This window comes from Salmo salar, chromosome ssa12 (assembly GCF_905237065.1).
Source record: "Salmo salar chromosome ssa12, Ssal_v3.1, whole genome shotgun sequence".
Taxonomy (NCBI): Eukaryota; Metazoa; Chordata; class Actinopteri; order Salmoniformes; family Salmonidae; genus Salmo; species Salmo salar.
In genome coordinates, this window is record NC_059453.1 from 67292060 (window position 1) to 67413955 (window position 121896).

General features: G+C 42.4%; 4 protein-coding genes and 1 pseudogene across 6 annotated transcripts in view; 1 reads left to right on the plus strand and 4 right to left on the minus strand.

Annotated features, from left to right (window-relative positions):
* Window positions 1-8296, minus strand: part of LOC106565663 (RNA-binding protein 15-like) — an 8328-nt gene extending 32 nt beyond the window's left edge. Inside the window, exons 1-2 of the mRNA XM_014133006.2 lie at window positions 409-8296; window positions 1-160 (exon numbers count right to left, since the gene is read on the minus strand). The exon at window positions 1-160 is cut by the window's left edge and continues 32 nt beyond it. Of these exons, the coding sequence (XP_013988481.1) occupies window positions 5629-8139 (2511 nt within the window). The 5' untranslated portion in view covers window positions 8140-8296 and the 3' untranslated portion in view covers window positions 1-160; window positions 409-5628. The remainder of the gene's footprint in view (window positions 161-408) is intronic.
* Window positions 8297-55520: 47224 nt separating this feature from the next.
* LOC106565665 (sodium-dependent neutral amino acid transporter SLC6A17) lies at window positions 55521-85020 on the plus strand. 2 transcript variants are annotated; one of them, XM_014133010.2, is made up of 12 exons: window positions 55521-55703; window positions 69417-69878; window positions 72144-72301; window positions 74352-74478; window positions 78622-78803; window positions 79119-79229; window positions 79817-80058; window positions 80254-80446; window positions 80766-80958; window positions 81614-81773; window positions 82442-82604; window positions 82769-85020. In XM_014133010.2, exons 2-12 carry the CDS (start codon window positions 69599-69601, stop codon window positions 83225-83227), a joined length of 2268 nt encoding a protein of 755 aa, XP_013988485.1. In that variant the 5' UTR covers window positions 55521-55703; window positions 69417-69598; the 3' UTR covers window positions 83228-85020. The 2 variants fall into 2 exon arrangements, with proteins under 2 accessions (XP_013988485.1, XP_013988489.1); XM_014133014.2 differs by lacking the exon at window positions 82442-82604 and having other exon boundaries at window positions 82769-83139.
* LOC106565688 (potassium voltage-gated channel subfamily C member 1-like) lies at window positions 83402-94577 on the minus strand (annotated as a pseudogene).
* A 743-nt stretch (window positions 94578-95320) lies between these two features.
* LOC106565666 (tripartite motif-containing protein 16-like protein) lies at window positions 95321-100741 on the minus strand. Its single transcript, XM_014133015.2, has 7 exons — window positions 100114-100741; window positions 99820-99915; window positions 98825-99058; window positions 97061-97220; window positions 96899-96958; window positions 96707-96760; window positions 95321-96317 (listed from the first exon to the last, which is right to left on the minus strand). Exons 1-7 carry the CDS (start codon window positions 100642-100644, stop codon window positions 95767-95769), a joined length of 1686 nt encoding a protein of 561 aa, XP_013988490.1. The 5' UTR covers window positions 100645-100741; the 3' UTR covers window positions 95321-95766.
* An 84-nt stretch (window positions 100742-100825) lies between these two features.
* Window positions 100826-120803, minus strand: LOC106565664 (striatin-interacting protein 1 homolog). Of its 2 annotated transcripts, none has more exons than XM_014133009.2 (21): window positions 120654-120803; window positions 114633-114702; window positions 114457-114531; window positions 114229-114363; window positions 112629-112749; window positions 112432-112500; window positions 112228-112334; window positions 112013-112140; window positions 110550-110732; window positions 110203-110423; window positions 109990-110055; window positions 109794-109857; window positions 107663-107734; window positions 107477-107551; window positions 107273-107370; window positions 107068-107194; window positions 105075-105175; window positions 104927-104993; window positions 104636-104740; window positions 104316-104520; window positions 100826-104117 (listed from the first exon to the last, which is right to left on the minus strand). In XM_014133009.2, the coding sequence occupies exons 1-21, from the start codon at window positions 120759-120761 to the stop codon at window positions 103870-103872; spliced, it is 2445 nt and encodes an 814-aa protein (XP_013988484.2). In that variant the 5' UTR covers window positions 120762-120803; the 3' UTR covers window positions 100826-103869. The 2 variants fall into 2 exon arrangements, with proteins under 2 accessions (XP_013988484.2, XP_013988482.2); XM_014133007.2 differs by having other exon boundaries at window positions 100826-104120.
* Between the last annotated feature and the right edge of the window lie 1093 nt (window positions 120804-121896).

Here is a 121896-nt window from a genome sequence, read left to right on the forward strand (position 1 = left end):
TCTACAAATTGTTTTAATTGAAACGTAATGTGGTATGTACAAATTTTAATTAGCTCAAATAGTAAATAGTGACTCTGGCTAAATGCACATTAAATGGCAGCATTAGAAAATGTACTCACCAACGTGTGGATCCCTTGTCAGATGAATTCCTTGTTTAATACTGTATCAACCAGATGTTTGTTAATTAGATAAAACATTAAGGTAAAACTGTTTTCAGGTTGTATGACTCTTCCAGAGCAGAAAGTTTAATGGAGCAAGCTTCTTTATTTCCTCCTTTTCTGAATGTTGCTCTTGTGAAACTCAAACGTGATTAATCCCTGTTCACTTCTTTCATGAGGAACACAAAAGGAGGTCATAATACAGTAGTATGGGGTTAATGTGTATTTACTACAGTGCATGATGTAGTACCTGCTGCAAACGGTTTCCTGGAGGATTAATCGATGAGCTGAGGACTGAAACCGGGCCACATCCTTAACACAAAGACAAGACTGGCCAGAGAAACAACAAACACATGTGGCACATTAAAACATGTCATACAAAAATCGAAATCCCCTGAAATTCTACTGGACAAAATTAACAACTTAATATCACATAAGGATATGTTCTAAATAAACCAAAGCCTTCAGTATGAAACAAATTAACTAAGCGTTATAATTTAGTAGAAAAAAGCTGATTGAATCTTCTAGAATCGTATTGTGAATGGTAAAAAGACCGCATTGACTGTTCAAAGCCCCCTGGGACTAGTGATGTCTAAGAGAAAGTCACTACTTACCGCTTCATAACGCAAAGGCAGCGTTATCTACTGTGAAATAAGTCATTCATCAAAACCCATTCAATATCATCAGTGAAGAAGGCGCTGCATGATCTGACAACATAACACAACTACTGATGATCAATACTCATGGCATATTTATACATCTATCCTTTCTGCTATTCTCAACAGGAGGTGGGGGCACGAGTCCGCTGCTGTTCTTCCATTTGTGTCTAATCTATCAAATGCAACTGTGAGATTATTTCACGTGTCCCTGTCATTTTATGCAGTTGTACAAGCAGTATTGATCATATCAGGCATACTACCAGGTCTTCAGGCACCTGTTATCAGATATTTCCATCACAGAGATTTCTGTTAAACTGAATGTTATGCTCATGCTGCAGACATAAAAGGCTGATATTTTCAAGAGCGTGTCACTCCCCCACTCATTATAAACAGGGAACACACTATCCTACCCATTCATATCATTAAACAAAATGGATCCTGTCTCCCCTGATAATGTGCAGTTCTAATTTTAACTCTAACATTTGTTCTCTACCAGTTGTTCTTCCTGCATGCTGTTACATAGCGCATCTGAATATTTTACAATTTTTAAAACAATATAGCCAGAGGATATTATTAGATTTGTGTATGATTTTAGGAATAGTCCTGACCTAGCTATTTATCTATCACTCCCCAGTTACACTTGACAGAGTAAAATGTCATACTCAATTTAACTTACTGGTATGTGACACACACATGAGAGGGACTTCTATTGGTTAAGCAATATTTTTAATCTAAATTTGCCTGTGACAAAACAGCATGCAGGGAGAAAAAACTATTTACAACGCACTGTTAATGAATTGTATAACAGACCTATGGACATTTTGAAAGTGAAACAAAATGATCATGGAGCAATACACTTCTATAAATTGTAACCAGTGCTATTATACTGATGGCATTGCTTTAAGGAGATGTCTATGCACGTTTATGTGCAATATATACAAGTGTATGGTATTACATTTATTATGAACCAGGTATCATTAATGAACGGCTTATCTGCTTGCCTCATATATAGAATGCATCTAAGTACACAATACCAGATTAAGTGATTTTCAGGTGTTCATAACAAGGGATCAGACTGTTTTTTGTTTATACGTACCAAAGTATGTCGTTCAGGCTGGCAGCAATCTTTACCTGAGCAGGGACAGGTGTCTGTGGGGGGAAGGGAGGTGCCTACTCCTGTCATAGACAGGCAGAGCTCAAAACCTCTGAGAAGCCTTGTGTTGCCGTCCAGGGTGTGGCACACACAGTGGGTTTCTCGCAAGGCAGGATTTGCATTTCCTACCAAAGTTTACATACCAAATCCGCAACTATGCTAGTCAGGCCTGGAATCCTGGCACTAAGCCGACTGTTAACTGGGCAGTGCCTCCTGTGGATTCTGGATCCCTGATGGCAGCCCAATGACGGTCTCTTCATTTTGATTTCATATTCACTTAGAATAAACATTAGAACTAAATCAATTCAAATCATCGATCCCTGCACAGGGCGGGAGGTTCCTTTCACTGGGAGTGGCACATGGTGGTTTGTGGAAAGCCTGGGTGCCGAGTCACTTTCATCCCATGGTGGGGTACCAATGTAAACTGACCCTAACACAGTAAAATATTATTCCTGCAGGCTTCAACGCAGGGAGAGCAAAGCAACTGGCAAATACACAAATAATTAAAACTATGGCTCCTTGTTAAGCTGGAACAGATCTTGAGGCATTACCCTCCTAGCTCTGCAGGGTTGTTTTCGTCAGTAGAGTTGAGTGGACAGGACAGGCACTCCAGCTGTGTGTTGTTGGCCAAAGTGACACACAGCAGGAGGTGTGGTGTGCAGAGCAGTGGAACACCCGGGACAACTGGATCAGTGGCCCAAGGTGATGACAACAGCGCCACCATCAGAGCAGCAGCCAGCAAGAGGTGAGCCTCTCTCCAGCCCCCGTTGTAACAGCTCACTGGAAAACAGCTTCATCACCTACGGCTATGAGGACCAGAGATGACACAGGAGTAGGGCCCCACTCCCACTTCAACGGGACACTAGGGCCATCTCAGCAAAGTAATGATGGCCAGGTAAAAGGTGTGGGGGGGTGGGGCAAATTTGGGCATTAACAGCTGGAACATCAGCAACTCTTCAAAAAACGGTGTCAACAATGATGGTGAGCAATGATGTCAACACAAAGATTTGAGCTCTTTCCCTTGCTCTCAACACTTTTCTTTTTCCTTTCTGGTCTGAAAAGGTGCTCCCATTTTTCACACAGGCAGGGCCAGGGTTTTTAAGTGCAAAAGACAATTCCTTCGCAACACAACAGAAAAGGTCACAAAAGTCGTCTTCCAAGGCAGAAACATTTGTTTTCCCACGAAAGAGAACATTTATTGATACCGAAACAAAATCTATGAAGTGCAAGCTGCACTTTGTGTTTTTTGACAACTACGTCTTAGGCGCATGTGCAATTGCGGTTTCCATTTTTTCTCCAAAAATCAGGTGGACACAGCACAAAGCATTTTTTCCATTTAAAACACGGGAAATGGCATCACAAAGCATTAACACAACGAGCAGTAAATTCTGAGGAAATGCACAAAGGGCCACTGTGCAAAGGACCCTTGCCCCTGTGCATTCTGGAGTATTTTTGCGTATGGTGTTTTCCAGTGTCCAACGGTGGTATGGTGGTGTTATCCACTCTGGTATTCCTTGCTCAAATCTGAAGTGTCCATAACATACATACAGTAATAATTTTATACAAGAAATGTCACTTAAAATACATTTTTAAATAAAACGATGTTTTTTTTAATAAAAATGCCAATATACTTTGAATTCTAAGTAGAAGCAGAAGGCTATGGCATTAACAACACTACTGGTGAGTTCCCCAAGTATAAAGTTGGCAATTAATGTAAAAGCCAAATTGAAAATCAACAATTACGTAAATTAACTTCCACTAGTATTTGGAAAGATTTTGATACATATGCTTAATGCCAGTCAACAAACCTTATCCTTAGTTTAACTCTAAACAGAATTTAAGTACACTGTTGAACTAAACCAATTGTAAAAATCTATATATGTTTTAGGGACATACATACTCTTGGTCCTTGAGAGCAAATAGAAAGGTATCCTGTTTGAAAAGTGAGTCATACATTTGACATAACTGATTGAACTCATTGGAGAAATTCCATTTAGATAAACTACGTTCCTTCTCACCTTGTTGACTCACTTTTGTGGAACTGAAAAGACTATTTGAAATGGCTCTGTCTAGCTTTCTGGAAGGCTAGGCAGTCTAAATGGTTTCTAGACAGTTCTCTCAGAACCAAAAGGGGAAGTCATCAAGGGACACATATTACTGCCATGGGGGGCCATCATCATTTGGTTTAGAAGCTTTATTTCTCTCTTTACTATGTATAGTAAAAGACTTAAACTTAACTAAGCCATTTAACTGTGGGGATGATTGTTGGAAATAACATTACTCACAATATAAAAACCAGGATAACATCCTGACCTCAAGGACCTCAGTGGCACAGGAAAATAGTGGTAGTTCTTATTTAGTCAAAAATAATACCCTCTATGGAATTTGTGTGGCATCATCTCTATTGAATGAACCCAAGGATCATAGACCTGTTGACAATCAAAACCATTCTGGATTTACACTAATAGATTCAATATTTGGATATTGCCTAACTAATAGGCACTTTTAAACTAGACCACTCAAAAGAAACTTATGAGCCTTGTTTTTTGTTTTTTTACTATTAGTCTATATAGTCAACAGGGCAATGCAACACTTGTAAAACAAACTCTGATATCCTAGATTCTCTTATAATGTATCACACAAAATAATTGTTTCCAACATTGAAAATTCAAACTTAACTGTGAGTGCTATTGGTGCCAAGCAAAGATACACTGACAACAGTCGGTGATACAGTAGGTGAAAATGTGAGCACTTTGGCGATTAGAAATAACAAAAATCGTCCCAATTATGGATCAAATAAGTAAGACCTTATCAAACAGCAATGTTTAATTTGAAAATATTCCAGGTAGTTTTATGTAAATAACTGAATTTCAAAACCTTTCATGCCCCTTTACATTGGCTGCTTGATAGAGACTGGTATATTCCTATTGATCAACAAAAGCAGACGCCAATTTTACTAATAAATTATTGATAACGCAACGGAAACCTGTATCGTCTTACAGCTACACACCTTCACAGGGCTCCTAAAATATGGCATGGCTTATCTATTACCAGTCTGACTAAGTGTAAGAAATTCAAATGAGGAGATAACTAAGTGTAGTTCAGTTTTTTTTCAGGTCTCAGATTAATTTTACATGCTTTTATGTTCTACTGCAATGAATAGCAAACAAGACTTGACACCAGATAAATGATTGTTTGCAAATACAATGGATGTCAGATTTTTTCCAAATAAAAAGGCAATAACCAATGTAGTTGTGATTCACAAAAATGCATAAATTACTCTACAGATGAATGATTTACAGATTAGTTGCGCAAATAGAGAAAGGTGAGTCTACTTTGACTTAACCATTTTCAATTAAATGTATCCACTTCTTGCGATTTAAATTGTTCACATTAAAAGTAGACCACCAATAGAATGTAATGCAGGCTACATGCTAATGCATGCTGAGTTGACAACTTAAAATATCTGAAAGGCTTGTTATTTTTGATTACCAAATGACTCTTAGTATAGCATTGTGTTCTGCCAAGAAGTTCTACTTGTAGCAAGACAGAAAGCTATCAACCCCACCCTGTTCCCTGTTTCAATGACAGCTAAATCCCGTAACACATTGTGGGTGTTAATGTGCTACCAATGCATCACACATGAACGATTCTCATTTTATGAGGCTCCTCGGACAATGACCATCACCAGGTAGTCCTCTTCGGTTTTGGCAAGGGCTTTAGCTGAGGCATCCATGAACTGCTGGGAAAAATCACAGGGCGGGAAAGCGTGAAGAACTCCTGCGCCGTCCTTGTCACGGGTGCCACCCACAGGCAGGCTGATGACGCCGGCTGCTTGCTTCTGCTTCAGGTAGGAGACCAGGTTCTTTAGAGGCCTCTCGGTGGAGCTTCCCACATCCTGGGGCCCCTCCTCACAGCTCCCGGGCACAGCCAAGAGGACAGAATAGCCGCTGGGGCCTGCAGTCTTGATGCGACGGGACACCTCATCCAGCTTGGGCTGGTCCAGACGCAGGCGCTGGGTGATTTTTAGCTGGGACACCTGGCCACCAGTGGAGCTCTCCACCAGTAGTCTGGCTGCCACAGCTAAGTCCCCCTCTAGCAGGTGCATGGAGATGGGGAAGCTGCTGTTCTTCAGCAGGAGCACGCCCTGCCAGGCCTGACACAGCTTCTGCCCCCCAGCCCCCTGCTTAGACTGCAGGCTGGACATGGAAGAGGAGGGGTGATCAGAGCGGTCCTCCCTCTTTACAGGGCTTGTGCATGAGTCACTGGCTTTGCGTTTTCGGTCCCGTTCTGGTAAGGCTGGGCTGACTGTCCGCAGCCGCTTGTCCCCAGGGCCACGGCCTAGGCTGCCCCGCTGCTCTCTGACGGGAGAGGGTCTATTGGAGCGTGGAGGGCTGTAGCGCCCCCCGTCCCGGCTGCTGCCACCAGGGCTGTGCTCCAGAGAGGTGCCGTGACGACGACGCCCATGTTCACTGCTGTTTGGTGAGCGGTCCGGGCGACGCCCATCCTCTAAAAGGCGCCGTTTTCGGGCCTGGTCTCTGCTCTGCAGCTCCCGTTCCAGAGACCAGGGTTCACGTGAACGCCTCTCCAGGTGCTCCACGGGTTCAAAAGATGTCCCTCGCACCCTCTCGCAGACTGTTGGGCCAGCCCAGTCTGCATTGTACAGTTCCCTTTCCCTGAAGCGGAGTGGGGGTGGAGGGCTCCTCTCTCTGATTCTGATGGCCTCGAGGGTGGGCCGGTGGATGAACGAGTCTGCCACTAGGTCAAAGTGAGGCGGCAGAGGGAGAGGCTGCAGGTACTGTTGCTGGTAGCGGAGCTCTGTGTCAGCAAAGTCCACCCTAAGTCTCCTCTCAGGACCACCCAGAGGAAAGCCACGCATGTGGGAGCAGGCGGCCTGGGCAGCGTCCAGGCTCTCATACTGGATGTAGGCCCACGTGTCCCCCTTCCTGTAGTCTATAGTCCTGATGGTGCCGAAGCGGTCAAACTCCCTAGCCAGAGCAGCAAGGGGGACCCAGGGGCCAAGACCCCCCACCCACAGCCTGGTTGTGGGTGTTGCTTTGCCATAGCCAATTTTAATAGGGTTGTGACACACCACTTTTCCTGACATGGTGATCTTAGCACGGTGAGCCATGTCCAGGTTCTCGAACTTTAGGAATCCATAGGTGCTGTTCTGTCCGCGAGCGGATGTCCGCTTGATGTCCACCTCTGTGATCAACCCAAACCTGTCAAACACCCTCCTCAAGTCATTCTCTGTCACTGAGACATCAAGGTTGCCAAGAAACAACGTCCTGTTGGCCCGCTGATCATCTTCAGGGGAGAGGAGGTCCTCCTCACAGAAAGCTGCACAGTCAGGGATGAAGGGTGGCCGGGCCCTGGCTTCATAGATAGAAAATTCCCTCTCTCTTTCCAGTTCTCTAGGGAGGGAGGGAGGGGGGAGGCGGCCCAAAGCTAGCTGCTGCAGTCGGAAATCTCTATATCCTAGCCCCGTTGGTGAAAGGGGTCTTTGGACATGCAAATGTCTGTGTCCTGCAACTCCTGCATATGGATCTTTTTCGATGGGGGAGCGGCTCCTCCTCCGGTTCATGTACACCGCGTCAATTTTTAGAGGGCGGTCATAGAGTACCAATTTGCCGCGTGCGTGCTTGGCCGCCTTGGCATCGTCGGGCCTTCTGAAATTCACAAATGCCACCCTTTCGTCGTTAACTCGGCTTATTTTGACACTCACGTCCCCAAATTTCTTAAATTCGTGAAATAATCCATCTTCAATGTCTTCGTCGCTCAACTGAGAGCCCAGTTCGCTAATTTTTAGAGTCTTGTACTCACTTTCGTTACTCGGAAGAGGCCGCGGTTCCCCACGAGAATTGGTCCTTGTCGTGGGGTCCAGAGCAATGCTAATGTGTAGCTTGCTACTCGAACCAGTTGTATTAGCATATCCATGGCTACTCCCAGTTCGATTTGACACATGTCCGTCAAAATCTCGACAGTCTCTCTTTTCAGATGGTAAACTCCGTTTTACCGAACCACCACTTTTGACAGAACTATTCCCGTTGCTGCCTGCCGTCGAGAGTGTTCCCATTTTCTTACTTGTTGGGTGGCTTCCTCCCCGATCTCGAATATCGTCCAGAATCCGCGAGCGCTTTTTAACGGGCGACCGCTCCTTGCCTTTCATTTTTAGTAGACTGCAGTTAGCGTCTTGAAAGCGATATATTCTAATCTTACTACACACTGTTTTTGTCTCTAACTTAAGTAAGTAAAATGTGATTTAAATTCAACTCGTAGGCGAAAGGTCCGCCATGTTGAAGAGCAGCATTAAAAGTCCCGCCCAGCTTTGGTGCTTGGTGGAATACGGCTCGCGTAGAGAAGAACGATTGGTTCCACACATGTCACTCAACACAGTATGGGTGCGGTTCTGGGCCTAAAATACAGTGAGGAAGGTCAGTAACCTCTAATATCTTAGGCTTTATGTATGAGACACATAAATGTTAATATTATAGTAGGCCTATCCTTTTTGGATCAGAGGGAAATGCAACAAGCTAAAAATAAGATTGCGCCATAGAAACTCCAACACATTTTTGTATTGTTTAGTGAAGATTTAGAAAATTAGGCTGAAAATGTAGGCTAAGGCATATGGTAGGAAATAAGAAAAAAATGTGTGCTTTAAAAATAGAAACTGATAAGATTAATAAAAGTAGTAACAAAACATTACAATGAGACTCAGCCTATAGATTGTTTTATGTCTACATAGTGATCTGCTCTATACTGATGTAAATTCTTTGAGAGAGTGTGAGAGAGACACATCATGTACAATATCAATCAAAGTCATGAAAGAGATGGGGGAGAGTGAGGTGGAACTGGTTAGTGGTAGAGGAGTTGATTAATGAGGCCTGCATCGACTGACAGGGACTGACACATTTATTTCTGGGGCCTACTTAGGTAGAACCTCTCTGGTTATGTCCCAAATCCTCTATATATTGAACTATTTTTAACCAGGGGCAATAGAGCTCTGGTCAAAAGTAGTGCACTATGTGGGAATAGGGTGCTATTTGGGACACAATCTCTCTGTCTGTACGGCTGCAGCCAAAGTCACTGGCACCAGTACTGGTGCACTGCCAGAGAGACATCGGAGGAGTGATGAGGAGCAGCTGGTGGAGAAGAGGAAACCTATTCATAACTGTCATTTGCCCTCATTACAGCCAGACAGATGCCTCAATTACAGCAACAGTTGAACCAGGAGGATAGGGTAAGCACCATAGCTACAGTACAGGCCTTTGGAGATACAGTATCTACCCCCTTTCATTAATTTGTGCAAATTTGTAAACTTTAAGTTTATTATTGTTAAATGTCTGATTCGCATACAAATACAATTGCATTACTCCTTTTGCCATGAGCAACCTGTTGCCAGGTGGATGTGAGAAGCACAATAACCACTAGGGGGCAGACGGGTTCCTCTGATAAAGTGCTATGGACACTGAGGGCATAGGCCTCCTTCTAATTTCTTTCTCACTTCCTGTGACACACCTCAAGGTCCAATGAAGGACCAACATACACAGGCTAAACCAGGTTACCATCCAACCTTTTTTTATCCAAGTAAAGTGCATGCCACGGGAAGTAGGGATGTCTTTGTGTCGATTAAACAAATTATGTGAGAAATGTCGTTGGCAACGCTTTTATGCACAAATATTGATATAATAACCATCATATCAAAGTAAACTTGGAGTCACCCAATGACATGTTGTGTGGTCCTCCCAGTACAATTTGTTGAAAGCAAACAGTTCATTAGGCTACAGATGAAACAATTTATGATGAACTTAGCAGGGTGGTGCAAGGTGATGAGCTTGATGCTCCTTTTCAATAAATATCAAGGGTTTTATTCTGGTGACATAATCATCGATGCTTGGCTGCTGTTAGACAAACATAATCTTGTGTTTTTGTGCATGATAATCTCATCCTGTAGGCTATATTTGAGCTCTAGCCACCAGCGTGCAGATACAGTACTGTACCCCTATCTGCTGTTGGCTAGAATGCACGTGCCAATACCATAGTGGGCACACTTCCTATATAACCATATGTAAAGTTCAAAATGCGATGGAAAGCCATTTAACTTTATTTGGTCATTTAACTGCAAAAGGTATTTTTATGTGCACTATGTGATCACGCACAGGCTTTTATCTGCAAGAAGTCAATTTGATGGAAACATCTCTGTTGGGAAAATGAATGTACACATTTACGGTATCACCAGGATCAATGGTAAATTCATGTAAAAGGTTTAGCAAAATTCACATCGTAGTTCCTGGTATTTATTAGTTCATATTAATTGAAAGAAATTTAGCCAATTTATTCATGACCAAATTTAGCTAACATTAATTACACCTGTGTAGGTGATAGACCTGATACACCTGATAGTTAATCCAGAGATTCTTACCTTTGCCTCGATTCGTCAGTCTCGTCCAGATCATCATGGCATTTGTAGCTCTTTATGATAGCCACATTAGCAGATAATTAGAATTTCATTTTTGGTGGGTAAATACAGGCGAATATATTGACAAAAGTCACCTTGTCCTAGAGAGATTTACACAGTTATCAAAACGTTACGCCAGGGTAAGCCTGAAATAAATTATGATGAACTTCACAGGGTAGTGAAAGTGCAAGGTGATGAGCTTGATGCTCCTTTCCAATAAATAATCTCGGTCTTTTGTCCATAATAATCTCATCATGTTGGCAAAGACAGTACAGTCTGAAGATAGCCTAAAACTGCTTATCCAATAGAAATCCCAGATCACACTTGTAGGCAGGGGCGCAACTTTCACTGAGGACGAGGGGGACATGTCCCCCACGTTCTGAAATTGCATTTTTGTCCCCCAAAATGTATCATTGGAATGTGATACAAAACATGGCAACAGTGTGCTTTAAGACCATGCAGACGCCGCCGAGCAATCAGGTAGGCTGTTCGGAGTGGTTATCCGACTGGATTTAGGACCACACAGACACCACAGAGCGGGCTGACAGGCTGTGTGAAGTCAAAGCTTCTGGGAGGCTGGCTGGACCAGCATGGGAGAGTTGAACATAGTGATGCGCTCTTTCACCGTGTTGTAAAAGAAGCAGAACTGAAACTGGCTACTCTTTAGTTGACTGATGTAGCTGGCAAGGTAACTGCTGTTTAACTTATCAGAAAAAATACAAAACGAGTGTTTATTCGCTGTGCTGAGCTAGTATTGTAACTGACATGTAACGTTAGCTAATGTTTCATCCCGTCTTGACTGAGGTGAATGAATAAGCTACGCTAGTGAGAAGCTTCCACAGCCAGGTCAGCTCTAGCCTTTAGTTATCTGTCAGATAGCGATATGAGGTGGCTATTATTACTATCTAACAGCAGTTGTTTGTATGGAAATGTTTTGTAGCCTTTGTTTTGTCACGCTTCAGAAGTAAATGAACTTGGCAAGCTTTTGCCAGTTGATGTACCGTTAGAGAGAGAGCTGGCCAAAAGTTGGCTTACATTAGCAATTATTTTTGCCTCAAACTAGACTTGAATCAAACAATAAAACCATCAGCCAAATGATTGAAGAATTATATTTTTTCAGTGCAATGTGAGTTGTATTAGTCAGTATGTCAATGTAATGTTATTGATCTGTCAGTTTCCCTAGATAATTCCCTACTTTTCACACTGACACAGTAATAAACAGCTCTAAAGTTACAGGCATCGCTGTCATGGTGTACAGTAGAGGTCTGCACAGGACCGATTTCTTCATCCAGCTCCTGCCCTCAGACACAGCTTTTCATACCTCACTCTTCCAGCACCTCCTGGCTTTCTTTCCGATGGTGCCAAACCCAACCGCAGTCCTGCAATGTTATTTTAGGCATATGTGATGCAGCTCACTTGCCAGCCAGGGTCCCAGCAATTTTGCGCCCTATAGGCAATATCAAATGCGCAAAAATTACTTAAGAAATAGGTTAAATTACCATAGATTTCACATGGCCCTTATATTAGGCTATCTGTATTACTGGGCTATATCAGCCAACATGCTAGCTGTAGTTTGAAGAGAGCAGAGTTGGAGAGACTGGCACTTTCTCTTAATCTATTTTTATAGCCTACCTTTTTGGAGAGGGAAGATTTTCAGACAGAAAAATATGGGTGATCAACATTTAAGCCTATTTCTAGGCAATGTAGTAAACTATGTTGTGCCTTTTCCGTTTCAATGATGATTCAATTTTATGATTGCACTTCGACTCACGTTGGTTGAGCGCCCTCCACTTCTTTTCTTTACCAATATATATTTACAGACATTGTAGTAAACTACAGTCTAATCATATTTAAGTTCTCCACCCATGTAGGCAGCCTACTCTATTTCAATGAAACCACACATACTAGGCGCACTTGAACTCTAACACCCAACTAGGAGAGGTAGACTACTGAAGTTTGTGACTAATGCAAAAAAGATATGTTTTTAATACGATAGGTACGCTAAACACATACAAAGCAGAAGGAGGAACTTTTTCAAAATAATCTGTGGGACAACAAAAATATTTTCATCTGTCTGACGCCCGCTCCCGCCTGCAGCTTGAAAAATGCTGACTGTGGTATCTGATCTCTGGTATCCTGCAGAAATGCAGCCCTCTAGTGCAGTCAGTACACAACACTATGCTCATCATGTCTTAGAAGGATTAGATGGTGACAGGGGTCCCAAGAGGATCAGACAGCTAGGGAAGACCAATTTACGGAGCTCATGTGAATTTTGCAGTATATTCAGTGAATGATGCAAAGTTCCATCTTGAATTGATGGGTAGACCTACAGTAGCTACAGGACAGCAGCATAAGCTTAAAGCTACAGTCTAGGATCTGGGAATACTGGTAATTTCAATTATTGAACCATTGATTCGATTCTTGGATAATATAGTGTATAAATGTACACAAAGGTCATTCTTTGTCATGCCTAATTTTAGGAGGATCAGATGGTGACAGGGGTCTCAGCAGGGTCAGGCAGCCAGGGAAGACCAGTCTGTGACAGAGGTGAGGTGAATTTATGCAGATACAACACTTTATTCTCTTTGTCCAGCAAACACAGGACAAGCCAGATGCTATTTTATGGCAGTCTGACAAACCTCCAAAGTTGATTTTCAAACCGTATCAAGGGTTAATAGAGGATTTTCCCAATGCCACAAAACATGTATAACAAAAATGTGAGGAAGACGCTATTGATGATGATGAATGGATACAGATAAAGTGCCTTCAGAAAGTATTCAAACCCCTTGACTTTTTCCACATTTTGTTACGTTACAGCCTTATTCTAAAATTGATTAAATAAATAAAAATCCTCAGCAATCTACACACCATACCCCATAATTACCAAGCAAAAACAGGTTTTTAGAATGTTTGCTAATTTATTAAATATAAAAAACAGAAACACCTTATTTACATAACTATTCAGACCCTTTGCTATGAGACTTGAAATTGAGCTCATGTTCATCCTGTTTCCATTCATCATCCTTGAGATGTTTCTACAACTTGATTGGAGTCCACCTATTGTAAATTCAATTGATTGGACATGATTTGGAAAGATACACACCTGTCTATATATGGTCCCACAGTTGACCGTGCATGTCAGAACAAAACCAAACCATGAGGTTGAAGGAATTGTCTGTAGAGCGCCGAAACACGATTGTGTTGAGGCACAGATCTGGGGAAGGGTACCAAAACATTTCTGCAGCATTAAAGACCCCAAGAACACAGTGGCCTCCATCATTCTTAAATGGAAGAAGTTTGGAACCACCAAGACTCTTCCTAGAGCTGGCCACCCAGACAAACTGAGCAATCGGGGGAGAAGGACCATGGTCAGGGAGGTGAACAAGAACCTGATGGTCACCCTGACAGAGCTCTAGAGATCCTCTGTGGAGATGAAAGAACCTTCCAGAAGGACAACCATGTCTGTAGCACTCCACCAATCAGGCATTTATGGTAGAGCGGCCAGACGGAAGCCACTCCTCAGTAAAAGGTACAAAAGGCACCTAAACACTCTCATAGCATGAGAAACAAGATTCTCTGTTCTGATAAAACCAAGATTGAACTCTTTGGCCTGAATGCCAAGTGTCATGTCTGGAGGAAACCTGGCACCATCCCTACGGTGAAGCATGGTGGTGGCAGAATCATGCTGTGGGGATGTTTTTCAGCAGCAGGAACTGAGAGACTAGTCAGGGTTGAGGCAAAGATGAACGGAGCAAAATACAGAGAGATCCTTGATGAAAACCTGCTCCAGAGCTTTCAGAACCTCAGACTGGGGCGAAGGTTCACCTTCCAACAGGACAACAACCCTAAGCACACAGCCAAGACAACGCAGGAGTGGCTTCGGGACAAGTCTCTGAATGTCCTTGAGTGGCCCAGCCAGATCCAGGACTTAAACCTGATCAAACTTCTCTGGAGAGACCTGAAAATAGCTGTGCAGCGATGCTCCCCATCCAACCTGACAGAGCTTGAGAGGATCTGCAGAGAAGAATGGGAGAAACTCCCCAAATACAGGTGTGCCAAGCTTGTAGCGTCATACCCAAGAAAACTTGAGGCTGTAATCGCTTCCTAAGGTGCTTCAACAAAGTACTGAATAAAGAGTCTGAATACTTATGTAAATGTAATATTTCCATTAAAAAATTATATATTAGCAAAACTTTATAAACACCTGTTTTTGCTTTATCATTCTGGGGTATTGTGTGTAGATTGATGATGGGGAAAAACAATTGAATCAATTTTAGAATAAGGCTGTAACATAACAAATTGTGGAAAAAGTCTACGTTAGAATGCCCAGTCATGTTCATATAATCTCAGACATAAATTGCTGCAGTTAAAGGCCATCCATAGAACGTGCTCTATGCCAGTGAAACGGAATATCATGCACTCAGAAATTGTATTATTCTGTTGGATGTGTAAAATAAAAAAGTGGACACATTTGCATATTTTGTGGTCTTGTGAAGGCTGGCTGAATTCTGGCAAAGAGTATGTTCTTTTATCTCAGCATCGCTACAGATTTTCCCTTCTCCCTGTTTTTGTTTGCTTGGAAATGTTGATACTGGAGACTGTTAATAGAAGAAAATGTGTAACCTAGCATTTATAGTGGCTAATAAATGCATTGCCATTAATTGGAAGGTTGGTTATCCTTCCAGAATGTATGGAAGAAATGTCAAGTTATGTACAGTATCACTAGATTTGTTTTAAGATTAAGGGTATACTGTGCAACTTTCATAAGGTCTGGATGCCTTATAGAGAATACTGTACAACAAAAATAGTCTGTGTTGAAAACATGGCCACGTCAGGGGAGATACCTATTTAGGCAATCCCTAGCTGCTGAACTGCTCAGTCCTGGCCCTGGGGGTCTGCTGTACTGTTGTCACTCTGGCCTTGGCCTAACAAACCTGAAATCAAATCAAATGTTATTTGTCACATGTGCCAAATACAACAGGTGTAGACCTTACAGTGAAATGCTTACTTACAAACTCTTAATCAACAATGCATTTGTAAGAAAAGAAAGTGTTATGTGGAAAATAAAAGTAACAAATAATTAAAGAGCAGCAGTAAAATAACAGTAGTAAGGCTGTATACAGGGGGTACCGATACAGAGTCAATGTGCAGGGGCACCGGTTAGTCGAGGTAATTGAGGTAATATGTACATGTAGGTAGAGTTAAAGTGACTATGTATAGCTAATAAACAGAGAGTTGCAGCAGCGTAAAATAGGGGGAGGGGTGGCAATGCAAGTAGTCTAGGTAGCCATTTGATTAGCTGTTCAGGAGTCTTATGGTTTTGGGTAGAAGCTGTTAAGAAGCCTTTTGGACCTAGCAGTCCTGGATGTCAGGAAGCTTGGCCCCGGTGATGTACTGGACCGTACGCCCTACCCTCTGTAGTGCCTTGCTTTTGGAGGCCGAGCAGTTGCCATACCAGGCAGTGATGCAACCAGTCAGGACTTTTTGAGGATCTGAGGATCCATGCTAAATATTTTCAGTGTCATGAGGGGTGTGTTTGGACCATGATAGTTTGTTGGTGATGTGGACACCAAGGAACTTGAAGCTCTCAACCTGCTCCGCTACAGCACAGTTGATGAAAATGGGGGCGTGCTCGGTTCTCCTTTTCCTGTAGTCCACAATCATCTCCTTTGTCTTGATCACGTTGAGGGAGAGGTTGTTATCCTGGCACCACACGGCCAGGTCTCTGACCTCCTCCCTGTAAGCTGTCTCATCGTTGTCGGTGATCAGGCCTACCACTGTTGTGTCATCAGCAAACTTAATGATGGTGTTGGAGTCGTGCTGGGCCATGCAGTTGTAACAGTATAGGTTCCGTCCCTCTCTTCGCCCCAACCCGGGCTCGAACCAGGGACCCTTGCACACATCAACAACTGACACCCCACGAAGCATCGTTACCCATCGCGCCACAAAAGCCGCGGCCCTTGCAACGCAAGGGGCAACCCTACTTCAAGTCTCAGAGCGAGTGACGTCACTGATTGAAACGCTATAAGCGCGCACCACCGCTAACTAACTAGCCATTTCACATCGGTTACACAGTCATGAGTGAACAGGGAGTACAGGAGGGGACTGAGAACGCACCCCCGAGGGGCCCTATGTTGAGGATCAGCGTGGTGGATGTGTTGTTACCTACCCTTACCAGGATCCAGTTGCAGAGGGAGGTGTTTGGTCCCAGGGTCCTTAGCTTAGTGATGAGCTTTGATGGCACTATGGTGTTGAACGCTGAGCTGTAGTCAATGAATAGCATTCTCACATAGGTGTTCCTTTTGTCCAGGTGGGAAAGGACAGTGTGTAGTGCAATAGAGATTGCATCATCTGTGGATCTGTTGGGGCAGTTTGCAAATTGGAGTGGGTCTAAGGTTTCTGGGATAATGGTGTTGATGTGAGCCATGACCAGTCTTTCAAAGCACTTCATGGCTACAGATGTGAGTGCTACAGGTTGGTAGTCATTTAGGCAGGTTTCCTTAGTGTTCTTGGGCACAGGGACTATGCTGCCCTACCAAGCAAAAAGGCAGTAACTGCTCATAGCGTGGAACTGAGAAGAATGGCTTTTATTTACCTTGGTTTCACAGTAACTTCATGCAATTACTGCTAACGTGACCCCCATTTTCTCCAAAACACAATACAATAGAGGCAGGATACTTGTCCACATGATTAAGCACGTATTTAATGTTTCAAAAATGACATGAACTAATTTTTGACCAAATGAGTAGTTACTGCCTTTTTGCTTGGTAGGGCAGTATGGTGATCTGCTTGAAACATCAATCATCAATCACATTTATTTATAAAGTCCTTTTTACATCAGTGATGTCACAAAGTGTTATTCAGAAACCCAGCCTAAACACCAAACAGCAATCAATTGAGCTGTAGAAGCACAGTGGCTAGAAAGGCAGGAACCTAAGAAGAAACCTAGAGAGGAACCAGGCTCTGAGGGGTGGCCAGTCCTCTTCTGGCTGTGCGGATGGAGATAACAGTACATGGGCAAGATGTTCAAATGTTCATAGATGACCAGCAGGGTCAAATAATAATAATCACAGTGGTTGTAGAGGGTGCAACAGGTCAGCACTTCAGGAGTAAATGTCAGTTGGCTTTTCATAGCCGATCATTCAGAGTTAGACACAGCAGGTGCGGTAGAGAGAGAGGGTTGAAAACAGCACGGTATCACATCCGGTGAACAGGTCAGGGTTCCATAGCCACAAGGCAGAACAGTTGAAACTGGAGCAGCAGCATGACCAGGTGGAGTGGGGACAGCAAGGAATCATCAGGCCAGGTAGTTCTGAGGCATGGTCCTAGGGCTCAGATCCTCCGAGAGAAGAGAAAGAGAGAGAGAGAAAATTAGAGGGAGAATACTTAAATTCCCACAGGACACCTGATAGGACAGGATAAATACTCCAGATATAACAGACTGACCCTAGCCCCGAAACACATAAACTATTTTAGCATAAATACTGGAGGCTGAGACAGGAGTGGTCGGGAGACACTGTGGCCCCGTCCGACTATACCCCCAGACAGGGCCAACCAGGATGGGTATAACCCCACCCACTTTGCCAAAGCACAGCCCCCACACCACAAGAGGGATATCTTCAACCACCAACTTAATACCCTGAGACAAGGCCAAGTATAGCCCAGGAAGATCTCCCCCATGGCACGAACCCGAGGGGGTGCCAACCCAGACAGGAAGATCATGTCAGAGACTCAACCCACTCAAGTGACGCACCCCTCCTAGGGACGGCATGGCAGAGCACCAGTAAGCCAGTGACTCAGCCCCTGTAATCGGGTTAGAGGCAGAGAATCCCAGTGGAGAGAGGGGAACCGGCCAGGCAGAGACAGTAAGGGTGGTTCGTCGCTCCAGTGCCTTTCCGTTCACCTTCACACCCCTGGACCAGACTACACTCAATCATAGGACCTACTGAAGAGATGAGTCTTCAATAAAGACTTAAAGGTCGAGACGAATCTGCGTCTCTCACATGGATAGGCAGACCATTCCATAAAAATGGAGCTCTAAAGGAGAAAGCCCTGCCTCCAGCTGTTTGCTTAGAAATTCTAGAGACAATAAGGAGGCCTGCGTCTTGTGACCGTAGCGTACGTGTCGGTATGTTCGGCAGGACCAAATCGGAAAGATAGATAGGAGCAAGCGCATGTAATGTTTTGTAGGTTAGCAGTACCTTGAAATCAGCCCTAGCCTTAACAAGAAGCCAGTGTAGAGAGGCTCGCACTGGAGTAATATGATCACATTTTTTGGGTTCTAGTCAAGATTCTGGCAGCTGTGTTTAGCACTAACTGAAGTTTATTTAGTTCTTTATCCAGGTAGCCGGAAGTAGAGCTTTGCAGTAGTCTAATCTAGAAGTGACAAAAGCATGGATAAATTTTTCTGCGTCATTTTTGGTCAGAAAGTTTCTGATTTTTGCAATGTTACGTAGGTGGAAGAAAAGCTATCCTTGAAACAGTCTTGATATCTTCGTCAAAAGAGATATCAGGGTCCAGAGTAATGCCGAGGTCCTTTACAGTTTTATTTGAGACGACTGTAGAACCATCAAGATTAATTGTCAGATCCAACAGAAGATCTCTTTGTTTCTTGGGATCTAGAACTAGCATCTCTGTTTTGTCCAAGTTGTTTTTCCCTTTGTAGTCTGTAATAGTTTGCAAGCCATGCCACATCCCACGAGCGTCGGAGCCAGTGTCTTATTCCTGTATTGACGCTTTGCCTGTTTGATGGTTTGCCGGAGGACATAGCAGGATTTCTTATAGGTTTACGGTTTAGAGTCCCGCTCCTTGAAAGTGGCAGCTCTACCCTTTAGCTCAGTGCGGATGTTGCCTGTGATTCATGGCTTCTGGTTACGGTGTCTACGTACAATCACTGTGGCCAAGATAAAGCAAAGCAGTTCGACACATACAACAACACAGTAGAAAAATCTATATACAGCATGTGCAAATGAGGTAGGATAAGAGAGGTAAGGCAATAAATCGGCTATGGTGGCAAATTAATTACAATATAGCAATTAAACACTGGAATGGTAGGATGTGCAGAAGATGAATGTGCAAGTTGAGATACTGGGGTACAAAGGAGCAAGATAAATAAATAAATAAATACAGTATGGGGATAAGGTAGATTGGATGGGCTATTTACAGATGAGCTATGTACAGGTGCAGTGATCTGTGAGCTGCATTGACAGCTGGTGCTTAAAGCTAGTGAGGGAGGTAAGAGTCTCCAGCTTCAGAGATTTTTGCAGTTCGTTCCAGTCATTGGCAGCAGAGAACTGGAAGGAGAGGTGGCCAAAGGAAGAATTGGCTTTGGGGGTGACCAGTGAGATATACCTGCTGGAGCGCGTGCTACGGGTGGGTGCTGCTATGGTGACCAGTGAGCTGAGATAAGGCGGGGCTTTACCTAGCAGAGACTTGTAGATGACCTGGAGCCAGTGGGTTTGGCGACGAGTATGAAGTGAGGGCCAGCCAACGAGAGTATACACGTCGCAGTGGTGGGTAGTATATGGGGCTTTGGTGACAAAACGGATGGCACTGTGATAGACTGCATCCAGTTTGTTGAGTAGAGTGTTGGAGGCTATTTTATAAACGACATCGCCGAAGTCGAGGATCGGTAGGATGGTCAGTTTTACGAGGGTATGTTTGGCAGCGTGAGCGAAGGATGCTTTGTTGCGAAATAGGAAGCCAATTCTAGATTTAATTTTGGATTGGCGATGTTTAATGTGAGTCTGGAAGGAGAGTTTACAGTCTAACCAGACACCTAGGTATTTGTAGTTGTCCACATATTCTAAGTTAGAACCTTCCAGAGTAGTGATGCTGGACGGGCAGGCAGCGATCGGTTGAAGAGCAGGCATTTAGTTTTACTTGCATTTAAGAGCAGTTGGAGGCCACAGAAGGAGAGTTGTATGGCATTGAAGGTCATCTGGAGGTTAGTTAACACAGTGTCCAACGAAGGGCCGGAGGTATACAGAATGGTGTCGTCTGCGTAGAGGTGGATCAGAGAATCACCAGCAGCAAGAGTGACATCATTGATGTATACAGAGAAGAGAGTCGGCCCAAGAATTGAACCCTGTGGCACCCCCATAGAGACTGCCAGAGGTACGGACAACAGGCCCTCCGATTTGACATACTGAACTCTATCTGAGAAGTAGTTGGTGAACCAAGCGAGGCAATCATTTGAGAAACCAAGGCTGTTGAGTCTGCCAATAAGAATGTTGTGATTGACAGAGTCAAAAGCCTTAGCCAGGTCGATTAATACAGCTGCACAGTAATGCCTCTTATCGATGGCGGTTATGATATCGTTTAGGACCTTGAGCGTGGCTGAGGTGCACCCATGACCAGCTCTGAAACCGGATTGCATAGCGGAGAAGGTACGGTGAGATTCAAAATGATCGGTAATCTGTTTGTTAACTTGGCTTTCGAAGTCCTTAGAAAGGCAGGGTAGGATAGATATAGGTCTGTAGCAGTTTGGGTCTAGAGTGTCTCCCCCTTTGAAGAGGGGGTTGAAGAGTGGGTTTCCAATCTATGGGAATCTCAGATGATACAAAAGAGAGGTTGAACAGGATAGTAATAGGGGTTGCAATAATTTTGGCAGATCATTTTAGAAAGAGAGGATCCAGATTGTCTAGCCCGGCTGATTTGTAGGGGTCCAGATTTTGCAGCTCTTTCAGAACATCAGCTATCTGGATTTGGGTGAAGGAGAAGTGGGGGAGGTTTGGGCGAGTTGCTGTGGGGAGTGCAGTGCAGTTGATCGGGGTAGGGATAGCCAGGTGGAAAGCATGGCCAGCCGTAGAAAAATGCTTATTGAAATTCTCAATTATTGTGAATTTATCGGTGGTGACAGTGTTTCCTAGCCTCAGTGCAGAGGGCAGCTGGGAGGAGGTGCTCTTATTCTCCATGGACTTTACAGTGTCCCAGAACCTTTTTGAGTTTGTACTACAGGATGCAAATTTCTGTTTGAAAAAGCTAGCCTTAGCTTTCCTATATGCCTGTGTATATTGGTTCCTAATTTCCCTGAAAAGTTGCATATCACTGGGGCTATTCGATACTAATGCAGAACACCACAGGATGTTTTTGTGCTGGTCAAGGGCAGACAGGTATGGAGTGAACCAAGGGCTATATCTATTCCTGGCTCAAAATGTTTTGAATGGGGCATGCTTATTTAAGATGGTGAGGAAGGCACTTTTAAAGAATAACCAGGCATCCTCTACTGACGGGACGAGGTCAATGTCATTCCAGGATACCCCGGCCAGGTCGATTAGAAAGGCCTGTTTGCTGAAGTGTTTTAGGGAGCGTTTGACAGTGATGAGGGGTGGTCGTTTGACCGCAGACCCATTATGGATGCAGGCAATGAGGCAGTGATCGCTGATATTCCAGTCTGTGCTAGCAAAACAGTCCTATAGCTTCGCATCTGCTTCATCTGACCACATTTTTATTGACTGAGTCACTGGTGCCTCCTGCTTTAGTTTTTGCTTGTAAGCAGGAATCAGGAGGATAGAATTATGTTAAGATTTGCCAAATGGATGGCGAGGGAGAGCTTTGTACGCGTCTCTGTGTGTGGAGTAAAGGTGGTCTAGGTTTTTTTCCCCTCTGGTTGCACATTTAACATGCTGAAAGAATTTAGGTAAAAACGGATTTAATTTTCCCTGCATTAAATTCCCCGGCCATTAGGAGAGACATCTCTGGATGAGCATTTTCCTGTTTTTTTTAATGGCCGTATTCAGCTCATTGAGTTTGATCTTAGTGCCATCATCGTTTTGTGGAGGTAAATAGACAGCTACGAAGAATATAGATGAAAACTCTCTTCGTAAATAGTGTGGTCTACAGCTTATCATGAGACTTCCTTACTATTAGATTTCGTGCACCAACTGTTGTTTCCAAATATACATAGACCGTCACCCCTAGTCTTACCAGAGGCTGCTGTTCTATCTTGCCGATACAGTGTAAAGCCCGCCAGCTGTATGTTATTCATGGCGTCGTTCAGCCACGACTTGGTGAAACATAAGATATTACCGTTTTTAATGTCCCGTTTGTAGGATATACGTGATCGTAGTTCGCCTACTTTATTATCCAATGATTGTACGTTGGCTAATAGGACCGATGGTAAAGGATTACCCACTCGTCGTCGGATCCTAACAAGGCACCCCGACCTATGTCCCCGATATCTCCGTCTCTTTCTCCTGCAAATGACAGGGATGGGGGCCTTGTCGGGTGTCTGAAGTAAATCCTCCGCGTCCGGCTTGTTAAAGAAAAAGTATTCTTCCAGTCCTAGGTGATTAATCGATGTCCGGATATCTAGAAGCTATTTTTGGTCATAAGAGACGGTGGCACAAACATTATGTACAAAATAAGTTACAAATAACGCGAAAAAAACACACACAATAGCACAATTGGTTAGGTGGATGTAAAACGGCAGCCATCTCCTCCGGCGCCCACCAATAAGGAAAGTTTTACTAAGACCCTGAGTGGGGTGTGTTGGGTTGTGTTGGGTTGGGACGCTACAGGGCCATACACCCCTAGGGGCAGGACGGGGTGACACAGCTATATTGTGTGCAAGTAAAAAGAGCTCTACAGCACTATTAGACCTATGATATGAATTATTTGGAGGGTGTACTGTTTCTGTGTGTTTTTTAATTTATTTTTTAGGGGTGAATTAGCTTAATATTGCAGAAAGAATATTGCTTCCATCAATGTAATTGTCTGCATCATTTCCAATCCCCCATATATTTTTTTGGTAAATATATATATTCATACACGCATGCATACATATACACATATATATATACACATACCTATATAGACACATACTTTTTTAAAGAATATACCTTTATTATTATTCCCCGCAAACCCTACCACCGATCCCCCAATTGGAGTAAACTAATAAACACTTCAGCTTTTACCTTCAATGTATTCATCTTATACACATTTTACAGACATAGTCTATTTTACAATAGTTCTTTTTTGTTTGTTTTTAGTCCTTCCTCTATTTCTGATGTCCATCCAGTTTGATTTCTATTTGTAACTGTGCTATTTCACAAAAGTTCTGAACCTATATACATTTTACAGACCCCGTATGTTTTACATTGTTTATCTTGTTATTAGTCCCACCCTTCAGCTCCATTCAACCCCTCCCATCTATCTCTCAACATCATCCATTTCGGATTTCTGTTTGCCATATGTTTGCCATATAACTGTGCTGTGATGCTTCACAAAACAATTGAACCTTTCTATTCTCATAGCTTCTACAGATTGTAAATTAAAAATAAACATTTTTGCTAAAATAATTAGTATATTATTGATTGATTGACAATGGCTTTTCAAATCACCCAGTATTGCTATCTGCAGCGTTAGTTCTAGGCAAATGTTGCAATTCTTCAGTCATTCCTGGACCTGTGACCAAAAACGAGCTACATATGGACAATACCAAAATAAATGATCTAATGACTCTGCCTCCGCACAGCAGAATCTGCAGAGCTGGGAAGATTGTATCTGTCACGTCCTGACCAGTAAAAGGGGTTATTTGTTATTGTAGTTGGTCAGGGCGTGGCAGGGGGTGTTTGTGAGTTTTGGGGTTTTTGGGTTATGTTCTATGTTATTCTATTTGTATGTTTATTCTAGGGTATCTATTTCTATGTTGGAATTGGTTGGAGTTTGCCTGTAATTGGAGGCAGCCGAACCTCGTTGCCTCTGATTAGAGACCATATTTAAGTAGGTTTTTTTTCTTCATTGTGTTTCTGGGTGGTTATTTCTGTTTAGTTGGCTAACCTGACAGAACTGTGGGCTATCGTTTTTGTTTCTTTGTTTACAGTGTTCTCAGTTTAATAAATACAAGAATAGCACTAACCACGCTGCACCTTGTTCTACTCCCTTCAACAGCCATTACAGTATCCCCCATATATATAACATTCTATTAGTTGCAAGAATTTTGTATAGTAATATAAATTGAAAAATTCAAAGTTTGAATCCGGCGTTGTTTTGCGTATCAATTCATAAACCATGTGCCATGGAATGGGTACATCGCAAATCTCTTCCCAACTATTTAGCAATTTATATGGCACAGCTGTCAGTTTTTTGGTCCTTAAATTAAATTGGTATATGTTTTTATTTATCACACTTTTCTTTAACCATTTATGTTCTTTAATACAGGGCCGACATACAAGTTCCTTACTTTTTTCCCCTTCTACTTGCCTCTTCCATTTTTGTGGTAATGCTGCAATTAATTGGTTGTAATTTTGGGTAGAGCAGGCATTTCTATATGTCTGTGTTAGCTGCATGTGTGACATCACTCCACCAGTCCTATTTATAATATCATTCACTAAAATTATACCTTTTTTAAACATTTCTTCCAAAAATACCGTATTTTTTTTAAATCAATTACTATTTGAATTTAACCACAATATTTGTTGTATTTGTTCTGTCCTTTCAGGTGGATTAAACTGAAATTGCAACCAACTTTCTAAGGCTTGTTTAAAAAAATAAAGATATTTTGGAGATTATTTCCTTTTCAAACAACCGAAAGTGGGCAGGTGTAATCTGAATTAAGGGGAAAAGGCCCTTCTTGAACAAAGGACGAGACATTCGTACCAATTTACTAGAAAACCAGTTTGGATTTAAGTATAACTTTGGTATGACTGATGCCTTTAGTGAGAGGTCTAATGCTTTAATATTTAATCATTTCTGCCCTCCGAATTCATATTCATTATATAAATAGGCCCTTTTAATTTTATCTGGCTTGCCGTTCCAAATAAAATGGAATATTTTTTGTTCATATAATTTAAAAAGCAGGTCACTAGGTGCAAAATCATAAGCAAATAGGTAAACTGTGATATGACTAAAGAGTTAATCAGGGTGATTTTTCCACAAATAGACAGGTATTTTCCTTTCCATGGTAGCAAGATCTTATCTATTTTTGCTAACTTTCTATAAAAATGTATTGGAGTGAGATCATTTCTTTCTTTTGGGATTTGTATACTGAGTATGTCCACATCTCCGTCAGACCATTTAATTGGTAAACTACATGGTAATGTAAAATTTGCATTTTTTAGTGATCCAATACGTAATATTATCATAATTTGGTTTTAATCCAGAGAGGATAGCAAAAGTATCTAGATCCTCTATGAGGCCGTGGAAAGACTCTAATTGTGGTTTTAAAAGAAAACATGAATCATCGGCGTACAATGACGCCTTAGTTTTTAAGCCACGGATTTCTAATCCCTTAATATTATTGTTTGATCTAATCTTAACAGCTAACATTTCGATGCCGATAGTGGACAACCTTGTTTTACTCCTCTAGATAGTTTAAAACCTTCTGAGATGTAGCCATTATTTACTATTTTACACCTAGGGTTACTATACATAACTTTAACCCATTTTATAAGAGATTCCCCAAAATTGAAATATTCTAGGCATTTATATATAAACTCCAGTCGTACTTTATCAAAAGCCTTTTCAAAATCAGCTATGAAAACCAGGCCTGGTGTCCCCGATATTTCAAAGTATTCTATTGTTTCCAGTACTTGTCTTATATTATTTCCAATGTATCGTCCATGTAAAAAACCTGTCTGATTAGGATGAATAATATCTGAAAATACTTTTTTAATTCTATGCGCCAAGCATTTTGCTAGGATTTTTGCATCACAACACTGAAGTGTAAGAGGTCTCCATTTTTTTTAAATGGACTGGATCTTTATAAATACCATTTGGGTCCTGTTTCAGTAATAATAATATCAAACCTTCTTGTTGAGTGTCTGATAATCTACCATTTATATAGGAGTGGTTAAAACATGCTAATAATGGTCCTTTGAGTATATCAAAAAAGGTTTTGTATACTTCCACTGGTATGCCATCCAGCCCTGGAGTTTTCGCATCCTTAAAGGCCCCAATTGCATCAAGCAGTTCCCCCTCTGTAATTTGGCCTTCACATGAGTCTTTCTGTACAGATGTTAATTTTACATTATTATTAGGGAAAAAAATCCATACAATTAGTTTCAGTTAGTGGAGATGGAGGAGCCTGAAACAAAAACATATTCTTAAAGTACTTTACTTCCTCTTTCAAAATATAATTTGGTGAATCATGCGTGACTCCATCATTTGTAACAAGTTTTAATAAAACATTTTTGGTAGCATTTCTATATTGAAGATGGAAAAAGAATTTGGTGCATTTTCCCCCATATTCCATCCAGTTCGCTTTATTTTTATAATATATTATACTGGATCTTTCTTGAATAAGTTCCCCCATTTATTTTTGTTTTTCCTCTAACTTATTCTGTGCCTCTATGGTACCGTTTTTATTGCTACCTAACTGTACTGTTAGTCCTTCAATTTCCTTTGTTAACCTGTTTAGGATAGGGGGCAGTATTTTCACGGCCGGATAAAAAACATACCCGATTTAATCTGGTTATTACTCCTGCCCAGAAACTAGAATATGCATATAATTGTTTGATTTGGATAGAAAATACCCTAAAGTTTCTAAAACTGTTTGAATGGTGTCTGTGAGTATAACAGAACTCATATGGCAGGCCAAAACCTGAGAAGATTGCATACAGGAAGTGCCCTCTCTGACCATTTCTTGGCCTTCTATAGCCTCTTTATGGAAAATAGAGGATCTCTGCTGTAACGTGACATTTTCTAAGGCTCCCATAGGCTCTCAGAAGGCACCAGAACGGGGAATGATGACTCTGCAGTCCCTGGCTGAAAAACAGTAGCGCATTTGGATAGTGGTCGATCTGAGAACAATGAAACGGGTGCGCGCGTGCACATGAAGAGTCCATTTTACATTTTCAGTCTTTGAACGAAAACGACATCTCCCGGTTGGAATATTATTGCTATTTTACGAGAAAAATCGCATAAAAATTGATTTTAAACAGCGTTTGACATGCTTCGAAGTACGGTAATGGAATATTTTGAATTTTTTTGTCACGATATGCGCCGGCGCGTCACCCTTCGGATAGTGTCTTGAACGCAAGAACAAAACGCCGCTAATTGGATATAACTATGGATTATTTGGAACCAAAACAACATTGGGTGTAAACTAGAAGTCCTGGGAGTGCATTCTGACGAAGAACAGCAAAGGTAATCCAATTTTTCTTATAGTAAATCTGAGTTTGGTGAGTGCCAAACTTGGTGGGTGTCAAAATAGCCCGGCCATCATGGCTAGCTATCTACTCAGAATATTGCAAAATGTGCTTTCATCGAAAAGCTATTTTAAAATCTGACACCGCGATTGCATAAAGGAGTTCTGTATCTATAATTCTTAAAATAATTGTTATGTTTTTTATGAACGTTTATCGTGAGTAATTTAGTAAATTCACCGGAAGTTTCGGTGGGTATGCTAGTTCTGAACGTCACATGCTAATGTAAAAAGCTGGTTTTTGATATAAATATGAACTTGATTGAACAAAACATGCATGTATTGTATAACATAATGTCCTAGGAGTGTCATCTGATGAAGATCATCAAAGGTTAGTGCTGCATTTAGCTGTGGTTTTGGTTTTTGTGACATTATATGTTAGCTTGAAAAATGGGTGTGTGATTATTTCTGGCTGGGTACTCTCCTGACAAAATCTAATGTGGTTAGATAAAGGAGAGTCTTGTCTTTAAAATGGTGTAAAATAGTCATATGTTTGAAAAATTGAAGTTTTTGGATTTCTGAGGTGTTTGTAATTCGCGCCACGCCCTATCATTGGATATTGGAGTGGTGTTCCGCTAGCGGAACATCTAGATGTAAGAGTTTTTAATATGGACTCTTTTGATCTAAATTGCTTTTGTTTTATAGATGAGTACTGAATTGCATGGCCTCTAAAGGCACACTTAAAAGTGTCCCATACAATAAGGGGATCTGCTGTACCTATGTTATGTCTGAAAAAGTCAGTTATAAATTCTTCTGTTCTAGTTCTAAACAATTTATCACCTAGTAGGCTTTGATTAAATTTCCAATATCCTCGCCCACGTGGAAATTCTGTAAGAGTAATATATATGCCAATTATGTGATGATCTGACCGCATTCTGTCCCCTATCAACACTTTTAAAACTTTTGGTGCTTGAGAGAATGGCATAAGAATGTAGTCAAGACGACGCTTGATTAAGCCTCCGCTATGTATATCTCACTAGGTCAGGGTATTTAAGTCTCCATATATCCACTAATTCCATTATATCCATGACATTCATGATTTCCTTAAGTGCCTGAGGGTGATAGTTTGTAGTGTGATTTCCTTTCCGGTCCATAGAGGTATTTAAGACCGTATTAAAATCTCCTACGATAATAATAGAGTCTAGTGTTGCTTGTAGAGTTGATCAATTCTTATATATTTTCAATGGAGCTTGGATCATCATTATTCGGACCGTATAGGTTAATAAGCCATATCTGTTTATTGTCCAATAACATATTTAAAATAATCCATCTACCTTGATAATCTGTTTGGACAATTTGCACATTTGGATCAAAATGACTGTTAATTAAAACCATCACCCCTTTTGAATTTCTTTGCCCATGGGAGAAATATATTTCGCCTTCCCCCAGTTCTTTTTCCACAAAACTTCATCTAAAATTGTTGAATGGGTTTCCTGTAAACAATAGATATTATATTCCTTCTCTTTTAACCAGGTAAATACTGATCATCTTTTCTTATTATCTGCTAGGCCATTACAATTGTAACTGGCTATACTTATTTCACCACTTACTATAATAAGACACAACTTTAAATTCTATTTATGAAAATATATGTTTGTAAACGTACCATTAAAAAGTAACATAATGATTGAGTGTCTATATAGCTGTACCATGATATTTGCATTGCTACTAAGTAAACCAATTGGTCCCTACTATTCCACCCGCTAAAAGCCTTCCTCATCCCTAGTTGGGTTGTCATCCCAATGCCCGGCAGACCACCCCCGATCCCCCGTATCCCATAGCCCTGAACAGACTGGGATCCATCCTTCGAAAAGAGCACACTGTGCCATTTACCGAATTGAAGTAAATCAATTGCCAAATGCATTTCCATCGCCCTCACCTCGATTTGTATTATATATAGCTGTGGATCATCGTCTATTGTCCCTAACATCTTTTACTCCTTCGCAACAGTTGTGGGATACACACATAGACCCACACACACTCATCCCTTTCCCCCCACACAACCATAAGCTCACATTCTCAACAGTTGCACCATCCCAGAGCCCAACTCAAGAAAGGTCTTGATTTACAAATGCATTTACAGTTGCAGCTGCATTAGAAGGCCTGCAAGACCGTGCCAAAAAATGGGCAGAAATTGAGAGATTTTATTAACCATTGTCACATCCTAGATGATGGAGGTCAAATGTACACCTTTTCCCTGAAACACCCACAATATGGTCACCCGTATTGACCATATTCCCAAGTATCTCCATGCAGTCAGACTTTTGATTTTGTGCCACCAGGGTCACAATAATATACCCCCTCAGAATCTTGAGGGGGCAGTGCTGCTCTTGGTCTCTGACCGTATTTGGGCTGCATAGAGACCGCTTACAGCAGGCACATAAGACAGTTAGCGACTTCTCCTTAGTATCTGGGTCATTCAGGTGGGTGTCTAGGGTATAGGGTTGTTGACCGTACCATTAAATTAGGATCATAAATAAATAATTAGATATAATTTATTGAAAAAATGTTGTTCCCCATAATAGGACAATCAATAAATTAAATGTATAATTTATTTGAAAACTGTTCCACCATGATAGTTTCTGTGTGTTAATGTGTAGGTGTATGTTTGTTTTCATTCAACTTTTGTTTTCCAAACCTTTCCCTTGAGACATATGGGAAGGAAGTTGTGTTGGGGAGAGAGTTGAGTTATTGACTAGACTGGTGGTGGTCGGGCGTGTAGGCGGCTCGGGTTGGCTGGGCGGTCTGGCTGAAATTTGATATAGAGGATGTCTTAAAGACAATTAAAAGTGGTCTTTGTACCTCATTTGTAAGAGTTGTTCATTTGTTAGGCTATTGGTTAAAGGTGCAACACAATGTTGATTATTTAATTATCATGGATCTAGTTCAGTCTTATCAATCACTTAAACATATTTAATAATCTCTTACCTAGCTTGATGATTGTGGGCATTTTTGATACATTTTTGTTGTTGTAAATAGAGATGGCTAGAAGGGTCATATTAGATTGTGTAGAAATGCAGGAAATGTCCTTTAGATACCCCCAAAAATGGGAGGACCCCCAGACCCCCTGCAATGTTATGTCCCCTTCTGCAAATAGCACTGCTGGGTGATTTAAAAAGTAATAGTGAATCGATCAATAATATAATAATACTCTTAGCAAAAATGTATTTTTTTACAATATGTAGAACATATGAGAATAGAAAGGTTCAGAACTTTTGTGAAACATCATAGCACAGTTGAAAAATACATGGCAAATCGAAATCAAAACTAGATGGTGTTCAGAGATAGATGGGAGCGTTTGAGTGGAGCTGAAGGATGGGACTAAAAACAAACAAAATATAACTATTGTAAAATATACTGTGTCCGCAAAATGTGTATAGTATATATAAGCTGGAAGTAGAAGCCTAAATGTTGTTGGCCATTAGTTTACTCCAATTGGGGGAGGGATGTTAGGGTTAGGGAAAAATAATAATTGAAAATATATTTAAAAATATATACACTGCTCAAAAAAATAAAGGGAACACTTAAACAACACAATGTAACTCCAAGTCAATCACACTTCTGTGAAATCAAACTGTCCACTTAGGAAGCAACACTGATTGACAATACATTTCACATGCTGTTGTGCAAATGGAATAGACAACAGGTGGAAATTATAGGCAATTAGCAAGACACCCCCAATAAAGGAGTGGTTCTGCAGGTGGTGACCAAAGACCACTTCTCAGTTCCTATGTTTCCTGGCTGATGTTTTGGTCACTTTTGAATGCTGGGGGTGCTTTCACTCTAGTGGTAGCATGAGACGGAGTCTACAACCCACACAAGTGGCTCAGGTAGTGCAGCTCATCCAGGATGGCACATCAATGCGAGCTGTGGCAAGAAGTTTTGCTGTGTCTGTCAGTGTAGTGTCCAGAGCATGGAGGCGCTACCAGGAGACAGGCCAGTATATCAGGAGACGTGGAGGAGGCCGTAGGAGGGCAACAACCCAGCAGCAGAACCGCTACCTCCGCCTTTGTGCAAGGAGGAGCAGGAGAAGCACTGCCAGAGCCCTGCAAAATGACCTCCAGCAGGCCACATATGTGCATGTGTCTGCTCAAACGGTCAGAAACATACTCCATGAGGGTGGTATGAGGGCCCGACGTCCACAGGTTACAGCCCAACACCGTGCAGGACGTTTGGCATTTGCCAGAGAACACCAAGATTGGCAAATTCGCCACTGGCGCCCTGTGCTCTTCACAGATGAAAGCAGGTTCACACTGAGCACGTGACAGACGTGACAGAGTCTGGAGACGCCGTGGAGAACGTTCTGCTGCCTGCAACATCCTCCAGCATGACCGGTTTGGCGGTGGGTCAGTCATGGTGTGGGGTGGCATTTCTTTGGGGGGCCGCACAGCCCTCCATGTGCTCACCAGAGGTAGCCTGACTGCCATTAGGTACCGAGATGAGATCCTCAGACCCCTTGTGAGACCATATGCTGGTGCGGTTGGCCCTGGGTTCCTCCTAATGCAAGACAATGCTAGACCTCATGTGGCTGGAGTGTGTCAGCAGTTCCTGCAAGAGGAAGGCATTGATGCTATGGACCGCCCGTTCCCCAGACCTGAATCCAATTGAACACATCTGTGACATCATGTCTCGCTCCATCCACCAACGCCACGTTGCACCACAGACTGTCCAGGAGTTGGCGGATGCTTTAGTCCAGGTCTGGGAGGAGATCCCTCAGGAGACCATCCGCCACCTCATCAGGAGCATGCCCAGGCGTTGTAGGGAGGTCATACAGGCACGTGGAGGCCACACACACTACTGAGTCTCATTTTGACTTGTTTTAAGGACATTACATCAAAGTCGGATCAGCCTGTAGTGTGGTTTTCCACTTTAATTTTGAGTGTGTGACTCCAAATCCAGACCTCCATGGGTTGATAAATTGGATTTCCATTGATTATTTTTGTGTGATTTTGTTGTCAGCACATTCAACTATGTAAAGAAAAAAGTATTTAATAAGATTATTTCATTCATTCAGATCTAGGATGTGTTATTTTAGTGTTCCCTTTATTTTTTTGAGCAGTGTATATTTATTTACCAAAAAATATATGGGGGATTGGAAATGATGCAGACAATTACATTGATGGAAGCCACAACCCCTCACTTCTAAAACCAAAGTTGTGCTCTTGCTTGTAGGCTAGTATGACATTTTGCTAAATAAATCGCAAAATAAATGTAAACATACATGCTATTCAATTATTGCACCCGACGAGCATCTGCGTTGTCAAGCGCTAAAATAGAAGTCAGTTGTATTTGTGATGCTGAATGCGGTGCAAGTCATGCCTCTCTCATCTCCTCATTGGTTTATAGAAGCAGATACCCACGTGCCATCTCCTCATTGGTAATACCCATGATTGAAATATGAACTGAGTTCGGTCGGTCGTCATGGTAACTATGAAAGTTAGATGCCAATCGCCATATAAAGTCAAAAGAAGAAAAAGCCTGGAAGCAGGAGAGATGACTAGAAACGATTCGGTTGACCGTTTTATGTGTGGATTAATTGTCGGAGTAGAGGACCTTGTGCATTTCAGGTAAAATAACAACTCAACGTTTATATCCCAGGACCAATTAGCTAGCAACAGCAAGCTAGCTAAATAGGACAAATTAGCTAGCAACTGCAAGCTAGCTAGCTAAATTGCCATAAATGTTCAATGCTTTTCGACCTGTCCCCAAATTAATATAATTGGTTCAGAGTTTGTTTTGATATTTCAACCTGCGTGTCGCACTTGGTGTGGGGGGACAAAATCAATTTGCACACGATTGCGCCCGCGCCCGGTTTGGGTATGCTGTTAGGTTTAACGGTCTTCTCGCGCCAAACTGCGCATGTGCAGGCCATTTAATCAATGGCGCCCGTGGCCGGGTTTGGGTATGGTGTTAGGTTTAACGGTCTTCTCGCGCCAAACTGCGCATGTGCAGGCCATCAAATCAAAGGCACACTTTCGATACAAAGTTATTTTTGACGAAAATGAAAACGAGTCAGTTTGTCACTCACGAGGTTGGTGTAATAACATGTTCAAGTACTCTAGGTTTTGCCTTTAGATTTCGAGCAAATTAACAACTAAGAAGAATGTTTAACTTCTCTCATTGACTTCGCTAACCCCAAACCCCTGTCTAGTCTGCTTGATCTGCTTCGCAATCTTTCCTGGAAGTCTCGCGATCTTGCGCCTCTGGATTTAGAAACTCGGAAGTCTCGAGATCTTGTGCCTCTGGGTTTTGAAACTCTGTGATGTGGGCTTTACCACACTCGCTATATAATGCAACATTGTTTGTGAGAAAACCCGTCAGTATAGTTGAAAATGCGATGGAAACCCATTTAATGTTTTATTCAATACTTGGGGATTTAACAGCAAAAGGTACAGAATTGCAATGATCAGTATTGTAATAGTATTTTTATGTGCACTACCTCATCACTCACAGCCTTTTATCTGCTACAAGAACATCTCTGGTGGGAAATTGCATATTGTTTATTCACATGAAAATCTGTCACCAATTGGATTGAAACGTAGCTAGTGATGACTTTTTTTGTTCCAGTAGCTGAGCACATGGGTAGTAGGGGAGAATGTAGTAAGTTGAGCTTCACTTTCTTTCTAGGAAATCATACACAAAATGAATCATGTGACCAAATATTTAGGAAGAGGTCATCATTTCATGGAGTCTATGAAGGAAGAAACAACATGGAAAAAGTGATAAACAAGTTAGGTCCAGAAAACAGATTTTCACAAAGTCAAATGAATTTATTGTGTTATAGGTTTCATGATGCTTGAATATAAACCAAAGTACCATACCCCATATAAATAATACTCACATTTTGTCGGTTATATGCATAATATCCATATTATTTTTCCAAAGTGTCATGCATATGAACTCAAGATCATGCGCTCTTTAAATCACTTCAGCGACAGGCCTTTCTAATCGACCTGGCCCGGGTATCCTGGAAGGATATTGACCTCATTCCGTCAGTAGAGGATGCCTGGTTATTCTTTAAAAGTGCTTTCCTCACCATCTTAAATAAGCATGCCCCATTTAATTTTTTTACAACCAGGAACAGATATAGCCCTTGGTTCACTCCAAACCTAACTGCCCTTGACCAGCACAAAAACATCCTGTGGCGTACTGCATTAGCATCGAATAGCCCCCGTGATATGCAACTTTTCAGGGAAGTTAGGAACCAATATACACAGGCAGTTAGGAAAGCAAAGGCTAGGTTTTTCAAACAGAAATTTGCATCCTGTAGCACAAACTCCAAACATTTCTGGGAGACTGTGAATCCATGGAGAATAAGAGCACCTCCTCCCAGGTGCCCACTGCACTGAGGCTAGGAAACACTGTCACCACCGATAAATCCACGATAATTAAGAATTTCAATAAGCATTTTTCTACGGCTGGCCATGCTTTCCACCTGGCTATCCCTACCCAGGTCAACAGCCCTGCACCCCCCCACAGCAACTTGCCCAAGCCTCCCTCATTTCTCCTTCCAGCTAGCTGATGTTCTTAAAGAGTTGCAAAATCTGGACCCCTATAAATCAGCTGGGATAGACAATCTGGACCCTCTCTTTCTAAAATAATCCGCCGCAATTGTTGCAACCCCTATAACTAGTCTGTTCAACCTCCCCAAAGATTGGAAAGCTGCCACGATCATCCCCCCTCTTCAAAGGAGGAGACACTCTAGACCCAAACTGTTACAGACCTATATCTATCCTGCCCTGCCTTTCTAAGGTCTTCGAAAGCCAAGTTAACAAACAGATCACTGACAATTTCGAATCCCACCGTACCTTATCCACTATGCAATCCAGTTTCCAAGCTGGTCATGGGTGCACCTCAGCCACGCTCAAGGTCCTAAACGATATCATAACCTCCATCGATAAGAGACAATACTGTGCAGCCGTATTCATCGACCTCATCAACTCAACAGCCTTGGTTTCTCAAATTACAGCCTCGCCTGGTTCACCAACTACTTCTCAGACAGAGTTCAGTGTGTCAAATCGGAGGGCCTGTTGTCCGGATTCTCGGGCCGACTCTCTTCTCTGTATACATCAATGATGTCGCTCTTGCTGCTGGTGATTCTCTGATCCACCTCTATGCAGACGACACCATTCTGTATACTTCTGGCCCTTCTTTGGACACTGTGTTAACTAACCTCCAGATGAGCTTCAATGCCATACAACTCTCCTTCTGTGGCCTCCAACTGCTCTTAAATGCAAGTAAAACTAAATGCATGCTCTTCAACCGATCGCTGCCTGCACCTGCCCACCCGTCCAGCATCACTACTCTGGACGGTTCTGACTTTGAATATGTGGACAACTACAAATACCTAGGTGTCTGGTTAGACTGTAAACTCTCCTTCCAGACTCACATTAAGCATCTCCAATCCAAAATTAAATCTAGAATCGGCTTCCTATTTCGCAACAAAGCATCCTTCACTCATGCTGCCAAACATACCCTCGTAAAACAAACTATCCTACCGATCCTTAACTTCGGCGATGTCATTTACAAAATAGCCTCCAACACTCTACTCAGCAAATTGGATGCAGTCTATCACAGTGCCATCCATTTTGTCACCAAAGCCCCATATACTACCCACCACTGTGACCTGTATGCTCTCGTTGGCTGGCCCTTGCTTCATATTTGTTGCCAAAGCCACTGGCTCCAGGTCATCTATAAGTCTTTGCTAGGTAATACCCCACCTTATCTCAGCTCACTGGTCACCATAGCAGCACCCACCCGTAGCACGCGCTCCAGCAGGTATATTTCACTGGTCACCCCCAAAGCCAATTCCTACTTTGGCCGCCTTGCAAAAATCACTGAAGCTGGAGACTCATATCTCCCTCACTAACTTTAAGCATCAGCTGTCAGAGCAGCTCACAGATCATTGCAACTGTACATAGCCCATCTGTAAATAGCCCATCCAACTACCTCATCCCTATATTGTTATTTATTTTTTTGCTCCTTTGCACCCCAGTATCTCTACTTGCACATTCATCTTCTGCACATCTATCACTCCAGTGTTGAATTGCTAAATTGTAATTACTTCGCCACTACGGCCTGTTTCTATTGCTTTACTTCCCTAATCTTACCTCATTTGCACACACTGTATATCTTTTTTTTCTATTGTGTTATTGACTGTACGTTTGTTTATTCCATGTGTAACTCTGTGTTGTTGTTTGTGTCGCACTGCTTTGCTTTATCTTGACCAGGTCGCAGTTGTAAATGAGAACTTGTTCTCAACTGGCCTACCTGGTTAAATAAAGGTGAAATTAAATAAAAAATGAAACAATAAAATGCATTTTTATTGTTACATAGCAGAGATTATCATGCCCCATGTATACAGACATGTAACAAGCAAGGGTCAAGCCCCCCTTGAGGTTCTTGAGATAACAACCAAGGAAGTGAGAGAAAGGAAGAAGTCCATTCGAGCAGCAGGAAGGGATGAAAAAGTAGACTGAATGACACAGTAGAGCTACATTGAAAAAAATGAAAACGAACATGTGCATTTGCGAAAGAGAGGCTATGATAGAGTAGTAGAGACAAACAAGGTCTTATCTGATGAAATGGTGTCTGAGCTTGCTAAACATTCAAGAATTTAGCTGACCAGTTTAATGGTCTCAGTAGCCTCAAATGCAGAGAACTTGCCTACGAATTGTCATATCGAAACAACATCCCTGTCCCAAACAACTGGTCAAGAAATGGAAGGGTAAGTCATATTGAACAGAGAGATTTATATCTGAATGCAGGCATACATTTAAGATGTAAAATATACCACACCCCCATTCCAAGAATTAAACTTTGAACTACCAGCACCATCACCCACTTACCTCAAGGTGCATCAACTTACTCTGTCCCTATGCTCAATTTACCCATATCTGGGGTAAGTTGTGCCAGAAGACCACTTTTTTTGGGACAAGCTATGTTGTCAAAACTGTTGTGTTTACATGAATTCGGGTTATTTCCAGGGATACACAACATACTGAAATATATGTAGATGTCTTTGTTAGAAAAAATACTGTATTTCCCTTGATGTAGTGATGCTAAATGTAAAAAATTGTCAATTTACCCCACTCTCCCCTACAGTATGAATGAGCACAGGCCTCTTGTAAAACAGGGTGACTGGATTGTAATGAATTTGCTTTCCTCTAGTCAGAAGCCTAGTCAAAGAGGATTACTGTTGGTCAAAACGCTGTCGATAAGCATCCCATTGATAATTTCTTCAGCAAAACAAATAAAATAAAATCAGAGTATTTGAACAATAAGACATGACCGGTGTTTTAGGGTTAAATAAATGATTTCTTATAGGTAACAAATATGTGTCTTGTACTCTACTTCAACTGATTTGAGTTCTGGGAAATGCTGTCTTTGCTCTGGACAGGTAGGCTCATGGTCATCACAGACTCTTAGAACAATGAAACACTATTTTCTGTCACGTTAGTCCTACATGGAGTGTTGTAGCCGAGGAACTCTACCACCTGTACAATTCCTCATACATTCTAGAGCAGTGGTATTCAACATTTTTCAGAGGGGACCCAATTTTCTTTTGCCAGAATTTTAACCCCACCCCATATCTAATGACACAACATTAAAATCGGTACATTTGGATTTTCACATCAACAAATAACCTTAAGTTCATTACATTTTCATCTCTCTAAGATACTTACATATCAATACTTACATATCAATGCATGGGCGGCAGGTAGCCTAGCGGTTATTGTTGGGCCAGTAATTGAAAGGTCGTCGGTTTGAATACCTGAGCCGACAAGGTGAAAAATCTGTCAATGTGACCTTGAGCAAGGCACTTAACCCTAATATGCTCCAGGGGCACAGTACTACTATGGCTGACCCTGTAAAAACAACCCATTTCACAGTAGCTATCCGGTGTGTGATAATAAAGCATTATTTTATTGTATTTTTTCAATTTTCTTTCTCTATAATGTTCTCAATAACGTATGTATATTGTCCAATAAAATAGTCTGTAATCTTCATTTTAAAAAAGGGGTTGCGACCCTGAACTTGAATAGCATTGCTCTAAAGGATTAATTATTTTTGATGGTCCAGATTATAATTGTCTGTAGTGGGGTGAGGTGAGGGGGGAGAGTGTGATTTTAAGCTGTCTCCATTAGTACAATTATTAATTTTTCTGTGGTGCAGATGCTGAAACACTTACAGTTGAAGTCGGAAGTTTACACACACATACAATTGAAGTCAGAAGTTTACATTCACTTAGGTTGGAGTCATTAAAACTTGTTTTCCAACCACTCCACACATTTCTTGTTAACAAACTATAGTTTTGGCAAGTCAGTTAGGACATCTACTTTGTGCATGACACAAGTAATTTTTCCAACAATTGTTTACAGACAGATTATTTCACTTATAACTCACTGTATCACAATTCCAGTGAGTCAGAAGTTTACATACACTAAGTTGACTGTGCCTTTAAACAGCTTGGAAAATTCCTAGAAAATGATGTCATGGCTTTAGAAGCTTCTGATAGGCTAATTGACATCATTTGAGTCAATTGGAGGTGTAACTGTGGATGTATTTCAAGGCCTACCTTCAAACTCAGTGCCTCTTTGCTTGACATCATGGGAAAATCAAAAGAAATCAGCCAAGACCACAGAAAATAAATTGTAGACCTCCACAAGTCTGGTTCATCCTTGGGAGCAATTTCCAAATGCCTGAAGGTACCACGTTCGTCTGTACAAACAATCGTACGCAAGTATAAACACTATGGGACCACGCAGCCGTGGTACCGCTCAGGAAGGAGATGCGTTCTGTCTCCTAGAGATGAACGTATTTTGGTGCGAAATGTGCAAATCCATCCCAGAACAACAGCAAAGGACCTTGTGAAGATGCTGGAGGAAACATGTACAAAAGTATCTATATCCACAGTAAAACGAATCCTATATCGACATAACCTGAAAGGCCGCTCAGCAAGGAAGAAGGCACTGCTCCAAAACCGCCATAAAAAGCCAGACTACGGTTTGCAACTGCACATGGGGACTGGTCTGATGAAATTGTTTGGACATAATGACCATCGTTTTGTTTGGAAGAAAAAGGGGGAGGCTTGCAAGCCGAAGAACACCATCCCAACCGTGACGAACAGGGGGTGGTAGCATCATGTTGTGAGGGTGCTTTGCTGCAGGAGGGACTGGTGCACTTCACAAAATAGATGGCGTCATGAAGAAGGAAAAGTATGTGGATATATTGAAGCAACATCTCAAGACATCAGTCAGGAAGTTAAAGCTTGGTCGCAAATGGGTCTTCCAAATGGATAATGACCCCAAGCATACTTCCAAAGTTGTGGCAAAATGACTTAAGGACAACAAAGACATCTATTTTGTGAAGTGCACCAGTCCCTCCTGCAGCAAAGCACCCTCACAACATGATGCTGCCACCCCCGTGCTTCATGGTTGGGATGGTGTTCTTCAGCTTGCAAGCCTCCCCCTTTTTCCTCCAAACATAACGATGGTCATTATGTCCAAACAGTTTCATCAGCCCAGTCCCCATGTGCAGTTGCAAACCGTAGTCTGGCTTTTTTATGGGGGTTTTGGAGCAGTGGCTTCTTCCTTGCTGAGCGGCCTTTCAGGTTATGTCGATATAGGACTCGTTTTACTGTGGATATAGATGCTTTTGTACCTGTTTCCTCCAGCAAGGTCCTTTGCTGTTGTTCTGGGATTGATTTGCACTTTTCGCACCAAAGTACGTTCATCTCTAGGAGACAGAACGTGTCTCCTTCCTGAGTGGTATGATGGCTGCTTGGTCCCATGATGTTTATACTTGGGTACTATTGTTTGTACAGATGAACGTGGTACCTTCAGGCATTTGGAAATTGCTCCCAAGGATGAACCAGACTTGTGGAGGTCTACAATTTATTTTCTGAGGTCTTGGCTGATTTCTTTTGATTTTCCCATGATGTCAAGCAAAGAGGCAGTGAGCTTTGAAGACTTGAAATGCATCCACAGTTACACCTCCAATTGACTCAAATGATGTCAATTAGCCTATCAGAAGCTTCTAAAGCCATGACATCATTTTCTAGGAATTTTCCAAGCTGTTTAAAGGCACAGTCAACTCAGTGAATGTAAACTTCTGACCCACTGGAATTGTGATACAGTGAATTATAAGTGAAATAATCTGTCTGTAAACAATTGTTGGAAAAGGTTCTTCTGTCATGCACAAAGTAGATGTCCTAACCGACTTGCCAAAACTATAGTTTGTTAACAAGAAATGTGTGGAGTGGTTGAAAAACGAGTTTGACTCCAACCTAAGTGTATGTAAACTTCTGACTTCAACAGTATAGTGTACCTTTGTACCTTTATCTCTCTCATGATGAGTTTGTCACCATTCTGCAAGATTTCGTTGGATAAACCAATCCTGTGTGAAAAAACATTACCAATACACTGTTACAGGTAGGTATAAAATAAAATCAAAAATAAAATCAAACTTTATTTGTCGCATGCGCCGAATACAACAAATCTAGACCTTACCGTGAAACGCTTACTTACAAGTCCTTAACCAACAGTGCAGTTCAAGAAGTGTTAAGAAAATATTTACCAAATATACTAAAGTAAAAAATTATAAAAGTTAACGCAATAACATAACAATAAGGAGGCTATATACGGGGGGTACCGAGTCAGTGTTCGGGGGTACAGGTTAGAGGTCATTTGTACATGTAGGTAGGGGTGAAGTGACTATGGATAGATAATAAACAGTGAGTAGCAGCAGTGTACTCTCAAAAGGCACAGACATACTCACACATAAACACACGCTCTTGTTGACATTTGACAATAGGCTCCATTTCTGTTGGTCGTCTGTCATTAAGCTGCTTGTCCGGAACATAACTGTGTATCTCTTTATATAATCTTTTCTCAGCCAGACCACACAAATTTTATCTTCAAACTTTCTCTGCTGTTACATACAGTGCATTCGGAATGTATATAGATTTCTCCACATTTTGTTACGTTACAGGCTTACTCTAAAATGGATTAAATACATTTTCCCTCATCAATCTACACACAATAGCTCATAATGACAAAGCCAAAACTGTCACGTCCTGACCAGTAGAGGGTGTAGTTGGGTCAGGACATGGCATGTTTGTGTTGGTTAAATGTTGGGTGGATGATTGGGACTTCCAATTGAAGGCAGGTGTGTATAGTTGCCTTTGATTGGAAGTCCTATATAGGTGTGTGTGTTTTTCTTTGGGGTTGTGGGTGGTTGTTTTTGCACTGCGTTTCTAGCCTGCAGAACTGTAGCTGTTGTCACTTTGTTTGCATTGTTAAGTGGATGCTTTACTTCTTTATTTTAATTAAAGATGAGTATTCACATACCTGCTGCGCCTTGGTCCATTTCTACAGAAGACAGCCGTTACAGAACCACCCACCAAAGGACCAAGCAGCAGAAGAGGAGGAAGCCACAGGAGAAGAAAATGGAGGAATGGACCTGGCAGGACGAAAGAAAATTCTGGGCGGACAAGTTAAGGGAGCTAAGGGAACCCGAGAGGCAGCCCCAAGATTTTTTTGGGGGGGGCACACGGGTAGTTTGGCCAGGCCAGGGAAGAGCCGTAAGCCAGCTACCCGTGACTACAGGGAGGTGCGTACGAGGTGGAGGGCGTCATGTTACGCTGAGGTGCGCACCATCTCGCCTATACGGATGCACAGCCCACTTCGCCCAGTACCAGCGCCCCGCAGGTGCCAGGGCAAGGGGAGCATCGAGCCGGAAGGGGTGATGCCAACCCTGCACTCAAGACCGCCAGTGCGCCCTTTCGGTCCGGTGTTTCCCGCTAGACACACTAGCATGGAGGTGCGTGTCTCCAGGCTGGTACGTCCAATACCTGCCCCACGCATCAGGAGTCAACAGTCGTCATCAGAGCTGCCCGCCAGTCAACAGTCACCAGAGCTGCCCGCCAGTCAACAGTCGTCAGAGCTGCCCGCCAGTCAACAGTCGTCGGAGCTGCCCGCCAGTCAACAGTCGTCGGAGCTGCCCGCCAGTCAACAGTCGTCGGAGCTGCCCGCCAGTCAACAGTCGTCGGAGCTGCCCGCCAGTCAACAGTCGTCGGAGCTGCCCGCCAGTCAACAGTCATCGGAGCTGCCCGCCAGTCAACAGTCGTCGGAGCTGCCCGCCAGTCAACAGTCGCCAGAGTGGCCAGACTGCGCTGAACTTCCCGGAGTGGCCAGACTGCGCTGAACTTCCCGGAGTGGCCGGACTGCGCTGAACTTCCCGGAGTGGCCGGACTGCGCTGAACTTCCCGGAGTGGCCAGACTGCGCTGAACTTCCCGGAGTGGCCGGACTGCGCTGAACTTCCCGGAGTGGCCGGACTGCGCTGAACTTCCCGGAGTGGCCGGACTGCGCTGAACTTCCCGGAGTGGCCGGACTGCGCTGAACTTCCCGGAGTGGCCGGACTGCGCTGAACTTCCCGGAGTGGCCGGACTGCGCTGAACTTCCCGGAGTGGCCGGACTGCGCTGAACTTCCCGGAGTGGCCGGACTGCGCTGAACTTCCCGGAGTGGCCGGACTGCGCTGAACTTCCCGGAGTGGCCGGACTGCGCTGAACTTCCCGGAGTGGCCGGACTGCGCTGAACTTCCCGGAGTGGCCGGACTGCGCTGAACTTCCCGGAGTGGCCGGACTGCGCTGAACTGCCGGAGTGGCCGGACTGCGTTGAACTGCCGGAGTGGCCGGACTGCCCTGAACTGCCGGAGTGGCCGGACTGCCCTGAACTGCCGGAGTGGCCGGACTGCCCTGAACTGCCGGAGTGGCCGGACTGCCCTGAACTGCCGGAGTGGCCGGACTGCCCTGAACTGCCGGAGTGGCCGGACTGCCCTGAACTGCCGGAGTGGCCGGACTGCCCTGAACTGCCAGAGTGGCCGGACTGCCCTGAACTGCCAGAGTGGCCGGACTGCCCTGAACTGCCAGAGTGGCCGGACTGCCCTGAACTGCCAGAGTGGCCGGACTGCCCTGAACTGCCAGAGTGGCCGGACTGCCCTGAACTGCCAGAGTGGCCGGACTGCCCTGAACTGCCAGAGTGGCCGGACTGCCCTGAACTGCCAGAGTGGCCGGACTGCCCTGAACTGCCAGAGTGGCCGGACTGCCCTGAACTGCCAGAGTGGCCGGACTGCCCTGAACTGCCAGAGTGGCCGGACTGCCCTGTTCTGCCAGAGTGGCCGGACTGCCCTGTTCTGCCAGAGTGGCCGGACTGCCCTGTTCTGCCAGAGGTGCCCGCCTGCCCTGATCTGCCAGGGTGCCCGGCCTGTCAGGATCAGCCCGAGTGGTCCTCCTGCCCTCCGGTCCAGCCCGAGTGGTCCTCCTGCCCTCCGGTCCAGCCCGAGTGGTCCGCATGCCCTCCGGCCCAGCCCGAGTGGCCCGCATGCCTTCCGGCCCAGCCCGAGTGGCCCGCATGCCTTCCGGCCCAGCCCGAGTGGCCCGCATGCCTTCCGGCCCAGCCCGAGTGGCCCGCATGCCTTCCGGCCCAGCCCGAGTGGTCCGTCTGCCAGGGTCAGCCTGAGTGGCCCGTCTGCCCGGCGCAGCGATCGGCGCCAACAGAGTGGGCGACGCCGAAGGTGGAGCGAGGTCCACGTCCTGCACCTGAGCCACCTCCAGGATAGGTGGGTTGGGGAGGGAGGGTGTAGCACAGTGCCATCGGTGACGGCAGCCACCCTCCCTTCCCTCCCTTATTGTTTAGGTGTTCCTTTTTGTTGGGGATTTATTTTATTTTTTTGTGTGTTTTCCTTTTTTTAGGTGCATCCCGGGGTCTGCACCTTGAGGGGGGGGGTACTGTCACGTCCTGACCAGTAGAGGGTGTAGTTGGGTCAGGACGTGGCATGTTTGTGTTGGTTAAATGTTGGGTGGATGATTGGGACTTCCAATTGAAGGCAGGTGTGTATAGTTGCCTTTGATTGGAAGTCCTATATAGGTGTGTGTGTTTTTCTTTGGGGTTGTGGGTGGTTGTTTTTGCACTGCGTTTCTAGCCTGCAGAACTGTAGCTGTTGTCACTTTGTTTGCATTGTTAAGTGGATGCTTTACTTCTTTATTTTAATTAAAGATTCACATACCTGCTGCGCCTTGGTCCATTTCTACAGAAGACAGCCGTTACAAAAACAGATTTTTAGAAATGTATGAAAATATATTACAAATTACAAACAGATATGTATACCTTTTTACATAAGTATTCAGACCCTTTGCTATGAGACTCGAAATTTAGCTCAGGTGCATCCTGTTTCCATTGATCATCCTTGAGATGTTTCTACATCTTGATTGGTGTCCACCTGTGGTAAATTCAATTGATTGGACATGATTTAGAAAGGCACACACCTGGCTATTTAAAGTCCCACAATTGTCAGCGCAAAAACCAAGTCCTTAAAGCTCTAAGACAGGATTGTGTCGAGGCAAAGATCAGGGAACATTCACCAAAAAAGTTCTGAAGCATTGAAGCAACCAATGAAAACAGTGGTCACCATAAGTCTTAAATGGATGAAGTTTGAAACCACCAAGACTCTTCCTTGAGCTGGACGCCGGGCCAAACTGAGCAATCGGGGGAGACGGACCATGGTCAGGGAGGTGACTAAGAACCCGATGGTCACTCTGACAGAGCTCCAGAGTTCCCCTGTGGAGATGGGAGAACCTTCCAGAGGACATCCATCTCTGCAGCACTCTACCAATCAGGCCTTTATGGTAGAGTGGCCAGACGGATGTCACTCCTCAGTAAAAGGCACATGACAGCCTGTTTGGAGTAGAGGTCGACCGATTATGATTTTTCAACGCCGATACCAATAACGATTATTGGCGGGCCAAAAAAAGCCGATACCTATTGATCGGCCGATATACACTGCTCAAAAAAATAAAGGGAACACTTAAACAACACAAAGTAACTCTAAGTCAATCACACTTCTGTGAAATCAAACTGTCCACTTAGGAAGCAACACTGATTGACAATACATTTCACATGCTGTTGTGCAAATGCAATAGACAACAGGTGTAAATTATAGGCAATTAGCAAGACACCCCCAATAAAGGAGTGGTTCGGCAGGTGGTGACCACAGACCACTTCTCAGTTCTTTTGCTTCCTGGCTGATGTTTTGGTCACTTTTGAATGCTGGCGGTGCTTTCACTCTAGTGGTAGCATGAGACGGAGTCTACAACCCACACAAGTGGCTCAGGTAGTGCAGCTCATCCAGGATGGCACATCAATGCGAGCTGTGGCAAGAAGGTTTGCTGTGTCTGTCAGCGTAGTGTCCAGAGCATGGAGACGCTACCAGGAGACAGGCCAGTACATCAGGAGACGTGGAGGAGGCCGTAGGAGGGCAAAAACACAGCAGCAGGACCGCTACCTCCGCCTTTGTGCAAGGAGGAGCAGGAGGAGCACTGCCAGAGCCCTGCAAAATGACCTCCAGCAGGCCACAAATGTGCATGTGTCTGCTCAAACGGTCAGAAACAGACTCCATGAGGGTGGTATGAGGGCCCGACGTCCACAGGTGGGGGTTGTGCTTACAGCCCAACACCGTGCAGGACGTTTGGCATTTGCCAGAGAACACCAAGATTGGCAAATTCGCCTCTGGTGCCCTGTGCTCTTCACAGATGAAGCAAGTTCACACTGAGCACATGTGACAGACGTGACAGAGTCTGGAGACGCCGTGGAGAACGTTCTGCTGCCTGCAACATCCTCCAGCATGACCGGTTTGGCGGTGGGTCAGTCATGGTGTGGGGTGGCATTTCTTTGGGGGGCCGCACAGCCCTCCATGTGCTCGCCAGATGTAGCCTGACTGCCATTAGGTACCGAGATGAGATCCTCAGACCCCTTGTGAGACCATATGCTGGTGTGGTTGGCCCTGGGTTCCTCCTAATGCAAGACAATGCTAGACCTCATGTGGCTGGAGTGTGTCAGCAGTTCCTGCAAGAGGAAGGCATTGATGCTATGGACTGGCCCGCCCGTTCCCCAGACCTGAATCCAATTGAGCACATCTGGGACATCATGTCTCGCTCCATCCACCAACGCCACGTTGCACTACAGACTGTCCAGGAGTTGGCGGATGCTTTAGTCCAGGTCTGGGAGCAGATCCCTCAGGAGACCATCCGCCACCTCACCAGGAGCATGCCCAGGCGTTGTAGGGAGGTCATACAGGCACGTGGAGGCCACACACACTACTGAGCATCATTTTGACTTGTTTTAAGGACATTACATCAAAGTCGGATCAGCCTGTAGTGTGGTTTTCCACTTTAATTTGGAGTGTGACTCCAAATCCAGACCTCCATGAGTTGATAAATTGGATTTCCATTGATTATTTTTGTGTGATTTTGTTGTCAGCACATTCAACTATGTAAAGAAACAAGTATTTAATAAGATTATTTCTTTCATTCAGATCTAGGATGTGTTGTTTAAGTGTTCCCTTTACTTTTTGAGCAGTATATATATATATATCGCGCATCCCTAAGTCTAAATATTGCTGTTACATTGCACAACCTTCAATTTTATGTCATAATTATGTACAATTCTGGCAAATTAATTACGGTCTTTGTTAGGAAGAAATGGTCTTCGCACATTTTGCAACGAGCCATGCGGCCCAAACTGCTGCATATACCCCGACTCTGTTTGCACAGAACGCAAGAGAAGTGACACAATTTCCCTAGTTAAAATAAATGTATGTTAGCAGACAATATTAACTAAATATGCAGGTTTAAAAATATATACTTGTGTATTGACTAAGAAAGGCATTGATGTTTATGGTTAGGTACACATTGGTGCCACGACAGTGCTTTTTTCGCGAATGCGCTTGTTAAATCACCCGTTCGGCGAAGTAGGCTGTGATTCAATGATAAATTAACAGGCACCGCATCGATTATATGCAACGCAGGACAAGCTAGATAAACTAGTAATATCATCAACCATGTGTAGTTAACAAGTGATTATGTTATGATTGATTGTTTTTTATAAGATACGTTTAATGCTAGCTAGCACCTTACCTTGGCTCCTTGCTGCACTCGCATAACAGGTAGTCAGCCTGCCATGCAGTCTCCTCGTGGAGTGCAATGTAATTGGCCATAATCGGTGTCCAAAAATGCAGATTACCGATTGTTATGGAAACTTGAAATCGGCCTTAATTAATCGGCCATTCCGATTAATCGGTCGACCTCTAGATTGGAGTATACCAAAAGGCACCTAAAAGATTCTCAGACCATGAGAAACAAGATTTTCTGGTCTGATGAAACCAAGATTGAACTCTTTGGACTGAATGCCAAGTGTCACGTCTGGAGGAAACCTGGCACCATCCCTACGGTGAAGCATAGGAGTGGCACGCATCATGCTGTGGGGATGTTTTTCAGCGACAGGGACTGGGAGACTAGTCAGGGTCAAGGGAAAGATGAACGGATCAAAGTACAGAGAGATCCTTGATGAAAACCTGCTTCAGAACACTCAGGACCTCAGGACCTCACCTTCCAACAGGACAATGACCCTAAGCACACGGCCAAGAATTTGCAGGAGTGGCTTCGGGACAAGTCTCTTAATGTCCTTGAGTGGCCCAGCCAGATCCTTGACTTGAACCGGATCGAACGACTGGAGAGACCTGAATATATTTGTGGGGTATAATGGGGTATTGTGTTAGACTAGCTAGCTAGTTATTTTGTTCCAACAGACCTTGTTTTGTGAAATATTTGCCTGATGTAGATCGCCCAGATTTAGATTGCCCAGTGCAGTAACAAACTAGAAGGTCAGAGACCTGGCAGTGTCGTGCCAGGATAACAACATCTCCCTCAACGTGATCAAGACAAAGGAGATGATCGTGGACTACAGGAAAAGGAGGGCCGAGCACGCCCCCATTCTCATCGACTGGTCTGTAGTGGAGCAGGTTGAGTGTCCACATCACCAACCAACTATCATGGTCCAAACACACCAAGACAGTCGTGAAAAGGCTACGACTACACCTATTCCTCCTCAGGAGACTGAAAAGATTTGGCATGTGTCCTCATATCCTCAAAAAGTTCTACAGCTGCACCATCGAGAACATCCTGTTGGGTTGCATCCCCACCTGGTATGGCAACTGCTCGGCCTCCGACCGGAAGGCACTACAGAGGGTAGTGCGTACAGCCCAGTACATCACTGGGGCCAAGCTTCCTGCCATCCAGGACCTCTATACCAGGTGGTGTCACACTGTTTGATGAAGAGATTGATTGCCAATTAAATGTTCAGAGAAAATGCAGTTTCCCTCAAGCAATACAATGTGGCACTGATGCCCTGATAAACAAAATGTCTATTTGTTTTCCCATGTACATCACATTGGTAGTCCTAGTAGCTGTGTGATATCTGGCTGCATCATGGGAATGTTTTAAAGAGATTATGGTGTAAAAAAAAAAATAGGGGCAGGACAGGAGTGTTGTTGCTCTCTGGGCTCTACAAGCCCCTCTCTGGGAGACCATCTGGTGGAGCTCTTCTATAGGCTGTCACATGGCCTGACAGGCCCTGCATGGCAATCTGCGGCCCAGCATTAATATGGGCTTAACTCTCTATATAAAGAATGTATGAGAGGGAAATTTGCCTGTTTTAAATCTCCTCCCGTTATCCAGGCAATCACTCTTCTCAAAGGGAGCAACCACAGCAGCCAGCGATCACTGGTGAATTGAGGCACACAACACTTACAGGTGAAATGTCACCTAACTGGAGTTGGAACTATGGGATGTTTTTACTGTCAGTGGCATCCATGAGGCTACATTTGATTATTACTCTGATGTTTGAAAGATGATGCTGGATTAAGGCCTGTCCTTTTCAGAACAAAAACAAGTCTGTGTCAAATAAGGAGCACTACAGCATCAAATCAATATTTCACGGTGTTGCATCCATTCTTTTGCAATATGACTTTACATGCATTTTGAATGCACTGAATTTGAAATATTGTTATGCTGTACTGCTCTATTACTCCCCTATATGACAGCACTGAGCTTATTCTGTCATGCACCATCATGTAAGTCCAAGCAAGACATGAAAATAACAATCTACTGGTATAGACTTGTCTGTTTCATCTGCTCATACACATATGCTCTGTTCAGATATGGCTACAACAGGCCTGTGATTAAAAGGTCAGTGAAGATCACTTTGGACAGCACCTGCAACAAGGTGACACACACTGACTTGTGTTAATGGACATCAGAAAATCTCATAAGGATCAGTGAGGATCAAAAACACAATATACTGAGTTTCTATTCCTGTCCATGGCAACAGGGTCAAAATATGCCCTGACCTCTTGCACCCTAGCCCACCGACAGATTCCCTGCACTCCCTTTACATAGTGCATTAATATCGCTATATCAGAACTCCATCAAAACAATGCCTTATGATAGTAAAACTGATAAATACAATGGCTGGCATCCTAAATGTTCTTAACAGGTTGCTTCGAAATACTGCTTTGATCAAATAATGTTGATTTGATTGATTGATTGATTGATTGGATGGTTGGTCGGATGTTTAAACTTTATACCATTGGTAAAACACCTAGAGACCATTTGAATATACTGCGGACTGATTATCTAATCTCCAGGATAATTACAGTAGAGTAACAGGCAAGTGTCACTCTGTGTAATGGGCTGTAACGTCTGAACGATTACTCATACATGAAAGATCATATCTGTCGGACACATCTGTCTGTCGCAGCATGTCTACTGTTTCTCACTCAAGCTCCTGAAGCACTCCTTGTGGAAATATAGGACTACAAGCTTTATATTGCTTATCATAACATATTGCATAGGCCTGTAGCACACTCAGACATACAGTAGCATCAGCCCAGCACATACAGTAGCATCAGCCCAGCACTAATTCAGGATGGCGTTACACAACAAACCCGGACCACTTTCTCACCTGTCTACAGGTCATTCCCAGGTCATTCCCTGTGGCTCAGTTGGTAGAGCATGGTGTTTGCAATGCCAGGGTTGTGGGTTTGATTCCCATGGGGGGCCAGTACAAAAAAAAAAAAATGCTTGAAACATATGCATTCACTACTGTAAGTCGCTCTGGATAAGATCGTCTGCTAAATGACTAAAATGTAGACACCTGCACAACACCAGTGGAGCTCTGGCCAAAAGGCTGGGAAACAGAAATGTATGAGAGAAGAAGAAATTGGAAAAGAGGAGGGTAGACAGGAAGTCAGAGACCTGTGTGTTCTTTCAGACATGGAACAAGGTCTATTACAGCAGCATAATGAATGACCATGTCATTCAGTGTGTTGAAAACAACCTTTTTTATCATGCACAACAGTATCAATTTGTCAATGGTGACTTAAGAGCACCTACTTCTCGTATCATTGAGGGTCCTCGAACATCAATGTATTGATTGCACACTACCATCTCCTCTTGTTGTTGTTAAATCACTTTGATCAAAAGGGTCTTCGCATCTCAGTAAGTGCTCCTCAGAAAAGATAGCATGTACTCATTTTACTCATGTGAATCATATAAACATGACAGTACTATGAATATGTGGCTGTTTATGTTATTTCTTCTGTGAGTAGCTAAGTGCAAAGGTTGGGACTGCGGGAGAACTTTAGTCTTTGTAGAGGAGGATATATAACGCAGCTTTTATTGCAGCTTTTCAGCCGAAAGTGACCCAGACAACGCAACACAAGGTGAGAGAGGGAGGGAAGGAGGAAGGGAGGGAGAGAGGGATGGACGAGGAATATAAATGAGACTCCAGTGAAGGAAAAGTACTGGAGGGATGCGCTGACGCAGATGCAGAATGTGCCGGTGCACGTGAGAGGAAGTGTGTGAGGAGGAACACAAAACCAAAATAAAAAACATAGGGCACTGTAGATTGAAAAAAAACGGTGAGGGTCCAGACAACTGAAGGTGAATGGTTGTGTCAGGAAAGGGGTGGAAACATGCGGGGCTGAGTCCCAGGAGGAATGCTCTGACGTCAGCTAAGGAGAGGCTTTAAATAAAGACATTTCAGGAGAAATAGAGAACTGAAGACAAGAGGAGAGAGAGGTACTTTGCAATCTATAATAAGACAAGAGCCATAGAGGAGAGAGATTCTACTGGAGGTAATGATAATGGGGTGATGAGAATGAAAATAGAGGGCGAGAGAAAGGGAAGACGAGGGCAAGATCTGAAGAAAAAGACAGGACAGAATGACTTAAAAACATTACAAAGATAGACAATGACTGATGATACATTAAAAAAAGATAGGATGAAGGAATGGATTTGCGGGAATCACTGGAAATGAGAAGGTAGACCACTAAGGCTGGTACCCAAGCAGCTCTAAACCATATGGGACTGGTGGGTCACATGCTAAATAGAGAGGGCAGCAGCACAGCTGTGCCAACAGTCCCACAGGTCCCCAGGGCAGCTGACACAGAGGAATCATTGCAACCCAAATACAACCCAATGTTCACTGACATTATCTTACTGGCCGGATGCAGCAAATTACATTGAGATGACACAAATATTAGGTGGGCTAATTGTTGGGGCTCAGGTGCAGACCATTCAGATGGTTTAATTCAGTTCTTTATTTTTATTCTCGCAAGTGGGGAAATGTGAAGCTCTGTTACACAAACTTAAATGTGATCAATCATTAATTCTCATGCCTGAATGAAACCTAATTTTGCGGTGTTACATGAACTTCACAGCTTGAACTTTGGTGACCGGTTGGGACCATGGGGAGGTAACTGTAGACCAGATTCTCAATGAAGGATGAGTGTCCTACAAAACAGTGACACTTCTACCGCAGTGTACCATGGGATGCTATAACTTGGCTCTGTCATCTGAACAATGTTTGGCTGCCCTTTTTTTGTCTCTTGGGTTGCTTTTGGGAACCGGTCTTCCCTAAGGCAAGGGGTGTCAGCTGCATGTGAGAAATAAGAAAGGAGCATTCGTAGGAGAAGGTATATCCACTTTGATTGGCGAGTCACAAGAGAGCACTGGTGGCAAGCACACCTTCCATCCACCATCCACGCTCATACAACCTGCCTAGGGGAAGGGGGGGAAAGAAGAGGCAGGCATGGTTGGAAAAAGGGAGGAGATGATGGGGAGGAAGCATGGATGGGAGGGGGCATCCATATGTTATCACTTTGCAAACTGCTTTACCCATGCAGAGCAACTTTACACAGCTAAAGGCTCTCAACATAAATGTACACAGTTGGTTACATTCTGAGAACAATGTAGACTAAGAGATGTCCACCAGAAAATGCCTGGTCTCTCATCCATCACTTAGTGCTGAGTCGTTCAGGGGATAAATAACAAGTTATTATTCTATTCTATCATATTCTATTTTCATTTTGTGGTCTCATGGGAAACCTCTAACTTGAAAGGGAGATTATGCTATTTGGCATTTAGTAACAACCAAAGAGAAGAGGAAAACCAACATTATTTGCCACAGGTTCAGGCTCAGCAGCAAAGGTATTGGTTTTGTAATGCATCTTCCACCAGCAGCAGCATACCACCCAGCATCGCACTGATGGCTTACTGCTGGATGTGGTGTTGGAGGGCCAGTAGGGGGCACTCTTCCCTCTGGTCTAAGATCCCAGGGCAGTAAAAGGGACATTGCCCTGCGCAGGGTGGTTAAACAGGTGTCCTGACTCTCTGTGATCATTAAAAATCCCATGGCACTTATTGTGACCTGGCCCCATTCCATCATGGCCACCTAATCATCCCCCTCATTGCTAATTGGCATATATCATACCTTTTCATCTGTTAGCTGGTGAGTGTTCGGGCACAAAATTGGTTGTGATTTTCCTGTGTTGTTATGATATTTCCAAACTACGAGGACAAAATAACACTGACATTGTGAAAATGATGACAATGTCCTTTTTGTGTAATAGCTGTTTGGAAAATAAATCCTGAAATTTCAGCCTGTTCATGTGGGACAGAGTTTTTGGGCCAGATCATGACATCACAATCTAATCTAAATATATTAACAGTTGTATTAACACACCCATATGTTCAGACAGCATTTCAATGGCAAAAAGAGGTTCAGGGAAATAAATGATTCAAAAGTATATTTGGAGTTATTTTCATGAAATAAACAAACGCAGTGATTTATTAGACATACGGTGATGATTTCTTAAAACGACTGCATGGGTGCTTTAAGAGGAATGAGTTGCAGAAGAGAGACAGCTAAACCCAAATACCTATACTTGGATCCTAAATAGTAGGCCGTTTGAGTATGCGAAAACATGTAGTTTTATAGTATGTGAAATATTGAAAATCTAGTATACTTTAAATGCCCAGATGTCATACTCATTTCCGCATTTACTCTAATAGAATTCGCTGAACGCTATTGAAGAAGATAATCGTATTTTCACACCCACGTGTATTCAACAACAGATGATAATCAGAAAAGAGGACACAGTCGACAAAAATGTAAGAACGGCAGGGAACAAGCACGATTCCGCATTCAATGACAGCTCAGTATGGATGAGTAGTATGTTGATATCCGTTGCTTAATGCATACGTTTGTACTAAACAGTACGTTCTAAATAGTATGTAATACGATTAGTACACAGTAGTTTAAGTAAGTAGTAGGGAAGCCATATTTCGGCCACAGCCGCTGTCTGTGGTATGATCTTGAGGTTGTTGTGGTAAATTATGCCAAAAGCCATCTCTGGGAAAGTGTGTCATGGCAGGCCAGATATTGAAATAAAATGTACACTGGATACCTACTACCAGATTGTTACTGAAGTCCAAAGCCCATGCCACCAGACTGCATGTGCCTCTAGGCAGTGGCACAACTTTGTTTTTAGAAGTGAGTGGGATATAATTATTATTTTTATTTTTTATTTATCTAGTCAGATAAACACTCCAAACAGCCTACCTGACCGCTCAGAGGCATCTGCATGGTCCTAAAGCACACCAGTCCTCATGATAAAACTGGGGGGTACAAAACATGCAATTTCAGAATGCCCGTGAAAGTTGTGCCGCTGCCTCTAGGTATCCTATAGGGTATATTGTAGGCTACTTTCTACAAAGGTTGTGTTTCCTGCATAAAATGAGTGGATCTATAGGTCACTTGTACAAACATGAAATCAATTTCATTTAGATTAGAAAGTAAGATATTGTTAGAATACCCAGTAGTAGATGAAACAACTGTGCTAAAGAGGCATTGCTGATGAAAATAATAAAGATTATTTTATATGCAGTCATGTGGAAAGGGAAGGACAAAATAATCTATTGGGTCAGAATGAAAAATGGCCCTATGACACTACCTACCTCCTCTACCCCGTGGTTTTAAAGAATAGTCTGCTGGAAGGCGCATGATTTATGGTCACCTGTGCATCAGTTGGCTGGAGCCACAGAGAAGTGTCGCCTGTGTCTCGATGTCTCAATAAACATTGATCACCACTCTTCCAATAAATGGACCATGTGATGTCTGGGATTTTTTCCATAGCATCAAAAAGGGATTAACAAATAACATAACATAGTCCTATGTGATTAAGGGGTTGCCTATTATTGTTGGTTTGTAGAATAGACTAATGTCAAAATGTATTATAGCCTAGAATACATACATTTTAAACTGGTCATAATTATTTAGCCTACAATTAATACATGTATCTCGTTATCAATTATCTGTCTTTTATTGCATATGTCTCCATAGGTGTTGACAATGCTATTTGTTATGAATTGAATTGCAATGAATTTTATCAATCGGAAAAGCATGGTAGTAAGTGACGCAAACATATGCGTCAGACCAATACCAACATATATCTTGACCGTTCTATTTCCAAAGATTTTAGGGGGACTCGGTGAAATACATTCAACCTTACTCCAGGTATAGAAATACAAAATACACCTTGGACCACAGCGCGTTCAATTCATTTTCTTCCCCAAATTAAGCACAGGCTTCCTATGTTAAACGCCAGGGTTATTAGATTACTAATATTAGCATGGTGATAACTTGGCAATGTGATCATGTACACTCTTGCGTCACTATGCACTCGCCTGCTCGCCACCCTGCTTGCATGTCAATTGTCAGCCAAAACTGCACGTGATTCATTCTCTCTCATCCTCTCGCGCTCATACGCTGGGTACCACCAGACTAGGTCGAAATTGGCACCGAGCAGATGTGTTTGCCCCATTCTGGTGTGTTCGAATTGTTTTTACATTGTAAACACTGGATATAGGTTATTTCTTCGAAATATTTAAGGTGAGTAATGCGTTACTGACTTGACATGTTTATACAATCGCCAGGTCACTGGCGAAATCTATCTGTCCAGATTTACCAATCATTAGTCACTAGGCTCGTACGTGTCTCACCTTGTCAATTTGTTTTAATTATTGTTGAAATTTGTTTTTAATTTGTTTTAATTCTAGCTGTATATCAGAGCTGTTCTATAGGGACTGCTTTGCGATATTAAACTATGGGAGAAACAAAGAAGGGTCAATTGTTGGAGCGATTTTGTCCCTATATTGTAATGAAAGCAAGGAGTGATTTTTAGTGACACTTGAGAAAACTATTGCTTAGGAACTTACAGGAGTGAACTTGTGTGATCTCATCATGTTTATAATGTGGGGTGAGAGTTGTCCCTGGATGATGACATTAAATAGTCATGCTGTCATGAATCACTGGGTTGTGTGACCTTGAGTGCTATATTTACAATCGTCTGGCCAATAATTGTAAGATAATTGCTTACTCAATGGAATAATAGTATATTTGCGTAATTTCTCCATAGTGTTTGAGTTTAAAATGCCAAGCAGACAGAATGACTGATGGGCTGATGTTCAGTCCCGGTCTATTGTCGTAGATGTGATGGATGACAGGTGTTAGAGCGCTGATCAGATTGATCACCTTTTAGAGCGCTTTCCTATCTGTACTTGGCTGTCGCTTGAGCTTTGTTTTACGACCACAACCTTCAAGTCTCCACGGCAGTATTTCAGATTGTGGAGTTAGTTGTAGGTGTTGTGATTGAACTTGTTGTATTTAATTCTGTTAAAATGACATTTTTGGAGAATTAAAACATCCATGCCTTGTGAGAAAATGTAGTGGTATTTTTATTGTTTATAATCCAAATGAAGTGGCCTTCGTAGGCTATATTGATCCCCATCTGCCAACAAGCATTCTAAAAGACACACACACACACACACACACACACACACACACACACACACACACACACACACACACACACACACACACACACACACACACACACACACACACACACACACACACACAAACATTGATATCTCCTACAATGCATAAACTTGTATTGTAGTATACTTAGTTCAACATCAGCGACCTCTTCAAGAGGTATGATCTCTTGGTGTTTTGCCTAAGGTGGTGGAATGACAGTCACAAGGTCAAAAGGTTTGAGACCTGGTTGAGGTACCCCTAAAATTTGTTTCAATGTTGTCAGAAGTGGGATGTTGTGCCCCTGAGGCATTACGTTAACCAGAAGAGCAACTTGGCTGATAAACATACATTTTTGTCACTCGGATCCAATCGGGTCTGGTCTAGATAACGGGTTCCAGGTTGGGTCTAGGTCTGGTTGTCGTCAGATCCATTTGAGTTCGAGGCTAATTGTTATCGGGTTCGGATCAAACTTTTCCTTCCTTCCTTCCTTCCTTCCTTCCTTCCTTCCTTCCTTCCTTCCTTCCTTCCTTCCTTCCTTCCTTCCTTCCTTCCTTCCTTCCTTCCTTCCTTCCTTTCGCTCTCTCTCTCTCTCTCTCTCTCTCTCTCTCTCTCTCTCTCTGTGTGTTTTTGAGAAAAAGAGTAAGAAAGTTACAGACTCACAAATATCATACTTCCAAGACATGTTGACCTCAATAACAGGGGAAGTTATAATTTTTTTGGGAGGGAATGATATTTGTGCGTCTAATTTTCTCACTCATCATTATTCACAATTCATTTAGGATTATCTGTAATCATGGTAGCATTCATATTAATGTAGAAGTATTTAGAAACTTATTAGTATATATTTTTTTATAATTTCTTTGCATTTTACCCCATTTTTTTCTCCCCAATTTCGATCTTGTCTCATCTCTGCAACTCCCCAACTGCTCGGGAGGCGAAGGTCGCGTTATGCGTCCTCCGAAACATGACCTGCCAAACCACGCTTCTTATTAAAACGTCTTTGGGCTAGGAGTCCCGCTAGCAGGACAACTTCTGGTGAAACTGGAGGAGGCGCAATTCAAATAAATAATCATAACAATTATGGATATTAAACATTTATGTACATACAAGTGTCTTATATCGGTTGAAAGCTTAAATTCTTGTTAATTTAACTGCATTGTCCGATTTACAGTAGGCTTTACAGCGAAAGCATGCCATGCGATTGTTTGAGGACGGCGCCCCACATCAAAATATTTTTACACCGGCACAGGTTTCATAAATTCACAAATAGCGATTAAATATTCACTTACTTTTTGAAAATCTTCCTCTGATTTGTCATCTAAAGGGTCCCAGCTATAATATGTAGTGTTGTTTTGTTAGATAAAATCCTTCTTTATATCTCAAAAAGTCAGTTTAGTTGGTGCCATTGATTTGAGTAATCCACTCGTTCAACATGCAGAGAAAGGAATCAAAAGATCTACCGCTAAACTTTGTTAAAACAAGTCAAACTACGTTTCTATTGACTCCTCAGATACCCTAAAATGTAATCAAACTATAATATTTCATACAGAAAGAAGTATGTTCAATAGGAAAACAATATTAGCAGGTGCGTCTCATCTTCATTGCGTGCGCATACACAAATTTGTATGTAGTAAAACCTGTAGTAAAACTCATTATTCTTACTCGTTTTGGAAGAAACAAGCCTGAAACCTTGAACAACCAGTGGAAGCCATAGAAATTGCATACTGGGAGCTAGATTTAATTATTTCCCTATACTTTCCATTGGAAGAGCATGGGCTCTCAAAAAAATAAAATCTTGTTGGTTTTTCTTTGGATTATCTCCTAACATATCTATTGTGTCATACTCTCCTACATGATTTTAACATTTATACAAACTGCAAAGTGTCTTCTTTCCAATGGTACCAATTATATGCATATCCTGGCTTCAGGGCCTGAGCAACAGGCAGTTTACTTTGGGCACGTCAGTCAGGCAGAAATTGAGAAAAAGGACCCTAGCCTGAAGAAGTTTTAACTCCCACCCACTTAACCCGGAAGCCAGCCACACCAATGTTTCAGAGGAAACACCGTTCAACTGACGATTGAGATCAGCCTGCATGCACCGGCCCGCCATAAGGAGTCGCTAGAGCGCAATGAGCCAAGTAAAGCCCCACTGACCAAACCCTCCCCTAACCTGGACAACGCTGGCCAATTGTTACCGCCCTATGCGACTCCCGATCACGGCCAGTTGTGATACAGCCCGGGATCAAACCTGGGTCTGTAGTGACGTCTCTAGCACTGCGATGCAGTGCCTTAGACTGCTGCGCCACTCGGGAGAACCCTAAAAACATATTATATTCTTATTTACAATAAAAGTGTCTACAAAATTACACAATACATTATTTACCTTGAAATTCTATTGGCCACAAAGTAATCTGAAACACAACCAAAACAAACAGCAAATGCATTCAACAAATGTGTAGACACAAGCTTGATGTAGACATTGTGGGCTGCGAATATGGGACCAAATATTTAGCCTTTTAATATACTGAACAAAAATATAAACACAACATACAACAATGTCAACGATTTTACTGAGTTACAGTTCATATAAGGAAATCAGTCCATTTAAATAAATTCATTAGGGTATATCTATGGATTTCACATGACTGGGCAGGGGCGCAGCCATGGGTGGGCCTGGGAGGGCATATGCCCACCCACTTGGGAGCCAGGCTCACCCACTGGGGAGCCAGGCTGAGGCAATCAGAATATGTTCTTGTTACAAAATGTATTACAGAAAGAAATACTCCTCAGTTTATCAGCTATCTGGGTGACTGGTCTCAGACGATCCTGCAGGGGAAGAAGCCAGATGTGAAGGTCCTGGGCTGGCGTGGTTACATGTGGTCTGCGGTTGTGAGTCAACTTCAGCACAAGAACTGTTCTTCTGGAGCTTCATGAAAGGGTTTCCATCAGTGCTGTAAAGTACTTAAGTACAAATATTGTAAGTACTGTACTTTACTTTACTATTTATATTTTTACAAACTTTTACTTTTACTTAACTACATTCCTAAAGAAAAGGATGTACTTTTTACTCCGTACATTTTCCCTGACACCCAAAAATACTCGTTACATTTTGAATGCTTAGCAGGACAGGAAAATGGTAGAATTCATGCACTAATTAAGAGAACATCCCTGGTCATCTCTACTGCCTCTTATCTGGTGGGCTCACGAAACACAAATGCTTCATTTGTAAATTGAGTGTGGGAGTGTGAACTGGCTATCCGTAAATTTAAAAAAAATCTAGAAAAATGTGCCATCTGATTTGTTTAATATAAAGAATTTGAAATTATACATATACATTTGACATTTTAATCATTTGGCAGATGCTCTTAAACTTGCTCAAGGGCACATCGACAGATTTTTCCCTTAGTCGGCTCTGGGATATTTTAACAATTGCATTTACTTTTGATACTTAAGTAAATTTAAAACCAAATACTGTTACACGTTTACTCAAGTACAGTTGAAGTCGGAAGTTTACATACACCCTAGCCAAATACATTTAAACTCAGTTTTTCACAATTCTTGACATTTAATCCTAGTAAGAATTCCCTGTCTTAGGTCAGTTAGGATCACCACTTTATTTTAAGAATGGGAAATGTCAGAATAATAGTAGAGAGAATGATTTATTTCAGCTTTTATTTATTTCATCACATTCCCAGTGGGTCAGAAGTTTACATACACTCAATTAGTATTTGGTAGCATTGCCTTTAAATTGTTTAACTTGGGTCAAACATTTCGGGTAGCCTTCCAGAAGCTTCCCACAATAGGTTGGGTGAATTTTGGTCCATTCCTCCTGACAGAGCTGGTGTAACTGAGTCAGGTTTGTAGGCCTCCTTGCTCGCACACGCCTTTTCAGTTCTGCCCACACATTTTCTATGGGATTGAGGTCAGGGCTTTGTGATGGCCACTCAAATACCTTGACTTTGTTGTCCTTAAGCCATTTTGCCACAACTTTGGAAGTATGCTTGGGGTCATTATCCATTTGGAACACCCATTTGCGTCCAAGCTTTAACTTCCTGACTGATGTCTTGAGATGTTGCTTCAATATATCCACATAATTTTATTTCCTCATGATGCCATCTATTTTGTGAAGTGCACCAGTCCCTCCTGCAGTAAAGCACCCCCACAACATGATGTTGCCACCCCTGTTCTTCACGGTTGGGATCATGGTTAGAATGGTGTTCTTCGGGCTTGCAAGCCTCCCCTTTTTTCCTCCAAACATAACAATGATCATTATGGCCAAACAGTTCTATTTTTGTTTCATCAGACCACTTTTCTCCAAAAAGTATGATCTTGTCCCCATGTGCAGTTGCAAACCGTAGTCTGTCTTTTTTATGGCGGTTTGGAGCATTGGTTTCTTCCTTGCTGAGCGGCCTTTCAGGTTACGTCGATATATAGGACTCATTTTACTGTGGATATAGATACTTTTGTACATGTTTCCTCCAGCATCTTCACAAGGTCCTTTGCTGTTGTTTTGGGATTGATTGGCCCTTTTCGCACCAAAGTACATTCATCTTTAGGAGACAGAACGCGGTATGACGGCTGCGTGGTCCCATGGTGTTTATACTTGCGTACTATTGTTTGTACAGATGAACGTAGTACCTTCAGGCATTTGGAAATTGCTCCCAATGATGAACCAGACTTGTGGAGGTCTACAATTTATTTTCTGAGGTCTTGGCTGATTTCTTTTGATTTTCCCATGATGTCAAGCGAAGAGGCAATGAGCTTTGAAGGTAAGACTTGAAACACATCCACAGTTACACCTCCAATTGACTCAAATTATGTCAATTAGCCTATCAGAAGCTTCTAAAGCCATGACATCATTTTCTGGAATTTTCCAAGCTGTTTAAAGGCACAGTCAACTCAGTGTATGTAAACTTCTGACCCACTGGAATTGTGATACAGTGAATTATAAGTGAAATAATCTGTCTGTAAACAATTGTTGGAAAAGGTTCTTGTGTCATGCACAAAGTAGATGTCCTAACCGACTTGCCAAAACTATAGTTTGTTAACAAGAAATTTGTGGAGTGGTTGAAAAACGAGTTTTAATGACCCCAAACTAAGTGTATGTAAACTTCCGACTTCAACGGTAGTATTTTACTGGGTAACTAACTTTTACTTGTGTAATTTCTATTAAGGTACCTTTACTGTTACTCAAGTATGACAATTGGGTACTTTTTCCACTACTGGTTTCCTTGGCCGAGCAGCCGCACACAAGCCTAAGATCACCATGCACAATGCGAAGCGTCGGCTGGCATTAGAGTGGAAACGCGTTCTCTGGAGCAGTGGAAACGCATTCTCTGGAGTGATGAGTCACGCTTCACCATCTTGCAGTCCAAAGAACGAATCTGGGTTTTGCGAGTGCCAGGAGAAAGATACCTGCCCCAATGCATAGAGCCAACTGTAAAGTTTGGTGGAGGATGAAAAATGGTCTGAGGCTGTTTTTCAAGGTTTGGGCTAGGCCCCTTAGTGTCAGTGAAGGGAAATATTAACGCTACAGCATATAAGGAAATTCTAGACAATTCTCTGCTTCCAACTTTTTGGCAACAGTTTGGGGAAGGCCCTTTCCTGTATCAGCATGGCAATACCCCCGTGCACAAAGCAAGGTGCATACAGAAATGATTTGTTGACGGTGTGGAAGAACTTGACTGGCCTGCACAGAGCCCTGACCTCAACCCCATCTAACACCTTTGGGATGAATTGGAACGCCAACTGCGAGTCAGGCCTAATCGCCCAACATCAGTGCCCAACCTCATTAATGCTCTTGTGGCTGAATGTAAGCAAGTTCCCGCAGCAATGTTCCAACATCTAGTGGAAATCCCACGCTCTGTGTAGTTGGTTGTTGGTCATTGATAGACAGCTATTTTAAATTTTTGCCGTAGATTAAAAAAATCTAAGTCAAAACTGTAACTAGGCCGCTCGGGAACATTCAATGTTGTCTTGGTAATCAACTCTAGTGTAGATTTGGCCTTGAGTTTTATTGTTATTTCCTTGCTGAAAGGTGAATTTTGTCATGGTTCCACCTGTCATCAGAGGGCGGCAGAGACCGTCCTAGAGACATTAACGACACTCAGGTGTGTCCAATTTACTCATTACGATTTCCCTGTTAAAAGAGGTGTGTTTTCTGTTGTCCTTTGCAGAAGCTTGAATTGTTTACCGTGTGCGGTCGTTTCCTGAGTGAGGTTGAGACTTAGTGTTTGTTTTTTCAAGTGTACTGTGATCCTGGCTACCATTTCTCAGAAAAGTATTATGTTTATCCTTAACCACTGATGCATTGTCTGGTCTCTTCTCTGCACCTGGGTCCAACTTTACCACGTCACAAATTTGTCTCCCTTTTTCTGTTGGAAATCAGACTGAAGCAGGCTTTCCTTTAGGATTTTGCCTGTTTAGCTCCATTCTGTTTCTTTTTATCCTGAAGAACTCCCTAGTCCTTGCCCATGACAAGCATACCCCTAACATGATGCAGCCACCACCATGCTTGCAAATATGGAGAGTGGTACCCATTGATGTGTTGGATTTTCCCTAAACATAACAATTTCTATTCAGGACAATAGTATTACCAGTAGTATTACTTTAGTGCATTGTTGCCAACACAATGCATATTTTGGAATATTTTTTATTCTATATACAGTACCAGTCAAAAGTTTGGACACATCTACTTATTCAAGGGTTTTTCTTTGTTTTTACTATTTTCTACATTGTAGAATAATTGTGAAGACATCAAAACTATGAAATAACACATATGGAATCATGTAGTAACTAAATAATATGTGTGAAATTAGATTTAGAATGGACCATTACAATGCACCTGTATCGAAACAGGTGCAGCAGGAAAAATACATGTCATCTATTGTCATAAGCGTCGTAAGGGACAGACCAAGGCGCAGCGGGTATAGTGCTCATCTTCCTTCTTTATTTAGAGAGAACACTCAAACAAAATAAACAAACGACGAAACAGTTCCGTAAGGCACACAGGCTAAACAGAAAACAACCACCCACAAACCCAAAGGGAAAAAGGTCTGCCTAAGTATGGCTTCCAATCAGAGACAACGAAAGACACCTGCCTCTGATTGGAAACCATACTCGGCCACACATAGAAAACGAACCTAGAAAATGAAAACTAGAACAAATCCCCTCTAAATAAACCAACCCCAAAACAACACCCCCTGCCACGCCCTGACCATACTACAATGACAAATGACCCCTTTACTGGTCAGGACATGACATCTATGCACTTAACTAGCGAATGGAGGATGCTTTTCCCAGTGTTTTTTTTTTCTTCATGCCAGCCAGGTAGGCTATACTCCTTTTGTAAATATAAGCAATGTGCTTAATATTAGGAAAGTTGAACAAGAAAATATAGTAGGCCTAGCCTATAGAAAGCTGATCCTCTTTTCAGTAGAGGTCATCACTCTGCAATTGCATAGCCTGTTGAAATGTTGCGCAACATGACTTCATGGGCTTTCAAAGTGTTTGATTAGATTTTCAAATACATTTGCATTGATGTCAGATTGATTAGAGGGACAATAGAGTGCTCAGTTCCAGGCAGTTAGCAAGTTTGGTAGACTACTAATGACCATCAGCAGCATCAGAGCTTGGGGAAACCTAATTACCGTGACTAAATGGTCACGTGGAATTTGACTGCCTTCATGACTCGTGACCGCCGGTGTGGCGGTAATACGATCACCGCAACAGCCCTAGTCACAACAAAATGTGAAAGAAATCAAGGAGTGTAAATATTTTCAGAAGGCACTGTATGCCCTTGGTGACCCATTGATCATGTTTCTCAGGATTGTATTATCTGCATGTTCCTGTTGTGTTTACATCAATCACACACAGGCTATTGCAGGGGTCTCAAACCCTGTTCCTGGAGAGCTACCCTCCCATAGGTTTTTAATCCAGCCCACTTGTAACTAACCTGGTTCAGTTTATCAGCCAGCTATTTATTAGAATCAGGTGTGCTAGATTAGGTTTGGAGTGAGCCTACAGTAGTAGCCTAGATTTCAGAACAAAACTTTGCTCAATGGGTGTACCTCAGCGCTATTTAAATAAACCTTAAAGGCTTTTGTTTGTCTGTGTAGAAAATTATCACACAGCATCAACTCTACAGAGAAGTAAATGCCAAAAATACACATCTTACAGCTGTGCATGTTTTTGCAGTGCATGTTTGTTTTTTGCTAAAGTGGTTTAGTCAGTGCAATTTTTTAAATTTGTTTTTATTCAAAGCAGCTGGCCCCAAATTAATTATTCTTTTGTTAACTAGATATTCACTGAAACAATATAGGTGAAGTGCTGCAGACTGTTCCACCTAAACTCTTAGCCCTCACTGCAGCCATTATAACACACACAATGGCTTTCAAATTATGTAAAAGTTACCTAGTACTTGTATTTTTATAAATCTTGTCTGTGGTGATCTGAACACCAGCTGGCAGTTGTTGGCGTGCTTTCATGGCACAGTTGCTCTGTAGGCGGAGTGATGCAGCTGTTGATATTGTTTCATGCATGGGATTGAATGTCTGAACCAATGCAGATCTTGTCCAGAGTTAATGCCCATGGGATTATATAGAGGTTCCCATGCAAATTGTTAATGAGCGTGGATTATTTATTTCATCATGAGCTGTACAGGACATGTATGCAACGCAAGGCAGAAAGGGTAATGTTTTCGTTAGTATCGTTCACGTGACCCAATGTTGACATGTATAATATGAAATGGTTGTTGTGTGCTGGAAGAGACTATACACTGTATGTGTATACACTTATGTACTCTTTATAAGGAATTATGTGAATCATGTGGAATATTCTTGTTTAACTTTATACATAGGATTTGGGGTAAATTAAAATATACTGTTTTTTTATATACAGTTAAATTAAGTAAATTATTGCTCTTTGTTGCTTTGCTCTGTCTGGGCTTTTGTAGGCCTACTATACTGTTTACAACAATAGCTGTTTACTTTGTATGTGGGAGGTTCAGTGTATTGTGGAGTTTTTGCGCACAAGTGAAAGTGGGAGGAGAAGAGATGTACAGGCAGAGGTAGTGACTGATAGTGATTGTCGTGACTAGAAGAAGTGCATCACTGCTGTTGTATCATAGTGTAAAAGATGGGGCTGTCAAAATGTTGCCACAGCATAAACTGTCCTCTGTGTGACCTCCATTTCTAACCTTCCCCTACTTCATATGGCCATCACCCAGTCAGTTCTCAACAAAAGTAAATAAAGGATTACTAAGTGAACAGTCATCTCCCACATCGGTTAGCTCTCTTGTTTTTGCTGTCTCTCTGTCCCCCAGAATAGGATATGGCCCTCACATATCCCATGGGGCTTTGCTGCTCTGTATTTCCGTCGATGGTGGATTTTTATAATGGCTGAGAAGTGACTCTCAATAAGTAATGAGCCTACGCCAGGCTTGTGATGTGGATCAAGAGAATGCATGACTGCGTTTCATCCAGCCCCTCCCTTGTACTGACTGACTTCCTCCATTATGTTTGGGCTGAACCAACAGCTCCATGAAAAAGCGGGAGAGAATCCTGCTGCAATGCTTCCGAGGATTAGGGGATTTACAGGAAAAAGCTTCCGAAAGTTAAGCTTACAGGACAGGAAAATGAAGTAGGACAATTGGTAACATTGGGAATGTCTGAAACCAAAACACTGAGGGAGGTAGGGACCTAATCTGCTTTTTCAGTGACAGCTTTGTGTGGAAATGAGTCCACAGGTAGACGAAACACATTTAACAAGTTGCTACCCCCTCTCTCCTCATGTAAGAGAAGGGTTAGGTAACTGGATGTGACCAATGTTCCCGCAAGAAAAATGTGTCACTGAGCAAATTTCAGGTCTGCTGAAGTTGAACATTGTGAAAATTGTGTGCAACTTCCAGCACACGTTTACTGTGAACACTGAGGCTGTACCCACTTTAAGTTACAGTTGTAACTGTTGTCATGTAGGCTACTGTGGGTATTTCATCATATTGTGGGCCTGCCAGAGTGGCCTACCATCAAAAACAATGGAGAAAATGCATCCCATAACATTTTAACATGGAACTAGCTGTTCTATCATTCAGCCAACAGTAGCAGCCAATGTGTATTGTTCAATGTAGGGCTACATTCAATGACACTTCTGGGAAAAAAACGCAGTGCTTGACATTAACCTGTTTATCCACTTGTCCATCAGACAAGGTCACTGAAAATGTTATGTTGTTTGATGCAAGAAACCACTTTACAAAATAAAATTCATTATTATTCCTATACCATTATTACAGAGATTCAGACAAATTATCCTACCCTCGGCCTATTGGCTACATAGGCTTGAATAAGCTGTCTCAAAATACAACACTGCCCCTTTAAGACAAAAAAAAGCTCTTTACCTGACTCGCTTTCAAAGATGTCTAGAACTGTACACGTTATGTGCTCTTGTAGGAAGCAATCACTCCCCTATTTCTGATTACAAATGATCTATAACTGGGCTAGTAACTCACTAACTAGCAAAGGATTATAACATAATGTGCACACGTGGCTACATGCAGCTCTTGCTTTGATCGCAAGTGCATTTACTCATGACCGCTCATGCTATTAAAACAGTCCAGTTCAAAGTAAATGAAACAGATCCATATATGGCAATGGTCTATTTGCATATAGGCCTATTGAAGCTCTGATTGTTTATGCTGCACCGGTCTGTGTAGAATACGGGCTCAGTAGTGCGTGTCAATGCAATAGAATCCTAATCCGATGCATTGTGCCTACAACAAAATATCTTGCATAGTTAGTTTTGTTTCAGTATGTTGCTTTGAAAGTGGATAATATTGCGTTGATTCGATCACAATTGCCACAGCAAAGGGAAACGTTGATAGTGTTAGCAGGGAAAACTCTAAAACAGTGGTCACCAACCTTTTCTGAGTCAAGATCACTTTGAGTCAAAATTCATGACTTAAAAAAACATAAGCCTATGCAACATTAACCCATTTAAAAACAGTCCTGTAGCAATGAGGTTTGTGCAGTAAGCTATAGGCCCAATACATTATCACCGCATATTGGCTTTGCTTGAATCCCCTGCCAATGCATTGTTGTTCGGCCATTTAAAAAAATTAAATTTAAACATTTGAGGTAGGCTATATGATCACACCGGCAATAGATCCGTTGTGTTACTTGTGAAGCACAGCTGAGTGAGCATACGTTTAAATAATTGTATTTTTATTTTACAGGGCTGATTGTTCCTGCATCTGATGGTCAGTCTCAGCAGAGGGAAAGAACTGCAGACTGAGTGTATGCCTCTCAACATCCCTCTGTTCTCCCTTTCCTCCACAGACACTGACCAAAAAGTGACACTGTCTTCCAGCTGATGGCGAAACTGGAGTCGCACCGCATTTTTTCTGCCTCATGCACAAATTGATGTTGTTACTCCTATTGAAAAGAAGTGAAATATTCCTCAATATTAAAGACCCAAGCCGCTAATAATAACAATGCAAGCCTATTGATACACTTTCCTACTCATTCATTACTGCTGAGGTGCTTGTTGTAGCGCTGTCCCCCCGCCTACTTTCGTGATACAAAACTAGGCAACGGTGTGCTTTAGGACCATGCGGACACCTCCGAGCGATGTCCCCCCCCACTTCTAAAACCAAAGTTGCGCCCCTGATTTTATGGTTTATAAAAGTGTTGAATACAAAGTGTTGATAGTGCTGAGTAAGAAATTAAACATGAACTCACTCATAAAAACACCATATCTTTGCTGTATTTGTTGACAGTCTCTCTCTCTAGTCATGGTTTTAAACGTTTTAAAATCTCACAGTATCAACTTTGCTGTAGCTTTCTTTTATGCCTGCTGCGTTACTGCAGACACGGTCATCTGAGCCATCCCATTGGCCAGCGGTAGGCCTATAGTGCACTTGATTTGCTCTCTGGGCCTGCCGGGAAGGCAGACTTTGTACCTTCAGACACATGAAATGGTTAAAAATGGCAACAGTTCACCTACCCAGCGCAGGGCACCTGCCACCAACAACCCGAGACAAATTAAAAAAATAGGAACACAAGGCTTTATCGTTGGCATCATGGAGATGCGATCGACCGATTGGTGAGCACTGCTCTAGAAAGTTGAGTGAAGTTTCATCTCGTGCTTCTCTCTGTGGGCTGATATTTTGTGCGCAGCTTAGAGGGAACATTGGACGTGACCTTGAGATGTAAATACAAGGTGATATGTCAGTGTGTGCTCTTAAGCATATGGTATGAGGCCTAAAAATTAATTGCAAATGAATGAATGGAAAATGAATGGCATTACAATTAATGGCAATCTGCAATACAGTTTAATTCAATTATTGGCTGCAGTGGATATGGAGGTTATTCTAATTACTTTGAGTACCACTAAGAAAGGATTCGTTGTTGTGAGGAGGGAGCTTCATTCTTGTGGAGGTCTAGTCAAGTTAATGCAACCACCCACACTTACGTTGTCTTTAAGGCCACTAGACTGGAGACTCGACTGTGTTATAGACCTGCATCTTAATTGTGTCAGTGATCCTGTGTCTGAAGTGTTGCTTGAGGCCCACAGTGACACAGGAAGATATGCCAACCTAACTTCCAATGAAAACACAAGTGCCTTGTCAGGACTCAAGGATTTTAGTGGAAATAAACCCTCTCATCTATTAAGGACAGTTTTAATGTGACAATCTGTTAAATGTCCTCCGTGTTTGCTATATTGCTTTGTAAAATAGTAAAAGCTGTCAAGTGACTTGCAGTAACAGATTTAATTTATGTTTTTCTCTCACAGGACCAAAGCCCAAATCTGGAGCCCTGCGCTCGCTCTCTCTCCTCAACGTCTGGCACCTAGTATCCAACCCCTCTACTTCGTACCTACAGTACACTCTGAACTCTCCCTCTCTTTCTGTCTCTCTGTCTGTCTCTCTCTCTCTCTGCGCCCACCCCCTCCCAGCTCCCCCCTCAGCATCCCTGATGCGTAAGAACAGTAAGGTGACGCAGCGTGAGCATACCAGTGAGCATGTCACAGAGTCGGTGGCAGACCTGCTCGCTCACGAAGCGCCGCTCGACTACAAGAACAGTTCTCTGAATGTTGGAGGGGTACCCGGGAAGAAGATTGTTCTCGAGCCCCCCGAAAACGATGGCCGCCCGGCCTGGAACAGCAAGCTTCAGTACATTCTGGCCCAGGTGGGCTTCTCTGTGGGGCTAGGAAACGTCTGGCGCTTCCCTTACCTGTGCCAAAAGAATGGAGGAGGTGAGCGGCAGACCACGCCCCATAAGGACTGGCTGACTAAATAGAAGCATAACTGAATAACTCTTTCACAAAATACAGAACAATAATTATTTATTATTGTAGCTACGTCAATGGATGAGCAAGGTCATTTCCTCCTCATCTTCCTGTCTGCCTCTGATGAAGAGTCTAGCGGCAGCTGCTTTCCAGGCAGCTCAGTGACCCAGACTGTAGGAATGACATGCCAGGCACACTGGCCTGCCATCACAGTCAGGCTGGGCTGCCAAGAGAGAAGCACAGCTCCACAAACACCACTCTAAATATAGCTGTGCTATCGATTACTACTGGCACTGGGGCAGGCCAAGGCTCAACTGATACTCTGATCAACATGAAAGGGATACTCTCAATTAAACATTAATGGCTCTGTATTGTGATGATGATTTGATTTATTTTGTCATGTAGTTACAGGTGCACATTGTAAGTCTTTGCTGGTATAGTAGTTCAGAACACCCCTATTTGTTAGGGCAGGTTGGCATTGATGTACTGGAGGCAGCTCTGCAGAGTGGTCACTAGCTGATTTTTAAACCTAACCTAACCCTAACCTTAACCACCCTGCAAAACCCTAATGCCTAGCCCTAACATTAAATGAAGGCCAATTTTGACTTTGCATCTAGTGGAAATTGCTCAGATTTCTTACTATTGTATGTTTTGTACTTGACAGTGTTTTGCAGAATGTGCTAAATTTAGCTTCTGCATTCCCTTGCTCTAACATAACCTAACCGCTCTACCATAAATGTATAAAAACATGCCCCATCGGTTTTAATGAGCATCACACCTCTGACCGTAAAAGACCACATCTCTTACCTCTGGTCATAGAAATGACGATTAGGCATGCTCAATTCACCTCCGAAAACTCACGGTCTCCCTGTCTTCACCAGATAATGACTGATGTGTTTGGTGCACCAGCCCTGTTCTCTCACACACCTTCTCTTCCTGATTTATTGCTAATAGGCAGGATTTAAAGGCCCCTATACCCAAGCAGCCTCGTCGTTTGACCAGGAGAATGGACATCTTTCACCCCCTAATTTACCTCCAGGCAGCAAATTACAGCCACATTAAATGGCTCTGTGGTGTTAGGTGGTTATCGCTCTGGGCCTTCTTCCCCCTCCTCTCTCTCTCCTTCTCCCCTTCCAGCGTTCTCTGCTTCTCTTTCATACACATGTCTTTACCTCAGTTTGCATGCTATACACTATATCAGGACTGTTAGCTGGCCCCAGTTCAGATAGGCTGCAATTGATTGCAAAAAAGTTATATATATATATATTTTTTTTAATCCAATTTCTTACCTACATCCAATAACCTGGTTCTATTTCTTCTTGACCTCATGTTGAATTGACATTAGTAACAACTCAATTAAAACAAGACATTGAACTGCCGTCTGTGTCCAGTGGGTTATGAGCTCTAGGCTATGTAACTGGTACTCCTGAAGTATTATTAGTGCTCCAGCGTAAGTCTTAGCATCCTGATGATCAAACACAGTAACATCCAGATTAAGCCTCTCTTGGATTAAGCTAGGAAGCACCACATTTAGACATCCCCCATAATTCAAATCAAATACTAAAATAGACCTTAGTAAATCACTGGTTGGATGGGCTCTGACTTGCAGGGTGGGAGAGTAATAGTGACAAGTGATGCAGAAACTGTCAAGTACAAACAGACAGACACCATAGTGTCCTGAGGCTCAGAGCTCTGGCCTCTCCCCTGACTCACTGAGTTGGACTTCATGACCATCAACTACATTTACATTTTAGTCATTTAGCAGACACTCTTATCCAGAGCGACTTACAGTAGTGAATGCATACATTTCATACATTTTTTTTTCTGTGCTGGCCCCCGTGGGAATCAAACCCACAACCCTAGCGTTGCAAACACCATGCTCTACCAACTGAGCTACAGGGAAGGCTAACTAGAGGGTTTGTCTTCCTGTCACCCAGTCTGTCCACCTCTCCCCTTCCCCTCTGGCTTTGTAACGATACACAATGAATTGTAATTAGTGTTCTAGAAACAGCTCAGAAGAATAGAGCCAGGGTCCACAGTAAATGTTAAGTCTCTCCATTGATGCAGCAAGGGAGACAATTGAAACTTGTGCATTATTTCAAAGGAAAGGTGTTCCACATTTTACACAATGCTTAGTACTGTAATATCACACATACAGTATGTGTACTACTCATGTACCTAATAGTCTATTGGGAGAAATATAGCATGATCACTTTGACCCCTTTCTTTCAGGTGCCTATCTGGTCCCGTATTTCATCCTCCTCATCCTCATCGGCGTCCCGCTCTTCTTCCTGGAGCTAGCGGTGGGCCAGAAGATCCGACGTGGGAGCATCGGGGTGTGGAACTACGTGTGCCCCCACCTGGGTGGGATAGGGGTGTCCAGTCTAATGGTGAGTGTCAGTGAGGATGGTGTCTTTGGTTTAAGGTTGCCTATTATCTCACCTCTTGGTTGAAGTTGAGGCTGGAAATCAGTTTAACTGGTCACCCTCCAATCATCAGCTACATAATGCTATAAGTTTTAACATGATTTTGGTTATGTCATCTGTTTATGTTCTGAAGTGCTTGTTCCATGTAACAAAATAGACAGTGTCCCAAGAGAAAAACAGTGTGACTGACCACAGTGCACTCCAGAGGGAACAGAGAGGGTCAGTCAGTGTGATAAGGATAATGGATGCTGGATGTGGGGTTTATCACCAGGAGCTTCAATGAATGGACTCTGATTTCAATAGAAACTCTCTACGTCAGTGACTCTGTGATTTATTAAGTCAACTATTTTCTGCATATACCAACACTGTGTGGCCTCTCCCCTGACTATTTCCATGCTTGGCTGCCTTAGCATACTGTTTTTACCACATGCATTGTGGTGCTGTCACCAGCATTCTATTTAACACCCTCCAACCCGAATCTCTTTAAAGGCCCAATTCAGTCGTTTTTATCTCAATGTCAAATTTTTTGTAGGGAATAGTTAAATACTTTACTGTAATAGTTTTCCATTAAAAGGGTTAAAAAGAAAAAAAGAAACTTTTTAGCAAAAAACTATTTCTCAAGCCAAAATTTTTCTTGGACTGTCTGGGAGTGATCTGAGTGGGGAGGGGGCGGGATATGTAATCTGAAAACTAGCTGTTATTGGCAGAGAGGTTTGGAACTCTCTTTGTTATTGGTCTATATTAACGTATTCCGCCTAGTGATGTCACCAGGCAAGCCAAAACTCCACCCGTGCAAAACCTGCTGATTAGAAGGTTCTGTGCAGATTGTATTTTCAACCAGCAACTATCAGGAAATAACACTGATCAAATTTCTTCACTTTTACATTGTTAGTTTTATCACTTGCTGTACATTATGATACAAAACATTATGGAAAAATGAATTCTGACTGCACTGGGCCTTTAAGATAAAAGCTGTTGTTCATGCTTTCTGTGTATATGCCAGTTTGATAGGATGGATCAATTTAAATGGCTCCAAGTCTTGAATTTGGCATATTGGACATTTTGTGACTTACATCACATAATCTCACTGTCACAACATCACATAACATGCCAACCTCCCGCTTTAATAAGAGATAGGTGGATCATTTATTTTGGGAAGCTTTCACTGTCCATTTCTGAATATTGTGAGAGGAAATAGACCTTGTGTAAGTCTGTTGAACTGGAATGTATAATGAATAATCACTAATGAGGCAAACTCTCTTTAGGGGATAGATAGATATGCCTTGATTTAATTGAGCATAGCAGGTCTAAACATGGATCCCCATGTCTGCATCACCTTACACAGCTCAAAACAAACATACTCTGTTCCATAAGATGTGACATAAAAAGGACTATAGATGAGTAATATGGATAATGTCCTAGATAATGAGAGAGAGGCAGAGATGGTGGGGGGGTTAGGGTGTGAGAGAGAGACAGCCCCTCGTTGGTGTTGTACGTGACTGAGAGTGGCAGCTATAAATACCTCTTAAGAGGTCACTGTGGAAATGGCTGAAAGAGTGTACTTCAATTATTCATGGCTTCTCAACCTTGTTTAGCTTCTGCCTGTCCTTGTTGACATGGATGCTCAGAAGATTTAGCAGACACTCTTATCCTGATTACACTCTTATCCTAATAGCCAGTTAGTGTTAAGAGCCTTGCTCAAGGGCACATTGATAGATTTTTCACATAGTCACTGGCCCAATGCTTGTAACCACTAGGCTATCTGCCACCCCAGGAACATGAGAAAACAACATACTCCTGCCTATATAGACCATCTGAATGAGAAATATATTGAAATTGCCTCTCACGGTACAGTAGTGTATATATCGATATTCACACATGCACTTGCCATTTGACTGAAAGAGTGGCATCAACCAGCAGTGACAGGGACTCGTGCAGAGGAGCACCTCAGGGATAAGTGTGAGTTCCATTGGACTTTCTTACTCTAACAGACTCTGCTTCTCCTACATTCCAGGTGTGTGGCTTTGTGGGGCTTTACTACAACGTCATCATCGGCTGGAGCATCTTCTACTTCTTCCAGTCCTTCCAGTACCCACTGCCATGGGCCGAATGCCCTATCAGGAGGAATGGATCATTAGCCAGTGAGTGGATGCCAGAACTGAACAGCGGGACGGAGGAGAGATGCAGAGGGCAAAGAGAATGGAGTCATAGAACTCCTCTGAACTGTTTGATCAAGCCCAAGCAGCTGGGTGACCATGACCAATGTGGTTTGCCACAGTTTGTCTCACAAACTAGAAAGGATTCAATGAATATTGAATTAAACCTCTCTCCTTTTTTTAATAAGGCCTGTATTTCATTAATCAGATATGACTAATTTCCATCTTGATATACACACTCATTTTACCCTGTAGAACAATCCAAACACACATTTGTGTTTTGTAATTCAATCTTCCAGTTCAATCCAGTTTTGGCCAGGACGGCACTGAATCACACATCTAACTAGATCAGCTGATGGTGTTAGCTTACTTACGAGGATCCTTCATGACTCAGATGGACATAATCCAGATTAAATTCCATTGAGACTTAGATTAGAGGTGGTGATAATACAATCCCAGCGGTTCCAAGAATCACTCAGCCCTCTCCTCTCCTCTCCTCTCCTCTCCTCTCCTCTCCTCTCCTCTCCTCTCCTCTCCTCTCCTCTCCTCTCCTCTCCTCTCCTCTCCTCTCCTCTCCTCTCCTCTCCTCTCCTCTCCTCTCCTCTCCTCTCCTCTCCTCTCCTCTGCTCTGCTCCTCACATGACTCAGCAGTATGAAGACAGTCAGCCACCAGTGAGCAGGGAGGAGAGCAGCTGTAGCTGGTCAGATAGTCCTGTTCCAACAGAAGGTTTCTTACACTGACAGACAGAGGCATATTGCATGGTGTTGCAAGTCATCATGTTACTGTCTAATCTAGTCCCTCCAGGATTCCGTGATTCTGCGATCGCAAATCTTTTAGCAAAATAAACCATTCCCCGCATATTATGTGAAGGTTTGCAAATTTGACCAAGCACCACAGTATTTCCTCGTAAAACAATCAAATCATTGCAATATTATTTCATAAAACTGACCCATCACCGCAGTACAAAAAGAAGGCTCGCAATTTACAACCAATCACCGCAAGTTTATCTTATATGGTTCAATCAAGCCATACGTCAATAAACGTTTTCTCTCATCAGCGCATTTTCGCAAACAAATTGGACAAAATCATCACATATTGCCATGCAAAATGTCAGAATTGCTGCAGCAAAATCAAGCATTTTTGTCCACAAATATCACAAAGTCCCAGCGAAATCCTGGAGGCACTGGTAATCATACAATACTACACACACAGATGCTAGTATTGTATGTGATTCCCCATAGGTTTACTCTTTACAAATGGTGGTTTACTACACCATGCCACACTCCTACACTACAGTACAGTGGTATTTGAGTTTTTCCACAGTGGCATTACAGGTTGTCTGTAGAATTGTCTTTAATTCTGTGTGGAGAAAGTGACCTCTTGCCATGGTCATACAGATGTAGGATTTTAATTTGATCACCCGGTTGCAGACTAACTTGTAGTGTATTTGAGGTTTAAACAGGCTTCTGAAGTCTGTAATTTTCACTTTAAAATGTCATACATTTTTCATAAGGGAATATCAAGTATCAACCCCTACAAAAATGTCCATTAATTATAATCCACATAATAATTCACATTTCCTGTTGCTGCAGGATTCCTTTCTTGCTGTAGCAAACTGGCTCAAATGAAGATCCTACAGTGGCAATAAAAAGTATGTGAACGCTTTGAAATTACCTGGATTTCTGCATAAATTAGTCATAACATTTGATCTGATCTTCATCTTAGTCACAACAATAGACAAACACAGTCTGCTTAAACTAATAACACACAAATTATTGTATTTTTATTGTCTATATTGAATACAGTACATCATTTAAACATTCACAGTGTAGGTTGGAAAAAGTATCTGAACCCCTAGGCTAATGACTTAACTAAAAGCTAATTGGAGTCAGCTAACCTGGAGTCCAATCAATGAGACGAGATTGGTTAGAGCTGCCCTGCCCTATAAAAAACACTCACAAAATTGGAGTTTGCTATTCACAAGAAGCATTGCTTGATGTGAACCATGCCTCGAACAAAAGAGATCCCAGAAGACCTAAGATTAAGAATTGATAACTTGCATAAAGCTGGAAAGGGTTACAAAAGTATCTCTTAAAGCCTTGATGTTCATCAGTCCACGGTAAGACACATTGTCTATAAATGGAGAAAGTTCAGCACTGTTGCTACTCTCCCTAGTAGTGGCCGTTCTGCAAAGATGACTTCAAGAGCACAGTTTAGAATGCTCAATGAGGTTAAGAAGAATCCTAGAGTGTCAGCTAAAGACTTACAGAAATCTCTGGAACATGCTAACATCTCTGTTGACGAGTCTACGATTCGTAAAACACTAAACAAGGATGCATGTTCATGGGAGGACACCACGGAAGATGCCAAGAAAACATTGCTGCACGTCTGAAGTTTACAAAATAGCACCTGGATGTTCCACAGCGCTTCTGGCCAAATATTCTGTGGACAGATTAAACTAAAGTTGAGTTGTTTGGAAGGAACACACAACACTGTGTGGAGAAAAAAAGGCACAGCACACCAACATCAAAACCTAATCCCAACTGTAAAGTATGGTGGAGGGAGCATCATTGTTTGGGGCTGCTTTGCTGCCTCAGGTCCTGGACAGCTTGCTATCATCGACGGAAAAATGAATTCCCAATTTTATCAAGACATTTTGCAGGAGAATGTTTGGCTATCTGTCTGCCAATTGAAGCTCAACAGAAGTTGGGTGATGCAAGAGGACAACGACCCAAAACACAGAAGTAAATCAACAACAGAATGACTTCAACAGAAGAAAATACGCCTTTTGGAGTGACCCTGTCAGAGTCCTGACCTCAACCCGATTGAGATGCTGTGGCATGACCTCAAGAGAGCAGTTCACACCAGACATCCCAAGAATATTGCTGAACTGAAACAGTTTTGTAAAGATGAATGGTCCAAAATTCCTTTTGACCGTTGTGCAGGTCTGATCCGCAACTACAGAAAACATTTGGTTGAGTTTATTGCTGCCAAAGCAGGGTCAACCAGTTATTAAAGTGTTCACATACTTTTTTCATCCTACACTGTAAATGTTTATACGGTGTGTTCAATAAAGACATACATTTATAATTGTTTGTGTGTTATTAGTTTAAGCAGACTGTGTTTGTTTATTGTTTTGACTTAGATCAAATTAAATTTTATGGCCAATTTATGCAGAAGTCCAGGTAATTCCAAAGGGTTCACATATTTTTTTCTTGCCACTGTACATCTGTAGAAAAAGGTAGACCCTATCATTCATGCAGGTGTCTGGGACCCCAGAACCACACTGCTCTGCACCAACTCTGACCTGGCCCCATGGTCACATGTCTGCAGTAAACACTTCAGATAAACTGTGGTTCATATTGACATTGGCAGGGTCAGATCAGCTAAACACAGAGACAAAGGTCGTTCAGACCTAGCGTTCACTTTGAATACAGTTCTGTGCTTCTGGAGTGACTTGCAGGAGTGGAGGAGTAAGAAGAAGGGAGATGGGAGAGAGAGATCCAGATAGACAGAGTTACTGCATGTAACCTGGAATGCCATCACTCATAGACAGAGGATAAAAATAGAATTATGGGAGGCCATCGTGATTTCCTCTGCTGAACATTGCCATCTACCTGACATAAATAGAGACTGGTACACTTACTTGACCTGGCAGTTTCTGTGAGTGCATCTGTCTCTGTGTGGGTGTGTGTGCATATTTCTTGTGTGTATGCGTGCCTGCATGTTCTCGCATGTGTGTGGGTGCATATGCATATATTTCTGTAATATGTCTGTATGACTGCTTTCTCCAGACTTAGATCCATGTATCATTTCCCCAAGGTTGAATTATAAAAGGTGAAAATATGCACAGAGAAAAATGTCAATTGTCTTGAATGAGGGCTCACGCTGTGCATACCAAGTACAAGGACGACCTTATTTACCTTTCCTAATGTACATCTGGGAGAACAAATCCAGGGGGGAGAGGGGATTTGGTTCCTGTGTAAACAGTCTCTCCCACATTTAATTTCTCTATCTTTCTCCCTTCTACTCCCCCTATCCATTTACTCTCCCTTCATATCCCTCCTCTCCCTCTCTCTCTCCCTCCCCTCTCTCTGACCACCCCCCTCCCCCTCACCCCTCTGCAGTCGTGGAGCCTGAGTGTGAGAAAAGCTCGGCCACCACCTACTTCTGGTACCGCCAGACCCTGAACACCACCAGCACCATCGCAGACAGCGGCGGCCTGAACGTCAAGATGACCCTGTCTCTGCTGGTGGCCTGGATCATCGTCTGCCTGGCTGTCATCAGAGGCATCGCGTCCTCTGGGAAGGTAGGGGGAGCGCTGTGGGGAGGAAATGGAGTGTTTGTGGGCGGGGTGTGGGTGGAGAGGGGCAGGGGGTATGGGTAGAGGGAGAGGGACAGTGGATGTGGCGGGAGAGGGGCAGAGGGCATCAGGAAGAGGGGCAGGGGGTGTTGGGGGGAGAGTCAAAAGAGTGTAGGGAAGATATATGATTTAAGAACATGACATGACTAAAAATTGCACTGGAATAATAGCCTACTGGACTGGATTCCTACCTTTCTCTGGCATGTATAGTGTAGTTATTGTACAGAATGTGTGACTAAGTAGTTTCCTGTGGTCTGTCAGGTGATGTACTTCAGCTCGCTGTTCCCCTACGTGGTGCTCTTCTGTTTCCTGGTGAGAGGTTTGCTGTTGAAGGGTGCTGTCGATGGCATTGCACACATGTTCACTCCCAAGGTGAGATTCAGAGGAGGCCGTTAACACACACACACACACACACACACACACACACACACACACACACACACACACACACACACTTGAATAACATGCAGTTTAAGAAGAAATATTAGGCACTACATTTTGTGATTTCTGTTTTGCATTGATATTTAGCATCATGTCATTCATAAGCCAAATGTATATGTTAATACATGTCCATCTTTCTAAACCTGAACCAGCCAGTATTACTGTAGTGATCTTGGTAATTTCATGATTTAGTCTAGTACTTAGAACACAGAGAGAAGCTTCCATTGCAGTTTGCTGTCATTTATGGGAAAAGAAGAGCTACTATACCGATATAATTTATAAACATTTCTAATGATTATAACCAATTAGCCACCTAGCTAACATGGAATTTGTAACACACCATACATATTGTAATGCATAACATATCATATGAAATGTATGATGGACATCCACAAATTAACACATAACATACCAAACGTAAAATATCATACTATTTTGGTGTCCCGGATTTTCTTTAATTATGTTACATCTACCCCTGAGTCCAAGTTTGTCAGCCAATGTGTTGCTGTGTGTTCCAGCTGGAGAAGATGCTGGAGCCCCAGGTGTGGAGGGAGGCAGCCACCCAGGTGTTCTTTGCCCTGGGCCTGGGCTTCGGTGGAGTTATTGCCTTCTCCAGCTACAACAAGATAGACAACAACTGCCATTTTGACGCCGTGCTCGTCTCCTTCATCAACTTTTTCACCTCCATCCTGGCTACTCTGGTGGTGTTCGCTGTGCTGGGCTTCAAGGCAAACCTCATGAACGAGAAGTGTGTCATAGAGTGAGTTCAAATCAAATTCCCTAGCAGCCGTCTATAGTGATGGTGGAGGGAATTCAAGCTGTTTATACAGAATTAAACTACTCTTTGCTCACACCATATATTTATTATCATGCCCTCTCTGTGATCAGATTCAGGATTTTTGCGGTGATCTTCATCTTGTGCTCTATCGACCATGTTTCCCTGTGGTCTCTTCAGGAATGGAGAGAAGATCCTTGGCTACCTGAACTCTAATGTGCTGAGTCATGACCTCATTCCGCCACATGTGAACTTCTCCCAGCTGTCCACCGTAGACTACGCTGAGATATACGGCGTCATCAAGACGGTGAAGGAGGGCAGCTTCGCCGAGCTGAGCCTGGACCCCTGTGTCCTGGAGGATGAGCTTAACAAGGTACAGTCTGTCTGTCTGGTCTCTGAGCTCTATCTCACCCAAACTGGGTCTAAATATGAACCAGTTCCACAACACCAAACCAACTAGGCTTTTTAAGTAAGCATTTCACTCTAAGGTCTACACCTGTTGTATTCGGAGCAAGTGACAAATAAACTTTGATTTGATTTTCTAATCATCCTTATACTGTACTTAACTAATATCCTTCTTGGCTCTTCTGTCCCCCCTCTCTCTCTTTCTCTCTCTCTCACAATATCTTGGTCTTCTTTTGCACCCTCTCTCCTTTGCGTCACTCTCTCTCTCCATCCCTCTTTCTCTGCAGTCTGTGCAAGGTACAGGCTTGGCCTTTATTGCCTTCACCGAGGCCATGACTCATTTTCCAGCCTCTCCCTTCTGGTCTGTCATGTTCTTCTTCATGCTCATCAACCTGGGCCTAGGCAGTATGATTGGCACCATGACAGGCATCACCACGCCGGTCCTCGACACCTACAAGGTCCATAAGGAGCTCTTCACAGGTCAGCCCTAAAAACCGCTGTAGTGCTCCCATTCTCCTCTATCATAGTTACAAACGCAGGTTGGCATTTATTGTCATGAATCTTGGCCTGGAGGCAGCTCTACAGAGTGGACACTAGCTTGCACAGCCACAAAGTCATAAAATCTGATTTTAAACCTAACCCTAACAACACTGCTAACGCTAATGCCTAACCCTAACCTTAAATTAAGACCAAAAAGCACATTTTTGTTTTCATGAATTTTGAAGATATAGCCAATTTTGACTGTGCAGCTGGTCTTGCTGGCTGACACCGCTTAGTTCTGCCTCCAGGGCAAGATTCATGACAATAAACGACAACTTGCATTACAAACACAAATTCTGCACTTTTCACCAAGACGTAGTGGGGTAACTACATAAGACTCATGAATTCTAAGATTTTTAAGTATGAATAGTTTTTTCTACTTTTGCTGTAGTCCTTTAAGGCTGAATACAAAGTAATAGCAATAAAAGCAATGGATTGAATAAATAAAGACTTTCTCATCCAAGGATCCACAAAGGTTTTACATAATGTGAAGGTTATTCAACTCTACCACAAAAATGCTGAAGACACTGCAAACTTTCAGACGAATGCCTTTACCTCATCTTGCTCCAATTCCCTCTCTATATTTTTCTTTCAGTGTGCTGCTGCATCATAGCCTTTTTCTGTGGCCTCCTCTTCGTCCAGCGCTCTGGGAACTACTTTGTCACCATGTTTGATGACTACTCCGCTGGTCTGCCTCTCACTATCGTGGTCATCCTGGAGAATGTGTCAGTGGCCTGGATCTACGGCACCAAGAGGTAAAGTATGGTGTCTCCTCAGAGAGCCCTATAGTGTCAGAAGTAGCTGTGTGTTTTTCATATGTATTAAGAGGAAAGTTGAATATGAGGAAGGATAAGATTAAGAAAGGATTGAGAAAGAGTCAAGTGTTCTAATTCTCAGAGTAAAAAACTCTACGGACACTTCGATAGCTTAAACCAAGTTAATTCTTCCCAGAGGATCAATACAGCTGCATTAGACAAAAACCTTTTCACACAACCACTGATATTTAACCCTTCCTCCTGAGTCTCCTCCTACACATCTGTATAAACTTAGTATCTTTACTGGACACTAAGTGATACGGGCATAAACTTTTATTTCTCCCTTAACGTGACCTGACCTGATCTTGACCCCCCTTCATTACTAATCCATGGCTCTTTCCCCTTATCAATGCCTGCCACATGTGATCGCTTTCCCTGCACTCAGCACATTCCAAGCTTAATTGCACACACTATATACTTTCCCTCTACAGATAACCATTAACTTCTGGTGTAGACCCTCTAACCTAACTCAATGGAGTTGGCTGGATCTATGTTAAACCCACCTGTGTGTGTGTGTGTGTGTGTGTGTGTGTGTGTGTGTGTGTGTGTGTGTGTGTGTGTGTGTGTGTGTGTGTGTGTGTGTGTGTGTGTGTGTGTGTGTGTGTCAGGTTTATGCAAGACCTGGAGGACATGTTGGGTTTCCGGCCCCACGCCTTCTATTTCTACATGTGGAAGTACGTCTCTCCTTGTTGTCTCATCGTTCTCATCACAGCTACCGTTATCGAGATGGCCATCAGCCCGCCAGGGTACAGTGCATGGGTAGAAGAACTGGTCAGTCAACCTGTTGGCAAACAGTGCAAAGTTTCATATAGACACTTTGTATTGACACTTATTGACATTTTGTGTATTAGCCTTGTTACAGAGTTTGCAGTCAGCACCAGAAGTATTTATTTTTCACTTTATTTCCCTTCGTAACTTTGTTTCTCTCTCTTTAGGCTCAGGAGCGTTTCCAGAGCTACCCTCCCTGGGCATTGGCCATGTGCTTCTCCCTCATTGTGGTGGCCATGCTTCCTCTCCCCATCGTCTTCATCGCCCGCTATTTCAACCTGATGTCCGACGGCTCCAACAAGCTGTCCGTCTCCTATCGCAAGAGCATGATGAAGGACATCTCCAACCTGGAAGAGGTGGACGAGGCGCGCTTCATCCTGGGGAAAAACCCAGGAGAGACGCCCTCGCCTAAGCCCCCATCCCGAGCCTACCTTGGCCCCCCGGGCACCAACCCCCTGGAAAACCCTAACTCCCTGTCCCCCAACAGCTGCTACGGGACAAGCTACCAGAACGCCATCAGCCCACAACCCCCACCACCCCTATCACCCCCACCACCACTGAGTCCGATTCATGATCACTGTCCATCTTCTTCATGTCCCTCCCCTAGCCTGACCCTAGATCCTTAACGATCTCTCCCTCCCAGGCCATCTCACCCTCCCAACCCTACAGAGTCTCACCACCAGGGGGTGCTGCAGCGCTTCCCAAAACTCCACAACCACCACCCTCACCCACTGAGTGACCCTTATCGCAGGACACCCCTCTCCCCCTCTCCCTTCCTTCCCAGCCCCAGAGGTTAGAGTTTACTGCAGCAGAGGTGGCTGCCACACAGGCCTCTGCTTGGACAAGGAACTACATGTTCAGGTGTCTGAGATGTTGCAGTGGTATGTATCAATCCCTACTGGAGTGTATGCAATGCTGGACATGCAGTATGTTTTGGTCTAGATCAGGGCTCCCCAATAGGTGGCCTGCGGGTGATTTCATTTTGCCCCCCCCAATTTTTATAAACAAAAATGTTCATTGTTGCACATAAAATCATCAGGAAATCAGCTTAAAGAAATATGTTCCTAAGTATTCCCACGGATAAATAGAGGCATATGTGATCGTATCCCAATGTAATCAAGGTTTGAAATGATTCTGTTTTTGTCAAATACTATATCTGTTTGGGATTCTTACAGTCAATTTGCAGTGTAGAAATTATTTCTAACTATGTTCCGGCTCCCCGACCATCCGCTCAAGGAAAAATCGACCCACGGCTGAATGTAATTGGGGACCCCTGGTCTAGATGTTTTTAGAGTGATAGGAGAAGAGGCTCAATAGAGATGGACCCAAGAAAATAATATTTTTTTTTCCCCCTCACACATATTGATAGGTAATAATAATGACACTATAAAGTACGAGATTGACAGTAACCTAATAACCTCATAACAGGTTAACATTTGCATAATATTTGGCCCCTAGGGAGTGTTATATGGTCTGCTTTTCATGCTTATTGTAGACAGAGGTCAGGGGAATGTAGAGGAACCTCATATTTACATTGCCATTAAGTGACAACTGAATGTGAGTAGCTATATATGTTTGTTGCCGGTTTGAAGCCTTTTAAGCATTGCAGTTCTTCATGTCAGTCCTCTATACCATATTATAGCCATAGAGTGTGGTAATGCTTTTCCTTTATTTTATGTGGAACATTTCCTTGTAATTTAGTGAGCCACTGAAGCACTTGAGTGAACCACTGCTCTTGACACACCTCATTTCGCTTCAATGCAATACCTGCTTCAGGGCTTTGTAAAGCCACTGTCTTCATTGTCTATTTGCTAGTTTCGGGTTGGGGGGTGGGGCTGTACATTTACAGTTGACGGGGGGGTAATAAAGGCCCAGTTCAATGTGTAGGAGTTATATAATGTTACTTCAGGCTACGCATAGCTGGTGTATTAGAAACTTCAGTACCTCCACCAAAGAGTGAAAACTAGATATTATATTAAGGACAGACCGTCGACTACAGTCGTAGCCAAAAGTTTTGAGAATGGCACAAATATTAATTTCCACAAAGTTTGCTGCTTCAGTGTCTTTAGATATTTTTGTCAGATGTTACTATGGAATACTGAAGTATAATTACAAGCATTTCATACGTGTCAAAGGCTTTTATTGACAATTACATGAAGTTGATGCAAAGAGTGAATATTTGCATTGTTGACCCTTATTTTTCAAGACCTCTGCAATCCGCCCTGGCATGCTGTCAATTAACTTCTGGGCCACATCCTGACTGATGGCAGCCCATTCTTGCATAATCAATGCTTGGCGTTTGTCAGAATTCGTGGGTTTTTGTTTGTCCACCCGCCTCTTGAGGATTGACCACAAGTTCTCAATGGGATTAAGGTCTGGGGAGTTTCCTGGCCATGGACCCAAAATATCGATGTTTTGTTCCCTGAGCCACTTAGTTATCACTTTTGCCTTATGGCAAGGTGCTCCATCATGCTGGAAAAGGCATTGTTCGTCACCAAACTGTTCCTGGATGGTTGGGAGAAGATGCTCTCAGAGGAAGTGTTGGTACCATTCTTTATTCATGGCTGTGTTCTTAGGCAAAATTGTGAGTGAGCCCACTCCCTTGGCTGAGAAGCAACCCCACACATGAATGGTCTCAGGATGCTTTACTGTTGGCATGACACAGGACTGATGGTAGCGCTCACCTTGTCTTCTCCGGACAAGCTTTTTTCCGGATGCCCCAAACAATCGGAAAGGGGATTCATCAGAGGAAATGACTTTACCCCAGTCCTCAGCAGTCCAATCCCTGTACCTTTTACAGAATATCAGTCTGTCCCTGATGTTTTTCCTGGAGAGAAGTGGCTTCTTTGCTGCCCTTCTTGACACCAGGCCATCCTCCAAAAGTCTTCGCCTCACTGTGCGTGCAGATGCACTCACACCTGCCTGCTGCCATTCCTGAGCAAGCTCTGTACTGATGGTGCCCCGATCCCGCAGCTGAATCAACTTTAGGAGACGGTCCTGGCGCTTGCTGGACTTTCTTGGGCGCCCTGAAGCCTTCTTCACAACAATTGAACCGCTCTCCTTGAAGTTCTTGATGATCCGATAAATGGTTGATTTAGGTGCAATCTTACTGGCAGCAATATCCTTGCCTGTGAAGCCCTTTTTGTGCAAAGCAATGATGACGGCACGTGTTTCCTTCCAGGTAACCATGTTTTACAGAGGAAGAACAATGATTCCAAGCACCACTCTCCTTTTGAAGCTTCCAGTCTGTTATTCAAACTCAATCAGCATGACAGAGTGATCTCCAGCCTTGTCCTCGTCAACACTCACACCTGTGTTAACGAGAGAATCACTGACATGATGTCAGCTGGTCCTTTTGTGGCAGGGCTGAAATGCAGTGGAAATGTTTTTGGGGGATTCAGTTCATTTGCATGGCAAAGAGGGACTTTGCAATTAATTGCAATTCATCTGATCACTCTTCATAACATTCTGGAGTATATGCAAATTGCCACCATACAAACTGGGGCAGAAAACTTTGTGAAAAATGTATATTTGTGTCATTCTCAAAACTTTTGGCCACAACTATACATCCTGTACATACACCATAGAAATTAATTAACGGATCACCATCAATTTCAGAGGAGGAATACAGGCAGAAATGCACTGTATAATGTGCTGCTATTGATGTAGAAGCTGAAAGAAGAATAGTTCAGTCAGAATTACAAATGGTAGAGATGAAGCTACAAAATGATTCCCTGACAGACACAAAACTTTTTTGACGATCTCATATTATGATTCCGTTTAAATTACTACCAAGCACATAAAAGGCACAATTTCACAAATAGATTGACATAACAAATCATTTTAAATAATTAATCAACACAAGAAAGATTGTAGTATGTAGGCACAAACTTGAATGGGCACAAATATGAATGCACAAATAGAGTTGTATGGGCACAAATAGGATTGTACTACAGCCAATGTGATGATTAAGGCACAAACTATGGTCATGGCAGACCAATATAACTGGAGCTGAATGTACAGTACAAATAAAAAAGCAGCATGAATTGATCCCTTTAAGCACAAATAAAACTCACCACTTCACCTTCTCTTATGTTCTACATTAATGGACCAAACAATGTGGCAATCACTATTGGACCAAATCAGATCAAAGTCGGATTGTAAGGCAGTCTCAATTTTACTGAGGAATATAAACCTTCTAATGGTTGGTCCTCAAATCTCTATTTATTGATACTCATAAATAGAACGGCAGTGCTTCCTGCTTTAATCATGTCTGAATTTAAACCAAGAGCAATTTTCATTTGACTATTTCAACCCTCTTATAGAAGTGAAGTAATCAAGCCAGATAGAGAACTCATCCAATCACACAGTGTTAGTTTAGTCTGCCGAGACCTTTTCCCGTAAGCATTTACTTACCTTCATTACACACTCAGCAAAGATTTTAAACATGCCGTTGACATAACTCAAAAGTACAGGCTAAATAAGGAAGCACATTCTCCCCACAACATAGCCCAATTTCATAAAACTATACTTGGCCTGTCACTCTTCTCAATTGGTTTACAAACTGATTCCATTTTAGCTAACTTTATTTTTTTAAGAGGATTCCTTTATTTATTTTTTTAGCACGATGTTCAAAGCCATGGTGTTGATGATTAAATTGACTATATTTATATTGCTATATAATATTCTGTGTATGTTGGTGTACATGTTGGTGTACATTTCATTGTATATTTGAATATTTCTCTATTTTGTAGCTGGTGTACCTTATCTGTGATTATGGGAGTGTAAAAGGAGTGGGAAGATGGTTTGGGGGGGAGTACAGTATGTTTACCTTGTGGGATCCCAATGTAGACTTTGTGATGGTATATTGTCGAACTCTGGCGAGCTCTGGTTCTCATGTGTTCCTCTCTCAGCTGCTTATAGAGAGGTGTAGCCCTCCAGATAAGAACACATGGATAAGCATCTCCATACAGTAGGTTACTGCACTATCCCACCAGTCTTTGGTTTAAGTTCTAGTCAAGCTTTGTTTTAGTCATTGGCCTGGAGCCAGTCGCTCTTGTTATTGTACCATGTCGAAATCCCTCACTTTAAAACTCTGTAAATATTAGTGTCTGTAGGATTCTACAACCAATAACAATCAAATTATTAGAAAGATAGAAAAGAACTTGTGAAATATTTAAATGTCTTAACACTGCAGAACTGTTTTAACAGGTCATGTGGAAGAAAATTCTATTGAATGTGAATATGAAAGCACTTTTTCACTTAAAATCTAAAATAAGTATTGTTTTGTTTTTGTTTTGTCTGCATATTGGTACGCTCAATGTTTGCCCTAGCCTGGGTACAGTCTGTGTTAAAGCAATATCTTATTATATATATTATACTGCTGGAGCTACGGGATGGGAGGCTAAAACCTCTATAGGGAAAATGAATAGTGGTTAGAAACTGCCCCTTTGTAGCTAAAGTGTTATAGTGAATCTCAACATAATATATGAGTGTGTGGATATGTGTATTTGTGTGTGTGAATCTGTGTTAGTGTAGTTTTCTTCTGATAATAAGTGGGTGCAGGGCCTTACCAAGCACTCTCTCTTCAGTCATGATGATTGTACAGTACTGAAGCTACATGTGAAAAGAGTAATAATGATTTGTGGATATAGCTGCACATATCAATAAAGAATAAACAACCTGGGAGTGATTTGTGTGGAACTTTTAGGACAAGATATACAGTTGAAGTCGGAAGTTTGCATACACCTTAGCCAAATACATTTAAACTCAGTTTTTCACAATTCCTGACATTTAACCCTAGTAAAAATTCTCTGTCTTAGGTCAGTTAGGATCACCACTTTATTTTAATAATGTGAAATGTCAGAATAATGGTAGAGAGAATTATTTATTTCAGCTTTCATTTCTTTCATCACATTCCCAATGGGTCAGAAGTTTACATACACTCAATTAGTATTTGGTAGCATTGCCTTTAAATTGTTTAACTTGGGTCAAACGTTTCGTGTAGCCTTCCACAAGCTTCCCACAATAAGTTGGGTGAATTTTGGCCCATTCCCGACAAAGCTGGTGTAACTGAGTCAGGTTTGTAGGCCTCCTTGCTCGCACATGCTTTTTCAGTTCTGCCCACAAATTTTCAATGGGATTGAGGTCAAGGCTTTGTGATGGCTACTCCAATACCTTGGCTTTGTTGTCCTTAAGCCATTTTGCCACAACTTTGGAAGTATGCTTGGGGTCATTGTCCATTTGGAAGACCCATTTGCGACCAAGCTTTAACTTCCTGACTGATGTCTTGAGATGTTGCTTCAAGATATCCACATAATTTTATTTCCTCATGATGCCATCTATTTTGTGAAGTGCACCAGTCCCTCCTGCAGCAAAGCACCCCCACAACATGATTTTGCCACCCCCATGCTTCATGGTTGGGATGGTGTTATTCGGCTTGCAAGCCTCCCCCTTTTTCCTACAAACATAACGATGGTCATTATGGCCAAACAGTTCTATTGTTGTTTCATCAGACCAGAGGACATTTTTCCAAAAAGTACGATCTTTGTTGTAAACCGTAGTCTGGCTTTTTTATGGCGGGTTTTGGAGCAGTGGCTTCTTGATGGCTGTGTGGTCCCATGGTGCTTATACTTGCGTACTATTGTTCGTACAGATGAACGTGGTACCTTCAGGCGTTTGGAAATTGCTCCCAAGGATGAACCAGACTTGTGGAGGTCTACAATCTTTTTTTCTGAGGTCTTGGCTGATTTCTTTTGATTTTCACATGATGTCAAGCAAAGAGGCACTGAGTTTGAAGGTAGATCTTGAAATACATCCGCAGGTACACCTCCAATTGACTCAAATGATGTCAATTAGCCTATCAGAACCTTCTAAAGCCATGACATAATTTTCTAGGAATTTTCCAAGCTGTTTAAAGGCACAGTCAACTCAGTGTATGTAAACTTCTGACCTACTTGAATTGTGATATAGTGAATTATAAGTGAAATAATCTGTCTGTAAACATAGGCCAGGGTTGTCATGGTCACCACAGCCCACCAGAAGCTGATGGGGATGTAATTAAAAGGAGTGTGTGCATTCGAAGTTGGGTCTTCAGGGTCACCATGTACTCACTTTGTGTAGTATTCCAGGGTGCTGAAGACAAATATACCAATAGTGAGGGAGACAGCAAGGAGGCAGAACTCTTGAACGCTGGCCTTTAGTGTGTAGACTATCACACGTATGCCCACCATGTGGCGCGTCAGCTTAAAGACCCTCAGGATCGTCACAAAGCGCAGCACACGCAGGAAGCCCAGGGCATTACCGCTAAGCCCCACCTCCAGGAAGAAGGGCAGGATGGCTACAAAGTCAATGATGTTCAGTATGTTCTTTACAAACACCAGCATGTTGGGACAGCAGGTGAAACGGACCAGGAACTCAAAGATGAAGCACACCACACAGACGCCCTCCACCAAGGTGAGAACAGGTTCAGTCACTATCTTATAGAACTTCACCTCTTCGGTGTGGTTCCCCTCCATTTCCAGCTGTGTGCGGTTGTCTATCATGTGAAAGCTCTCATGTGTCTCCAGACAGAAAGCTGTGATGGAGAGGAGGATGAAGAAGAGGGAAACAAACGCAATGACCTGCAAAGGACAAGGGGATTCATCTGACTTTGAGTGGATCATGTCATAATGATTAAAGACACAAACAACACATAATAAACCAGGTTGAAAGTCTGATTTATTCATTTCTAGGTTTGATTTATGTGTTGGACACAATGGTATCAAAAAGGCTGTTGATCAGTGAGATTGTTAGGCTTGTGTGTTGCCTCCTAAACTGACTCAATCCCATGGCTGCTGTTTCATATGGAGCCACGTTACCTTCCATTTGGGTGACATGACTAGATGGGAGTTACATGAATGAACTTTTTAAGGGACTCTGAGGGTGAATCTCAATTGTATTTTCTTGATTCCTCACATCCTCTCTCCTGATTTCCTTCTCAAAGTGTATTGGAGCAGAATATCTGAGGTTTGTCCCCTGTGAACCTCTCCTGCAATGTTTTAAGGAGGCAAGGAAAGAGGATGTAAGGAATCAAGAAAATAGAACTGATATTCACCCTGAGGCATCACTTCTGGTGAGGCTGCTTTTAGTTATTACCCTCTCAGCCAATGGAACAGCCTACTGGATAATCTGAGGGTAGCAGAAACATTGGATATTTTTTAAAGAAAACTTGAGATGCACCCTTTAGCCTTGCTTTTCCTTACTTTAAAATGTTGGTTCATACAACTACTTTTGTACTAGTTGTTATTATTGTCCTTCACTGTCTCCGATTATTATTATTTCATTTGTATTTGTTTTAATTACTTGTGAAGTGAATTGTGTTGCTGCAAGGCAGCAATGAAATGTGGTATAAACATTTATTTTGAGTTGCATTTGTATTTATTTGTATTTATTAGGGATCCCCAATGCAGCAGCTACTCTTCCTGGGGTTCAAACACATTAAGGTGTCACGTCCTGGCCAGTATAAGGATTAATTGTTATTGTAGTTTGGTCAGGACGTGGCAGAGGGTATTTGGTTTATGTGGTTCGGGGTGGTGTTTTTTCTAAAAGGGCATTTGATTTAAGTATTCCGGGGTTTTTGGGCACTGTTCCTTGTTTACGTATTTCTATGTTGATCTAGCTGGTTGTATGTCTATGTTTGGTTAATTGGGGTGGACTTCCAATTGAAGGCAGCTGTGTGGTGTTGCCTTTGATTGGAAGTCCTATATTAGTTGGGTGTGTTTGTCTGTGTATTTGTGGGAGATTGTTCTGTGTTTAGCCTTGTGCCTTGCCAGACTGTTTGTTGATCGTTCTCTTTTTGTTATTTTGGTGTTCATTTTGGAATTTATTAAAAGTCAAGATGAGCATACACATACCTGCGGCATTTTGGTCCTCCTTAACCAACGACGACCGTGACATAAGGCACTTATATCACACATAAAACAAAAGATAAAACAGTACATCATCTAACATTTTTATACCACAACATATCTACAATACAAAATGTATAGTACGTGTCTGTGTGTCTCTTCACAGTCCCTTCTGTTCCACAAGGTGTATTGTTATCTTTAAAGAAAAAATGTGATTCTACTGCTTGCATCAGTTACCTGATGTGAAATAGAGTTCCCTGTACTCATGGTTCTATGTAGTACTATGCGCCTCCCTTAGCCTGTTCTTGACTTGGGGATTGTGAAGAGACCTCTGGTGACATGTCTTGTGGGGAATGCATAGGTGTCCGAGCTGTATGCTAGTAGTTTAAAAAGACACCTCTGTGCATTGAGCTTCTCAACACTTCTTATAAAAACAAGTAGTGATGAAGTCAATCTCTCCTCCACTTTGAGCCATGAGAGATTTACATGAGATTTACAATATTAATGTTAGCTCTCCGTGTACATTTAGGGACCAGCCGTGCTGACCCGTTCTGAGCCAATTGTAATTTTCCGAGGTCCCTCTTTGTGACAGCTGACCACGACTGAACAGTAGTCCAGGTGCGAAAAAAACTAGGGCCTGTAGGACATGCCTTGTTGATAGTGTTGTTAAGAAGGCAGAGCAACGCTTTATTATGGACAGACTTCTCCCCATCTTAGCTACTGTTGTATCAATATGTTTTGACCATGACAGTTTACAATCCAGAGTTACTCCAAGCAGTTTAGTCACCTCAACTTGCTCAATTTCCACATTATTTATTACAAGATTTAGTTGAGGTTCAGGGATTAGTGACTGATTTGTCCCAAATACAATACTTTCAGTTTTTGAAATATTTAGGACTAACGTATTCCTTGCCACCCATTCTGAACTAACTGCAGCTCTTTGTTAAGTGTTGCAGTCATTTCAGTTGCTGTAGTAGCTGACGTGTATAGTGTTGAGTCATCCGCATACATAGACACACTGGCTTTACTCAAAGCCAGTGGCCTGTCATTAGTAAAGATTAAAGGGGGGGACTAGATAGCAGATACCATTATGTTGGAGAGGCTTCCATTGAAGAACACCCTCTGTGTTCTGTTAGACAGGTAACTCTTTATCCACAATATAGCAGGGGGTGTAAAGCCATAACAAATCTGTTTTTCCAGCAGCAGAGTATGATCGATAATGTCAAAAGCCGCACTGGTCTAACAGAACAGCTCCCACAATCTTTTTATGATCAATTTCTCTCAGCCAATAATTTGTCATTTGTGTAAGTGCTGTGCTTGTTTTTTCCAAAAGTTTACTAAGGGTTGGTAACAGGCTGATTGGTCAGCTATTTGAGTCAGTAAAGGGGGCTTTTTTTTCTTAGATAGGGGAATGACCTCCAGGCCTGAGGACACACACTTTCTAGTAGGCTTAGATTGAAAATATGACAAATATGAGTGGCAATATTGTCCGCTATTATCCTCAGTAATTTTCCATCCAAGTTGTCAGACGCTGGTGTCTTGTCATTGTTGATAGACAACAATAATTTTTTCAACTCTTCCACATTTGCTTTACGGAATTCAAAATTGCAATGCTTGTCTTTCATAATTTGATCAGTTATACTCAATCAGTTATACTGTTGATATCACATACACTATCAAGCATTGCACACATATTATCCAGATACTGACTGTTATCACTTGGTGATCTATAGAGGCTTCCCACAAGAATGGGCTTTAGGTGAGGCAGATGAACCTGTAGCCATATTATTTCAACAGTATTTAGCATAAGATCCTCTAAGTTTTACAGGAATGTGGTTCTGATTATAAACAGCAACTCCTCCACCATTGGCATTTCTGTCTTTTCTATAGACATTTTAACATGTTTTTGGTTTTCTATTATGATTATCTTGGGTATTTAAAAGTATTATGGAGCCTTTCCTGGACACACCCCTTTTTTCCCATGTTCCCCTGTCCTTTAACTATTTAGTTTTTTTGCAGTGTGGGTCCACTAGGCCTCAGGTACGGCAGTACCTTACAGTTTACTGACCGCTACGCAACGTCTTTGAACTAAGAAAGCTGCTGCTAGTCTATATATTGTGTTTACAGTTTAAATTTGATCGCTTTGAGTTTGTTCATCGATGGAATACAGCCTACGAAATTACCCTTTGTTTGTTTTTGCACTATTGGAGTTTTGGATTCCCTGTTCTGTGGTTGCTTGGAAGTGCGTCTGACTATGGCATCACATACCTGTGTCCTCAAGGCAAGGTTGGAATTGGATTAAGAATTGCCTTCATACATGTGCATGTGCACATCTTATCAAGTGTATGTGTGCCTGTGTGTGTGTCTTTTCCCAGTCCCCGCTGTTCCATAAGGTCTATTTAAAAAAAAAATCTGATTCTACTGCTTGCATCAGTTACCTGATGTGGAATAGTGTTACCTGTAGCCATGGCCCTATGTAGCACTGTGCATCTCCCATAGTCTGTTCTTGAATTGGGGATCAAAACTACAAGAGGTCAAAGTGGCTTTTTTTTCATTAGGAGAGAATAAATAATACACACCTTGGCAACCATAGACAAGAATGGGTTGTCAAATAGAGCCCATATTTTTGGTTTCCACCTTTTGAAGCAGCTCTGAGAATTTGGTGGGTTGTCTTCAACATCGAATCGATCTTGAAACTCTTCATTGTGGCGCACATTTGAATCAGAAGGGCCTCTTCGGCATCCCTATGCTGGCAGAATGTTATCCAGCAACAAGGTTCCACGGCTGCCTCGTCGACCTCCCAAAAAGCCAACTCTTCTTCAAAAAGCGGACCGTAGACATCTGTTGGACAGTGAAGCTTGCCGGTTCTGTAATAATTCAAAACATTGGAGAAAACACCTGGATGTCTGTCGAAGAAGAAGTCAGTGAGGTCATGGTCCATCAGTTTAGCTGAACGGGTACCGGACAAGCTCTTGAGAGTGCCCATGTAAGTTTCATGATGCATGCCACCAACATTGATCACAACCTTTTTCATGACATCCTGTTTTCCGTCCCAGTCTTCCCCTAGACATGTTTTCGATGAGGTCATGGCGTGGGTCAAAGTATGGCCCTGAGAGGACACACACATTGAGCAGATCAGGACTTGGAGAGAGAATAGCACGTCCAGGAATGTTGTTTCGCCTACGGTCCTTGTTTGCACCAAAAATGTTGAGAAGATTCAAAATGTATTTTAGGCCCAATGGTAAAGAAAAAACACATTGGGACAGGCTATCCGCTCTCTCTTTTGGTAGTTCAGTTTGGGAAGAAACCATGAATCTTCCTTTTATTTATCAGTAGCCCACCCTGTAGGCAGGCCCCTGACTGCATTCCAAAGTGCCACCCCTTCTGTCAGTTAGGGGTACAGCCACATTCTTGCCTATTACCAGGTTTCTATACAACTTGATTTGATTTCAAAATAAGTAGGACATCCAAACACAAATCTGTGGCAAATAACAACCTTTGGAAGACAGTTTTAAGGCAGTTTCTCCATCAGTGAACAACTCTTGTCACTTTCACCTTTACTGCAAGCATTAACAGTATATAATAATAGGAAAATTAATAGGAAATTAATTGAAGTACAAATGGTTGAAAAACCTTTTGAAGTTCTTTGATCTTTAACATTGATTAAACTTTAAATCTTTGAAAAGTGCAAGTGTAAAGCAGTAACTACTGGACTAATGACCCCATCCTCTCATGTCATCCTGCTGTATAAGGGACATGACACGGCCCTCTAGTGTGAAATAGTCCGAAGAAGTATGTCATAAAAGTTGTATAAAAACAACACCTTAGCACTTAATTTGCTTGATTTTATTTTTATAAAAACTGTATGAAAAATGTAAAAACATTTACGTAGATATTACAAATATGTTGATATAAAAAATGTACAAGCTGATTTTAGAGGTTTAGAGGTTTGCAAGCTAATAAAACCAAGATAAGATCCCCCAAAACCTAACAGCAATCTAAAGCCTTTTAACTGTTATCCAGGATGTATATAGCTTTATTTTGAACTTCTATCCACAGTCTACACTTTCTAGTGTATTATTTTCTATATAGGGTTGCATCAATCTGTTAACTTTCCCAAGATTCCCAGAAATCCTGTTTGGAGGATTGTGGATTTCCTGCTTATTCCCTCCTGATTCTGGGAATTATCCAACCTGGATTTCTGGCAAACAGGGAATTTTGGGAAAGTTACCAGATATTTGCAACCTGATCTCGATCTCCTAGTTTTACTCTCATGATCAGAATCTTTCATGCTTCAGATTACATAGTGTGATGCAACTCTCCTCCCCAAGCCAGAACCCTGGGTAGAGGGGTTCAGTGAATGTGAACTTCTTGGTTCTGTAGAGTAACTTCATCTTATCTGAGACTTCATAAAACGTTATGGTGCCCTCCTTATATTGCAGGTAAACCCCTATTCTGCACTGGCTGGGGATTGCACTGAGTCCAACACCTTCACTGTTGTGGCACACAGAATAGCCTTTAGAACGGTCAAGGCTCCAGGATTGGTCACTGGCCCCAAAAGCGGATGTCTTAGAGAGTGATTTTCTGTCTATGCCCCAATAGGCCAGGGCAATCTCAGCCTTCTTCCCCTCCACCTCCACCTCCCAGTAGCAGCGCTCATCTACAAGCCCCTCCTTGCACAGCACCTGGCGACGGTAGTTAAACCTCTCAGAGTGAGGTTGGACTGGCTCCTTCTGCTTTTTAGCATCCCACCTCACCATTCTGCCGTCCTCTGAGAGGGAGAGGTCCTTATGGGCAGTGTTGGGGTCCAGGGTGAGCTCACAAGCATCTGAAGGATCAAAGAAGATCGTAAAATGACGTTCATAGAAAGCTAGTATGAGGGTTAGCGCTCAGGCTAGAATGAAAGGCATAAGGCCGAAACGTATGCTCTGTTTCTTTTTTTTTAATGTATTAGCAGCTTACACTTTCACTTTTTGTATTCTTTAGAACATGGTCTAAATGAATTCTATTATTTTTGCTTCTCAATCTCCTTGGGATATTATTCTTCTTCATGGTTTTGAGTGTGAGTACTTTTTGAACTCTACATGATCATGTTCAAACAGCATTATCATGAGGTTGGTTCAGATCCATTGAAAAATAAAATCTCTTCATTACTATGTTTCTGTTGTACAGGTTGAGTGAAGTTTCGATGTGTTACACAAAGAACATAGGACTCACACTGTAGAAATTCTGTTCTGGTCGCAGGCTCTATGCTCTGTGCAGCACTGATAACTGTGAAGGTCAGGAGAAAGGCTCAGTTGTGGTTAAAGTTCTTGTTAATTACAAACTCTCATTACTAAGGGTCATGTAAAATGTGACGGATTTTCTGAAACACTTGGGATAACACACAAAAAGAAGGATACGATTCACCTGGAAGCTGCTCAGGTATGACTTTATGGTCTGGAGACTGGGAACCTCTATTTCCAGCCACTGTTGAGACAGATCATAAAATCCTTTATAAATGTATTGTATATTTGTCTGTCTGTCCGCCGATGTGTACGTCTGTCTGTGGTATTCCTCCCTTCAACTGACCAGTTTGAGACACTGTACTGATTTCCACCTCAGCGAAAGCCTCCAGTCGATTCCCAAACTCTGAGACAGCACTCCTTATGGCCTCAAAGAGGAGGTGTGGATCCGTCGAGACACTGGACAAGTCAGGGGGCTCTGGGAGGTTAGAGAGAGAGGGCAATCTCTTTTTTCATGATAGAGAGGGAGATAGAGAGAGAGACATGAAAATGAAGGAGTTATCATTATTAGTTGTGAAAATGTACCATGTCATCATGCACACACTTGTGAACCTCAGAACCAGATCCTACATTAACCTACTACAGCCTGTGATCAGTAGCAGTGTGTGGGTAAAATCAATGGGGAAGCCATGCCCCCAAAACAAAGCTTATTGCAACCTATGTGTTGTGATAATTGCGTTGTTTGCTCCATAACCTCTTAATTCATTTGCCTTGCGACCGTGATATACTGTATAGGCCTAAAAGGGCTCCAAAGTGGCTCAGCGGTCTCAGGCACTGCATCTTATTGCTTGAGGCATCACTACAGACACCCTGGTAAGAATCCAGGTTGTATCGCAAAAGGTATTGTTTGGGAGTCCCATAGGGCAGCGCAAAATTGGCCCAGCGTCGTCCGGTTCTGGCCGGTGTAGGCCGTCATTGTAAATAAGAATTTGTTCTTAACTGACTTGCCTAGTTAAATAAAGGTAAAAAAAATACAAAAATAATAATAATAAAAAAGCAGAGACAATAAGAAGACACAGTAGCAGAATAAATTCAACCACACCTTTGTTTTATCACAAAATCGGAGAGCAACATCTGTCCAGTGACGTCCACAAAGCATATCGCATGTAAGAAAGTTACTTTACCTACAGCATGGTCAAGCAAGTTAATGTTTCCGAAATGTTCAGACCACTAAACAGCTATTGATTTAGAACCACAGAGTTACCGCAGGTCACACAGAAAACAGGAGCCTCCACTGTTCCAGCACCATTTCAACATCATCAAATCACCTCTGCTTAGTCTAATACAGTGACAATTAAAATATACCAAAAACTATTTAGTCCAATCAAGCTAAAAATGATGTGTCTGTCCATGGTTCTTATTTCTGTGTGTGTGTACGTTCGTGCAAGTAGAAAAATATGTTGACTCAGCCTACTTGAAGAGAAAAGCCAATGCCATCCTCCTCTCTTTCATGTTGACGACACGGTCATTCTGGCATACAATAAACAGTTTTTTTTTTTTTGGTCCTAGGCTACCTGGCTAAAATGCTTGCTTACTAGCCTAACTTCCATTCATGGGCAACGTTAGCTATAACCTTAGCCTTCCACATCAAGCTACATATTGAACTTCCATCGTCTCAGGCCAGGGGCACAACATTCATGAATTAATGGTTGGATGTTATAATCATTGGCCAGTAGGGAGAATTAAGTAAAACTACAAGTCCAAATCCCTATCTCCATAAATGGCTAATTTAGGAAAGGGCCAATCAATTTTAGCTAGCTAGCTAGGTTCCCTTGACACTTTTTTTTTGTGTGCCAGGACCATTCACAGTTGAGCTCAGTGCTGATTGGCTATTGGACCAGACAGCGTCAAATAGTAGGATCAGATAAAGACACAGAGGGGCGCTGTTTCGCTCGCTCGGATGCTTTCTCCTGTGAGATACATTCAGCCTCTAAAGAATTGAAGGAAAATTATGAAACACAGAGTTTTTTTATTGGTCAATTTTTAGGAAGCCTAGCTTACCTTGGCATCCATGAATACACACCACTGTCTGTGATACAACTAACCATACCTGGAGGAAGTGGATATCATCATCTGTCTGTGAGAGCTGCTCCAGCTCAGCGTCTCTCTTCTTCAGGGCAGCCATGTCTTTCTCCAGGCTGCACAGGGAGCTCTCAGCCTGAGCCACTGCAGCTGTCTCGTGGGCCAAGATCAACTCTCTCACTGTGGAGTAGTGCCTCTGGAGGGAGTCGATCAGCCCAGCGAGGACGCACTCGCAGTGCTCCTCAGCAGCCCTACCACCTTCCTGTTACACATACAGTCAGGGACAGATTTAGTGATTTACGTTTGTTTTTAATTTCAGGACGTTTTTAAATAGGCCATATAAAGTTATTAACACACTGACATTACATATCAGCCTCAAGGCCTTCGTCTGAGCGTTTTTAATTTGCACCCTTATGTTGACATTACTCCAAACCCATTCAGTGTGTAACAGTGTAGGTTCCGTCCCTCTCTTCGCCCCAACCCGGGCTCGAACCAGGGACCCTTGCACGCATCAAGAACTGACACCCCACGAAGCATCGTTACCCATCGCGCAACGCAAGGGGAAACCCTACTTCAAGTCTCAGAGCGAGTGACGTCACTGATTGAAACGCTATTAGCGCGCACCACCGCTAACTAACTAGCCATTTCACATCGGTTACAAGTGCATTGAACGGATGTAGGTGGAGCAATGTCTGACGAAGGCCTTGTAGGCCGATATTTAAAGCTTAATAAAGAGCAGTGATACTAGCAAAAGCAGCGTGCAGGATTCTCGTTTTTTTCTCTCATGTTATTCAATTGTTACCATACACCTGCATCAAAGACACTGTAGCTCAAATGTGCCTTCAGAATTTTGAAACACATTGGGCATTAAAATCTTTCAATGTGGGCCACCTGGGGCAGTACACACCCATGAGTTAGGAAGGAGACTGTGGCCTTGCTGCTATGTTACTATTATAGTTGGTTGTCCAGAGAGCATTGTACATAACTATATTCACTTCCTTGTCTGATCTACTGTATACCCACCTTAACCCTCTTTATGTTCCGTGTTAGGTTCTTCTGCTCCTGTTCCTTCATTTTGATCCTCTGCTTGGATTTCTTCTTAATGTCCTGGAGCTGTTCCTGTGGAGGGCAAATGTATCTGAAGATTAAATATTTACAAGCTCAAACCAATAATAACCTCATAAATCCTGGAATGCACACAGTAATGAAGTGTAATTTACATACTTATTTGAATTGAATCACTAAGGGATCAACTGGGAAATATACACATAACCTTTGGGATACTCGAAGCGCCAGATTTGAGATAAAGGTCAGTACCTGCTTCCTTTTCCGTCCCTCTTTCGCCAACAAATTCTTATGTGCTTTATGCTCAACCAGGGCGCATAGAGGGCAGATGCATTGATCATCATCACAGCAGTAAATCTCCAGCAGTCTGTCATGTATAGGACATTCTCTGCTCTTCAGTGCCTCTGAGACTCTAGTGGTTCTGGGTATCTTCGTGGGTCTGGCCCAACCCAGAGCATGACTGGTCGAAGGCCCTGCCTCCTGACCGTCTTCAACAGGTCTGCGCTTACTTCCAGCACCCACATTATTTCCACACTCGGACTTCTTCATTCCTTCCACCATTTCAGCCAGAACAATGTTCTTGATCAGGATAGGCCTCGGCTGAAAGGAGTCTTTGCATTGAGGGCAGCTGCAGAAACTATCACCCTTTTCTTCATTGTCCCAGAAGTCCTGGATGCAGATCATGCAGAAACTGTGTCCACAGGGAATAGCAGCTGGGTTACTGAGTACCTCCTGGCAGAGTGGACAGCTGAGGTGGTCCTTCTCGACAGATATGCGAGCCATATCTGAGAACAAACTATAACATGTTGGTCTTTCTTTTCCGCCAGGAAGACAACAGTTTCGATTCTGTGAATAGGCACGCCTTGTGGTTTCATGGTATGTTTGTGAGAGCTGAGAGGGAGTGGTGAGTCTGGACTGAAGCCAAAGGGGAGGATTTCAAAACCTTCAAGAGAGTACTGAAAGAGCAAGTAAATCAAGATGTTTATTGACAAAAAGCTTAGTCTTATTCTGTTAAATCACTGGGTATAAATAAAGCAAAAAAAGAGTGAGAGCATTTTAATACAGTATTTAGAAAGTCATACAATGCTAAACATATTGACATGATAAATAAGGGTTTTTCCAACATCCTACGATGTCATAATTACATTTCGCCATTTTAGATTCTCTCTTCAATAACCATTATAATAATCAGGCTGATGTGGAGTCTGCTTGCCAGACTTCTCTCACATCTTTTAATTCTGTAATTCACTACCCTAGTTAAACCACATTAGAGAGCAGCAGAAGGGTTCTGGAAACCTTGGTTTCCAGAAGAAGTTGTATAAAAAGGTTTCTCACAAATCCCTCTCCCCTAAATTCTGCAAATTACAAAATGTATAAGAACAAATTTACTCACCTACTTCAGATATCCCCCGAAAATATATTTTACTACCACATTTCAAGAATCCTTAAATAAAATAAAGTCAACTTGGAAAATCAATCAACTATTGAATAAGAAAATGGCATCAAGAACTAATCCATCTCAATTTATTGTTGGAAATAATACCTATAATGATTCTGATGTTATTTCATGTGAATTTAATACGTTTTTGTGAATGTGGGTTCCTCTCTGTCAAATAATTTAGAAAACTGATGGAAATCACTTGCATTACATGAAGTGGCATTTCCCTTCTCTGCTCCAGTTTGATCCTTCTGCTGTAATGGAGGTGATTGGTAACAAAGATGTCAGCAGCAGGTCATGATGAGATTGGTGCCTCTCTGGTGAAATCAGTGTCTTCCTCGATTACTGAGCCTCTAAAGGTATATCGCCACCAAATCAATGCAAACTGGTATTGTTCCTAAAAAAAAAATTAATTGCCAAAGTTATCCCCCCTCTATAAATCTGGGGATCCAAGATCTTTTACAATTCATCACCCAATATCTGTACTACCATGTTTTTCTAAAATCCTAGAAAAATTGGTGTATAAGAGAATGTTGAAAAAAAACATGGTTTGGTTCATCAGGCTTGCTTCCTAACTCTATACTATAGCTTAATTGACCCATATCTCATTTACGATAAAAAAAAAATTCTGGGCCAGTACATATGCCTCGTACCTAGACAAATTACTCATCATACAAAAAACATTTGCAAGACTAGCCTCCTCTAATTACCTGGCTCCATCTGCACCTTTGTTTAAGAAACTCAATATCTTGTCTATTTACGACATTAAGGTACGCCAATTATGCACTTTCATCTACATATACCTCCCAGACAGTTTACCTAAACCGTAAATGGATTCTCCCTGGTAATTCTGAAATCCATCTATATAACACAAGACACTGCGATAACCTTCACCCTCCCCACTGCCTCACATAGAGAATTCTCTATCAGATGCAGAGGTACCATACTCTGGAATTCTTACGTTCACATTGCCAAAGCTCATCATCCATCAATAACTTCAAGCGAAGACTGGGGGTCAGCCTGATGAACCAAACTACCCAATAATCCCCTCCATGTAGCCTAACTCTCACTCACACAGATGCACACAGTCTTGTATATTGAGTATATCATGTTCAATTATAATTAATATGCTTTGTTTAACTGATGGAACAGACTTCATTTTTTATGTACTTATATTTGTCATAAAAGCCCTTTTGGGCTTCCAACCTCACCTGCACAGTTTCTACCATTGTTTTATCTGTACTGTTTTGTCTTTGGTGCGAATAAATAAAACCTAACACAAAAAAAGCAATAGCTGTGGTAAATTAGTATACGCACAACGCAACTATACAATTAACTGAGGAGTTAGCAGGTGGGCAAAATTGAACCCTTGAGTAAAAAAATAAGCATTAGCTAGTGAAGGGTGAGTGAGAATCACTTTCTTCCCTCACTCTCTCAAACATACTGTGCACACACGCATGCGCACACACAAAATTAAGGTTTGTTTCCCAAGTTCTCAGCCAATAAGGTTGTGTAGTGCGCCAGCACGTGTTCCTGTTGCTTTAGGTTAAAACATTAGGCTGTAAATTCCATAAAAATGTCTTAATACCAATCTAAATGGTCTCCACCAGGGTTGATAGAGGTGTGTGATTCATTCAAGCCAACGGTCACTCAGTGAGAAGAGTACTAACGGAACATCAAAAGCCTGGTCAACAGGGGGTTATATCAGTAACCATAAGACATACTGTACGTACACACACACACACACACACACACAAAATCAAGCAACCCTTCCCTCACAATCTCTCTTCCACACACACACACACACACTTTATTTTGTACTTGTTCCTAAGGGTTATAATAGTATATTATAGTGCTTGAAGGGCAGAGTACTGGTCCGACAGCCAGGAGAGTGGCACCATGGCAGGTTGGATGTGTGGAGTTGTGTGTAAGTAACAGAATACAAAGGGTTTACATCCCCAACCATGGAGGTTGGACAAGGCTGATAAAACCTATAGCACTCTCTAAATGTCCAGTTGAAACCTAGAAAAGGCTCTACATGGGGTAAATCAAGACCTGGTTCACATTGGCCGTGAGTGACACCACTCTCCAAATGGGATATGCAAAAAACACATTTCCATTTCACCACACGCTTGTACAGGTTACACACTTGTACATCTGTGAAACAGGACAAGTATAAGCACCCCCTATTTGCATTATTAAAACATTTTTTTAAAGTGTTGTCTAGTGCCTGGATTCAGATATTATACATGATTGGTCCAACTGTGAAGGGGTAATGCTAATGTGCAAGGTCCACATTTAGGTGACTTAGCTGTTGACCCTCTACCTCCTGAATATCCCTTACTGACTGTTACTCCTCTCTGCATGAGGTGACAACACAAGAATCATGTTTGTTATGGGGACTCTTTCTGCGTAATTTTCAGAAACAAATGCAGTGCTCTATGAATGCTGTAACAGGTATGCTTTTTCAGCACTAAACGATGTGGAGATGTAGACTAGTGTTGCCACCTTGGGGAGGTGTGTTCTGAAAACCTCCCTATAGCACAACCTCCCACCACCCAGCCTTGTTATCACTGCAGAAGCTCCTCCCAGGATATGGGCTTGGAGAAGACTTCTCGCTCCAGCCAGAGGTCATAGTTCATCTGGAAATCCTCCGGCAGGTCGACGCTCTGTCCCAGAACGCTCTGCAGGCAGTTGTCCACGGGCAGGAAGTCAGGGTTCCTCTGGTTGTTGTCGTAGCGGCGGCTGTTGAAGCGCTCAATGTTGGCGCGCAGAGCACACTCCTCTGCCTGGAAGTCCCAGGGCCGCGCATCCAGGTCTGCTGTCAAAGAAACATAGAAGCTCATTACTTGAGGTTCTCTTTAAAACTTGACATACCCCGAGCTACATATGGTGCTTACACTTAACAGTTCAGTCACTGTGGGGTAATATGAGGCTATCAATCATCATATCAATCACTGACTGAAAAACTCAATGGACAATTTGTGGGTTGATTTTGGTGTCGACAGTGACTCACCGTTACCGTAGGCCCAGTCGTCATTGAGGCGATGGCGGACCTTCTGGTAGATGGCAGACATGGTCTTCATGTTGCTCTTCCTCCACTGGCGGCCCAGGTACTTGGTTTGCACTTTGAGCAGCTTGAGGACGTACAGCTGCATCATGGCCTGTTTAACCTTCAGCGCCCTCTTCAGGATGGGAGCAGATTTGAACACCACCAGCATCTGACAGAGAGAAGTGCAAGGTATGCAATTATGATCTAAAAGAATCCCAGACTGATGTCTGTCCTAGTGAATAAGAGTAACTGTATTGTTTTGGTTGGGTGGGTCTCTCCCTCACCATGGTTCTGGAGTGCTTCCACTTGGTCAGCTTGTTGAGGATCCTCAACAGGTTGATACAGGAGAACAGGTTCCTCCAGCAGAACTGGTTGTTGTCGCCAGCCTCCTGTAGAACACAGACAAACCAACCAACTGGGTAACAACACCTCACCTCCAACCTTTGACTACTGTAAAATTTCCATTAGGTACACTGGTGTGTGTCCCCCCTTCTACAAAAACATTTCCCAGGCGTTTGAGTTCAGATATTACAATCAGCATTTTATTTCTGTGAGGGATGGAGTGTGCAACTTACCAAACTCTCTGCAGTAAGTTCAGGGAGCTCATGCACCACACAGTAAGGGAAGTCCAGCACAGAAATACTGCAGGAAAGAATGAGAGGTGATTATTAAAAGGGTCACAGATAATCAGGGTCTTGGAATGGCTCAAATTCCCCAACATACCTGTTCTTGGCTGTGATGTAAGAAATTATGTTCTGGTTGAAGAACTTGAGAATGAGAGGAATACAGTTGGCAAACACCAGGTGCTGAGCCATGTACTCAAACTGTCAAATTAAATAAATAAAAAGAAACAGAAGGGTAAGGGAAGGCCACTCACAAGTTTATGGTGCTTGTGAGAAATGACCACTCCTATTAAATGGTTATCAATACTTGGTAGTAGAGGTCGACCGATTAATCGGAATGGCCGATTAATTGGGGCCGATTTCAAGTTTTCATAACAATCGTTAAATCGGCATTTTTGGACACCGATCATGGCCGATTACATTGCACTCCACGAGGAGACTGCGTGGCAGGCTGATTAACTGTTATGCGAGTGCAGCAAGGAGCCATGGTAAGGTGCTAACTAGCATTAAACGTATCTTATAAAAAACAATCAATCTTAACATAATCACTAGTTAACTACACATGGTTGATGATATTACTAGTTTATCTAGCTTGTCCTGCGTTGCATATAGTCGATGCGGTGCCTGTTAATTTATCATTGAATCACAGCCTATTTCGCCAAACGGGTGATTTAACAAGCGCATTTGCGAAAAAAGCACTGTCGTTGCACCAATGTGTACCTAACCATAAACATCAATGCCTTTCTTTAAAATCAATACACAAGTATATATTTTTAAACCTGCATATTTAGTTAATATTGCCTGCTAACATACATTTCTTTTAACTAGGGAAATTGTGTCACTTCTCTTGCATTCATTGCACGCAGAGTCAGGGTATATGCAACAGTTTGGGCCACCTGGCTCGTTGCAAACTAATTTGCCAGTATTTTATGTAATTATGACATAACATTGAAGGTTGTGCAATGTAACAGGAATATTTAGACTTATGGATACCACCCGTTAGATAAAATATGGAACGGTTCCGTATTTCACTGAAAGAATAAACGTTTTGTTTTCGAAATGATAGGTTCCGGATTTTTGACTATATTAATGACTTAAGGCTCGTATTTCTGTGTGTTATTATGTTATAATTAAGTCTATGATTTGATATTTGATAGAGCAGTCTGACTGAGCGGTGGTAGGCAGCAGCAGGCTCGTAAGCATTCATTCAAACAGCACTTTCGTGCGTTTTCCAGCAGCTCTACGCAATGCTTCAAGCATTGCGCTGTTTATGACTTCAAGCCTATCAACTCCCGAGATTAGGCTGGTGTAACCGATGTGAAATGGCTAGCTAGTTAGCGGGGTGCGGGCTAATAGCGTTTCAAACGTCACTCGCTCTGAGACTTGGAGTAGTTGTTCCCCTTGCTCTGAATGGGCCGCGGCTTTTGTGGAGCGATGGATAACGATGCTTCGAGGGTGGCTGTTGTCAATGTGTTCCTGGTTCGAGCCCAGGTAGGGGCGAGGAGAGGGACGGAAGCTATACTGTTACACTGGCAATACTAAAGTGCCTATAAGAACATCCAATAGTCAGAGGTATATGAAATACAAATGGTAGAGAGAGAAATAGTCCTATAATTCCTATAATAAACCTCAACCTAAAACTTCTTACCTGGGAATATTGAAGACTCATGTTAAAAGGAACCACCAGCTTTCATATGTTCTCATGTTCTGAGCAAGGAACTTAAACGTTAGCTTTTTTACTTGGCACATATTGCACTTTTACTTTCTTCTCCAACACTTTGTTTTTGCATTATTTAAACCAAATTTAACATGTTTCATTATTTATTTGAGGCTAAATTGATTTGACTGATGTATTATATTAAGTTAAAATAAAAGTGTTCATTCAGTATTGTTGTAATTGTCATTATTACAAATAAATAAATAAATAAAAATCAACCGATTAATCGGTGTCGGCCTTTTTTGGTCCTCCAATAATAGGTATCGGTGTTGAAAAATCATAATCGGTCGACCTCTACTTGGTAGATGAGGCTAATTCAGGGTTTTGAGAGTTTGCCTGTATGTGGTGGTAGTGGTTGAGTGTCGGTTGCCAGTACCTGGTAGACGTGATTGAGTTTGAAGTGTTTGAGAAGCAGCAGCAGGATGGCAGAGATGGCCTTAACAATGATCTCCTTGTGGCGGTTAACATCCACACCAAGCTTCATGCTCTGGAGCACCGTGGTCCTGTATTCAAATAATAAAACCCTTTCAGTTGGAACTCAACAGAATACAGCCCCCTTTCAAATCAAACAGTTGACTCACGGCATCTCCTCAGGCAGCACATCTGCCAGGATGTTGATGGAGTCTGTCTTGGCCTTGGAGGTGGGGGCAGCCGCTAGCAGGATCTTCAGCAGGGCAATCTGAGAGGGAGAAGAGTCACAGGTCAATTAGAGGTCATAGAGGGTTAGAGGTCATAGAAATGCACTGGAGACCTAGATTCAGTATACAGAGGAGCAGAACACTCACCATGTACTGTGGCAAGCTGGGAAGAATGCCCTGGTATAGTAGCTCAGTGGAGCACATCTCCACATCCTCTTCCCCCTATAAACAAACAAAACATGCAAAATAATTATTTTTTAATTAAACACGTTGCCCTTTCTCTAGGACAGTGATATTCCAACATACATTTCAGTGATATGCACTGGCACTCACCCCTGACAGTGGAGTTTTCTGAAACTCATCCTCCTTGGCAATCTGAATCTCAGCTATAGAGATGTACTTATGCTGCAAGGAAATATAAACAACTGTCATTGTAAAGAATTCCCACTGCCAGTGGTGCTGTTCCTCTCAGCACAGCTCACTCCACCCATCCCCTGATGTTGCCAGAGAGACTGGGGGTAAACACTATAGAATTGCTATAGCAGTCATTTGGACTGCTCATGACTTTCATTATTTTATTACTGACATTTTTTTAAGTCATGCCCCATCCGTCCTTGACTTTTCCTAAAATAAATCTATAACACACTGTTGTTTAAATCTTAATTCACAAACAGAACTGGAGTTATAACCAGTTTAAGTGCATGTTCTTTTTTGAATGATCTTCCCCCGTTATTGCTTTTGTGATGATTTTCACTATTTATCAAGCACACTTGGCACTTTTAATGATATTTAGTTGGTTGGAGTAGGCTACTTTTTTTATTTTGTCGTTATAAAAAGAAGCTGTTAGCGCTTTTCAACACACATATATATATATGCGTTCTATTTCATAGTTGTAACAAACGCAATTCACAAATAAAATGAACACTTGAATTTGTGTTTTTACATATAGCCTACAGTAAGATAAACCAGTGGTTCCCAAACAGGGGTACTAAGACCACTAGGGATACTTTAGAAGAATCATGAGACCATAGGCCTACTGGTAAAATTCACAATTAAGTTGAGAATTTTGATAACAAAAAAAACAAAAAAACAGATTGGAGTCTTTTTTTTTTTTAATACAACTATAGTACTTTCATTAGTTTATCTCAGTGGTTCCCAACCTTTTTCAGTTACTGTACCACCAACTGCCCACCACTGACATAAACTAATGAAAATACATAGTCGTATTTTGAAGAAAAAAATAAAAAAACTTTTCAAATGCTACATAAGACATTAATAAACACAACCAAATCATTATTTTTGCAATAGCATATATTAACTGTATTAATTACACTATTCAAATGTTATTCGTAGCTTGAAGGAGGGCCCCTTGAGACCCAGTGGTTCTAGTGTTAATAAACCTGCCCCTCAAAATCCCAGTGACATCTGTGACCAGGCCACTTATAGGTTGCTAGGGTCCGGTTGCTAGATGGCAGGACACCATGCAGCCCTTCGGCTTCCTCGGTCTCTGTCCAAGTGGACACGTGTGATGGAGTGTGGATTATTTTAAATCGCATAGCCTACAGTCGGAAAGCCCGCAATTTGGGCAGCGCGCAAGGCAAATATCAAATAAGCCTAGAGATGACTGTTGAGTTGCGACTGTCAGTGAAAAGCAGAGAGATTTAGCCAAGCATATCGCAATATTAAAAAATACAAATTGCAGAAAAACAGTTTGGAAAGCAAATAGCTATTGCTGTAAAGAGATAACTAAAAGACAGATTGAAGTCTTCATTGTGATCAAAATTCTCAACTTAATTGAGCGACCAGTAAGTAGCCTCGTTTCTTATTGGCACCAGCTGAGAACATCAGCCATATCCCCAGTGAGTGTGCATATTCACTGTCTTTATCATTGGGTCAGTGCCACTTTTTTTGTTTTTGGACAATCATTTCCTCCTCCAGGTTAGATGGACGTCATATTTTATTTGTCTCCCCCCTTATCGTTGGCCGATTATATGGATCAGACAACATTTTTATTGATCTGTTTGTCAGTGTCAGCAGAGTAAGCTACCTTGTAATTTTTGTAGTATTAAAGAACAATTCTGCTAATGTCTCCTTTCATATAAAGTATAGTAGAATTGCATGAAATGGGTTTATAAAAAGGCCAACAAGAATTGTATCTGATAGGCCTATAGCCTCTATGTGCTGCAATAAACAGTATTTTTTGCAAACTGTGATTGAGTTGTATTATTAGCCTAAATTATGACTTTCCAATCTAATCATGACATTAGTAATAGTAGTCTATCTTACATAGAGTACTTTCACCACTGCTTATCCATCTGACTGGGAAAGGTGTCAGTGAGTCAAAGACCAGCCCAACTGGAGAATGGCTCTCTTTCAGGCATAATGCAGCAATATTATGTAATATCTAGAAAATGTATCCATGTTTCACAATGTTTGAGACTTGTTGAGTACTGTATAATATAACCTGCTTCAAGGTTCTGATGCTTTCATGGATGGGTCTGGGTAGGCCGACAACTGTATCGGTGTCACTGCAATACAAATACAGAAATAACCATGAAATCTAGGTCAAGGATCCTTGACAACAAACGACTTTAAGATGGATTAAATCTCTAGAAGATTTCATCTCTATTAAAGAAAAAAAAGACACCAACTGAACTTACTTTCCAAGCGTATAGCCAATAAATTTGCTTCTACTTGATTCCAAGAAATGTTCTATGTCCTTTTCCCTGTAAAAGCATTAAACAAAACAAAATTCTAGTCATAAACTTTAGGGACACTATACAAGACACATAAAATAACAAAGCACATCTATAGAAACAGCACTAATCTGTAGCAAATGTCTCCCTGATGGCTCCCTCAGCCCCGGACTGTACCTGACTTTGGGGGCCCAGGGCAGACCCTTGGGGAAGTTCACCCTCTCTGATGGGGGGTGTAGGATGGGTGGGGGCATGACCTCATCCCGTTCCATGGGAAAAGGCTCCGCCTCCATGGAGTTGTCATTGTCATCATTATCGTCCTCATCTTCACGAGGGTCATCTGACTTGTAGGGGTCCTTCTCATTGAAGGCGTCCAGGTTGTCCTGTTTTATTAGGGACTGTAAGAGAGGAAAGGGTTGAAGAGTATTTTTCAAATAAGCCTTACACAATGGTACATTGAGCAGGTGTTAAACAGGGGGTGGCCATAACTTTTGTGTGCCGCATTGAGACGTGGTAGAGGTTACCTTGTGTTCACGGCGTGCCCTTTTCTGCTGCTGTTCGATGAGGTCAGAGGCGGATGCAGGGGGCGAGGCTGCCCTCATGCTCCTGATGACCCGGATGCTGTCCTCTGGGAGGGGGGGCAGGCGCAGCTCCTCCCGCTTACGCACCTTAATGTTCTGGAGCTGCTCAAACCCCCCGAGGGTGAACTGGGGCAGAGGAGAGGACATGTTGTAAATTGGATATGCAAGCCAAACGTACTTAAGCCTATGCCATTGAAACACACAGGGGTTGATTAATGTTTTGGCACTTCCTATTGCTTCCACTAGATGTCACCAGCCTTTACAAAGTGTTTTGAGTCTTTTACTGTGAGATCTGACCGAACAAGAGCCATGGAACGGTGATGGCCGATTAGACTCTGGCGCGCGAGTTCATGTTGGGTACCCTCGTTCCAATACGTTATAAAAGAGAATGCATTCGTCCACCTTGAATATTATTCATGTTCTGGTAAAAAAGGCACTAATGATTTATGCTATACAACGTTTGACATGTTTGAACGAACGTAAATATATTTTTTCCCCTCGTTCATGACGAGAAGTCCGGCTGGCTTAGATCATGTGCTAACAACACGGAGCTTTTTGGACATAAATGATGAGCTTTTTTGAACAAAACTACATTCGTTATGGACCTGGGATTCCTGGAAGTGACATCTGATGAAGAGAATCAAAGGTAATGGATTATTTACATAGTATTTTCGATCTCTCCAACATGGCCGTTTGTCTGTATAGCAAAGTGTATTTTTCTGGGCGCAGTGCTCAGATTATTGCAAAGTGTGATTTCCCAGTAAGGTTATTTTTAAATCTGGCAAGTTGATTGTGTTCAAGAGATGTAAATCTATAATTCTTTAAATGACAATATAATATTTTACCAATGTTTTCTAATTTTAATTATTTAATTTGTGGTGCTGACTTGACTGCCGGTTATTGGAGGGAAACGATTTCCTGAACATCAACGCCATAGTAAACTGCTGTTTTTGGATATAAATATGAACTTGATAGAACTAAAAATGCATTTATTGTCTAACATAATGTCCTAGGAGTGTCATCTGATGGAGATTGTTAAAGGTTAGTGCATCATTTTAGCTGGTTTTATGGTTTTGGTGACGCCTGTCTTTGAATTGACAAAACATTACACACAGCTATTGTCAATGTACTCTCCTAACATAATCTAACTTTATGCTTTCGCCGTAAAACCTTTTTGAAATCGGACAACGTGGTTAGATTAAGGAGATGTTTATCTTTCAAAGGGTGTAAGATAGTTGTATGTTTGAGAAATTTGAATTTTGACATTTATTTGGTTTCAAATTTGCCGCTCTTGAAATGCACCTGCTGTTGATAGGGTGCACCACGGGTGGCACGCTAGCGTCCCACATAGCCCCAAGAAGTTAAGAAGAGCCAAAATCCACGAAATATGATAAAATCTCTCTCACCAGTATGCTCTTCCACAGCAGCATCAGAACCTTCTTCATGGGGAAGTGGGGGGCGTGACCACTGCAGAACTTCGTCACCATGCCAAAGAGCATGACAGAGATGGGCTCGTTGTTGTACAGAGGAGAGCCTGGAAGAGAGAGGGGAAAGAGAAAAGACTAGTTATAAACTACTCCTTGACAAAACCCTTCTATCTAATAGACACACACACTCCTACCCAGCTCTGTTTTAAAGGTCTCCCTGCTGGCCCTCCACTCAGCTGAGTCGGCTGGGTCCTCCAGCTGGATGGTCACCACCATCAGATACATGATGTTGAGCAGCACCCTGAGGAACCAGAAAAACACCCCAGCATCAGAGGGGGACTCCCATACACTGGTGTTGAACTATATAGAGCTGCAGGAAAGTCAGTGTCTAATCTTACCTGAGGTCTGTGCTGTCAGCCAAGGAGATTGCTGGCTTTCTGACTGCACTGCTACAGGCAGCACTGTTACTGTGAGAGAGAGAGGGGTTGAAAAGAGGAAAGAAAGAATCAGCAACCTGATTTTAACCACATTTTGTGTAGCAAAGAAACTCTTCCCAAAAACAATGACATCTCACTGATTTGTAGTTCCAACTTACTCAACCTCCATGTTGAGCAGCTCCACAAGGGCCGTGAAGGTGCCAACATCCAGCAGCAGGAAGATGTTATACCTCATCCAGTGCTGCACTTCTGCCTCAGAGCTGCACTCCGCAAATGTCCCTGTAGAACCACAGGTAGGAAACATGATTTTAGCGCTGAAACACTGTTTGCTTACTGCATCACTTTAACCTCTCTAGGGTAGGTGGCACCAAATCGTCCCACCTACGTAACAGCCAGTGTAATCCCGTGGCGCGTTATTCAAAAACCTCAAAAATGCAAAAACAATTTTTCAAACATATGACTATTTTACACCATTTTAAAGACAAGACTCTCGTTAATCTAACCACACTGTCCGATTTCAAAAAGGCTTTACAACGAAAGCAAAACATTAGATTATGTCAGCAGAGTACCCAGCCAGAAATAATCAGACATGCATGTTTTGTTCAATCAAGTTCATATTTATATCAAAAAACAGCTTTTTATATTAGCATGTGACTAGCATGTGACTAGCATTCCCACCGAACACTGCCGGTGAATTTACTAAATTACTCACGATAAACTGTCACAAAAAGCATAACAATTATTTTAAGAATTATAGATACAGAACTCTATGCACGCGATATGTCCGATTTTAAAATAGCTTTTCGGTGAAAGCACATTTTGCAATATTCTCAGTAGATAGCCCGGCATCACAGGGCTAGCTATTTAGACACCCAGCAAGTTTAGCACTCACCAAAGTCAGCTTTACTATAAGAAAAATGTTATTACCTTTGGTGTTCTTCGTCAGAATGCACTCCCAGGACTTCTACTTCAATAACAAATGTTGGTTTGGTTCAAAATAATCCATAGTTATATCCAAACAGTGGCGTTTTGTTCGTGCGTTCAAGACACTATCCGAAAGGGTAAATAAGGGTGAGGAGCATGGCGCAATTCGTGACAAAAAATGTCTAAATATTCCATTACCGTACTTCGAAGCATGTCAACCGCTGTTTAAAATCAATTTTTATGCCATTTTTCTCGTAAAAAAGCGATAATATTCCGACCGGGAATCTGCGTTTAGGTAAAAAGACGAAAGAAAATAAAGCATTCGGTCGACTCGGGCACGCGCCTATGCCCATAGTACTCTGATTGGCCACTTGCCAAAAGCGATAATGTGTTTCAGCCAGAGGCTGCCTCGATATCGTTCAGCTTTTTCCCGGGCTCTGAGAGCCTATGGGAGCTGTAGGAAGTGTCACGTTAGAGCAAAGATCCTCAGTCTTCAATAAAAAGAGCCATAAAACACAACTTGTCAGACAGGCCACTTCCTGCATGGAATCTTCTCAGGTTTTGGCCTGCCATTTGAGTTCTGTTATACTCACAGACACCATTCAAACAGTTTTAGAAACTGTAGGGTGTTTTCTATCCAAAGCCAATAATTATATGCATATTCTAGTTACTGGGCAGGAGTAGTAACCAGATTAAATCAGGTACGTTTTTTATCCGGCCGTGTCAATACTGCCCCCTAGCCCTAACAGGTTAAAAACATACGAAAACAGCTGTCTCTTCCTAGGCTTCTTTAGTCACCGCAGGCTACTAAACTGCTGAGTGCTGAGAACTTACCCTGAACCATGTAGAGGATTGCCCTGGACACCTTCAGCCTCTTCTCCCTGGTGATCACCTCCAGGCCGTCCAGTAGACGCATGGCGTGAGCTCTGTGTTGAGCCATATCCAGCTCGGTCCATTTCTTGTCAGACACTGAGACAGGGCAGGAGCAAAACACTCTCAGTCAGAGGTACTATATAACCACACTTGAGGAAGACAATGCATTCAAGTTGAAAAGGTGCATACCATGAGTTCTGAATTCCTCCTCAAAGCATTTTCTGTTGAGAAGAAATTCTGGTCCTTCAGTGTAACTGTATAGCTCTGGAGAAGAGATGTAGGCATAGTTGGTACCAAATTCACAAGAGAACCTGTCACAGAGGTCAGTATTTAAAAGCAATAAGGAGTGTCCAGTAATACCTCACCTGACAGTTCAGCAGACCACTTGTCTGTATCTGCATACTCAAACTCAAGGTCTGGAGACTCGGAGAAGCCCTGTGTTGGAGCACAGACACAAATACAGTGCATTCGGAAAGGATTCAGACCCCTTGACATTTCCCACATTTTGTTAAATTACAGCGTTATTCTAAACTGGATTAAATAGCTTGTTTTTTCTCTCTGCAATCTGCACACAATACCACATAATGACAAAGCAAAAACAGGTTATTCGAAATTTTAGCAAATGCATTAAATATAAAAAAGTATTCAGACCCTTTGCTCAGTACTTTGTTGAAGAAAATTTGGCAGTGAGTATAGCACACCTGTATTTGGGGAGTTTCTCACATTCTTCTTAGCAGATCCCTTGGATTGCGCCGTTCATCTTTCCCTTGAGCCCGACTAGTCTCCCAGTCCCTGCCACTGAAAAACATCCCCATAGCTTGACGCTGCCACCACCATGCTTCACCGTAGGGATGATTCCAGGTTTCCTCCAGACGTGACGCTTGGCATTCAGGCCAAAGAATTCAATCTCGGTTTCATCAGACAAGAGAATCTTGTTTGCCATGGTCTGAAAGTCTTTTAGGTGCCTTTTGGCAAACTCCAAGCGGGCTGTCATGTGCCTTTTACTGAGTGGCTTCTGTCTGGCCACTACCATAAAGGCCTGATTGGTGAAGTGCTGCAGAGATGGTTGTTCTTCTGGAAGGTTCTCCCATCTAAACAGGGAAACTCTGGAGCTCTGTCAGAGTGATCATCGGGTTCTTGGGCACCTCCCTGACAAAGGCCCCTCTCCCCCGATTGCTCAGTTTGGCCAGGCGGCCAGCACTAGGAAGATTGTTGGTGGTCCCAAACTTCTTCCATTTAAGAATGATGGAGGCCACAGTGTTTTTGGGGACCTTCAAGGCTGCAAAAATGTTTTGGTACCCTTCTACAGATCTGTGCCTCGACGCGATCCTGTCTCAGAGCTCTAAGGACAATTCCATTGACCTCATGGCTTGGTTTTTGCTCTGACATGCACTGCCAACTGTGGGACCTTAAATAGACCGGTGTGTGCCTTTCCAAATCATGTCCAATCAATTGAATTTACCACAAGTGGACAATCAAGTTGTAGAAACATCTCATGGGTGATCAATGGAAACAGGATGCACCTGAGCTCAATTTCGAGACTCATAGCAAAGGGTCTGAATACTTATGTAAATAAGGTATTTCTGTTTTTTTATTTTTAATAAATGTGCAAACATTTATAAATACCTGTTTTAGCTTTGTCATTATGGGGTATTGTGTGTAATTTGAAGAGGAAAATGTTTTATTTAGAATAAGGCTGTAACGTAACGTGATTTTTATTTCACCTTTATTTAACCAGGTTGGCCAGTTGGAAACAAGTTCTCATTTACAACTGCGACCTGGCCAAGATAAAGCAAAGCAGTGCGACAAAAACAACACAGAGTTACACATGGGATAAACAAACGTACAGCCAATAACACAATAGAAAAATCTATATACAGTGTGTGCAAATGTATTAAGATTAGGGAGGTAAGGCAATAAATAGGCCATAGTGGCAAAATAATTACAATTTAGCATTAACACTGGAGTGATAGATGTGCAAGTAGAGATACTGGGGTGCAAAAGAGCAAAAAAAACAAAACAATATGGGGATGAGGTAGTTGGGTGGGCTATTTACGGGTGGGCTATTTACAGATGGGCTGTGTACAGCTGCAGCGATCGGTAAGCTGCTCTGACAGGGAGATATGTCTCCAACTTCAGTGATTTTTGCAATTTGTTCCAGTCATTGGCAGCAGAGAACTGGAAGGAAAGGTGGCCAAAGCAGGTGTTGGCTTTGGGGATGACCAGTGAAATATACCTGCTGGAGCGTGTGCTACGGGTGGGTGTTGCTATGGTGACCAGTGAGCTGAGATAAGGCGGGGCTTTACCAACGAGAGCATACTGGTCGCAGTGGTGGGTAGTATATGGGGCTTTGGTGACAAAACAGATGGCACTGTGATGGACTACATACAACTTGCTGAGTAGAGTGTTGGAGGCTATTTTGTAAATGACATCGCCGAAGTCAAGGATCGGTAGGATAATCAGTCTTACGAGAGTATGTTTGGCAGCATGATGGAAGGAGGCTTTGTTGCGAAATAGGAAGCCGATTCTAGATTTAATTTTGTATTGGAGATGCTTAATGTGAGTCTGGAAGGAGAGTTTACGGTCTAACCAGACACCTAGGTATTTGTAGTTGTCCACATATTCGAAGTCAGAACCATCCAGAGTAGTGATGCTAGTCAGGCGGGCGGGTGCGGGCAGCGATCGGTTGAAGAGCATGCATTTAGTTTTACTTGCATTTAAGAGCAGTTGGAGGCCACGGAAGAAGTGTTGTATGGCATTGAAGCTCGTTTGGAGGTTTGTTAACTTCTCTAGGGCCAGTGGGACGATTTCGTCCCACCTACGTAACAGCCAGTGGATTCCCGTGGCGCGTTATTCAAATACCTTAGAGATGCTATTACTTCAATTTCTCAAACATATGACTATTTTACACCATTTTAAAGACAAGACTCTCGTTAATCTAACCACACTGTCCGATTTCAAAAAGGGTTTACAACGAAAGCAAAACATTAGATTATGTCAGCAGAGTACCCAGCCAGAAATAATCAGACACCCATTTTTCAAGCTAGCATATAATGTCACAAAAACCCAGAAGACAGCTAAATGCAGCACTAACCTTTGATGATCTTCATCAGATGACAACCCTAGGACATTATGTTATACAATACATGCATGTTTTGTTCAATCAAGTTCATATTTATATCAAAAACCAGCTTTTTACATTAGCATGTGATGTCAGAACTAGCATACCCCCTGCAAACTTCCGGTGAATTTACTAAAAATTTACTAAATTACTCACGATAAACGTTCACAAAAAGCATAACAATTATTTTAAGAATTATAGATACAGAACTCCTCTATGCACTCGATATGTCCGATTTTAAAATAGCTTTTCGGTGAAAGCACATTTTGCAATATTATAAGTAGATAGCCCGGCATCACAGGGCATCAAGTAGATAGCCCGGCATCACGAACAAAACGGAGCTATTTGAATATAACTACGGATTATTTGGAACCAAAACAACATTTGTTGTTGAAGTAGAAGTCCTGGGAGTGCATTCTGACGAAGAACAGCAAAGGTAATCCAATTTTTCTAATAGTAATTCTGAGTTTAGTGAGTCCCAAACTTGGTGGGTGTCAAAATAGCTAGCCATGATGGCCGGGCTATCTACTCAGAATATTGCAAAATGTGCTTTCGCCGAAAAGCTATTTTAAAATCTGACACCGCGATTGCATAAAGGAGTTCTGTATCTATAATTCTTAAAATAATTATGTATTTTGTTAACGTTTATCACGAGTAATTTAGTTAATTCACCGGAAGTTTTCGGTGGGTATGCTAGTTCTGAACATCACATGCTAATGTAAAAAGCTGGTTTTTGTAATAAATATGAACTTGATTGAACAAAACATGCATGTATTGTATAACATAATGTCCAAGGAGTGTCATTTGATGAAGATCATCAAAGGTTAGCGCTGCATTTAGCTGTGGTTTTGGTTTTTGTGACATATATGCTTGCTTTGAAAATGGCTGTGTGATTATTTTTGGCAGGGTACTCTCCTGACATAATCTAATGTTTTGCTTTCTCTGCAAAGCCTTTTTGAAATCGGACAATGTGGTTAGACAAAGGAGAGTCTTGTCTTTAAAATGGTGTAAAATAGTCATATGTTTGAGAAATTGAAGTTATAGCATTTGAGGTATTTGTATTTCGCGCCAAGCGATTCCACTGGCTGTTGACTAGGGTGGGACCTCGCCCAGGGAGGTTAACACAGTGTCCAAAGAAGGGCCAGATGTATACAGAATGGTGTTGTCTGCGTAGAGGTGGATCAGAGAATCACCAGCAGCAAGAGCGACATCATTGATATATACAGAGAAAAAAGTCGGCCCGAGAATTGAACCCTGTGGCACCCCCATAGAGACTGCCAGAGGTCCGGACAACAGGCCCTACGATTTGACACTCTGAACTCTGAGAAGTAGTTGGTGAACCAGGCGAGGCAGTCATTTGAGAAACCAAGGCTATTGAGTCTGCTGATAAGAATGTGGTGATTGACAGAGTCGAAAGCCTTGGCCAGGTCGATGAAGACGGCTGCACAGTACTGTCTTTCATCGATGGTGGTTATGATATTGTTTAGGACCTTGAGTGTGGCTGAGGTGCACCCATGACCAGCTCGGAAACCAGATTGCATAGTGGAGAAGGTACGGTGGGATTCAAAATGGTCGGTGATCTGTTTGTTAACTTGGCTTTCGAAGACTTTAGAAAGGCAGGGCAGGATGGATATAGGTCTGTCTGTAACACTTGGGTCTAGAGTGTCTCCCCCTTTGAAGAGGGGGATGACTGCGGCAGCTTTCCAATCTTTAGGGATCTCAGACAATAAGAAAGAGAGGTTGAACAGGCTAGTAATAGGGGTTGCAACAATTGCGGCGGATAATTTTAGAAAGAGAGGGTCCAGATTGTCTAGACCAGCTGATTTGTATGGGTCCAGATTTTGCAGCTCTTTCAGAACATCAGCTATCTGGATTTGGGTGAAGGGGAAGCGGGGGGGCTTGGGCAAGTTGCTGCAGGGGATGCAGAGCTGTTGGCCCGAGGTAGGTGTAGCCAGGTGGAAAGCATGGCCAGCCGTAGAAAAATGCTTATTGAAATTCTCGATTATCGCAGATTTATCGGTGGTGACAGTGTTTCCAAGCCTCAGTGAAGTGGGCAGCTGGGAGGAGGTGCTCTTATTCTCCATAAACTTTAGTGTCCCAAAACCTTTTGGAATTAGTGCTACAGGATACAAATTCCTGTTTGAAAATGCTAGCCTTTGCTTTCCTAACTGACTGTGTATATTGGTTCCTGACTTCCCTGAAAAGTTGCATATCGCGGGGGCCATTCGATTAATGCAGTACGCGACAGGATGTTTTTGCGCTGGTCAAGGGAGGTCAAAGCTGGAGTGAACCAAGGGCTATATCTGTTCTTAGTTCTACATTTTTTGAATGGGGCATGCTTATTTAAGATGGTGAGGAAAGCATTTTTAAAGAACCAGGCATCCTCTACTGACAGGATAAGGTCAATATCCTTCCAGGATACACGGGCCAGGTCGATTAGAAAGGCCTGCTCGCTGAAGTGTTTCGGGAGCGTTTGACCTCAAGGGGTCTGAATACTTTCCGAAAGCACTGTACTTATCTACCTCGTACATCTGCACATTAATCTGGTATTGGTACTCCCTGTATATACACCTCAATTATTGTGTGCATCTTGTTTTACTCAATGTTCTAGTTGTGAAATATGAGTAAATTCAAGAGGGTGGCACACAATGTTACCATCTTAATTTTATAAATCTACAGTGTTGGGAAGGGTCCCTACATGTACACGGTAAAGTCTACACCAGTTGTATTCGGTGTATGTGACAAATAACATTTGATTTTACAGTAAGTGTGTATTTTGCAACTGTGAAATTATTTTGATGTGATTATGTAGAGAGCAGGGATTTAGCTATGTGAGACTCGACTCACATACGTTATTTTGCTGTTTTGGCTTCCAGAGAGAATTCTCCTTTAAATAGAACATGTAAGGTCCTTGGATTATAAAGGAGTAACGTTTGGCTCCTTTAGTCCATTATTGGGCTAGCCACTGTAGTTACTAGTCGGTAACGTAAACTAGCTAGTTAACGTTGGACAAGTGGCAGTTTCAAATTCAGGGATAACCATTCTAATATCGTATTTTAGATACATAGAGAGTTAGCTATACTTCAGAACAGTTGTAATGGGTAAAAAGGGACTGGGGGAGGGGGGCTCAATAATTAAATTAACGTTAGCTAGCAGCAGGTATCGGCTAGAAAATTTGCTAACTTAGCTAGTTCTAGCTAGGATTGTTGATATCACAAACACGATGCAGAACGTACTTCAATAAACCATACATTTTCTTCCTTACCTCCGAGTCTTTTCTTTGATTACGGACAAATTCACCCCTACTTTTGTTGGGTATCATAGCCCTTTGTTTATTGACAATCAATCCACCACCATTACCACCAACGTCCATCTCTGATTCAATAACAAAATCACAGAGTTTCTAAACCCAGAGGCGCAACATCGCGAGACTTCCAGGAAAGCTTTGGAAACAGACCAGACCGGTGTTTGAGAAGTAAAACATTCTTCATTAGTTGTTATTTTTTTCAAAATCTAAAGGTACAACCTAGATTCGAGCCAATGTCCTAAGTAGTCGAACATTTTATTACTCCAACCTCGTGAAAGTGACAAACTCACACGCTTTCTTTTAGTCAAAAACAACTTTATATCGAAGGAGTGGCTTTGATTTGACGGCCTGCACTTGCGCAGTTCGTTGTGTTTCTAAGCATGAGTTTAGCCAGCCAACGTCGCCATGACATCGCCTACAACTTCAACGAGTGTGATTGGCGTTTGCTGTTGGAAGGGCAGCTTTACTGTATCTTCATAATATACTGTCTTTGACAAAGTTCTTCTTCTTCGTATGGCTTTCCGGCAGACTAGACGCTTTCTTTAGTGTTTCTGCCTTTCACATGTCGGAGTGTGAATTGTACATTTGTCACCAATAAAGGGAAAAGGTGAATAAGAAATCGCACCACCATCGAACCCAGTGGTTCCCAACCAGCGGTACTAGGACCTCTTGCGACCCGTCATTCAGTGCAGGTGAGGCAGAGCCACATTTTTAGCCCCCAAAAATAATATATTGTCTAGTTGCATGTTATTTTGGCATTAATACGTGCCACATATCAGTTTGCAAACAATGTAAAAAAAATAATATATATAATTGAGTTAATAAACCTGCATACAAACATGGTCTCTTTTTTGTTTTCTTGAGTATGGCAGCTCCAAAATGCAGGTGTTTTAGACTAGCTCAACACTTTCTGTGGTGGTGGGGCAAGCCAGCAGAAAATACGGAGCGTTGTGCCGTGATTGGCTCAGTGTTCTGTCACTCATGGGGACTTTACGTCACTGCCAAGTGTAAGAGGAGACATTGAAAATTCTAGCCCTTCGGCTGCTACCATAGAAGTCCCCATCCAAGAAGGCTCCAGGTCATTGGCCACAGATAAAATGACGTCAAATCACGTTATATGTACTGTAGCTTTGATTGGACTGATCATGTCAACATCACACCTTCAAAATCATAGCTAGCAGTCATCATCAAGAGAAATTAT

Excerpts from the sequence above, each read along its gene's own strand:
- LOC106565665 (XM_014133010.2), top strand. The coding sequence starts at position 69,599 with ATGCGTAAGAACAGTAAGGTGACGCAGCGTGAGCATACCAGTGAGCAT. Across the intron at positions 80,059-80,253 it reads AACGAGAAGTGTGTCATAGA|GAATGGAGAGAAGATCCTTG; the intron begins GTGAGTTCAAAT and ends TGGTCTCTTCAG. Across the intron at positions 82,605-82,768 it reads GTGCATGGGTAGAAGAACTG|GCTCAGGAGCGTTTCCAGAG; the intron begins GTCAGTCAACCT and ends CTCTCTCTTTAG.
- LOC106565664 (XM_014133007.2), bottom strand. The coding sequence starts at position 120,761 with ATGGACGTTGGTGGTAATGGTGGTGGATTGATTGTCAATAAACAAAGG. Across the intron at positions 112,335-112,431 it reads GCTGACAGCACAGACCTCAG|GGTGCTGCTCAACATCATGT; the intron begins GTAAGATTAGAC and ends CTGGTTCCTCAG. Across the intron at positions 110,056-110,202 it reads CCCTGGGCCCCCAAAGTCAG|GGAAAAGGACATAGAACATT; the intron begins GTACAGTCCGGG and ends ATGCTTTTACAG.
- LOC106565666 (XM_014133015.2), bottom strand. The coding sequence starts at position 100,644 with ATGGCTCGCATATCTGTCGAGAAGGACCACCTCAGCTGTCCACTCTGC. Across the intron at positions 99,916-100,113 it reads AGGGACGGAAAAGGAAGCAG|GAACAGCTCCAGGACATTAA; the intron begins GTACTGACCTTT and ends TGCCCTCCACAG. Across the intron at positions 96,761-96,898 it reads CATACCTGAGCAGCTTCCAG|TTATCAGTGCTGCACAGAGC; the intron begins GTGAATCGTATC and ends TGACCTTCACAG.